Here is a 140,700-nt window from a genome sequence, read left to right on the forward strand (position 1 = left end):
TAATATTTTTTAAACGAATATAAGTACGGGATGTGGATTTGATCCCGTGATTTTGGGAAAAATGAGGATCGGTGAGAACGAGGATGACAAACTTATTCATGCCTCGCTCCATTATTATCCCAAACTAGATTAGTTGTTTTTGTGTCACATCACAATATATACACATTATATTGTGAATTAATATTTTTTTAATAAAACTTGTTCTTTATGGTTATATTGTGAATTAATATTTTTTTTAATAATACTTGTTCTTTATGGTTATATATATATATATATAAAAAAGAAACAAAAACATAATATTTTTGGTTGAACCCCATCTAAAATGGTGTTTCCCTTGACCGGAGGTGGGTGGCGTTTGCACGGGCCGAAAGGAGGTTGACCGAGGTGGCGCAGCCTGTGAATATGTCACGGTCCAATAAAATATGCAAGTCAACATAAAATCTTACGTCACCGCTTTCGATATATTTGTTTGTGAGATAATTTCATTTTAAAAAATTTATATTGATATTTAAAATTAAAAAAAATATTTTTTAAATAATTTAAATAAAATATATATTTTATAAAATTGATAATGAGATCATTTTACAATATTTTTATATTAATTTATTACTTCGAGGCTAACAAGTCAAATGCTGCTGACTCGTGGTTTCTAGAAAGAAACAGGGTGTGACGGCCACTGTTGATTTACCAATTAATAATAATACTTATATGAAATATTACTAAAACAATATTTTTTGGCTTTATTTTGAGAAAAAAAATTTTATTATTAATTTTGGAAAACAGTAAACATATTATATTATAATTGAGAAAATGTCCATACAAAAATCTCGTAAGACAGTTTTATTAGTCAATTTTGTGAGATAAATTTTTAGCATAATTTGATTTATTCAAAATATTATTTTTATTTTAAATATAAGTCATGGGAACAAAACCTGGCCAGGCAAGGTTCATGCACTTGGTTAAAAATCGTACAATGAGATTTTGATCAAAATTGGTGGAAGTCAAGGAAGAAAAGCACATGTGTAGATAAGTACATTCAACTCTATCCTTTCTTGAATTTATACTTTTTCAGATACTTTTCCAAAAAATTACATGGCCCCAAATTGTCTCGCTATTCAATTTTTGCCCAACAAAAAGTATCTTATTATCACTATTTTTTAAATTAAGTTTTTACAATTAATTATCATGCTACCAGCTAACGCATGTATTTGTACTTTGACAAAAACTTATGTGAGACGATCTCACACGTTGTATTTTGTGAGACATATATCTTATTTGGTTCATCCATGAATAAATATTACTTTTTATGCTAAGAGTATTATTTTTTATTGTGAATATCGGTAGAGTTGATCCGTCTCACAGATAAAGATTCGCGAAACCGTCTAACAAGAGATATACTCTTATATTTTTCAAATATTTTTAAAAATATCATTTGGCTCGTTTTATATACAGATAACATTGTGATTAATTAAATCTTAGAATTTGAGTCAAAAATTGAACGAAAAAAACGATGAATATGTGGTGTGACGTGCTCCATGACCTTAACATGGATGAGAATGTTCTTTTTTCCATTCTTTGTTTTGTCTTTCCACGACTGACCAAATTTCTATTTATAATAAACTGTAACCCATCCTACTCAATCGAGACTTACTCTTTTTTTTAATGACAACATCGGATCATGTTTCTGTCAACGAAATGATTCAATTGAATTGATTTTATATGTAAAATAATATATTGGTCACGCATCTAATAGAAGTTTTTTTATTTACCTGGTATGGTGAATTCTCATCATGGTTGGTATATATACTTAATTCAAACCTATTTTTATTCTGATATTTACTATCATCATGTTTGATTCAAGTTTTTGAATAATTAGAGTTTTAAAAACAATTATTTGATTCTTATCTTTCGAATTATTATCGATTTGATATATGAATAAACAATGTATATCATATCCGAATAAGTATTGATGTAGAAGTTGCCTTTCACGTACTGCAACTTGATGGGTTAAATGTACATTGCACAAATAAACTTGTAAATTATCTCAGCAAAAACTTGTGTGAGACGATTTCACGACTCGTATTTTGTGAGATAGATATCTTATTTGGTTCATCCATGAAAAATATTATTTTTATGCTAAGAGTATTACTTTTTATTGTGAATATCGGTAGAGTTGACCCGTCTCACAAATAAAGATTCATGAGACCGTCTCATAAGAGACCTACTCAATTATCTCACCATCAGAAATCAACAAATTCTTGGAAGTTGATAATTTTGACAGGTATTGTGCAGTATCTACTGTTTCTTCCCTCCTATTATTCTTCCTTCTTGTAGGACCGAGTGCTTACCGCTTTACCAAAATCTATAGCTAGTAGTAATGGTGCAGCTCAAATCTTTTAAACCGCACAGCAGCTCAAGCACCATGGTTCGATCGCTCTACCAAGCAAGGACAATTATTGCAACCAATAATCTCCCTCTCAATAATTGCACTCCTTGCAATCAATGAGAATCGAACCCGTGACCTTGGCTCTGATACCAATTGTAGGACCGAGTGCTTACCGCTTTACCAAAAGCTATAGCTATTAGTAATGGTGCAACTCAAATCTTTTAAACCGCACAGCAGCTCAAACACCACGGTTCGATCGCTCTACCAAACAAAGATAATTATTGCAACCAACACTTCCCTTTAGTCACTTCGTCAAATTACTGCTCCCTTCGTTGAATGGATTAATTTGAACATATAGTGATCATGACTTAATATTGTTTCTTTATCTGGAAAGAATCAACTTAGAACCAAATAAATAATCGAGACCGGGCTTGTAGCCGAGTGGTCTCACCCGTCAGATTAGTTGGCTCCCCGCGTGTGTTGTAATAAAAAAAAAAGAACCAAATAAATAATTATGTACTATTACATAGAATGACCTGAAAATAACATTGGAACAATTTCATAGAGAAAAACATGACCTGATCCTAACCGAGAACAAATTAAGAAAGGATCAACTGTGCTCGTCAACCCTTGCCAATAAAACGAAAACAAAGTGAAAGATCATCTAATTGGCGATCAAGAAACCCAAGAAGTGGAAAGATTATGTTTGAATATTCAAAATAGTATATGACTTATTAAAGTTTAATACTGTTTATTAGTTGTGGCTCTCGCGACATCATCTTAATTAATTAGAGAGGTTTATTTATGTTAAGATAAATCTCAAATTGTTTTGTTTTATCAATTTCTGATCTGTTTATTAGATAATTTTTTTGGAATTACAATACATTTTATTTCACACTCGCCTTGTGGCATTCAAAACCATGGGACTTGTAAATTTCATTCTTCGAAAAAGTGGCCTTTAGAGCAAATTCAAAACGTGGGTAAAATCTGATTTGTGGTTATATAATTGTCCGTTTTTTGAGCAAAGTAAGATTTAGCCTGAGTGGAGTTTGAAGTCAAGATTCAGGATCTCTGTAATATATGTTTGAGCTTTCTACCAGAACATGTATGGAGGAATCGGAAGGAGAAGATTTTGAATATTTTAATACATGAAAGCAATTCTGCATGTAAAAAAAAAGCTGATTAGAATGCTTTCTTTTATTTTTTGAAGATATTTTATTGAACCATTCCATCTTGGAAGCCTGGAAAATGAGGTTGCAATAGCTGTGATTGTGATTTAAGCTCCTTCCATTCTTCTCGAAACAAATTGTAGCTTGAATTTTCTGCCAAGACATCTATTGACACCTCCTTCCGGTTAACCATCGAGCTTGCATATTGTTCAAACTTTTCGATCTTTTCCAAAAGAAGTGTACGGTTTTCTTTTTCAGTTTCACCTCTAAACTGATAAAGGCAGTCTCTTGCTTCTTCCACTCTCGCCCAAAAGCATGAATCTTGTGTCAAACTCGCAAATTTGCTTCTCGGGTTATTTTCTTCATCTCCAACCTTTCTATCCCTCCACCACTTATCAAAAATCTTGAACCTTCTCTCCCTGCCATGCTCAATATAATGGCCTTTCTTCTTATGCTCACCATTTCTGTAGTATTCAGCAATTTCCAGCGGTTCAACAAGTAGTTTGTAGAATTGTGCGGCATTCACGTACTTTGGGAGCTTGTGAAAATCATGGGTTAATTTGTTTGTTTGTAGCATGTTGATCACTTCGTCCCAAAACCATCCCAATCTGAGCCGGTTCAAACTAACTTTGTTGCCTTTCTTTGAAGCAGTTCTTAGCTTGAACGAGTCATAGTATCCCAACTTTTCATCAGAATCATCACAAAATGCTTTGTACCACTCAATTTGTGCTCGAAGTGGGGTGATTTTAGCTAATTTCACTGACATCTTTGCATTGTTGAGGTTGCGATTGCATCCAAGTTGTCTTGCCTTTAAGAGGCAGTCTTTTGCGTCTCCATAGGCCGGTTCCTGTGAGAAGCAAACCAAAATACACCTAAAGCAGAATTCTGTATTGAGCTTACAAGGTGCTTCAAAATTTCAGTTGAGAGGTAATAAATGTAACGGATGCCCCGTGAGCTTAGGCTCCATTATAAGCACAGAAACATTCCTTTGGCTCAAATGAGATGACATATTCACTCAGTGAGTTTGGGCTAAACTTCTAATACCCATGCACAATATGTGTAAGCTTTGAATAAATACGGTCTTAAGACTAGCATCTCTCAGGCTAAGTGGTCGTAGTTTTTTCCAAACCTCAGGGGCATTTCTGAACTAAGGTTAAATATCGGGTTTTTTGCATTCATCTGTCCTGTATTTACTGGATTTTACACTTATCTCTCTTGCATGTTATAACATTTGCATTTAACATCAGGGGGTGTTTGTTAAATTTACCTGGGTAGTTAGCTCCAATGACTGCAATGCCAATGTGATCCCTGCATCATTGCTTGACTCAGCAAAACACGCATCCACGGAGCTTCTCTTGAGTAAATACTGCCAGCAAGCTTTCTCAACATATTTTCCATACTCGAGGTGATCCTCTATGCAAGAAGTAGCGGAACCTTTCATCATGATGAAGTAGAGAAACTTAACAATTGCCCCCCCGTTATCCAAACAGATGGTACCCTTTTCTGTGCAGAACATATAGCTCCCAAACGGCCAAAATAGGCTCGTTTCTTGGTCTCCACCTCCTCTTGACCGGCATGCAACACAGGCCAAAACTTTGTTAAACAGTTTATCTTTTTTTTCAACTAATATTTGGAGACCAATTTGTCCAAAATAAGGGGCAGTCATAGATAAATGCCACAGTTGAAAGAGGGCATGGAATTGTGAATCAAACAGATATGATGGAGCGAAGAGGAGTCGTGGCAACAAATCATGCCTTGCTACAACATGGCAGAAGTTTCCAGCCCATCTTTCTTGAAGAATGGCTTGAGAAAACGGCTCGTTTCCCAGCATTGGTGAACCATAGGTAATGCAGAAGACTGTGATAGAAGATGAATTGGTTTGAATGTTTGAAAGAAGCCAAAGGGCTGAAAGGGAAGCAATCGGACCTCCCAGGGAATGACCCGTGAAAACAACTGATTTGCATTCATTCACTATTTCAAGAATCTGCAGTTTATGATAGCAAAGGTTGGTTATAAAGCATTTCAAGTTTAACATTGATTCTATTTCACAGTAAATGACACCAGGCATTTGGTTTCTGTTTCTAACGTTGAAGAGCTTATTATCTATTTCTGTGTAATCATACAAGAAGTGTTAGTTGGAAAAGGGCATGGACAGTGGATCAAATGTGCGCCGCTGGACAGGATGCCACAATATCACAACCAAGAAAGTAAAGAAAAGAAATGCATAAAACATAATGTGTGAATTTTGTTACAAAACTCGAAAAAAGTTGTTGCGTGTTAACCCTGTGACACCGTCCATGTTGATGATAACCAACGGTGCTTCATATTTAAGTATTATAACAAAATGAATTTAAAACAGAATTTCAACACACAAGTAAAAATTGTTAGATTATATAAAAAAATTAGTCAATGTACAAGAAAGGTTAATTATTAAGAGTAGGTCTTATGAGATGGTCTCACAATCTTTATCTGTGAAACGGGTAACCCTACCGATATTCACAATAAAAAATAATATTCTTAGTATAAAAAGTAATACTTTTTCATGGATGACCCAAATAAGATATTCGTCTCACAAAATACGATCCGTGATACCGTCTCACACCGGTTTTTGCGAATTATTAAATCGACTTATAACTTAAAATCTCATTTCGTTAAGTACCAAGATGGTCCATGCTCTTGTCCGCAAGATGTCTCTATCGAGGCGCTATTATGGTCTAAGGAGGCTTTGAATTCTTTGGTTCACATATGATGATTTGACGCATGTCTCTTTGAATACCAAACTCTGTTCTTTCTTACATCAATTTTTTGTAACCACGAATCTTTTGAATTTCATTTGAAAACTACTTGTTGATGGTCAATCTCTTCAATTATAATATCGAGAACATGGAAAAAGTTCATTTAAAATTTTAATTTTAATCCGAAAAACCCAATAAATCGAAGAAAATATATTTAACTTCTTTCGAAAAAATTTAGACAGCTTTCATTTCACTTTTATGAACTTATTCAAATTCAAATTGAGTCGATGAATTGATTAAAAAAATTGGATCTTAATAATTAATATTATCACAGTTATTCTTATCTACAATTTTTAAAAGAAAAGAATAATATCTACGATACATCAAGATTTGAATTAGTAGCGTGTAAGGATGATATATTGTACCGAAAATCATATATATCGTGTATCATATCGAAAATTTCAATATAAGAAATATATATCGATATCGTGCTGAAACTTTCGGCATACCAAGGCGTACAACTAACATATGGGTTATACCAAAATTATTCGGTATACCGAGATTTCGGTACGATATCGTTACCTATCGGAAATAAATATTATGTTTTTTAAATTTATAACATTATCATTTAAGAATATTATATATTTTTTAATTTTTATATATACTGTTTTCGTATTTCGATATATATCGAAATTTTCAAATTTTATACCGTTATCGTATCGAAAATTTTAATATCATTCCTATACCAGACCAAAATCTTCGCTATCAGAAAATTTTAATAAATTTGGTTATTTTTGTTACGACAAAAATTCTCCCCTTTAAAACAAATTATTTCAGGCCTACCACAATCGATAGGTACCCTTAGTAAACATGTAAAATGATGATTCAAATCCAATGTATCTAACTCGGAAGTGCAAAAACTTGATTTGGTCTTCTGAACTTTTAAGGGTTGCTTAGATGTTACACGTGCAGATATTGTCCCACATAGTTTGGATGGACAAGATTCACACACATATGTGATTTTAAAAAAATTAGTGGACCTCATGTATGTATGGCTAAATTTGAGCCATTGATTCTATCATGTGGTAGTGTCCCAACATATTTAAGTGATATAAAAAATGTGTTACCAATCATTGTTAGTTTTTTTTTTTTAAAAAAAAATGGGGTTTTTTATTATTAACAACTGTTACTTATGTAACATAATAAATGTTCCGAGATCATCAATTAAGATGAGATGATCATCTCTATCGCTTTCATGGTAACCTTAATCTTATTTTTATTTATTTGATTCAATTGTAACCTTAAATTGCAGCTCACAAAAAGGGAGTTTTGAAAAAGATTGTCAGAAAATAATTAACAAGAGAATCAAAAAATTTCAACAGTTTCAATTTCTAGAAGAACAAGCGAAATCATTGCATTATTCACAGAAATTCCCACTCAAAAAAAGTGAATGTAATAACAAGAAAACGTCTTGTCCGACTTACTTTGACTAGCCAATGAAACTAGCTTTCGTAAATGCATGCTAATTATTACTATTTCTTAGTTATATTTTCAATTTTCACAAAATTTATTTGATACTAATTTGTAAAATTGTTCTGAGAAAGAAATCATAAATCAGACTTGTTTCATTTTTATTTGATTTTGAAGTTATAAAATCTTTTATGTTAAGCTAGTGACTCTCGTGATTAATGAATTAACTATTTGACTGTTTTCCAAGAATATAGTGCTTACAAACTTTATTTACTGAAGATATTGTTTAATTTTGACCATCTCCATTAAAAATACCTAGTTTTAGATTAAATTGAGCAAGTGGTATTATAAAAATAAAAACAATAAGAGTAGGTCTCTCGTGAGACGGTCCCACAAATCTTGATATGTGAGACATGTCAATCCTACCGATATTCAAAATAAAAAATAATAATTTTAACATAAAATTTAATTATTTTTTTTTACGGATGACCCAAATAAGATATCCGTCTCACAAAATACGACTCCTGAGACCGTCTTACACAAGTTTTTGTCAAACTACATGTAACTACCAAGCAGAACAGTCCTTTTTGCAAATAACCATGTAACTAACTATATGTTGATTTCAAAAATACTTAGACCCAAAAATTTTGACCCATCAAAATGTAAAAGTTCAACAAGTATTAAATAGTTTTACATATAAAATTATTAATTTTAACAGAAAGAATGTTATAAACTTGTAAAATTCGTAACGGTATTTAAAAACTGTTGCTAAGTTTAATATAACGAATTTCAAAATCCTTGCTAAAACCGTTAATGTTGCCATATATAATTTCGATATTATTACACATATGTGCGTATCAATTAATTAATGTGACTAATTTTTATCCTACTTAAGCATATATCGATAGTAATGTATATGAATATATGCTAATTCAAAATTTTAGCCACATTTCATGTTAGATTGTTACGAGTTATGACCAAATAATGTACAAAATATTTAATTTTTACTGGAAAAAGCGAATTAATTTCAAAAAGAATCGCAGGAAACAAAAGGGTTCACAGAAACAAAAAGGATCAAACCTTTTGTTGAAAAATCTGGGAATTGTAGAATAAGACGAAGAGTTGCAGCAAGCCACCGTGAACCATAACCGTTTCTTCACCGCCGCGAGGAAACGAATCGAAAACTCCCTCGCAAACGCTCTGTATCTCCACCAGATTCCCGCGCCTATCCTCCGGCCAAATCCCGACCGTCTGCACGGCGGAAAACGCCACGTACGCCACCTCCCCCATCTTGCTCACAGAAAAGCTCCCCTGCGCCGCCGAGTTGGCGTGGCTGCACAGCCTCCATGATTCCTCCAGCAGCGGCGTGGAGGCCAGGAGTGTTGCTAGAGTTTCACTCGACTCAAACCTGAAAATGGATCATCCGAGACAAATCAGCAATTTTCTATATGGGTTTGAAACTTCGTGGAATCGAAATCTTGACAAATTAAATTTGGGTGTGGTTGCTCACGGTGAAGTTTCGTGCTCCATTGCGAAGCTTCTTCTTTCCGAGCCCCTTAAGGTGGAATGAGCGTGTGAATGGAGGACTGCTCTGAGTTATATTTATAATTTTTTAAATAATATAAATTATATTATATCATTTTCGCTCCTTTGACAATACGTACATCAATATATCAAGTTTATGACGAAGTATATGATAATATGATTTAATTATAACAAACATCTTCTCAATTTAAAACAAATTGTTATTCGATATATTAAATTTTATCACATCTATTCATTTACCCGGTTTTTTCGTAGTAATCTGGTAACATAGATTTATATTCGTTAGATATGTCGATTTAATTCATATCTAGAGTAAAAAATAATATTTTGAAATTAAAAGTAATATTTTTTAATGATTCAAGTCAAATGAAAAATAAACCACAAAAAATTGATTTCTGAAACGATCTCATAAAAATTGTTATTTTTTTTTGTCCCTTATTGTATTTAAAAGATAGAAATATATATTTTTAACTAAGTATATTACATCAGATTCTTTTAAGGAGAATCTGCCTTTACTTTTTTTATATAAAAAAAATTTGTTACGTTTTAACTAATTACAAATTTGTATAAAATTGTTTTGAGAAATAAAGTTTGATATCTTATTTTATATTTGATGAAATACGAAAAGTTGTGTGAGACGGTCTCACGGCTCGTATTTTATGAGACATATATCTTATTTGAGTAAAAAATATTACTTTTTTTTATGCTAATAGCATTACTTTTTACTTTGAATATCGTTAGGGTTGACTTATCTCACAGATAAAGATTCGTGAGACCGTCTCACAACAAACCTACTCTTAGTGGAAAATAATGAAAAGAAAAACAGATACTTTGATTATGTTAATTCCATTTTTATTTAATTATTATTATTGAAAATATAATTCTTTATATAAGTTATTTAATAAAGTCCGAATGCAATAAAAGCAACTGAACTAGTAAACTTCATTTGACTGGGAAAAAAAAAGGATTTGAATGTCAAGTGTAATTCTTTGTTTAATTAATTAATTTCAGGTGATGTAGGGTCATTCTTCATAAAACAAAAAACAAAAAGAAACAATTTTTTCTATAATTATTGCTAGCTTGACTAGCTGTTACGAAGGATGCAACGAGCCATTACCGACTTTGATGGGGTAAATTGAAAAATAAAATCAATTTTCATTTCTTTATAGATTTACTAAACTTGTTGCTCTAAAAAAAAAATATTGCGCATTAGTCGATATCTCTAGTGGTGTAGCGATATAAATAAAAGAGACGATTTCGATCTCAGGTGGAAGTTCGAATGCCTGCACATGAATTGGGAAAGAAATTTTTGAATTCAATAAAAAATATAAAGAATCGTAACTAATTAACTTTTTATAATAAAAGCTAACAAACTATAGGGAAAAAAAAATAGAAAAGGGGTTTTGCTATCTTCACAAGTTTGATTTGTTCTTGCCGTGTGGGGTTACCATAAATCGTGTGTTGCTCCCGGTCTCTGTCCACTGGACTCGGTCAAATTTCCGTGTAAGCGCGTTTCTGAAGTCTAGGAAATCAAGGCTCATCCTTCACTGCATGACAATCAACAGAGACCACACTTGGATGAGACTGTTTATAATAAAAAAATATATTTTTCATGTAAAAATAATATTTTTTGATGAGTGATCTAAACAGAATATCTGCATCACAAAATTGACCGTAACACCGTAGTAGTTTTTGTGAGCCAATATTGGTCAATTTTATCAAGATTTTATGTCGATGATTATTAGCATCCAGATTAATTAAGGTAGTTGTTAATGTAGGAAATGTTCTAAATTTGAAGTGGGATTATTATGAAAAGTGCATCAATTTGTCCGATAGAAAACCCAGAATGTTTCATTACCAAATTCAAAACAGGAACCATTGGTACCCATTCTTACACATGACCCAAAAAATTTATTCATACAATTTGCAGCTTATAAATGGAGGAAATCAAGAATAGAAGCTTTCAATTCCATCTATGTTACAAGCTGCCAACTTATATTCGAAGACCCGCAGAAAGAAAATCAAAACACCAAGAAAATCCATCGTATTTTCTTGACACAGAAGTACACCCACCAATCTGATACACAAAACATTAATTCAACCACATAATATATAGAAGTACACTTTAGTAGCTAGTTTTGAATGGCTTGTACACCTTGAGATCAAGAATCACACCCGCAACAGAACCGGCGGCAGCCGCAACATAGATTACTATACAAGCAAAAATTAGCATCTGTAAACAAATCCTTCGAGTACTCCACTTCGGTATCCTTTTCTGCGCAATATACATCTCAACTGGGAAATAATCCGTTAAAAGCCAGAACCCGAAATCCCCGAGAATCCCAACCACATCTTTGAAAAAGGGCAGCAGCATCGATATAACAGTGGTGATCACCACAAACATAGTCCTCCAAACTAACCGGAACAAGTTCAGGTTATATGAACACTTCAGAAAGGGAGCCGGGATACCGATTTCTTGAGTGATGAATCCATTATCAGGCCATTTTTCGGACGCTCTTTTTCTCAAGAAACGCGAAAAGTGGCTGGCAGTAGACTTGGTAAGCACCGACTAAGTGTATCACGATTGCTGCATTTTCCATGTCGAGAAGCCAATAGGGGTTGTAGAATCCGAATCCGGTCAGAAGATCTCCTGGTACAAGGTCTCCAAATCCCGCATATCCCATACAACCACAGAGCATGTAGAATGCATTTGTTATTTGGGACGAATTATTGCCAAACAAATGTCCTTTTGGCAAGAAAAATCACAGTACCAAATCCCCTAAAGCTTGGAAGCTCCTCCAAATCTTTTGTGTCTCGGTCACGGTACCAACGCTTATTCCAGTTAAACTACCCTTTATCATTCCAGTTTCTGCCAATCAAAACATGTAAACATAAGCGTAAAAAAAAAAAAGAATGTTCAAATCATTAAAAGTTCTTCGCATCGTCCAAGTCGATTCGAATGAGAATCAACTAAATTTGTTTGTGTTAAATAATTTTTGTTAAAAAAATGTAAAAATTATATTAATTTTTTTAATATAAATGACTTTTTTGTTATATAATTATAGCGTAGAAGTAAAAAAAAAAAAAAAAACAGAGCGAAGGAAAAAATATCTACGAATTCTGCACTTCGTGTTGTCCATAACCTACGCTCCACATACCATAACGCAGCAGACGGCGAATGGCATTCTCTATGACCAGATTTTCAACCTTTTCAGCAGAATTTTCGCATATCTCGCAAAAATTTTCAAGTATACCGCCTCCCATTACTTGCTCTCCTCAGTTCAGGTACAACTATAGCTACAAAAGTCCAAGATTTTGGTACAAATTGAAGTTTTGTTATGCCGCCGCAAAGCAGGAACGAAGTGGTGGGTCTTCGACTACGAAGAAGAGAAAGAATTCCATTAGGAAAAATAGCATCGAGAGTTCGATTGAAGATGATTTTGTGATTGGGAATACTGGTGGTGATGGTAGGGTGGAGGTGCTAGAGTCACCGTCGCAGTCGGAGAACACAGCGCTTCTACTTCCGAAGCCGCCCGCGGGTTTTGTGTTGGATGAGCGAGGGAGAGTTTTGAAGGCTTCTAGTAAGCGTATCGCTACCATTGTGAGTTTTTCGCTACTTTTTAAAATATTTTGAATTCGAGTGGTGATAGTGTACAATTATTCCTACATGTGTGGTCGTGCGGTATTTCTTTGTGTCAGCTCGATGTTATAAAGTTTCGTTCTTTATGCTAAAGTTTCTGTAATTGTGGTCAGCCAATCACTTGTCCTTTCATTTGATTGCGATGGAATCCATATTTATTGAATTTTTAAGTTTTTAAAGGAGAAGGACGAATGCATTGCGAGGTACCAAAGTTGAATTAGAAATATAAGCTTCAGTGTGGTTGGGGGGTTGGGGTGGGGTGGGGTGGGGGGGGGTTTGTAGCCAGAATTCATGCATTTTGCCAATTGATTAGCTATTAGATTCGAGTTTCCAGAACTAAAGACGATCGTGAAACTTTTATTCGCTGGAGTTATGCCTACTCTCTTATGAGCTTGGCTCATGGTAAAAAGTTGTCAATGGATGGATTCTTTTTTCCTGTTTTACACTTGGGGCCAACAAAGACATGTAGTTGTATTAGGACAGATGGCGGTAAATTGTGAATGATATTAAAGTCAGTCAGTGACGAGTGTTTCTTTTGTAAGCAGACAAAAAGTAAGAGAAAAAAGACATTGGGTCTTCTGTGTTTCGTTCTAGATTAAATTATGTGAATATTATGTTTTGAAATAGCTTGCTCTCTTTTTAGGCTCCATCTCTTTCGTCTCCGTGTTCATAACATTTATTTCTCCCCTGTTTCTTCAATGGTTTATGATATCTAAAAAGTCACCATCAGGTCGATTCTACCAATAACTCCCCCCTAGAGTGTGTTATAAGGAGGATATTTAGAAATTCACAGGGAGATGAATGTATGCTGCTCTGCCCAGTTGACACGTAAGTAAGATTGCAGGCCGTGATTAAGTTGCTTTCGTTGTCTTCACAAAAAGGATTGGCTACTTATTATTATTGTCTACAGACCTGTTCAGATTCTGAAGAGCGTCAATGTTGAAGGATGGTCTGCGGTACATCTGAAAATTCTATCTTGCTTATATTCATGTGTTTTTTACAATTTTACGGAAGTATCATTTCTCTATATTTTCTTGGCATTCATGCTTTTACATTTTTTTCCATTATGTGATTATAATATGAGAAACCTTCTCCTTTGTAAAAACTGCTTACACAATTCATGCATTAGAAACGTCTACTATGATGTGCTTGAGTTGGAAAATGCATTTTCATGTATAACACTTTTGAATTATCACTTTGTGTTTTCTTGTTTCATAAATATCTTTATTTGCATCCATTTGCGATTTCATGTTTGGATAGCTATTGCAGCTCATTGCAGGAAAAAAACTTTTTTCCTCTTTTTGTAACCTTCTTGCTATTTTGGTGTATTGTTATATGGAAATATTTTATTCTAACTATTTTTTAGGTGTCTGATGAAGAAGTAGAGGTCATTCTTCCTACTGCAGCTTATGCCCTTGCCAAAATACATATGCATTTGGTATACAGCGGGTATGATGAGGCATCAACTCAGTATTTAAACTATAATTTCTGCAGTGGCATATGCTTGGGATTTTGCCTGTTTTACGTTAAAAAATGTCAATAAGAGCTTTGTGGATTTTTAAAATGAAAAGGGCATTGAGCATGAATTTTGAAGTTATTGTGAGATATGGTGAATTTATATGGTCTGACCTTATGAAAGTTGAAATGGTATGATTTTGGGTTGACAAACGTGTTGAAAAACAATATGATTACTTAATTCTTGCGTTTGAATTCATTTGAATCGTGAAATGTTATTTTGAGTGATTTTTTTTCTAAATAAAGACTTCCAATAATTTTCGAAGATAAAGCTCCACTTGACATCCCAACAAACAATGCTTTGACATTTTCTCCCTATATCAAATCTTGACTAATTTTGCTTCTTATTTTGTCCTATATTGTGCAATTTCTTCCTTTCTGCCTCCAGATTTTGCTATACGGCACGAGGCGGGTTTTGCTACACTGAAGAGGACATTTTTGAAGTTCATATGGGTGAATTTATTTCTCTTTTCTCCTTCAAGCTTAATCCTTTTCAAAAGTAGTAATTAATCACTCTCATTTTCCTTGTGAGCTAGACCTCTCAGTTTGATGCGTTATCATTCACAAGTTTTTGTTTATGTTTGTTCTAAACTTGGTTAGACACTAAACGGTCGCTATGTTGGTATGAGAAGGTTATAATTGTGGTCGTGTATCAATTATTTAACTTTTCAACCATACATATCGCCACTATATGAACATGATTTCATTGCACGTGTGAATATGTGAATCGGCTCTAGAACATATTTTAAATTGTAATTTATTGATATCCACCAAGAATCAAGCTCCTATGCTTATGAGTACTTTTGTGGACATAAAAAAATGTGATATATGTTTGGTATTATTGTCTGAATGAGACCTTTCAACTCTAGATATCATATATTTGAGGTTAGTTGGGTCATTTAATTTTTCATTGTTACACGATTATCTTAAAATTTGAAAACGTTTTGTGTCGAAAAGAATAATGATTGCAAGAGGAATGTGATTAAGATGAGAAAACGTTTCTGCAAATGAAGTTGAAAACGAGTGGAAATCGTTGGTTTCATTTCTGAAAATGTTGTCATTTTCTAGAAGTAGAAACAAATAATTGCTTTCCTTTTTCCAAGCTTAGTTTTCATTTATGAATTTTAACTTGCTAATGAAAAGCTCACTTAGATGCAGACAGTGGTGAAGATGTAGATGGTTTGGCGACTGAAGGCATTGAAATTGTGTGCTTCCATCTGGTATGATGTTAGTTGTGTGCTGCTGAGCGGATATATCAATAAGGGAGACTGATTTTATATTGCCTTGTCTAAGCTCTAAATATCAGAATAAAGACCTTTATGAATGAGACAACAAGTTGCACAATCCTACGAAATGCCCGTGCATAAAAACACTAATCAAAGCTTTTCTGGTCCTAAAACTTTTCACCATACAGGATGGTTCCCACTATATGATCTATACGCCTTCTGACCCTCTTCTGTTTGTTGCTGTGAAGGTAACTAATTAGTGATCATATTTTTGTTCAAGAAAGCTTTCATTCTTGTTCGTAGTTCAATGTTTTTTGGAGTAATATGTTGTTTTATCCGAAACTTGTTGCCTGCATAAATTTGATTCTTCATCGTGAGGAACTGTGGTTTCCATCTTAAATCAAGTCCAATATTTTTTGCAGGATAAAAATGGGGTATTACAGATAGCTGATGATGTAAGCATTTTAAGCTAGCACTTTCTTCTTCTTTTTTTTTTTTCAAGTTTTATCTCTTTTCTCTTTGGTATTTGAGGTATTCAGACTCTTTCTTAAAATGCTAAGTAGCATCACAAATTGCATCCTACAGAGTCGTGATTGAAGTACTCCAGATAGTTTGATTAAAATGTTCCGTCTTTGAATTTTTAAATTTGAAATTCGAGGAGTCTGAAATGACGATTTTGTATGTGAAGCCAAAGCTTTTCTTCCTATTTGATGACATACTATCAACTGTTTCCAAGCTTTGCTGAAGAAAATGCTGTAACAGGAACTTTTGGAGGATCCCGCCATAATCAGCTCCATAGACGAGGAGACGGAATTCAACGCCTTAGTGGTATGCATGCCATGTCTCCGTCACTGACCCTCTGAAGCTTAACAGCTTGTCAATTTACCTCATCTTAGGTCTATATTTGTATTTGTAGGAGGAAGAAGCTGCTCTTTTTGAATCCTTAATAGGAAAAAGGTGATCCAATCTGTTTTGCTATCGATCGAAGGTAGGAAGCAGGTTACAGATGTGTTTGTTCCATTAAATTAAATGGTGTAGCTTGTTCGTTCACTAAACATTGTATATAAAACTATATGACGTTGGCTAAATACGTTGCATACCAAAGAATGACCCATCCTTAATTTAAAAATCACTCATTTTTTCTAGCGATCCACCTAGTGTGTTATATGCATATATGTGATATTTTGTGTGAAACGAAAATCGAATACTTTTAAAGTGTGTTTGGTTGAGTGGATTAAATAAGGATAGATTAATGGTCAAATATTTATAGTTAAAATTTTAAGTTGTTTTAATAATCATTTTGACCCGGTTTAAGATCCAATTTTATGGATAACTATTTGATTAATAAAATTGGATCTTAAATCGGGTCAAAATGATTATTAAAACATCTTAAAATTTTAACGATAAATATTTGACTATTAATCTATCCTTATTTAATCGTATTTTAAAAAATTCATTATTACATCAAAATTAGTTATTTTAGGCATCTAAAACTTAATAATATAATATTTTGATGGCAATTGGTTAAATAAAATAATAAGTGGATTGTAATTAACGAATTATAAAATATAAATAACACTTTATATACACACACCATATTTTGTGTAGGTAAAAATTTGTGTGAGACGGTTCACATGTCGTATTTTGTGAGACATATCCTGTATTTGGGTCATCCATGAAAAAATATTAATTTTTATGCTAAGAGCATTACTTTTTATTGTGAATATCGATAGGGTTGATCCGTCTCACATATAAAGATTCGTGAGACCGTTTCACAAAAGACCTATTCTTTTGTGTATATATACGTAGCATGAAGGGTCGGAAGTATTTAATTTTTAATATTCCAAAAAAATCCCTCCGGATCTCCCAAATTATTATGATAGAGATATAATTTAATAAATTTGTCATATTTCAATAGAACATTTTATTATCTTCATCTATATTTTGAATTTTTAAATTTGAGCAAATAATTTTTGGCCTTCTTGAAATCAAGGGGAGGGAGTTTTATCGACTCCTTAGATCAAAATGTCTATAAAATTTTCATTTACTTAGCAATTCTTTTTAGTCATTCAGTAATCTTTTTAGTCATTCAATGTCTGTCACCCACGCAATAACCGGCAGAAATGACCCCTTATGGGGAGTAACACTAACATTTTCTGGACAATCTTATCGCACAATGTTTCTGCAACATAGTTTATCTTACTAGCGTTTATATTATTAGCGTGATTTATAGATTTTATCCATGTCATAAAAAAAATAAGCAGCACAAATTGAAATTAAAATAATGATGAGAAGACAGAAAGAAATTTATAAATTAAATAAAAACATCGAATCGATCCTACCAAAAAACTTCTCCATGCTTTCATTGTCTTGTTCATGAGAACTTGTCGTCAGAAAGCTCGGCCAATGAAACCCCACTCTATTCATCATCCTCTGATTTGTGTTTCTTGTGGTATTCAAACTTGTCCAACAAATCCCCGTCATCTTTGTCTCGTTCCTCGTCGTATTCTTGATACCGAGAACAAGGAAACTCCGATTCTCCATCGTCTTGGTCTATCGATTCATCATGTTCGAAATCATCTTGGTGGTATATGGCTTCATAAAATTCATATTTCGTGTGATTGGAACTTGAGATTCTACTGTCCCATGCAAAGTCAGATTGAGTTGATGTTGGTTTATTGTATTCTGATGAAAAATACCGGTCGTATTCTTCATGATGAAACTTAGGTAACTGATACTGAGAATAAGGAAACTCCAAATCTCCATTGTCTTGGTGGTATATCGCTTCATAAACCCCATATTTCTTGTGATTGGAACAGAGGATTCTACGATCCCATGCAACGTCACCTTGAGTTGATGTTGATTTATTGTATTCTGATGAAAGAAATATTTTGTTTAAAGGGATCAGATCGTCGCCGAAATTCGGAAAAAAATCCAGTTCCTCCAATACATCTTGGGGCACAAACAACTCGTGTTCCCTCCAATTCTCGTGTGTCAAGGCCGACGAGTTAGAAGATCCATGACTGTCTTTAGCAACAGTCATGCTTCCGAGTCCGTACAAAAAAACGAAACACAATATTGCGAAAATTTTCTGCATCGATCGAGGAAAGCAAGTTCTATAACATGCGACGTGTCCCTTCCCCACGACTGATAATTAAGGCCAGGGAAAGAAAAAGTATTAGATTTTGATTCGATCAACTCATGCATACACACAAAAAACACACACACACACACATATATATATATATATGTTGATATATGTTGCTCACCTATGAGATATTCATCTATTAGACGTATAATTTGTATATATTTCGTCATATCTAATAGATGAGTATCAGATCATGAGTGAACACGATAAATGGATAACATATCGATACTATATAAAAAAGAAAACAACAAAATTTAAAGAAAAAAGATATTCCGATAGATTAGGAAGAAGCGTGAATTGTATAAATTTTATTTTATTAATTGTTTATTATTTTATTACGACCTTAATAGTCCATATAAATGATTCTTTTGGTGGAAAGAAATTCGAGTTTATTTAAATTAATATGGTATCGAATCCGGTATTATAAACAAGAAAATAAATTGTAATATTCGTTTTGATCTTATCGTATAAACCTTGGTTCGTAAATCTAATAAGTGAATTATGTATATTAAATATTATAAGAAAATAAAAGATAAGGATAAATAATTGATTCGGGTTGGATTCGATTCGGTTCAGTTCAGATATTCAGTCTCAATAGAACTTGAGTCAGATTATGTACGTACGCCTAGATAGTTCTATTTACAGTATTCTACAATTTTTTTAATCTACAATAGAATTGATTTAACGAAGGTACTAGAATTCTAAAGAAGGAATCATCTGGAAAATAAATATGTATCGTTAAAGTGAGTAGATCTTAACCATCTGTTGTTGATTTTCACTGGTATAATTAGAATGGAGCCCTCGTTTAGGCAAATTTTGTGAGCAATATACTAAATTATCTTTTTGAAGTTTTTTCAAACCTTGTTGAGTATAATTCAGGGGGTGTATTCAATGTAGAAGATTTATTGATTTTTAATGACTTTTCTAGATTTTAAAAGTCTAAATGTATTCAATTAAAATTTTTACATACTCTATAGAAGTCTAGTGCTATTCAAAATAGACTTTCATAGAGTTTTAAAAAGTCAAGTGGTATTCAACATTGACTTTTAGAAACTCTATAAAAGTCTATAGGTATTCAAATTTTCAATGGACTTTTAATAACTTCATGGAATTCATCAATATACAAACAATAAAGTCTAATGTACAACTATAAATTGTTAAAAATTGTATTTGGTTCAACCAAAGATTTGGATGAATTTTTAAAACTTCTAACTCATACACAAGCTATTTATTTCTTTTTCTGTCGTTTCACAACACCTCTCTTCTTATCTTCTCTCATCTCATCTATCTCTATCACTCTCTCAAATTTTCGAAGTGTATTTCTATATATATTTTCATCTTTTCTTTTCAAAATTTTCATTTTTTGACTGATTGTTCATTAAATAATTTATTATTTTAATATCATAAGAGATTTTGAAATCTAGAATTGATTTTGTGATTTTTAATTTATGATTTATACAAACTAATGTAATATTCAATAATAATAAAAGATGATCCAAAAAATGTCGCTTAATTCTCAATAATTGAATAACCTCGCAACAACCATGATTTTTTAAATTCTTTTTGCCATTTCAATTAATATATAATCTATGATATTTTTTAAACAAAATTATATTCATACAATGCTAAATAATATTCTTTTCACATATATATTATCAATTCAAAAACAAGGTTACAGATTAATCAATTGATGTATTTTAAAAAATTTACAAACATGCATATATACACATGTAAGGATTAAATGATATACATTTTAAATAAGGAAATTTATTTATTAATATAAATATTGAAAAATTATTTCAAACTGAATATGTTATCTATGTCAAATAATTATTGATTTAAAGAAATTAATAAGTTATAATTAAATACAAAATTTATAAAATTCTATTAAAAAAAATTCACAAAAGTCTATAAAAATCTTGCAAAAAAGCATATATGAATCCACGTAAATCTATTTATAAATCTGTGAGATTCTGTAAAAATTAATAAATATCTATCAAATCCATAAAGTCTACCGTTTGAAGTCATTAAAAATTATGAAAACTCTGAATTTAATACACCCCCACTTAGTCAATTGCACACACGCAAGCACTACTAATTGCTTTGCCGACTAATTGCTTAACACCCATTTAACACCCCAAGAGAGAGAGGGGCGTTCAATGTTTGAACGCCCCTCTCTCATTTTTTTTTTTGTATTTGGCGTGTGCCGCCAGACACTTTGTGTCTGGCACGCCCCACTTTGTGTTTTGGTTTTAAAAATTTTTTTAAAGCGGGCCCCACGTATTTTGAAATTATTTTTTTTAATTTTTCCATTTTTAACGGTTTGTTTGTTTGTTTTTTTTTAAATAATTTTGGATTTTCATACCGTTGTAAATTTTTTTTAAAAAAAATATTTAATTAAATTCGAATTTAATTAAAAAAATTCCAAAAAATTTGTAACGGCTATTTAACCGCTAGTTTACGGCTAGAATTCGAATTTAATTATAAAAAATCCAAAAAATTTGTAACGATTATTTAACGGCTAGTTAACAATTAGTTTCAATTCTTTTCTATAAATACCCACAAATGTGTACACATATTTTCATTTCAACTCACTACACTCTCCAATTCGACTCTCTAATATTCTTCCAAGTTCATCACCAACTTCGTGCAGACTTTGTTAAGAAAATATTATTCCCAAGAATTTTGGTGTATGACAAAAACAAGTTTTCAGTTGCGGTTCGTATATCAGATATGCAGCAGTTCAACTGCTCAGCTAACCGATCAAAACTCAAAGCAGTTCAACTGCTCAGCTAGTCTCAACCGCTTACTTCAGATTGTTATCAGAACCGGTCATTAAAGAGAACTAATTATTACTCAAAGACATTCTCTGAGCGGCTTAAATACTTTCAAGTATTACACCGCTTTGAAGTCAACAATCTCTTACATCAGTTCCAAGATTGATCTACATTTAATTATCTTTCCCAGAAAAAGAAAGATCAAATATAGACCTAAAGTTCTGTTGCTCAAAAACAGTTTCCTTAAAAGAAACTCCTCAAGAAAAGCGATTCAGAACGATGCTGTGCAAAAGGAATATTAAATGCGTTTATCAAAGATCATTTAATGCTCGACATATCGAAAGCAACACGTCTGTACAGAAGATCAGGTTAACGTTGTTATGTCCTTTCCGACCGATAAGAAAATCGTGTATATTAACGGAAGAGTTTGCAAGCAGAAAGGTCAGAGATTCTCAGCTGCAATATTACAACTCGCTTGCTATTCAAAAAGATCTCAGAGCACTCTTAAAAAGTTTTGATACTCCATCGCTCAATCAGCACGCACTCAAGAGAAATTTATCTGATCATCTAAAGGATCATTTTCGTGCTATTAAATCAAAACCATTTATTCATATCATTAATCCTTTGGTTATTTGATTCAGCTTTGTTATTTGGTGAACTAAGTGTTCTTAAATATCCAGAAGTGTAAAGTGATCACTAAGAGTTCCAATACAGGCAGTGTGATAAGTCCTGATTGGACCGGGCTGTTGCAAGAAGTTTGTAAAGCCAAAGTCTTTCAGTGGAATCCTTCCTAAGGAGGAAGAAGGGGTGACGTAGGAGTATTCATTCTCCGAACATCCATAACAAACCTGTGTCACTTTACTTTTAGCAATCATTTATCCGTCTAGTCTCTACTCATTGCTTTTAGCCTGATATTGTGTTTTAAAATTGCATTAAAGATTGTGAACCGTTTTCCGCACTTAATAGTGGATCACATTCTCAACCGTTTGAGAAGAGGTTTTCAACCGCCTAAAAACGGTTGAAATCACTGTTACACGAGAAAATTTTAAAAGAGTTCATTCATCCGCCCTCTAAACTCTTTTCCGATCCTAACAGACTTAGTTGAGCATATCTGGGGGCAATACAACAACAATCCGTGAATTTGTATTTCATATGTTTTTTTTAATTTCATCAAAGTGTGGTTTATTTGTAAGTTATTGTTTCATTTCAATTTCATAATTATATTGTAACTTTAAATAAATTGTGCTCACGTCTTGTTTAAATTTTTCTTCCGTCCTGGTATTTCTTTCGAACATTTACTTTATTTAATAAAAATATATTAAAAAATATTAATATTATTTATGAAAATTAATAAAATTATTTTATTAAAAAGTAAGATTATTTTAAAAATTAGAATAATGATTTAAATAATGTAAAATATATTTAAAACATATTTATTTAATATGAAAAAATTTAAGATGATTGAGTGGACTGTGGGACCCATAAATAATGAGTTTGAATGTTCAAAGAAAGTGAGTAAAAAAAATATGTTGTTATAATGAGTATGTGGCCCCCACGATTTTTGATGAGTTGGTGATGCTCTTAGAAACTAAGACGATGTTTGATGGGGTTTATAAGTTCTTTTATTTTGTTTGATAATTTTTTTTTAAAAAAAAACAGCTTATAAAATGTCAAAATAAATAATTTGTTTTTAAAAAAGTTGGGTATTCCACATTTAAAAAAAAAAAATCTTATTTGAATGTGTTTTAAATACAAAATTATCTTTATATATCTCATAGAATTTCAAACACAATTGTCTACATAATATATAAATTGATTAACATCCAATGATAATTATTAATATTAAATCTATTATTATTATTAAAACATATTATAATTTTATAATTATGATTACTATTAATATTGTTTCTTTTTAACAACAATAATTATTAATTAACATAAATAAGTGATTATTAAAATTATTATTATATTTAAATGTTTCTCTGATTTTTTTGAGCGAGTACTTGGTCTATATCCATACTTTCACGCAGTTCCATTCTACCGAGAAATTTACTCTTTCATATATAAAATGATTTGATAATGCTTTCTACTAAAACAGCTGGTTTATCAAAAGATGTGCATGTTACAAATAGAAGAGGTCATGGAAACACAAATAGCTGAAACGAGAAAGCAAGGAACCCAAAATACCAAACTGTAGCAGTTCAACCATGACTATTAATGCCCATGTTTCCTAATGCTACAGAAGAACAACGCTTGTAGAGTTAAAATAAATTCTAATTGATAAACAAAAATTAACAAAAAATATCAAGAATGAGATAAATAGATATTACTGTATCACCGTTTACACAGTTCACTCTGTAAACAACACTCGGAGCTGTGGTTATTAGGCTCAAATTGTATTCACGCTCTATCCTTTCCTGTGAAACAAAACTCATTCAGAATAGGGGATCTATGTGATAACAAAGCAAGTAGTGCTAGTACATGCAACCGAGATCAAAACACCAAAACACACTAAAAAACCAGTTGACCTGCACAATTTCCATGTGAAGAAAACCCAGAAACCCACATCTAAAGCCAAATCCCATTGCACTTGAGGACCCTGTCTCAAACCGTATGTAACACGATTACTGGGAAATATATTTGTGTATATTATTCTAAAGCGTAACATAAATAATATGGTCAATAATAAGGTGATACAGACTTGAAATATTCAAATTCAATGCAAACTATTGATCAATCCATCGTGAGCGACTTATGAATGATAAATATTAAATATAAAAACTCATATGAGATTATTTTATGTGTCATATTTTATGAGACAGATCTCTAATCTAACTCGATTCATAAATAAAAATTATTTTTTATACTAAAAATATTATATTTTTTTAAATATGTACCGACTCAATCCGTCTTACAAACAGGGACGGATCCAGGAATAAAAGTTGGGGGGGCTTGAAGTCAATATGATAAGTTATATATTATTAAAAAAAAATTGCATTATATCGTTCAACGAAGTTGTGCCCTACGAGATTTTAAAACATAAAATTCATCAATAATAGAATTTACATCAATATGTTTAGCTAAATCTCGTTCAATATAGAGTGTCAAACAATCGACAAGAAAGTCATCCTCCATTTTATTGCGAAGTGCCGTCTTCACATGCTTCATTGCTGAAAAAGCCCGCTCAGTAGTGGCAGTAGACACAGGTAATGTCAAAACAAGATGAATCAATCTAGTCAACATAACATAAACACTTGACCGTCCACTCTCGGTCAATTGCTGACACAACTCAACAAGTGTAGAAACCTTTAAATTCTGCATCACATCAAGTTTATAATGTATCAATTCATACTCCAAAGCAACAATTTCTTGATTTGTGAAATCTCCAGGATAAAACTTCTTCGCAAGCTTGCAAATATCATCACTGTTAAATGAGTCAAATGAATTTTTAGGATCTAAAGCTGTACTAAGAGAAAGAAGTTCCACCGATGACTCATTGAACCGAGTATTTAACTCCATCAAAATGAAATCTATTGCTGCATTAAAAACATCAGTGGTAATGATGTTCTATTTGTAGTTTACCAACAAGAACGTCCAATCTTATATAGACAATCAAGGTCAGGTACATCAATTTCATTTCTTGAGCAAAAAACTTTAACTTCCTGAAGAAATTCATTCCACCCACATTCTCTAAATTCTTGAAGGCAAGTTTTGGTAGTAGTGACAAATGTGATAGCAGTCAAAATGTCTTGAGATTTTCTTTGAATAATTTGACAAAGAGTATCTATTGTTCTCATAATTTTATGCATTAAGTGCAAAATAAACACAAATTCAAAGCTTGCCATGTTTCTGTAAATCCCCCGAACTTCAGCCTTAACTCTTCCATTTGGAGAATAATCACTGAGAACTTCAAAAACTTTGCAAGTTGCAGTGTACATACCTATCAAGCTTTTTACCGAATCATAGTGAGAACTCCAACGAGTAGCTCCTGCTCGTTGCAAATTACCAATCTGGTTCGCACCACTTCCAGAATCACGTTCTCCAATTGATGTTGCATTGTAAGGACCGTAGGAATTGAAGTATCTTCACTAGCTTGACGATCTCTCTTCTTAAAGAAATAGGATATCAATGTTTTTCTTTTCTTTCCAGCAGATTGATTTTCCATTTTGAAATAGTTCAATTTATAATCCTAAACAAGAATAAAATAATTATTAAACAAATAAAAAAGTAATAGTCAATCAACAACTCAACAACAAACAATCAAGAAACCACAAATCACACACAGAGAAGCTATAAAAAACAAAATAAAAAATGTATAGCCGATTCTTACCTGGATTGTTGCCTTGCCGATGAGCAATTCAATTTCTTCGGGAGTCCGCAATTCTATTCTGTCACTAAAGGGCTTGGGACTTGGGAGAGAAATTTTGTAGAATTGAGGTGGGGCGGATCAGAGGATAAATTTGGTCTCATCCTTGTAAATGGACGGGACTTGATTGGACTAAGACATTGATGTACGACGGTTTTTGAAACAACCGTCGCTATTAGCGACGGTTTTTCAAAAAACAGTCGCTAATAGCGACTGTTTGAATAAACCCTAGAATACATCCGTCTCTGCTTACAAATATAAATATATAAGATTGTTTCGCAATAAGCTTATAATATTAATATACCAATATAGGTCCAACAACGTACTTGTAAAGTTAATATAGTTTACAATAACATTTTGACAAAAACTTGTGTGAGACGGTCTCACGGATCATATTTGTGAGATATATTTCTTATTTGAATCATCTATTTATATGTTAGGAATAAATTTGCAAGAAGGTGCGATCCTGTTTAACCAGCCTAATCTATCATCATCTTAAAATTTTTAATTTTCTTTGAAATTTTTATGTATAAGTATACATGTTGTGAAAAAGTAAAAATTTATGGTAAAAAGTAAAAATCTCAAACTCTCAAAATTTACCAAACTACACACTTTATAATATTTTTCTCTCTACTCAATTGTGATTTTCTTCACAAATGAGAGATCTATTTATAGGAAATCTTTACAAATAATCCAAAAATAAAATACATCATTACCTACATCATCACACACTAATTTTCAATATTTACAACTTTATTTTCAACATTCAAATATTCAATACACACATTTTAAATATTATTTTCCAATACTCCCCCTTGTGATGATGATCATGATACGATGATGTCTTCATTACGTGTTTTTGTACTGCCTCGTTAAAAACCTTACTTGGAAAACCCATTGGGATAAAAACCATAGTAAGGGAAAAAGAGTGCAGTCACGTAAACTCTCCCTGATGTTGACATGAACAATTCTTCACAAATTTCGTAGATTGCGCATCCCAATATTATATATGTACTTTCTGAATATTGACGTAGGAAGTGCCTTTGTGAAGAGATCTGATGAGTTTTCACTTGATTGAATGTGACGAACATCAATACATCTATTCTTCTCAATCTCCTTGGTGAATGCGAAGAACTTAGGAGGAATATGTTTAGTTCTGTCGCTTTTTATGTATCCTTCTTTCATTTGAGCAACACATGCAGCATTATCTTCATATAGTATCACAGGCTTATCATCAGATGATAATCCGCATGAAATTTGGATATGTTGGGTCATTGATTTTAACCACACACATTCACGACTTGCTTCATGTAGTGCAATAATCTCGGCATGATTTGATGAAGTTGTTACGAGCGTTTGTTTCTGAGAACCCCAAGATATTGCAGTGCCTCCACGAGTAAATACATATCCAGTTTGGGAACGTGCCTTGTGTGGATCAGATAAGTATCCAGCATCAGCATAACCAATTATACTTGGATTAGCATCTTTTGAATACAAAAGTCCCAAGTCTGTCGTTCCTCGTAGATAACGGAATATATGTTTAATTCCGTTCCAGTGTCTCTTTGTTGGATATGTGCTAAATCTTGCCAACAGATTCACGGCAAAAGATATATCAGGCCTTGTACAATTTGTAAGGTACATAAGGGCACCGATGGCACTTAGATATGGTACTTCTGGACCAAGAATATCTTCATCATCTTCACATGGACGGAATGGATCCTTTTCTATGTTTAATGATCTGACAACCATTGGAGTACTTAAAGGATTTGCTTTATCCATATTAAAACGTTTAAGGATCTTTTCTGTATAATTTGTCTGGTGAACAAACATTCCACATTCTTTTTGTTCAATTTGTAAACCCAGACAATACTTGGTTTTTCCAAGATCCTTCATTTCAAATTCTTCCTTCAAGTATGACACAACTTCTTGAATTTCTTTATTCGTTCCAATGATGTTTAAATCATCAACATATACAGCAATAATTACGCATCCGGATGTTGTTTTCTTAATGAAAACACAAGGGCATATTGAATTATTTACATATCCCTTTTTCATTAAGTGATCACTTAGTCGATTATACCACATTCGACCTGATTGCTTTAACCCATATAATGATCTTTGTAATTTCACAGAATAACATTCCTTGGGTTTTGAACTTTGTGCTTCAGGCATCTTAAATCCTTCAGGGATTTTCATATATATATTACTATCAAGTGATCCATATAAGTAAGCTGTAACAACATCCATAAGACGCATTTCTAAATTTTCAGATACCGCCAAGCTAATCAAATACCGAAACGTAATTGCATCCATCACAGGAGAATACGTTTCTTCATAATCAATTCCAGGCCTTTGAGAAAAACTTTGTGCAACAAGTCGAGCTTTATATCTTACTATTTCATTTTTCTCATTTCGCTTTCGAATAAAAACCCATTTGTATCCAACAGGTTTTACACCTTCAGGTGTAAGGACTATAGGTCCAAAAACATTACGTTTATTTAGCGAATTTAATTCAACCTGGATGACATCTTTCCATTTTATCCAATCCTGCCGATTTTTACATTCACCAAAAGATTTTGGTTCATGATCTTCGTTATCATTTATGATGTCGATTGCCACATTATAAGAAAATATATCATCAATTTCATCTATATCTTTTCGGTTCCATATTTTTCCAGTATTAATATAATTGATAGAGATTTCATGATTCTCGTCAGTTTGTGGTTCTGACAGAACATTTTCATCATCATGTGTTTCTTCAGGAACATCATTCTCTATTTTGTGATCATCATGTGTTTCTTCAGAAACGTCATTCTTTATTTTGTGATCATCGTGTTTCTCTATGAATTTTCTTTTTCGAGGATTTTTATCCTTAGAACCGACTGGCCTTCCACGCTTCAGGCGTTTAATGACATCATGAGTATCTTCCATTTGTTTCTTTGGAATTTCAATTCGAGCAGGGGCATTTGCAGCATGTATATATGATTTAGTTACCCCTTTCGTGTCTGCAAATGCATCTGGTATTTGATTTGCTATTCTTTGCAAGTGTACAATTTGTTGTACATCTTTTTCACATTGTTTTGTTCTTGGATCCAGATGTAACAATGATGATACATACCATGTAATTTCCTTTTCGGTATGTTTCTGTTCTCCCCCTAACATTGGGAAGATTTCCTCATTAAAATGACAATCAGCAAAATGTGCTGTGAACACGTCGCCTGTCTGAGGTTCAAGATATCGAATGATTGATGGACTATCATAACCGATATAAATTCCAACCTTTCTTTGATGTCCCATTTTCTTTCGTTGCGGTGGTGCAATAGGCACATACACCATACATCCAAAAATTCTCAGATGAGAAATGTCTGGTTCTTTACCAAATGCAAGCTGCAATGAGGAGTATTTATGATATGCACTTGGTCTGATGCGAATTAATGAAGCAGCGTGTAAAATTGCATGTCCCCATATAGAAATAGGAAGCTTTGTTTTCATAATCATTGGTCTAGCAATCATTTGCAGACGTTTAATCAATGATTCAGCCAATCCATTCTGTGTATGTACATGAGCAACAGGATGCTCAACAATGATTCCCATAGACATACAATAATCATTGAAAGTTTGGGAAGTAAATTCACCAGCATTATCAAGTCTAATTTTCTTGATTGTATAATCGAGAAATTGATTCCTCAATTTTATTATTTGAGCAAGTAATCTTGCAAATGCAACATTTCGAGTTGACAATAAACATACATGTGACCATCTGCTGGAGGCATCAATTAATACCATAAAGTATCTGAATGGTCCACATGGTGGATGGATTGGTCCACAAATATCACCTTGAATATGTTCAAGAAACATTGGTGATTCAGTTTGGATTTTGGCTGGCGATGGTCTTATAATAAGTTTTCCAAGAGAACATGCTTTACATTGAAACTTATTATTCTGAAAGATCTTCTGGTCTTTCAGTGGATGACCATGTGTATTTTCTATAATTCTTCGCATCATTGTTGAACCAGGATGTCCTAATCGATCATGTCAATTGGTTAATATTGAAGAATTATCTACTACCATGTTTGATTCAATGAGACTTATATGTGTATAATGCAATCCAGTAGGGAGCATTGGTAGTTTTTCAATCACATATTTCTTTCCTGATTTATATGTGATAAGACACATATATTTCTCATTTCCTTCATTCATTGTTTGAGTATCATACCCATGGGAATATATATCATTAAAACTCAAAAAATTTCTTTTCGATTGTGGTGAATATAAAGCATCATTGATCAAAAATTTTGTACCATTAGGTAACAAAAATTGTGCTTTACCACATCCTTTAATCAAGTCTACAGGACCTTATATTGTATTCACCGTTGTTTTTGTTGGTTTTAGTTCCAAGAAATATCTTTTATCTCGGAGGATAGTGTGCGTTGTACCACTATCGGGTATGCAAACTTCAGCTTTGCTCATAGCATTTTCCATATTTGAACTTCAAAAAAATATGCAATGAAATAAATTACTTGCAATATATATTTAAATATAACACAAATCATAATTATACAATAAAACATTATTCTATGAATACATGAAAAATAGATTATTGTACATTTATATTCTACCATTATATTGTTCATTTTCAGAGAAATCGTTGAGAAAATCTGCAGCATCAATATTGTTCATTTCTATCCCACCAACATATTGATCATTTCCAGAGAAATCATTCATAAAATCACCAGCATCAAAATGAGTTGAATCACTCAAACGGTCACTGCGTTCAGTGAAGTTGGTCTCCTTTTCTTTCCCCTTTAATGATTCTTTATAAAGTTTACAAAGGTGCTCAGGGGCTCGACAAACTTTGGACCAATGTCCCGGAGTACCACATCTGTAACAAGAACTTTCATATCTTTTTGAGTGCTTCTCATTAACACTTGTATTCTCATGATGCCTTTTCTGTGGATGGTTTGGGACGTTCTTTTGAGATGAGTTATAAAAATAACTATCTCGATTATTTTCAAAACCACGGCCTTGACCACGACCACGGCCAATTCCACGTCCACGTCCACGACCTCGACCTCGACCAAAACCTTGTCTTTGAATTTGATTTTGGTTTCCAGGTTTAAATTCATTTTTACTTACAGCATTTACTTCTGGAAATGCTGTTGATCCAGTGGGTCGGGACTGATGATTTCTCATTAATAGCTCGTTGTTTTTTTCCGCCACAAGAAGACAGACGATGAGTTCAGAATATCTCGCGAATCCACGTACTCTATATTGTTGTTGTAGAGTAATATTTGATGCATGAAACGTGGAAAATGTTTTTTCAAGCATCTCAGATTCTGTGACCTCATGTCCACAAAATTTTAATTGCGAGATTATTCTATACATCGCCGAATTGTAATCACTGACTTTTTTAAAGTCTTGGAATCTCAATGTATTTCATTCATCCCGGGCGGTCGGAAGTATAACTTCTCTTATATGTTCGAATCTTTCTTTTAATCCCTTCCACAAAGCCATGGGATTTTTTTCAGTCAGATATTCACATTTCAATCCATCGTCGAGATGTCGACGCAAAAATATCATGGCTCTTGCCTTTTCTTGTGACGTGCATATGCCATTTTCTTTAATGGTCTCGCTTAGACCCAATGACTCAAGATGCATTTCTACATCTAGAGTCCATGGCATATAATTCTTTCCCGTGATGTCGAGCGCAACAAATTCGAGCTTTGTTAAATTTGACATGGTGGTACTAAAAAAAATTACGATGCATTTTATTAGTTAATAATTATTGCAATACAAAGTAACGGATAAACAACAAGTACAAGTATTTGTAAAAATAAAGAAAACACACGAGGATGATATTCTCCGATAAATACAAGACTCGTGAACCAAAATAATTAAAAATATCCTTGAGAAAGCCATCTTCTTTTTTCTTCGAAAAATTTGATGATGAATAATTATTAGAGAAGAAGAGAAAGTTGGAGTGATGGAATGTGTTTGTGAGATCATATTTATAGGGCAAAAACTAGCCGTTTTTTACCATTTATGACCGTTGGGGTACAAAAAAAATAAAGGTATGTATTTGTATAATTTTATGGTAATAATATGATATATATAATATTAGACATGTTTAAATAATTATGTATATCATATCATAATATTATAATGAGTGTCATAATTTATTTTGTTTAAAAACCTTATAGGCTTTTATACTTGTCGTATCCCTTACCGGGAGTGTGGGATGTCGTCTTAACATCCTCCCAGGATTTATAACAAGTTTATGAAAAATTTATTTTTATTATTTCTAATAATAACATTATATTGTATATTAAATAAATACATAATAAATAAATAACAGTAAAATAAATATAATTATTTTTGTTACCTTTTTCTTCTGTTTGGAGATTGGAAAAATATGTAGGACTTTTAGAGCTTCGTGCTGATAACGTGTTGTGAAAAAGTAAAAATTTATGGTAAAAAGTAAAAATCTCAAACTCTCAAAATTTACCAAACTACACACTTTATAATATTTTTCTCTCTACTCAATTGTGATTTTCTTCACAAATGAGAGATCTATTTATAGGAAATCTTTACAAATAATCCAAAAATAAAATACACCATTACCTACATCATCACACACTAATTTTCAATATTTACAACTCTTATTTTCAACATTCAAATATTTAACATTCAAATATTCAATACACATATTTTAAATATTATTTTCCAATAATACTGTTTTTTTTAAAAAAAAATTCCAGAAGGAAATTTATAGTGTATGTTCGTTCACACTCCACCCGCTATTTGTTGGCCCGCCGGCCCGGTACGAAGACTCGGCGGCGGCATCTGCGTGTTGACTTCCCGCCACCGTTGGCCCTCGATGTGTGGTTTCATTATTAACAATTTACCTAACTCAGACTCGGAATTTTAAGTCCTGCATTTATATGTTAATAAATATTAATATCAATTTTACGTACTAATCTTCTGTGAAAAATTGATCCTCCAGTGGATCAACCTTTTCAACAATCAACTGTGCCTGCTCCTTGTTGACTAGTCCACATATTTCAACTCAAAAGCACAACTTGCCTCCATCATATTCCCAAACCTCTGTGCCGATTAAGTAATATTAGGCAAACCAACAACCCAGTTGATCTCTTCAACGATTTTCAATTTGTTGTTATGGTTGAGTAATTTCCTGAAGAAATATAGCCGGTTGATAGATAAAGACTTTTTCTTGTCGAGTTATGGCGAACAGTAGTAGCAAGAATGAGACTTTGTTGAGGCTGAGGGCGGCGGCCGAGGAGGCCGTGCAGTGCATTGGTTTGGGCTATGATTTGACGTTGGACCTGCGGTTTAAGTACTGTAAGAATCAACTTCCCACGAAAGAGGGCTCGAGGTTGATCGCTATGGACCATGATCGGGTCCGGGATATAGCGGTTCCCGGAGGTATTTTGGTCCAGAACGTTTCCAAGTCCATCAACTGTGATAAAGGCGAGCGCATGCGGTTCAGCTCCGACATCCTTCCTTTCCAGCAGGTATCTTTAGAACAATATTTTTATCCACACGTTTTGTAAAACTACCACTTGACTGCCAAAATGTATTAATTGGCCATTTTACCGCTGACCAGCTATACTCTTGGTCCTCCCTTGTAATATCTTTTAAATCGTTCGAGTTTTACAGCAATTCTTAGCTATGAGAGCTGGAACTCGTTAAAGAAGGAAGTCTTTATAATTGTTTATTATAAGAGCTGAAACCTGCATTCTTTTTTGCTACATTGATTCCTTGGATTAGATGTATTTCTCATCATAGTTATTTTGAGAAGTAGCTGAATTTCGTCTTTGAGTTTGTGATTAACACACTATCTCGACTTTAGATGTCAGAGCAGTTCAACCAGGAATTATCACTTTCTGGTAAAATCCCGACTGGCCACTTCAACGCAGCGTTTGAGTTCACAGGTTGTTGGCAAAAAGATGCTGCTTTCACAAAATCCCTTGCTTTTGATGGGGTCTTCATCACCCTCTACAGCATTGCATTGGAAAAGTCCCAAGTGACGCTTTGTGATCATGTCAAACAAGCTGTTCCATCATCATGGGATCCTGCTGCATTGACAAGGCGAGCATGAAACCTCATTTCTCTTACATGTACATCACTGAAACATGAATACACGTATTTACTCTCACTCAAGATGTTTGAATTAAGGGACTGGCCCTTTAATTGTTCTGATATGCCTAGGACAAGAATGGTGTTGCTTTTTAATGGGAAATGATAGTATGAAATATACACACAAAATTAGAACACGTCATAAGTAGTGAAGTTTTCTGATTTCATTTTCCATTCATTTAATTGCCATGATTTCTGGTGGCTGTCAACATTGCTAAGTTGCACGATCCTTCTATCCCCGATTGACTGCATACTGATATATCTTTATTTGAAGATTTTATTATGATTTACATGTGCTGATTAATCATTTGCCTAAGGTACAATCTTTCTGTTAGAGAAATTAAGCTTTTGAAAATACCTTTTTAGGTTTATTGAAAAATATGGTACACATGTCATTGTTGGTGTGAAAATGGGGGGAAAGGATGTTATCTATGTAAAGCAACAGTATTCATCGCCTCTTCAACCCATTGAGATACAGAAAAAATTGAAGGAGGTGGCAGACAAGAGGTTTAGTGATGCAAGTGGACAATCTGGCTTGTATCCTGAGAAATCTTATGGCGGTGAAATGGTTAGATTTAAAAATTTATCCTTCTATCACCACATGTTTGTGACACAATGTTTTTGTAATGTTATCAAGTCATAAGACCATCTTTTGGACTATTCCAGTAGATGGGAGTGCCTTGTCATAAAGTAGCACATTATGTATGAAATTCATCGCTGAATTTTAATAAGGTTTCCATGTTGCTCCAGCATATTAATAGCAAGGTTGTGTTGAAGTTAACATAAGTACATTATCATGCCAACTTTATGAGGATTGTATGGGGGCAGGGTTTCAAAGGTAGTCTTAAATTACGCAAGACCTATAAAATAGATGAACTGTCCGAATTAAATCAGCAATAATATGACGAAAGTTTGAATTTTTAGTTGATTTTATTCAATTTAGTGCATCAAGTTCTATAATCCTTTTTCTTGGAAAATCAAAGAATTTATTACCGTTTGGAAGAAAAGCCTTTAGTGGTCGAAACCTGTTACAAGATTTTGGTTTCTTATTTAGTAATTTAAGAAGCATCCTCATGTAAAAATTCCTATAGTTAAATACATCTGTTTAATTCGTTTCAGAATGAGAGTAATGGAAGCAAATTTACGTTCTTGGATCCCGGAACACCAAGTTTTCGCTCCAACGAAAAGGTAATCCCTAGATAAGTTACATTGCTTTTGTTATAAGATCCATCAACTTAGACAATATTCATTGCACAACTCATTCCTTATTGGAGACTTGCGCTGCTGGAATTTTATTGTGGTAGTTATTTCCTTGTTGGTAGGCATAATTTTCATAATGAAAATTCCAGGAAATTACTGTCTTCTGGAGGAGGCGAGGCGGAAGCAGCAGCAGGAATATTCCTCATAACAAGTGGTGTCAAACTGTTCAGCTTGAGCCTGAAGTGATATCAATGTCTTTTATTCCGATTTCATCACTTTTGAGTGGAATTGACGGGAGTGGATTCTTGGGTCACGCCATCAATCTATATTTGCGTTGTAAGCAATAAGTATCATTATACTTGATAAATTTCTGGCATCTTTTAAAATTTCACACGCTTACTGAAAATGTCAAGACCTAATGCTGCAAACTTGAGAAGATATAATGCCTGTTCCGAGCTTTCGGAAAATCATGTTATCAGAAACCTTGCAGTTCAAATTTTCAGCTTATATCTTAATGACGTTACATGTTTTTATCAATGAATGTCAACAGCTTAAAAATGGTCAAAAATTCGCCTTAAGGTGGTGGCAATTGGTGTCAGTTTGTCAAAGTTGGCAATTAATTTGTCTTTGTTTTGAGTCCTAAGTATTGGTTTGCCAAAACAAAACAGGGCAATGTTACTGCCATCAGCAGATTATTATTAACCTAATTGTCAGGTTGAGTATCTTCTCATGGAACATAGAATACCATAGTGTATAGGCATTAAACTGCTGCTTCTCTTGCAGATAAACCACCAATAGAAGAGCTTTATCAATTTTTGGAATTTCAACTCCCAAAGCAGTGGGCACCTGTATTTGGTGACCTTGCTCTTGGTCCTGATAGGAAACAGCAAGGTGGAGCATCTTTGCAGTTCAGTTTGATGGGTCCGAAGCTTTATGTCGATACTAACGAGGTAACTTCTCCTGAGTTTTAATCTTTTTAAGTTTCAATTTAACCTCATGGTGATGGTAGTGCATGTGCTTTTGATGGATGAAAAAGAGTGTCCTTTTTCCTACATTTAAGGTGTGAATTATCTCAAGTATAAAAATCCGCTTTTATTTTTGAGGTTATCCCTCCTTGTCAGCCATTAGTAATAGCATTTATTTACAAGTTTCTTCCCCTTCTTGGCCCTCACACTCGATTACTGTGCTGATGATTGAATGACACTATTTTAACGATGACAACTTTCAACTTCAAATGGCCTACAGAGAGCAAATTTTCTGGTTTGAAACTGGTTGTAGTACCTAGCAATGGTTGCAGGGCCGGAATAATCAAGCTCTATTTGATCTTGCCAAAAGGAAACTGAATCAGTTGTGGACTGATGTGGAATATCTGCATTCTTTGATCCTTTAAAGGTGACTTGACTAGCCTTCACCTAAAGTTTGGCTCCTGTTTGTTCAGGAATGGGATCACCAGGGAGTTGAGCAGCATGGATGAAATGTGCTCTATTTAAACCTCTGACTTTTTTATTATATAGTCCTTCGCTCTTGCTGCACACCTTTTTCTTGATAAACAAATTATGGCAAATAAAGGAGCTATATCAATCAGAGAGGGTAATTGCTATGTGGAATTCTAACAAGGAATTGTTTATTTCCAGGATCGTGTAGTTCCATGGTCAAACTAAGTGGGGGGGTTGGGGGTTTTGATTGACTAGTGCCTGTGACGCCTAACAAATCTAGTCCGGTCTGCGTACCAGTATATGTTTCTAGTGCTGATTTTCATAACCATCAGTTTGACCCGCTTACGATTGGTGCAAGGAAGATTCTAACAAATACAGTGCTTCACTTCCTGTTTTTGTCACTTTTAAATGACTGGGTGAGGTGGTTGTTGAAAATAAATCAAATAGAAAGAAATATGACAAACATATATAGCTAACTTCTTGTGGAGGACCAAGGAGCCCTTAAACATGGCCATCCCATGTGTTTCCATGAATTAATTTGTGAATTGTTGAATAGCCAGAAGAGTTTAACAAAAAGATGAGAGTCGTAACTAAATAAAAGCAAATAGGTATTTTCATGTCATCATAAGAAAAATAGATAATGTGAAGAAATCCCGTTCATGGGCGATACCATTATGATAATTTTGCTATCTTTATAAAGTGAAAGGCCAATCAGTTCTTCCTACAATCGTATTCTGATCCTTCACAATTGCTATCAATCAGAATTATTGACAAGTACTCATGTTTGGCCTCTCTATTCTGAAATAGTGTAAAAATATCACAACAGACAGATAATCTCGTAGTTTGTCTTTAGATGTGGTCCAACATATTCTGCATTCCATCCGTCCAAAATAACTCATGAATTGCAGTTCCGGTTGTTGATTAGATTTACATCTTCCGAGCCTTTCTGAAGTCTTTCAGCAACGGAATGTTTCAGTATAAAATTTAAGTAGGTTTTCGAGTTTCAGCATAGAATTTAAGTAGGTTTTCGAGCACTTGACAGCATAAAGTTCCCAACAGATATACGGACATGAATCCTAATTCAGTATTGAGACTAGCTTTTAACATGCGAGTTGCCAATTTTGTAACGCATCATATGGTAGAGAAAACTTGCAGAAATGGGCCTTGCGCTCTTCCATTGCTAAACAGATGTTGGGCAGACTTTGAGATGCATTTAATCTGATCATTTGTTGAATTGATTGCTTTAAGCTTTGATCATTTCACATTCTTTATCATCATATATTTGTACTATTGCATGCACTGAGGTTGCTGATAATTGGGTCGCATCCATTGTGTGGCAAAATGACTTGACAGGTGGAAGTGGGAAACCTACCGGTCACTGGCCTGCGACTATATTTGGAAGGAAAGAGAAGTAATTGCTTAGCTATCCATTTGCAGCACTTGTCCTCCTTGCCGAAAAGCTTTCAACTTCGTAATGAATCTGGCAGACACAGTAGTAACTCTGATGACCGTAGGTATTATGAGAAGGTCCAAGGGAAGAGTTTTTCCCATATATGCACAGAACCTGTTGAGTCCGATGATGATCATTGTATAGTCACTGGTGCACAGTTTGAAGTTAAGGAATCTGGTATGAAAAATGTGCTCTTTTTACGCCTGCATTTTTCCAGGGTTACTAGTGCTACGGTTGTGAGGATAGCAGAGTGGGATGGTTCCCCAGCCTCGTCTCACAAGTCTGGAATAATTTCAACTATAATTAGTACTCGCTTTTCGACTAGTCAGAAACCTCCTCCGAATCCATCTGATGTTAATGTCAACTCTGCTTTATATCCTGAAGGCCCCCCAGTGCCTGCGCAAACTCCCAAACTTCTTAGATTTGTTGACACCACAGAAATGACTAGAGGGCCACAGAACGCTCCTGGGTACTGGGTGGTCTCGGGTGCTCGGCTCATGGTAGATAAGGGTAAAATATCACTTCGTGTGAAGTACTCTTTATTGGCCGTCATTCCACCGGATGAAGAAATAATAACGCAGGGTTAAACTATCGGTGTGTATAATTGTTGTAATAAATGTAGTACTTCTGTTTGTTTTTGAAAAAACTTAATGTATTGATTTTATTGCTGCCAAAACATTCTTGTTAATGTTACTAAACCATTCTACGAGATGACAAATTGCATTGCCACGAGGTAGTGAAATATTTTCAGCGAGTTACTTGTTAAAGAAATGAATGCGATGAAAATGTTCAAAAGGTGGATGGAGTGTTGGCTTCTCAAAATGAGAAATAAACGAACATAACACTAGACTAAATTTTGGTGGCAAGACTTTGGCGTGGTAAAAATGGAACCTGGTCACCTATTCACGCAATCGATAGGAAATCATCTGCACACTAAATTTTTTTTATAGAAAAAGTGCTGTAGAAAAATATTGATTCGTAGTTGATCCAGTAATTTTGAAAGTGTAACTTATGTTGCAAGATCATCATAAAGGGCTTTAGCATTCGGGCATTCAACGTAGAATTTTGAGTTTCCTTTCTCTCCAATCCTGTTTCCTCAGTCTTCATTCTACCCCTGAATGTGATTTCATTCTTAATCCTCTTCGAATGAATGAAAGTAGTAATACTGTAATACTTCATACAGGACAATAACCCCTGTCTCCATCTGTCCCTCTCTCAGCTGACAGCTCTCCCCTTTTTATTTTCCAAGATGAAAACTTTACATGACTAAAAGAAATAAAAAGAGAGCCCTTTTCAGTACTTTCCTAGAGGAAGAACTTTCCGAAATATTTGAGGAATTTATTTATTTATTTTTTATCAATTCAGTCAAACAACGAAGAACATTCTGTAATCAAGCGTAAGCTAACCATTTCCAAGTTTTGCCTCTAGGAAAATAAAATTAAAGTCGGAGAAATAGTAGCACAACACAATAGAAAAACACCAACTATCTGAGCAGCTAGGGTTTAGAGCGATAACGAAGAGAAAATGGTGAATCGCTGCAAATTCTGGCTCCCCAAGAAGAACAGGCAGTGTGCAAATTCTCCTCTACTTGATTCTCCGTAAGATCTATCTCGTCCTCTAATTTGCAAATATCGACGTGCAACCATTCTGTTGTTGATTACTTTATTTCAATGGTTTAGATTCTGCGGAAATCACACCCAGAGGTCTCATGCTCAGTGGATTCCTTGCCCTATCGATCCTTCTCAGTAAACCCTTTATCTGCATTGCGCGTTTTATTGTTTCTCTTTACTACTTGCTCCATTTATGCGCTGGAGGACACATGAATTTATTATTTTGTGGACAAAGACCTTGAAGGGCTTATATTTAAGAAAAAAATCAGTTGAAACTTGGTTCCGGGTTCCCTGCTTCCTATAGTCCCTTGGGTCCCCCTTATAACATATGCTAGGTATGCAGTGATATGCTCTGAACATTGTTTTGCCTGGTGTAGCTCCGTGCTTCATGAAAATCTCAAAAGCCACTTAAATAGATGCCCGTTGCTGAAGAGGATGCAGTCGCTTGAACTTCAACCTTTCTACCAGAAGGGCATTAATGCGGGTGATGAGTATGAAAATGATGAAGTAGAGAAAGTTTCTGTTTATGAATCTATCCTTACTCCGCAGATGAAAAGGAATGCCGTTTACGCGATGACCGGCCTTGAATTCTCTGCGTTGGTTGCTAAAATCAAGTCCGTGCATTTTTCATTATGCAGTAATATTCCAAGTTCTTACAAGATTCCTGGAGCTTGTAGTATATGGACCCATCAAGAAATCGACAAGTATTTAATGAATTCCAACATCTACTCATTTTCTGCTCATTAACAGTGTTAACTTCCACTGTAATAGATTATTATCTGTTTTTTTCTAGGAAATTACCATATCAGGAGAAACATGTGTTGCAGCAGGCGTCAATTCTTGGGAATTTAGAAGAATTTGGGGCGTTCAAACAATCTCATTCAAGTTGTAATGGCCAGTGTGATTCCAGCAAAGGGTCTGAGAATCATAATGATATTCCTGCGGTGGTTGAGTTTGGAGCTGGGAGGGGGTACTTGACACAGATGCTCTCTGATTGTTATGGGATCAAGAAGGTGGTGTTGGTAGAGCGAAAGTCATATAAGCTGAAGGTAAGTTAATCTGAAATCCATATGTTAAGCACTCATTTTTGGAACGAAATTCTGCGTAATTATCTCATGGTTTAATTGCAATGATGATTGGGGTATTTAGTTGGCATGCCTCTTTTTTTCCTGTGATTTGCTCTGCTAAGACAATGTTTTTTAACCTTTGATGTGAAATTGTGAATTATTTTTATTAGGCTGATCGGAGTTTGCGACAGAAAGAGACCTTAATACTAGAGCGGTTGAGAATAGACAGTAAGGTTTCAAATCCTCCTTTTATGAATCCCAAGACATTTTCTTCTGTGTTTTCTGATTTATTTTGTATTTACACAATGTCAATTGAAACTGTGTAGTCAATCAATGAAATACTTATTCGACTAATAACCCTATAAAACGCTTCTTTTAAAGAGATCTTATCTATACTTGAAGGTCATTGCGTTCATGTTTGAGTGAATCTTTGCGATTGTGTGCAAGTGTTATGATTTCATTTTTATGATTGCATTTTGTTGCTTGACCTTTTTGTATAACTGTGTCAGCCGAGAGTTTCCTTATCTTTGGTTAATATCTATGCTTCTGTTCTGGTGCAATCTGTTCGCAGTATGCAGTGTAAACTTGCATGTCACAATTATGATTGAAAATATTGGCTCTAGGAAATGACTGCGGTGGCTCGAGAAGGAGATGAGAACTTTAAAAGAACCAAAGTTGGCATCAAATTTCTTAGCAAGTTTTTCTCTCTCTCAATGACCAAACACATGTTCAGTACCAGCGTGCATTTTCCTTCGTTCACAAGTCAATGATAGAACCTTAATCGTGTGACTCATAGAACACAACCTATTAATGTAACTTCAATGCTGTTCCCAACTTGGTAATTGTATTATGTCAATATCTAGACCTTTTTAACTTGTGGAAGCTTGTTTTTCCACTAGGTTTATTTCTCATTTGTGGAATGCATAGAATTGGGCATGTCAATTGCCTGAAAACCAGAGCAAAATTACTCGTGCGTCGGTGCGTGTCACTTTTGCTGATGCAGTAAAACTCATCATTCAAATATTTTGGTGTGATCCAAATGGTCTAGTCCAAATTAATGTAATACAGAATTACATTAATACTGCAACACCTGTATGAACCGTGGCCACGGAGATGTGGTTCTACCATACAACTTGTGTGATGTATTTTAAGCTGAAACAAAATCATATCTACTGTAATTAGATACTGCATCTGCATCAGGTGCTTACTGTCTGCAGTCTGTGCTGAGAACTTAAACGCTGATCTTTTTTCTGTTTAATAATTTTATGAAATTTTCACATGTTTAAATCCATGCTGGCACTTGATTGATTAGTTCCTCTTAGACTTGAAATTTTGAAGTTTATGGGGTTAGGTTTTTTCGCTTTCTAGCAACCCTACTTATATTTTTGTGCATGTTCAAACTTTTATCTCATACTTCTGATCAGTCTTTTGTAAATTGGTCCTCTTAGAACTGTTATTGTTAATCTAACTCTTCAAAATTGAATCCCCGATAAGATATCAACATAGCAGTGAAGAGATACTTGTATAAATTCAACTAAGTTCATTTAAATATGTTACTGTGAATGTTTTGTTTTTGATGATATTAATTCTTTAACTGCTGCAGTTGAAGATCTGAACTTGAAGGCTGTAGAGGCTTTACAGGGAGCCGAGTATTTAGCCATCGGCAAACATCTCTGTGGGCCAGCGACAGGTAATTTTTTTTAATTAGCAACTCTTATTCATTGCCATATATAGGTTTCTTGAGTAGTGCAATTTTGGTTTAGATGCAACCTTAAGGTGCTGCGTTAGCCCACAAGCTGAAGATAACACTACTACTCAGTCCGAAGCCAGTTATCTGAAAGCCATAGCTATAGCAACATGTTGCCATCATCTCTGTCTTTGGAAAACTTATATAAGTAACAATCGAAATTCTCCTGTTTCATTTATCTTCTTTTCCTCTTCATTTGGAGTATCAGTATATGGTGACACATGGCCAATTGACAACCTGCAGACAAGAGATACTTTTCTGATTTGGGTTTCACCAAGGAAGATTTTCACGTGATTTCATGGTTTACCAGTTGGGCAGTTGATGCAGATCATGGCTCAGAATTTTCTGTTACGGATCACTCAGCCCAACTTGAAATCATGTATAGCATTAGTCGTTTACATTATTCACTCTGCTTGTCTCACTTGTTCCAACAGGCGTTCTATTGTGGACAATCACCTCTCTGCATGGACGACTCATGCGTACAACAGTTTTGATGAAGCAGTTGCGCGCGCGCGGGCGCACACACACACACATATTCATTTGCGGATCTCTCGTGTTCGCTAGTGTATGATGATCATTTCTTTCTTGTAATTTAGGTGGGAAAAGAAGGAAAATTTTCCGGACTCTGACTTATGTGCGGTTGAAGAAATAATAAGGCAGATGCAGCCCACAGATCGGGCAGCGTTGGGATTCATGTGCAAGGATATCATCGATGTTGGGAGGTTGATGTGGCTGGAGTCACAAGGGCTGAAATCCCATCTCGTAAAATATGTTCCCTTCAGTATTTCTCCTGAAAATAACCTCTTGGTTGCCAGGACGTGATAACATCTTGATGTGGCATGCTAGGTCTCAGTTTTTGTTTTTCAATTTTTATGGGAGTTTTCATGTGTTTATGAAAACAGACCAGCAATTTTTATTTAGATCCACTGACAGAAGAAAAAAAGTAAAGACACCTAAAAATACAGCAGACAAGTAAGACACCCACTAGCAGCTATGTGCACAAAGAACATTTACAGTACATCTTGAAGAGGTATTGGATATATTTGTAGGATGCAGCCAAGGAACACCGTCCCGCATAAACATTCTATGTATTTGTGGGATGCAGCCAAGATTGAGCTACTTCTTGTTGATTTGGGGATTTTTCTTTAAAAAACTAAATCAGCAAAAATTAATTATTACTTTTTTGCAAAAATTAAAATTTAGCAAACAATATTTGAATTTTAAATAGCCGGTTCTTCATGTGATAATAACTTGAGGGAGTAGGTTTTTTGATTAAAAAAATACAATATCACTGAATTTGTATGTAAAAATTATTTAGTAAGATTTTTTATTTTTCAAGTAATTTATAATGATATGACAACGAGTAAGTTTTTTGTGACATAATTTTACGAATTTTTATCTGTGAGACGGATCAATCTTATCGATATTCACAGTAAAAAATAATATTCTTATCATAAAAATTAATAATTTTTCATGGATGACCCAAATAAGTTATCTGTCTCACAAAATAGGATCCGTGAGATTTTCTCACACAAGTTTTTGTCTACGACAATCATGTTCAAATCTAAAACATTGAATTGTCAAAATCAAATATGCGATTTAATTACATAAATATCAGTGTGACATCCAAATTTATTGACAAATGTGATGGAAAAAGTCAAGCAAATGCAACATAAATATATTTCCAATCAAAAAATCTAACATCATAGTTGCTCGAGTCAACGAATGAATAAAAGTCAACCCAATCTCATCGTCATCTACAATCACGGAGCAGAATCCGAGTTCGATTAATTCATACTCGAAGCTTAGATTTTTGCTAACAAAATGAAGAGCCAATGTCATCGAATCACAGTTATAATCCTCTGTCTCCTTTTATCCCATTCCTCCGGCTCCGCTCCAAATTCACATACGGTGTGCATTGTAGGAAGCGGCATCGGCGGAGCCTCCGTCGCCCACTTCCTCCGCCACTACTCCTCCATCCAATCCCAAGTGATCGATCGAGTCACAATCTTTGAGCGAAACGGCGTAGTAGGTGGCCGTATGGCCACCGTCACCATATCCGGAGAGACCTTCGAGGCGGGCGCCTCCATTCTCCACCCCAAGAATTACCATACGTTGAATTTCACCAAAAGTCTTAATCTTTCAGTAAATGACCCCAAAAACAACGAGGATACTTTCTCCCTGGGCATTTGGGACGGCCATAAATTCGTTTTCAAGACACTGAGTTCGAACTCCAAGTTGCCTATTGTTCAACGATTCGTGTCGTATGTGAATTCGATCATACTGTGCTTGAGATATGGGTTCTCTCTCTACCGGATGAATGCTTTTGTTGAGGTATAAAATTTGTTTGTAGGGTTTCTGTTTTGTCAGGTACTTGTTTTGCAAGATTCTACTCGGTGAGGTGTATTTTTACTGCTCAAAGCACTGGTTTTGGTGCAATGATCATATCTCGTGGTACTATACTTTGATGCAATGCTTGCTGCAGCATGAAGTTATCTATTCCATTGGCTCTATGTCTTGTCACTTGTTCCTGTATGTATTCCTGTATTTTTGGAACTAATAAGCTATAATGTGCAAGAACGCGCAGGATTTGGGTAGTGAAGCTTATATTTTTGGAAAAGTTCTGTTATAGCTGCTGTTATTATAACTTCCTATTGTATGTTATGTAGTTTCTTGTGATGTAGAAATGTAAAATTGTAGGCTATGATCAATAAATTTTTGAGGTACTACGATGTTTTTGAATCACGGCCCATATTTGAAAGTGTTGAGATGATGCTTAAATGGGCGGGACTATACGATCTCACTACACACACATTGGGAAAAGAACTGGTGGAAGTTGGATTGTCTCCTGTACTCATACAAGAGCTCGTCACTGTGAGTTACTTGTTTCCCTTACCTGATACTTTCATACTCTTACTCACAGCACTTAGCCTAGATGGACCTCAAAATGCAGCGCACGTGAATTGATAGTCTCTTAAGCTTCATCTTGAATTTTTAGCTTTTGGTTTCTGCTTGTCATGCTAATGAACCTCTAGTAGTCGTGGCAGAACCAGAAGTTTTGCTCTCATGGGGCAAAAGAAAAATTCAAAAACCGTAAGGGAACAAAATCATTATTGTTGTGTATATATAATAAATAAGCATATGTAAGTGCAAGAGAGATTTGAGAGGAAGAGGAGGAAATCGCTCTTACCTGCCTCTAGCTCCGCCATTTATGAGTTAGCTATTTGTAGAATATAAGCGCATTTAGCTTTAGATGTTCTGAGGTCTTTTGTAGCTGAATGTGAGAGTTTTCTCACTTTTGTAGGTTATTACAAGAATAAACTATGGGCAAAGCGTGAACATCAGTGGACTCGCTGGTGCAGTTTCCTTGGCTGGATCAGGAGGTGGTTTATGGTCTGTTAAAGGAGGAAATTGGCAGATGGCTGCTGGATTAATTGACCGTTCAGATGTTCAGTTGCTCCTTAATGAAGAAATAGAGTCCATTTCTAAACTAGGAGATTTTTATGAGCTTAACTCGACATTGGGAAAGAGTTACAGCTGTCAAGTTACGGTTGTGGCAACACCCTTAGATGAACTAAATATACGTTTCAGTCCTGGAATATCTATACCTCCTAGGAAATTGCAGCACACTCATGCGACTTTTGTTAGGGGTGTTTTAAATCCTGTGAGTATATACTGCATCGTTTGAATCTTTTTTGTTATATCATGTTCCCATTCATCTTTTTCCTTCTTATAATTTAATCAGTTGTTTTAATTAGGTGTATTTTGGTCTAAAAGAGGTCAAGGACATCCCAGAATTAGTTGGCACAATAGAGTCTGCTGATGTACCTTTCTCGAGTATCAGTATTCTCAAGCAGCATGACAACGATATGACTTACAAAGTATTCTCTCGCCATGAATTGGCTGATGACTTACTTGACAAAATTTTCAGGTATATTTCGAATTTCTTGTATAGCATTTGATTATATAATTGTGTCTTTTGATACTGGAATAGCTGGTCGGCCAAATACTGCATTTTGTTTGTGTTCTTAAAATTTGCCCACCAGAAATGCCTTGAAATTTGAATGTGCAGTCCGGTACTTGCCTTCTAATCGTTGGTAGCATTAAATCCAGGGTTCGACCCTGGATTTCGTGTTATGAGGGAATTTCATGGATTTTTGGGGCAAAACTTGCAATTTTAGAAAAATCATGCATAAAAGTTTAAAAAATGTGTATCGTATGAAGATCCGCCCTTGCCATTGATATTAAATAGTTCGGAATGGGAAGGAACAGATGTGGCATTTAATATGTGCTCTGTCTGTGGCGGCATTCGAGGAAACGAGTGTAGCCAAATGGTTAAGAAAATTGTATGGTGGAGGGTCATGATTCATTTAATCATTCCTGATTTGTAGGAGAGATCCCGGATTCACGTACCTGGTGACAGAAGGAGCTGTAAATTTTCCTTGCATAAATATTTGCGATACTACGAGAGAGGAAAATACCTGTCCCATTTGTTTTAGAAATTTTTTAGCTCCGCTACAACTTTCTTCTCAAAATCATCACTACTTTTCTTGTCTGTCTTACTATCCTTCTTGCACTTCGGATTTCAGTGTGAGAGAGGAGACGATCAAAATCAACTGGGGTGCTTATCCACATTACCACGCACCTGAGCAGTACGCTTCCTTCATTTTAGACGATAATCATCTATACTATGTCAACGCATTCGAAAATGCGGCTAGCACCATGGAAACGAGCGCTGTTGCAGCTGAAAATATAGCACGCTTGATCCTCTCCAGATTATATGGGCAAGTTGATTTAAGTTCACCAAACTTGAAGAGCTCTAGCATCGATTTATCCGAAAAGCATGTCGACTTGTAAGTTGAAGCATCAGTTTTTACGAGCTGATAATGGCCGCACGCCGCAGGCAACTGAAGTGTTACGTGCAAATCCACTGTGTGTGCAGATGTAAAAACAGAAGCTTTACGCAAGAAAATTTGTGACAGAAACATAACTGGAGTTATCCTGTTCTAATGTCAAGTGTAAACTTTTTCATGTCTTCACTTTTCTATAGAGAGAATGATATATACAATAAGATTAGGTTCAAGGTCATTAGTCACATGATAAATTCAATAAGCACTATTGTATTGAAAAAATTACGTGAGGCTAAGCATGGACCTAAAATATCTTGTAGATGATAGTCGTTGGATCTACAGTGAGAACGATACACTCGTTCTAAAATTTCATTTGGCATTGCACTCGTCTTATATTTGATGTTTTGAAATTTTTTTAGGCATTGCACAGTTTTCTAAAATTACACAGATCTAAAAATGATAAACAAACGGCTCGTGGATTATCACACGAGATAATTTAGATTAAGAACATGTTCTTACTTGACTTAAAATCAATCATAATTTTCCCTCGATAAAGCCAAAGCCTAGGGTGTTATCGTGATTTCGCAAGGAATATTTGTTGGTACTCGATAGTAAACACCAAAAGTGGGGAACTCACTATAAATAGGCAGAGTTATACGAGGGAATGAGGGGGAGAGAGAGGGAAGGCTAGAGAGAAAGAGAAACACGTCAGGCTACGTACCAACACCGTCTCCGCTCCTCTTTTAGGTACACATTCTACGCCGTCGAAAACCCTCAAATCAATTCTTCTCACACTGTCCACGGTAAATCTATGTGCTCTCACGCATGTATTTAATGTATTTCTGGCGGGAACGAATGAACTGGATGTATGTTTTTTTTTGTTTAAATCTCATGTTTTGCGGATTGGATCGTAGTTCTGGATTTTTCTTGAACTGTTTATGTGTGTTGCGTTGTGTGTAGAGATTGGGAATCGTTACAGTTTCTATGCATGCATAATTGTTTTTTTATTTTATTTTGGTGGTTGTCTTAAGAAGCGAAAATTGAATTCTCCGTTATTTTTTCCATCTGTTTTGTTTCTTCATTAAGATTTTCTTTGGATTTATGAATTGTGCATATGGTTCCTTTGGTAACTTGGGTTTGTCTACCCTCGGTTTAGTCGATTCTTGTCGATTAACGTTTTGTTGGCGATTTATTTTATCTGGGCTCTTTCTTTCATTAGTTTTTTTCCTTTTTCGCATTTTTTTTTACTTTCTGCCAGTGGGTTGTAAATTCAAGAATGATGTACTCGTTTTACAGGGTATGAACTTGAAACTAGAAGGTGTTCAAATACAGAAGTTATGCCTCTCTACAAAAGAAAGCCACTTGCGTTGGTGGAAAAGCCCAGTGATCTGAAGCCTCAAGAGCTAGTCTTTCAAATTCGCTACACAAAAGAAATCTTCAGAAACTATAGGTGAAAATTATTCTCATTGAAGTGTAAATTTTGGTAAAACTTCGGATACGTTTACTTTTTTGTGTTTACGTTTTCTATCCATTTATATTTGAACAGTGAATATTTGAAGAGGATCAACTTATATCGCCAGAGGGTTTGGAACTGCAAAGCTACAGGGAAGGGTAACCTAACCTATGAAGAGGCTTTGGTTTCCGAGAAAAAAGCTTCTGAAAGGATCCAAAATATTCCTAGTGAATATGTAGCTCGTGTACTTCGTGATGTCCAATATAGTAAGTCCTCCCCTTTTGGATTATCAATCTAATAACATATGAAGTATTTTTCATGCCATTAATGAGTCTAGATCTGGCTTTATTCTGTTTGTTGGTTTCCGCTTGTTGATTAATTGCCAACTAATCCAACAAGTGTAAAATATTGATTAGTTGTTGGGTTTTTTCTGTCACAGTGAGCAATTGTACCTCTCAGTAAGTAGAATAATTATTGAGTTTTGGTTTTTGTACGTAGATGTTTCCTTTTTGTTGGTTCGTTAAATGAATTCCTTAAACCCGTGTCAGCATTTAAAAAGCCTTTTTTCCGATACCACATTTTTTCCTTTAATCCAGTTCTTTTCTGTTTTTGTTCTGCATATTTGTGGCCTGATAAAATTTAAAATAGGAAGGTGGTCAAATTCATTGATATTTTTCATGATGCGAGTTTAGCCAAAAGCTAACAGTGACACCGACAGCTCGTTGCTTCCTCCGACTCTTGGACAACACCACAGTTTCTTGCTGATAGTCCTAAGCAAAATTTATTCCTCGTGATATAATCGTCAGATATAGTTAACATGCCCATGATCGTTCATCCTTGATAACATTCACTGTACACAAATTCAGTTTCTGTTGTCGCTTGTATGATCTGGGCAGTAGTATTTTGAGTTATTCTTTATGGAATATTGGGAATCTACTGTTAATGCTGAGGGCGCGGTCATTTCCAATGTTGGAGAGTATTTTATGGTTGTTGGTACAAAGACTAGCAATAGTGAGTCATTAAAGTTGATTCAACATCAATAGTGGGTCATTAAAGTCGATGACATCTATTTCTGCTATAATAATGTTATTTCTTCTACATTGTTCTTGGAATTCATATGCGGCTTGATACTCACCCATGTGACCATGTTACATACTTACATTAGGAGTAATGATTATGATCGTGCTGTTTGAATCTCAGAAATCAGAGAATTCCCCTTTTTCAAAGCCCATCGCCCAGGCCTCGGATATAGGGAAATCTTTTTTTTAGTATTTCTGTTGTTGATAATTAGTCGGGAAGGGTTGTTTATGTTTTTCAAGAACGCATTTGATTTCTTGAATTGTCATTCTACTCTAATTGGATTGAGGTGCTCTTTCTTCTAATATTGTTCTTGTGGGTATTGTTTACTACATTGCATAAAACACTTTTAAAATTTTATTTTCTTTGTGGCAGGCGTGCTAAATTTAAAAGATCTGGTAAATGCAATTGCTACGAAGTTACAAGGTCCATTTACAGTGGGTGCTGAATTATTTGGAAGGAAGGATGGTCGTTTATATCCATGCAAAATTTTGAAAGTTCTTCAGGAGGATGCTAACAGAACACAGTATGAGATTGCATGGCTTAACAGTGACCATGAAATGAATGGAAAAGTCATAGTAAATGCTGATGAATTGACGGGAAAGAATCCACCTCTTAGTAAACGTTTTCTGAAGTCTTTCATCAAAGACTCTACTTATCGAAGCCTACCTTGGGTCATACATGATTCTTTGGCAAGGAAGCATGGAATCTCAACTGCCCCTCCTTTAGAACTAAAGAATGAAATTTCCATCCAGGATGGATTTGTAGTTTGTAATAGAAAGCGAAAAAAAATTGAAGACAAACAAAAGAAAATTGAAGATAAAAAAAAGACTGCGGTGATGTCTGAATTTCTATTTTCCTTTAGTACCTTCATTTTATTGGGAACTGTGTCATTAATTTTTATTGATTTCAGGAGCAAAATGAAAACAGCCTCAAGGTATATAAAAGGAGGAAATCAGGTGAGGAAATTTCTAAGCCCTCAACATCCACTGCTGATAGAGGTAGGCTTTAATTGTCGCGCTTTTCAGGTCCGGCATGGTTATTTCATTTGCTGCTGTTTTAGTTTTTCCTTGTTATCCAACAAATGTCACATGTGCAATTCATGTATTCATTTTTGGATCCAGTGTAATAACAAGAAAAGGAAAGTTGGGCTGAGGTCAAGTTAGTTCTTTGTTCTTTTTTGTCTCCTTTGTGTTTTATTGTGTACACTTGAATCTGATCATTAGTGCCTGTTAGGATTTTTTTTTATCTTTATGATTTTAAAGGCTGAAAAAGTCTGTTTTTTCCATCCCTTGTTTTATTATATTTATACATCTCAATTTATTACCTGTTTTGGTAGATGCAGCTACTGAGAATCCAGAAGCTAAAACCATAAAATATCCAATTGATGATCTCTTTGTGGAACCTGCAGAGGAAGATCGGCTTTTGACAGAAAGGCCTTGCCCATGCCGAGATTTCAATGTACCTATGGATTGTGTGGGGAATCTTTTGATGTTATGGGATTTTTGTGGTTCTTATGGCAGGCTATTCAATCTGTCGCCATTTTCCCTCGAAGACTTTGAGAATTCTTTATGTTATAAGGACAGCACTCCGTTGCTTATTGTCGAATCTTATTCAACTCTGCTTCGGTTGCTTTTGAATGACACTGGGAAGTTTTCCATGGCAGTAGAAAATAAAAAACGAAAATCGAAGGTTATACATCTGAGAAAATTTATTTCTGTGACAGTTATTTCTCATCTTAGAAGTTAAATTTGTTGGACGACACATCAATCATCACTATTTTCTTGTTTTAGTTGGTTCTTTCTCAAGTACCCTGACCTCTCAAATTCTTTGTATTTCAGATTACACAAATTAATTGGACTGAATATCTGTGTGATTTCTTGGAAACAAGTTGTACTGTGGATTTTTCTATGCACATCAGTACAATTAAGCGAGGTCATCATGGCCTGTTAGGTATTCATGTGAAACTGGCATTATTTCAAGAACTGGTTGCTCAAGCTTTAGAGACGGGTACTATTCGGGACAAGTTGGATGAGTATGTTGAAGAACGACAGGCTCTTGCTGCAACAAGGAGGGATGAAGCATTGGACGAAGGTAGAAAGAAGAGAGAAGAAAAGGAGCGTAGGAAGTTCGAAGCTACTCCAAAAGAAGAAGTGAAGTTGAGTGAAGGCAATCACAGTATGCCCAACGGTGTTATTTCAGAGAATAGGAATGACAAAGTTTACACTCGAAAAAAGAATCATTCGTCAGTTCACTCTCAGCAGAATCATTCTTCAAGAAAAAGGTTGGAGTTGATTGTTTTTTTTTATTTCTGAAGTAATGACATTTTGGTAGATGAGTTCAATGATATGGTAGCCATCTCTTCATTTTCTTCTGTTTCTCATTTTCCTCCCTTGCTCCCGGATAATGTTGGCGGACAGTGAGATTGAACTTGGGAACGACATATCTGAGAAGAATTCGAAGAAGCAGAAGGTTGAACCCAACTCTGTTGAAAATGGTAATCATCTATCGAAGAGGGAGATTCACAAATTGAAGAAACATGAAATCAAGGAATCAATCGAGATGAAAAGCACTGAGCAGAGGGTAATCTATATGTATTTGTTGTTTGGTGGGTGTTATGAGGGTTTTGTGTTTGTTTGCATTTTATTTTTGGCGTCTGTTTATGTTTGTGCGTGTTTATTCTCGTAAAATGGAGAAAAGGTTGATGGAGATGAAAGTAGGTTTATATGATGTGAACTTCGGCGCTGATAGATACACTATTTACTCTTGATGCAGAAAGAATTTCTTGAACGTGAAATTGAGAAGAGATACATACGCACTATGCCTTTAGGGAAAGACAGAAATTATTGCAGGTATTGGTTTTTTCGACGTGATGGAAGAATATTTGTTGAGAGTTCTGACTCTAAGCAATGGGGCTACTATAAAACCAAGGAAGAGGTAAGGATCTCCGGCTCTGTTATCTGTCATTTTTTTTTTGTTTCACTCTTATTTACTACCGGAAACGTTCTCGCAGCTTGATGCTTTGATTGGTTCATTGAATCCAAAAGGTCAGAGGGAGAGGGCTCTTAAAAAGCAGCTGCAGAAATACTACAACAAAATATGGTTTGTGAATTTGTGCAAAAGCATTTCTTTCTCATTTTTGTATGCTATGCTAATTTCCGGTGTTAGTTTGTTGAAATATGACCGTGTTTGTATATTTAGTTCGTAACATAAAAAATTTGCGAAACTTTATTGAATATTTTCCTCAAGAGCCTTAGGAAATATCACAGGGATTAGGCTGTGCATTTTTCGAATTCAGAGTATGCTGTACTCCTGAATCCTGATACAAAACATCTATACTGTATTATTAAGTGTGAGACCTTAAGAGTAGCAACTTAGAAGATACTAAAATATTCAATTTTATATTACTCTTCTTATCCTATTAAAAACTTCCTCAAATCATTCCATATTTTACATGGAAAAATATCTAAACAAATCTTCTCTTTTAAATGGATCAACTTTTCTTCTAAATTAAAAATAATTTCGTGTTAATTGTTTAGTATTATTTGATCAAATTAAAAATAATAATAACATATGCAAAACGTCTGCATCGTTTACTAGTATTTATAATTAATGTTGATAGTATTGTTTGTCGTTTTGGACTCCTTGAGCTCAGAATCTTTGTAACAGTTAACAACATTACTTGATGATCCAGCTTGTCAAAAGATATGGACGGTGCCAAGGTTTTACCCAAAGATATTGTGTCAACATGGCCATACCATAACTGCATGACATTAATGATTAGGCTTCATATGTCCTCTGTTTCTTCTTTTAAGATTCTCGACATGAACATTAATCTTTAAGATTTGAGCTTGACTTTCATATGCTAAAGTTCTTTACTTAATAACCTCTGAGTATCATCCTGAATCCCTTATCCTACTCCGTTTTATATTTATTTGACTTCACTTTTACAGTGCCCAACTTCATAGAAGATCGAAGGAGGCCACACAAAGAGATGTACTGGAAGATGACGCCCTGGTTCGCAGATCAACTCGTGTTCGTGCCCCACCGAGGGAAAATCCTGCCCATGCCTTCCTAAAGTATGAGAACAAGTGGAAAGATATTTAATCTCCGTGTTAAAAGTAATGATGCTACTAACAGTTAGTTTTTCAAAAGAACTAATAATTAATTTTACCATGTGATAACAAGATTAGAGCAAGTGGGATAAAGTGGCTATGCGCTTGGTATATACATCCCATTTGAAATCTTATTCATTCTTTTGTTGGGACGATGTTTTGGGTCGAATGGCCATCGGGAATTTTGATAACAATCCCATCTGATGGCCTAATATAAAGGCGTTACTCTTGATATTTGTAAATGGCATTCTTTTTTTTTATTTAGAAGTTTAGATTGTGCTTTTTCTTGTGTTGCTAAAATTATTGGTAAACGAAACGCATTTGCGTCCATAATATGCAATGTTAAGTGATGTCAAAAATGACTTCCTAGATTCTTCCTAAAAAAAACAGAGAGTTTCTGCACTGATTAAAAAAATGATTTTTAGCACCAGGTTTTTCACGATGCAGTACCTAGTATCTCATTGAGTAATTTTTTGAAAGAAAAAAAATCCCCTAAGATATATATAATCACTCTCAACTTGAGAATACCCATTATTTAAATATCGTTTGTTCAGTTAAGATAAGACAGTAATAAGTGGAGGATTACATTATCTCAACCACAGCACGTCCAATAATACTACCTTTATCAAGGTCCTTGTATACCTCTACGGCCTCCTCAAATTTGCACTTTCTTGAAACAGCTGCCTCCAGATTAAATGTCCCTCTTTCCGCCAACTTAACTAACTTTGGAAGATCTTGCCTTGCCCTACCTCCATACGACCCGATGACTTTTATCTGCATCACCAATTTCTAATAGCTTAGAATAATGAAACGTTGAACCAAGGATACAAGATAGTTGGCAGTTGCCGTAGATAAAATGAGTTAACCATGTCGTATCCCAGTTCTTTAGTTCCATGAGGTTCTTGATTGAATGTGATGATAGTGAGGTGTGGCCTTAAATCGAATCATTGATGCTTTAACAAACACTTTGTTATACGAAACTGGAGAAAGATCACATCGACGTAACGTAACAAAAGATCTAGAATGATGGTTCCAAATAATTTTTTCCTACTCCTATAATGCAGCATCTAGGCCAAATGCCGTTGAGAAAGGAGTCAAGAAAATAAGGAACAAAAGTTGGCAAAATTCTTCATTTTTCCTTAACTTCAAAGGGTAAATACATATAAAACTTCTGAAATTTTAGGTCACCGCCAAATGAACAAGCACAACGTAATGTTGGGAGTGTGCATAGACGACAAGCACATAATGTTATATGTGATAACTTAATGCCCTCATAATACAAAGTAGCAATTACTTTTTTCAAATAGCACTGGATCCTAGTTTTATTTACTCTAGACATTTGGACCACAACATGAAGTAAATTTTGAGCAGCTGTGAAATCTGAGTATAGCAAGGATGACACTAGAGACTGTATAAAGTGACTGGAAGAGATAGGAAACTCACCTGCCTACGAACCAAATGATTTATATCTACTTCTCCTTTAGCGCCAGAGAGAGTAAGGCCAATCATCACAGCTTTTCCTCCATCTCGTACGCTTTGTACACATTGTGAAAATGTCTGTGACCTTCCTAAGGCCTCCACAGCAACGTCTGCACCTTTTCCTCCGGTAATTTCCTGAATAGATATTCCAATTTAGCAATTTGAGAAGCATTTTTCCTTTTGAAGTGATCATCCTTAAACTATATTTTATAGACGAAGTGAAAATCTTTTTCACATGCATGATAACCACAGTAATTCAAATAATTGAGATTTCACATTGAAAATAAAAACATCTAATGCAAAATCTATCAGATTCGAACGCCAGAATGAATTATCAAAATTTCTTATCCAGAGGATGAATAGCTCGATGTGTTGGATCTATTTATAAGGACTGCTTGGCTTAACTTTTTGCAAATGGCTCATTATACACATGATCGATTGACTATAACTAAATAGAATCGGCACAGCATTATCAGAAGTAGAATGAGTGAAACTAAAGCCTCAGCACTATTATAAACGCTCTTACAGAATTTATAAAAATTTGGACTGCCAGATCGTGCTTGTAGATAGGATTGGTGGTATTGAGTTACACCAACAATAAAGAATAACGGTGCTCGGAGGAACTGATGGAAGCAATGAAAATTATTGCTTGAATTTACCTTGCAATGGAAATCAGTTAACAAGAAGGAATGAGTCTAAAATTCAAGCTGAGCTCTAAAAAGTTTCCACTAAATCGATACAAAAATACATTAAAATGATATTCTTATCTTGTGCATCCAATTGACCGTTTATTGGAGAGAAAAAACATGATATAGTAAATATGGATCTAACTTGGTTGCTATGGTAGTAAGTCTGTAATTTGTTAAACTCAGCGAACTGGGAGGGAGGAGAGCGTACTTTAATTTTTGTAACAGCATCTTCCTTTCGTGCATTTATGGTGTGAGTGGCTCCAAATATCTTAGCTTTCTGAAGCTTCTCATCTTGGACATCCACTGCAATAATCTCAGACGCCCCAAACGCCCTAGCTATCTGCAGACAACTGTTTGATTTTTTACAGGTAAAGCCACACAAAGTAATCATGACCGAGTTACAAATATTAGCAATCCATCCAGTTATATACATAAAAATCGTATCGGTACAAAGTAAGAAAAGAAACCTCTGAAGTGCTCTAACGAGTTCATCAGATGACCAGGTTTGTAAATTGGTTATTGTAGAATAAGTAGCCCACATTCGTAATCAGGGTCTCGCAAAATGAACAAAAACCAATAAATAATTCCATATGCCCTCTCTGACTTATGATCAACATGTTCTAAAATCACCGAACATTTAAGGCCGAGCATTAGTGGTCTGCAAGGGATTGGGTAACAAGGTCGTCAAAAAAATTGGGGAAACAGTTTTTAATTTAGGAAAAATCAGAAGAGAAACCTCATAAGAATTAGGCAATGGATGGACAAAACTGAACGGCGAAGAGGAAGAAAGAAAGAAAGAAAGAGGTAAAACATTGGGTAACTCGGAAGTTGGCACTGCCATGTTTAACAACAAAATCAGCAAGCAAGCTCCAAAACTTTTGAAACATCAGATTGCATCAAGATCTATATCTGATCTTTCTTCAAAAAAAAAAAAAACCCAATATCTCATCCTTCCTCCCCTCTTCCAGCTACAAACTATGAGTTCAATTGCTGCGATTTAGATACATGTGTTTCAAAAAATCTACACAGTTGATAGTTACATTATATTGCACGGAATAGCTTGAAATTATGATTAGTTCTATTTACTCTTAATCTTAACATTAGAAAAACAGGAATTTGGGATAGCTATCACAAGGCTATTTGTTGTGCTCAATATGGTACACCTCGTATTATGTGAACTGATAAATAAAGGAAACAGAACCCCAGAGAAGCCATTTATCGCCAGTACTGTCACAAGATTCTATTCCACACTGTTTTGGACTTCTATGACCGACCACAAACAATTAATCATAAAGGTGTGAAGCTTTCATAACATGTGGTGGCTTTTGTTGGTACCTTGAGCCAACGCCTCCAATACCAATCACAGCAATGGAATCACCAGGATGCACCTGAGCAGCATGAGCCATGGCCCCGTAGGCAGTGAAAACTGCACATCCTAGGATGGCAGATTCCGTGTAAGGCAATGAGTTGGGTAGAACCGTTAGTGCATGTGCTGGTACCACACAATACTCAGCGAGGCCTCCCATGCTATACATATATGCTGGCTTGCCTGCAGAACCGGAACTATTAACCACATCTTATCACCAAGTTTATTAGCCATTAGCTTGCCTGAGACGGTGAACCGCCCATTGACACACCCAGAATAAACTTTGAAAATAATGCAGATCAAGTTTTTTTCGTTATTCTATCCTTCTTTCTTTCTGTTTCTTCTTTTTTTTCGGGTAAATTTTTTTCCTTTCTTCTATCCATCTTTCTTTATTTCTTTTTCTTCTTTTTGTCTTTCTTCAGACTCCGTTTACTTCAATTAACACCGAAAACACACCAAAATACACAGATACAAACAAAAAATCATATAGAGCAGGAGACTCTACTTTTGGACGTTGAGACTAATGAATAGTCGCACTTGATGATACTCTATAGTAGAAAACTGAGTTATGAGTGTACCATTATGGCGGAAAAATAGTCTTGTTTCACCATCATAAAGTGTTCCTTTTGCTCGATTGTATTCAAAAAAAGACTCACACAAGTCATCTTGACCCTGTTTTAACCCAAGAGATAATGTTGTCAACATGGCGTATTTACTAGCTAGCAGAACGAGTTAAGGTTCACAAATGAACATTCTAAAGGCATCTCTTAACACACTTGCCTTGGAGCAGTAGAAACAGCTTCCACAAGGCATTATAAAGGCCCCAGCAATTCGAGATCCAACAGGAAACCTGAAAGAGAACAGCAGATCAATTTTAGTCAGTCTCCACAACTGTATGATATGCCAAATGTATTTTTTTTAAAAAGAATTAATCAAACCTTTCAATGATTTTACTATCAGTATGCGGCCCATGTTCAACCACCTCACCAGTAATCTCATGCCCCACAACACAAGGGCTGGGAAAAGGAAGCTCACCTTTGATCACATGCAGATCGGAGTGGCAAACTCCACAGGCTGCATTATTCAAACATGACAAGCAAAAAACCTTATCATTCTACAAGTTTATAAATTAAGTTTCTGAAATTGAAAATTTTATACACTCCTAAACGCTCTCCTATAGAAAATTCTAACGCAGAGTTCTGGTTCGATCCACTTACCAATCTCCCAACATAGTAAAAACCTTACTCTAAGCTGGAGTTGTGGTTAACTACATGTTTCTAATTCTTTCATTAAACAGATTGGGGGAGTGGACCAAAATTTAGTGCGACTTAATACATCTGGGAGACTGCCCTGCTTGCTCCAGTGTATCCGCCACTGGGGTGGATGACAGTTTACAATAAAGAATTGAACCTTTTCCAGTTAGCTGTGAAGGCAGATACGCATTCATTTTCCTTTTTCTCATACCACCATTTCTAAAGTAAATTCAAGACGTTTACTTTAAAAAGACTGTTAATTACGATCAAACACATCAAATCAGAGTTCCATTTACTCAAATCATTTTCTTCGATCATGCGTGAGACTTCAAGGAAAGAAAAAATAAGTACTTTCTTTACAGCGAATCGCACGACCGTGTAACTACAAATCAAATTCGAATCAAAACAATACCCTTGGTTTTGATGAGAACTTCGTTGACTTTAGGGCGGGGCATGTGGAAATCTTCGAAAGTGAGGGGTTTATTCGGTTCCCAAAACACTGCTCCACGCATGTAAGATGACCCATTGTTGATATGGTACCCCGCAGCTGATGATGTGACACCTTTATTGTCGGATTCCGTCGAATGCGATCTGATACGATTAGAGTAACTGAATGAATTGGACAACGAAGAACTGTAGGAGGACACTGCTGCTGTTCGGCCGCCTCTGATAACCTTGCAGAGTATGGCTGAGCTCCGGTGAAACGCCATGAGAATAATAGTTAACACACTGCGATTCCTAATCAGCGTTCTTATCAATTAGCTATCTGAATTTTTTTGGTAGTAAATCCATAATTTATTCTATAATTTTTAAAAATCAATTCAATTAAATAATAAATTTTGATTTTATATATATGTGTGTATGAAAATATATTAATTTTATTTATTTTTTTAAAAAAATTAAGACTATAGTTATTAATTTTTTAAAAATTGAAATAATAAGATATAAGAGATTAGAGAAAAAGATATTTGTAAAATATAAAATTCAGTGATTAATAAACATTTTTTAAATTATGAAAAAGTTTCATCCTCATGTCAAAAGTTAGTATAAGAGATTTTTTTTAATTAATAACTAGTGATCCTTGATATTTTTTCAATTACAAACCAAAGTTATTTGAATCTTAATTTCAAATAACACAATAATCACAGCACATTAAACAAAATAGCTTGAACAACTTGAGTAGCGTGTAGAACAGAATTTTGATGATTGAATATAAACATACTGGAGATCTTAATAAGGCAGATCGTGAATAGTTTTCGTAGTTTGTTGAACGTTCAACTAAACTTTTAGTCGATATATAATCAACTTGTCTTTTTCTCTACTTCCTCTTCATAAGACGTTGCAATTAACACACTTTTACATATGTCTAAATATGTTAACTAACAACTTCTGATTAAAGTCAATTTATGAAAGAAAAATGTATGTGCATATCATTGTTTTAGTAGAAGATATTATTTAACAACCGAAGACATCTACTATTGTGCATGATTGGTCGATCTGGTATGCATAATGTGTTTTTCAGGGAAAAACATACACGATGTAATTACAAAAACTATTTATAATTTGTTTATACAGTGTGTAAGTTTTTGTATATTTTAAAAATAATTTAGCAATTATATTAAATATATATCATTGTGTGGTTTTTTGTGGGATAAGAGTAGTGTTATTGATACAATCCTCGCACGAAACAATGTCGTTCCAGAGTCAATTGTTATTTGAAAATTAAAATTTTTTAGTGAGATAAATGTATAATCGCTGATTTAGAAAACGGTCATGCCAAAATATCAAAATAGTTATTATTCGAGATAGATTCTTTTATATGATAACCAATGACTATTTTCACGTGTTGCGTTCATAATATCAAATTTTTTTGTTTTTAATATAATTGTAACATACCGTACTTTTTACTACTAAAATTTTGCGGAAGAATTAAAAATTTTTTGGAATACGAAAATAAAAGCAATACGGTCGTCACTACATCGTCCGTCCACCAATAAAAATTTGCTGACAAAATGCTTGTTTCAAACATCGTAACCCACATCAAATCAGAGTATTTTAAACTGCATAAAAATCGTAAAAATTACGTGGGCTGTCCTCGGGTTTAGCCTCCCGCTCAGTCCAAGCCTGCTCCTTGGTCCCCACCTCCTGTCTCCTCATAAACATCATCACCTGCATCGATCAAGTCTAGTGAGTCTAAAGACTCAACACGTATAAATTGGAAATAACGAGTATTACGTAATAAAACCACATGCAACTTTAAAATATGACATACATACTTGAAACTTGAACTTGCACTAAACTGAACATACGTACATTACATAGACGTGCCATAACGTGAAAACTTTTCATTAACATGCTTGCATACTGGTACATACTTGAACATATTTGAACTTCATAATTTTGCGTATAGAATGTTTCAACAGGATTCTGGGATGAGCGTGGCACTAAATTCTTTGAAGAAAACTCGACTAAGTCTCGCAGGATTTCCAGAAGAAGGGGCGGCTGCTATTCTTCTCTTAGAACCCTAGTTTTGTTCTCTCAAAGATAATAAAACTGATTTGCAAATATGTGTGTGTGTGTTTGAGGCGTGTGAAAATGTTTTTGTGTGTGTGTGTGTAGCGTGAGTTTTGAAATAATTAGGGACTAAAATTTGCTCATTTAGAAATTATCAATTTAATTAAAAACGCTAATACACCTCTAACTATAACCAATTCCTTAATTAAAAAACATACACTCATTTATAAAATTCTCTAATATGTAAGATAAAATAAGCAATGCTAACTTAAAAGTTTTAAAACTCTAAATCCCTAAATTGATAATTTAGGTTTTAAAATACTAAAACTTAATAAATTATCTAAAACGCCTCATTCTTGACTAAAAATTAAAATACCCCAATTTTAAAGTACCCAAAAATCGTCACCGGTCTTTTCCTCGATCTCGCCTCGAGTAATCGCCTGAAGCATGAAACTCGAAAACATTTTAACGTGCATATCATAAACATAATTCATTTAAAATAATGCATTTAAATAAATCATGCATGGCTAAAACTCAATTTAAACTTAAATAAATGCTTTAATAATTAAATAAATGCATGAGTTATACGTGTATTGAATTTGGGCACTACAATAATGTTTTCTTATAATAATTTTTTTTAAAGAATAGATCTCTTGTAAGACGATCTCACAAATCTTTATCTATGAGATGAATCAACCATACTGATATTCACAATAAAAAGTAATACTCTTAGCATAAAAAGTAATACTTTTTCATAGATGATCCAAATAAGATATCCGTCTCACAAAATACGATTCGTGAAACTGTCTCACACAAATTTTTGTTTTTTTTATATTATGAATGATATAATTATTTAAAATTTTAAAAAAATTGGATAAAAATTAAAGAAAATGTAGTTTACAAATTTGGAAAGTGGATATGAAAATGATAAAAAGATACATAGATTTATTAAAATATGTTTTTATAACTTTTTATTTAAATGAAAACTGAATCTTTTAAATTTTAAATGAATCTTGTTGATATTTTAAAATTTTTATTACGATACAAGATTAATTATTCTCGGCATTTCAAACTTAATAATAATAAATAATAATTTAACATATGAATATAATTATTTTTAACATTTTGAAAAAGTCAAACTCAATAACAAAATTATATACATTAGAGCCAAATGTATTGAGGTAATTCTAAAAAGAAAAAAAAATCAATAGTTAGTTTATTATTAAAGTTATGATAATAATAAAAATATATATCACTGGCAACATTAATAAAATAATAATTTAAAAATAATATATAATATATTATATGTAATATAGATAAAAGAAAACATAAAAGAAAGTGTGATGGATGTGGTGTCGATCCATTTGCAAGAACAATCCAGTACAGCAAAGCAAACAATGACCCTTTGTTGGGTTGCCGGGCTCTTCTTTACTTCCTTCAATTTTCCACGCGCCTATAGTTTAATCATAGCCACGCGCATCACTCGCTGGTACCATTTGAACACGTGGAAAGCAATTATTTAACTACTGCTTTTAGATATCCACTCATATTCCGCCACGTACCCACATCCATCGAACTCGGTTTACAGCGGTGCCACTCTCTAATTGATATTGCCACTCCCTGTTTCTTTTTCTATTCATATCTATAAATTTAATTGAAACGTTGATGCTCGATCAATATATAAATTGAAATGTTGAATATAAAAAAAAATTAGTAAAACAAATATACATACATATATATATATATTAGTAATTTTATTTGAGAAAAATATATTATCAAAATTACATATATTATTAAAATGAATAAATTATAAAAGAATGGATTGTTTTAAATAATTTTATAAAAATTACTAATTATTCTAACTTATGAAAATATTGTAATTCGCTAAGGACATAAATTTATCAAAACATAACAAGTATCAAAAAGAAAAATATCTCTCAATGTAAAAAATATATTTTTTGCCCTAATTAAATGTTAAACTAGAACTTTCCTCATTTTTTTTAAGATTATGATAAACAAATGCGGTACATATCATGATATTAGCCATTGATACACGGATTTTATGTGTATAACATAATACACGAATATTATGTATGACATATACATAATATATTTGTATTTTTAAACTATTTCGATATATTATTTATATGTACTTTTGTGTTTTGTAGACAGTCGGGATGTTTTTTTTTTAAAAAACAAATGAAGAAAAAAATATTATAGTTATATTTGTAAATACTTTTTGAGAAAAATGTTATTTTAGATAAGTTCAAAATTATGTCATAATCCTAAGTGAGGGATAATTAGAAAAATAGTTGGACTATTGCGAGATAAGTTAACGACAAAAATTTGTGTGAGACGGTATCACGAGTCGTATTTTGTGAGACTGATATCTTATTTGAGTTATCCATGAAAAATATTACTTTTTATGCTAAAAGTATTACTTTTTATTGTGAATATCGGTAAGGTCGACCCGTCTCAAGATAAATATTCGTGAGACCGTCTCACAAGAGATCTACTCTAAGTTAACTATGCTCATATTTACAATAATAAGTAATATTTTTAGCATAAAAAATAATATTTTTTAAATGTGACCCAAATATGAGACATTTATCACAAAATTGACTCGTGATACCGTATTACAAAAATTTTTTGTGCTAGGAAAATAGAAAAACTAACATTCTTAAGTGTATTTATAAACTGTCAAATACACTCATAGAATGTTAACTTTCAAAAATTTAGTTTGACAAAAATTATTTTGTAAATTTTACCTCCTATGTGGTTATTTTAGAGTGGTCACGTCTTACAATTTATATATAGTAATAGATGTGGGAAAGAAATAGTTTAGTTCGATTTAAAAAAAAACCCACAAAAAAAAACCTGAACAGAAAGGGTATTTTTGTAATACAAATAGCGAGTGGATTGTTACAAGCAATTATTGGAGAACCGATAGCGTAAACAGGCGCCGCTTTGATACACCCCATAGTTTTCACAACTCTGCCATAAAGGAAAGAAACCCGGACACACACTCATTTGATTGAGAAAAACCATAAACATGGAGTCTCCAATTGCACTTTTTAATATTTATTATTATTATTTAGAGATTTAGAAATTTGAGATTAGAGATAGAGATTTTAAAATAAATCTAAGTATTCAGGAAAAAAGTTAAATCAAGGGAAAAAGAGAACTAAAGCGCCCATTAAAATTTTAAAAAAGTTTACAGAGGAATCTCGATTTAGTTCATGTTTTCATCATTGGCATACATATGTAGACAGTTGTATATACGTGTCAGCACTTGTTAAAACTATACATACATACACGCATACTCACAGATTGGAGTGTCGCAGCTTCTGGTTTTCCTGTTTGCTGGTTTCCCAGGTGCGTGTCTTGGTGTTCTTGGTTTTGGTTTCATCCTGATTGAAGGGTTTTTGCCTGCAAATTTGTGGACTACATTTTAAGTTTCATCGACGAAGAACGAAAATATTTACACTTTTAATAGAACTGTGAGTTGGGATTTTTGTACGAGATCTGAATGCAATTATTGTGATATTTTAATTTAATATTTTATTTTTATTTAGTTTACTGTGATGAGTGTCAAGAAAGTAAAGGTTAAACCAAGGAATTCATTAAGACCCATTTGTTTTCTTTTGATTTATTATTTGAATTTGTGAATTATCAGCAAGAATTACGATTTAATCAATCAGAAAGATGATGATTTTTTAGTTGTTCTAGTTTGTAGTCCCTTCAGAAAGGGATTAAACTTTGTAGTCCCTTCAGAAAGGGATTAAACTGCGAGGAGCAGGAGTAGTCGTGACTGTGAACTGAATTTTTTAAAAAGAAATGTCACTTCCAATCTCTTGTTTTTTAATCTCGACTTAGTTATTGTTCATAGAAACGTTAATCACCTCAGTTGACCTTGATCACATGCTCGGATAGCGACCAGAATGGTACATTTTAGGAGGCAGAAGAAATGCCAAATCCAGTCTATCAAACCACATTCTATTTCATTTCTAGATTTGGTCAAATTCTTGCACAGGTAATTACTGATGGCATAATAGTTAACGGCAGTGGATTTGTGTGCTTGAGGAGACATGTACGTGTGTTGCACATGTGGAACATACAACAACCGTAATTTCTAAATTTTTCATAATATATTTTGAAATGATAAAGATCTATACATAAATCGCGTCATTGAAAAATTAGCTACAAGTATTTATCGAAAGAAATTTGACAGGACATAAAACATGAAGATATTTGTAATATTTTTTAAAAAAATTATTTTTCAAACAAAAAAAAATATTTAAAAAACAGAAGTAAAATCTTATAAATCATTTTAAGTAATTATAGATGTAAGAATAATTTGTTTCACATAAAAATGATTTAAATTCATTCTTATTCCTGATCATTTTCTATCACTTTGATGTATATAAAATTAATTATTACAGATAAAATCAATTTAAGCTCATTTCAATCCTTTTGAAGTGTTCTCTCATGGCACCAACTAATTATTTGGGTCTGTCATGCATAAAGTTTTATGGTTTGGCCCATTGACACTCAAGTCAGTGCAATTCTCATTACGTTCGCAATTAGCTTTGTATATGGCTTTGCACGATACATCAAAATTATAAGAAATAAAAGTCTTGTCTTGGGTAACAAATATAACATTTGACCTGAAGATCAAGAAATGTTTGAACTAAAATATTAATCTTTCATTGTTATTTAGTTTTGTTGGGTTAAGCATGCACGAGTGAAAGTAGTACTAAGATGTATGAAGTCTTAGGAAGTTCTTATGCGTATTGCTCACATTGTGTCGTTTATTTTAAATTTCATTAAAAATATAATTATTTTTTAAAAAAATACTGTAAATCTTATTCCAAAATAAAATTTCAGTTTTCTTTAATTGATTTTAAAATTCATCAATGACTGAAAAACAAAAAAAACATGTATTTATTAATATTATTTAACGAAAATAAGGACATACATGTAAATTCAAACAATTTACGTTATTCATGGATGTTAATTAACTCAAGTTAAAAATAAAATTGTCACAAAAACTCATATGAAGCTGTTTCGTGGGTCAATTTTGTAAAACTATGTCTCCAATCTAACCTGAATCATGAAAAAAATAGTGTTTTTCACTCTGGGAATGATTGGGTCGACCCGTATTAGGATATATATCAATGAAACCGTTCTCACATAAAATCTACTCAAAAATTGGAGAACTATAAAATTTTGAAAAATAGTGTAAAATTCATCTTTCTTCGATTTATTTTAAAATGCATTAACATTAGTTGATAAAAAATGTCGACTCGTCTTAAAGATTATCAACTTGATACCGTCTTACAGAAGATTTACTCAAAAATCGGATAACTATAAAATTTTGAACGAAAACATAAACTTCATTTTTATTCTGTTTATTTTAAAATTTATTAATTAATGAAAAAATATAAATCAAACAAAAGGACATCCTAAAAAATAAAGATAGAGTTCACAAAAAAAAAAAAAAAACAGAGATAAATAAAACAAAAATAAATATTTTAAAAATAAGAATATAATTCATTTTTTAAAAAAAATGGAACGTAAATTTTATTATTATTCTATTTATTTTAAATTTCATTACATATATTGTTTTTTTAAAAGAAAAACATGAAGTGTAAATTTCATTCTAACACGTGGTGACTGAAATTTATTTTTCTTCAATTTATTTTAGAATTCACTAATAGATGTGAGAACAAACCAAAAAATGTATATATTATTACTATTATTTTAAATTTTATTAAAGATATATATATATATATATATATTTAAAAAAAATTGAGTGCAAATTTCATTCCAAAAAATGGGAGGTAAATTTAAATTTCATTCTAAAAAATGGTAGCTAAATTTTTCATTCTAAATTTACTTTAGAAGTCATTAATGGCTAAGAAAAAACAAACAAAAAACATATATTTATTATTGTTATCATTGTGAATTTCATTAAAGATATAATTTTTTTAAAAAAATAGAGTGAAAATTTTATCACAAAAAAAGGAGGCTAAATTTTATTTTTCTTTTTAATTTAGAATTTATTAATTAATAGATGAAAACAAATACAGTGACATATGAATATAATTTCATGAACATAAAAATATAGATGTAAATTCACAATTTAAAGTCATATATTTAAAGTCGTAATAATAATAATAATAATAATAATAGTAGCTAGGAAAAAACAAACAAAAAAAATATATTTATTATTGTTATCATTTTGAATTTCATTAAAGATATAAGTTTTTTTTAAAAAAATGGATTATTACTATTATTTAAAATTTTATTAAAGATATATATTTTTTTAAAAAAATGGAGTGCAAATGTCGTTCCAAAAAATGGAAGATAAATTTAAATGTCACTAAAAAAATGGTAGCTAAATTGCATTTTTCTTCAATTTATTTTAGAAGTCATTAATAGCTATGAAAAAACGTTCCAAAAAATGGAAGATAAATTTAAATGACACTCTAAAAAATGGTAGCTAAATTTTTCATCTAAAAAAAGGGAGCTAAATTTCATTTTTCTTCAATTTATTTTAGAATTCATTTAATAGCTATGAAAAAACAAACAAAAACATATATTTTTTATTTTATCATTTTGAAATTCATTATATATATAAATATTTTTTTTAAAATGGATTGCAAATTTCATCACAAAAAATGAATGGAAAATTTTGTTTTTCTTCAATTTAGTTTAGATTCTTAATTAATAAATGAAAAAAAACAATCAAAGAGACATGTATTAATGAAGATAAGGACATAGATGTAAATTCACAATTCAACTCATATATTTATATTAAAGATAATAATAATATAATAATAGATTTTTAAAATGGATTGCAAATTTCATCACAAATGGATGGAAAATTTTGTTTTTCTTCAAAAAATGGATGGAAAATTTTGTTTTTCTTCAATTTAGTTTAGACTCTTAATTAATAAATGAAAACAAAACAACCAAAGAGACATGTATTAATGAATATTCAACTCCTATATTTATAGTGGTAATAGATTCATTAATTAATAAATGAAAACAAAACAACCAAAGAGATATGTATTAATGAAAATAAGGACATAGACTGTAAATTCACAATTCAACTCATATATTTATAGTAGTAATAGATATATATATAGTAAGACACGTAGTTTTACAAACATTACAAAAACTAATTTAACAATTTTCATAATGGGGATCTATCTCCTCTCTCGTTACTTGGCACTTGCTGAACCCATCCAAGGAGATAGGTCCTGTATTTTCAGTTAAATATCTACGAAGAATTTCTTCGATGATGATGATAACATGATGGTTTTACTTACAGAAAGGATCATAAATACACATGGCTGCCGAACTTGTTAGTTCTGCAACAAGCGACAAACTTACTGATACCGATTGGACAAAAAATATCGAAATATGCGAAGTAGTCGCACATGATCACAAGTAAGTTTTTAGTGCTTCAGTGTAGCTACTATTGATGTGGAGGTGTTGTATGTGTGTTGTTGTGTTACTCTTTCTGATGTTAATTGGGATTTTGCTATGTTCATTTGTGGTAAATCTTGTCCTAAGGATTTTCCTTTTCATTTCATGGCGTGCATAAACGTTCTTCCTAATCATCCGTGATGTTGATATGTTCCTATTTGTTGTGAAACTTCTTTTTCACTTGGTATGTCTAGATAGATAATGTCCTCTTAGTTATTGTGATGTCTTAATGTTACATAAAATACAGAAGAATCTCGTGTTAGGCAGATGATATGCCTTGAATACTTTACGCTATACATTCAACACTTTTTGTCTGTTTTATGCTGCAGACAAGCTAAAGTTGTCATAAAAGCTATTAAAAAACGTCTGGGAAGCAAAAACTTGAACTCTCAACTATTTTCCGTGACGGTGAGTGCTTCTGTACTTTGAAAGTTCTACTAATTTTTGTTAGATAATAACTTTATCATCTTTGAATGATAAATCTTCTGACCGCACTAGCTTTACTTACGTGTTTGTTTTCTGTAAAACCGTTTTTTCTCAGTTGCTGGAAATGTTAATGAATAATGTTGGCGAATCTGTCCACAAGCAGGTTATAGACGTGGGAATTCTTCCCATACTTGTTAAAATTGTTAAGAAAAAGGTGGGCTTTAATGCAATTTCTGTCTCTCGATAGCTGGCTGATTAAATCGTATCATTTACTAATTCTTCTATCTCTTTTCACAGTCGGACCTTCCTGTACGGGAAAAGATTTTTCTTCTGCTAGATGCAGCTCAGACGTCTCTTGGTGGAGCTTCTGGAAGGTTTCCTCAGTATTATAGTGCTTACTTTGAATTAGTGGTAGGTCATCACTGACTTATGTAGAATTTTGTAATGTTTACACCATGGTATAGTTTTCAAGCCTTGTGTAATCCAATACTCAATCACTTTGTTTCATTAAATCAAAATCCACTATATAGTCAGTGAATGTTAATGTGGATAACTTTTGATAGAATTTGAAATTGTATACTCGATGTATTCTGATACTGACCTAACATGTTCGTTCCACTTGTATATAAAAGTCCGCCTATAGGCAAATTGTAGAGTAGGAGCATGGAAACTGATGCAACTATTATATTATTTGAAGAATCTGTAATTAAAACCAGTTAAATTAGGGGAGATTCTGTTCCATTGAAAGTGTTGATTCCCCTTAGGAACGCGAGAAACAATATACTCAAGGTAGAAGTGGTAAGGCCTTCTGGATTTTCTTGGATAGAGGAGCTTAGAATCGTCACTCTTTTTCAGAATGCAGGTGTGCAATTTCCTCAGAGGCCTGAAGACGTCCCGATACCTCGTTCATCAAATGTTAATAAGAATCCACCAGATAAGGAATTTGCTGCTCCTACAAGTGAAAGAAACACACCACAAGCACAGGATGAAAATGTTTCTGGATCAAGGTATCTGTTGTTACAGATGTACTAGTCTTATTTTTTTTCTTGTTCTAATAGGAAGTGGAAACACGCCCTTTTTCCAATCATTGTTTCTTGTCTTAAAATTTTAATTTATTATTTGTCACAGTGTTCTTGAAAAGGCTGGTACAGCACTAGAGGTTTTGAGGGATGTACTCAATGCTGTTGATACTCAACATCCTGAGGTATTTACTATTGTAGAAAATTGTTTTTGCCTATCAACAATGATAGGAATGCTATTCTTAGTCTTTGTATCGATAAGTTTGCCATTAGTTTCTGTATGGTCCGTTTCACCACTGTAAAATGTTTCAGAATTTTCTGCCATGGTTATTCACCAGCCATTTGTTCTGACTTTATTTTCCTTTCAGGGAGCTAAGGATGAGTTTACCCTCGATCTCGTGGAACAGTGCTCATTCCAAAAGCAACGAGTAATGCATCTTGTTATGACTTCTAGGTAAGAGCACCTTCATATAAAGTAGTATACTCTCACTCGATATAAACTGATGACAATTTATGAAGCATATTACGCAAGCGTGCTGGAATTTTGGTATCGAAGTTCAGTGCGCGCGCGCACACACACACACACATATTTTCATTCTTGCACTACAAAATCTATAAACAGGAGTAGCCGCCTAGCAATGAAATTGGATGTTGGTTTCTTTTATAGTTCCATGTTTGTATCAAATGTCATCTCTACTACTCATTTTTGTGAACTTTTGGCTTTTCTATCTTCTTGTACGGCATAAACTCCATCCAGAAAAAAACTTGTTGTGGTGTATGTTCTACTGATCTACAGCCATATCAACCATAAAAAAATTAGAAGGTATTGATTTAGGTAGACCAGGAGAAACCATGGCATATTTAATATCAAAAATCTATTCCTAGTTTTTAAGTTGCTGTAATTTATATCGCTTATGTATCTTGTAGGGATGAAAAGGTGGTTTCACAAGCGATTGAGCTTAACGAGCAGCTAGAGAGAGTTTTACGAAGGCATGATGCTCTTTTAGCTTGCAGGACAACGTCAACTCCAGATCATATAGACCATCAACAAACGGAGGTAGAAGAAGAGGAAGAAGCAGAACAACTTTTTCGAAGGTGTGTTTATAGATTATCTATTGTTTCTATATGATCAACAATTGCTCTTGTTTTTCTCTGAGGCATATCAATCAAAATGTAATGCTTTAGCTGATTTTTGTTAGGTTTTTTAAGTTACCGTGTTGCATATGGCGCCGCAACTAATAATAGAGTGACAACTAAGCTTGAATGGCTCTCTTACAATAGATTTAGTTTTTTTAGATTTGGATTTTCCTCGAGCTTCTAGCTTAATATTAGGTCTTCATACAACGGTAGAAACACCAATTTATTTTCATGGTCACTCTTTTCTTGTTCAGTTATGTCATAGAAAGATCGTATCAGCTACTGCTACCTCTGCCTTAACATATCGGAATCGATCCTAAAAACTCCCCATTCTTGTACAGGATAAGGAAAGGAAAAGCTTGTCTACGGCCAGAAGATGACGGAGACCACCCGATAGATAGACCGTTGGGATTGATGGGGCGTTCCGTGCCATCTGAAATGCTCCATCGTCCCCTCATACGACCTCTAACTCTTGAGCCACAACAAGAAATGGTTAACCGGCCATCACCCGTGGAGTCAAAACAAGAAGTCATTACAGGTAAACCCGTAGTTACAATCCCACCGCCACCAGCTAAACATGTGGAGCGCGAAAAGTTCTTCCAAGAGCATAAACCTGATGGCTCTACCGCCGTTAATGGCCATATGCGAAACCTCTCATTACACAGTCGAAATGCCAGTAGCTCTCGCAGTGGAAGTATGGATTTCAGTGACTAAAATGTTATTTCTTTTGTTAGTTATTTTTATGGATAGGATGGATGTTTGGTGTTAATGTGAGAATGCTTGGTTGGAAGTATTTCGTAGCTGAATTTCTTTGGATGATGTATAATTTAACCATATGTGGAACTCATACTTCTGGACTGAAATATGATAAAATGATATATTGCCTAATTAAAATTTGAAAAATACTTTGTCTATTCATCTATTCTATGTATAAAGGTATAAATGTGGAGGCATTTGTGGTCGATTTTGACGTCAATTTGTTTTTACAAAAATATTTTGTTCATTTAGATAAATAATATTCATATAATTTACTAATGATTTAAAAATTCGAAAATACATATATTATATCTACAAATCACATAAATATAATAGTATTATCTTTATCTAAATATATAATTTTATGAATCAAATCTTAAATGATCATAATCTTACGTATATAATAGTCATTATTTTACGTTCTCTGCGTAGTTTTCAAATATTTTTCCATCGTCCAGAGTTCTCTAGCTCTCTTGTGATTTCATGCATTTCAAGTATATTTATATGTTTAATTTTTTTTTTTTAGAAAAATAATGAAACGATTATTTCTCACATTTGATAAGGATCTAAAATACTAATTCAATCAAATATTTTTTAAAAAAAAATAAACAAAATTTTGAACATAAAGTTCGAAATTCGAACTATAGCACCTAACTATTTTTACCGTCCCTGTACGACCCAAAATAAATAATAATAATAATAATAATTACGACGGTGGGGTTTTTGTGTCAGCGTCTCAGGTAGGGATAATTTGAGAAATACGTGGCCAGTTGCTCTACACAAACAAATAGCTGTGGTTTTCGCTTCATTCGCCTTTGATTCTCGCGGAATCCTAATCCAGATACCCAGAATGAACCAATCATCAATGAATATACGAATTCAGACTCCTCCTCCACTGTAAGGATTCATTTCTTCTTTGTCTACTCACTGCCGAACTCTCAGTATTGTGCTTACTCTGATTTACAGATTGAATTGCGTGTAAATTATGTGTTCATTCAGTGGTATGTGAAATTGAACTTGTATTTCATCTGCCCTTGTGTGTAAATAGACTTTGTTCATGGGTAAGATTCATCATCGAGGCGAATTATTCATATCTCATTAATAAGTGGATACCAATCATCCGTTCAATCGGACGGTGGCATTGGGTTTAAATTAGAGCATACTGCTTAGGAGTTGGCTAAGAAACTGGGTTTTACCTGGATGGCATATACGCTCATGTTCTTGTGACGTAGGTGAGCAAGAAATGTTATTGGATGTTGACAGCACGAATGCTTTCATTTAGAACGAGTTTTTAATCTCATCCCGTGCCTTACAAAACAATGGAAGTGGGATGGGGGCAAATTAAGTACCCCCGTTTGAGGAACAAATGTATGTTCTCTAAATTTGTAATTTTTTTGCATTCACAAGTCATCTTTTTGACTAGCTTTGTATGTCCTCCGCTTAATCTTATGGTTCTTTTGATATTCTCATACTATTTGTTGTTATTGCATCACTAGCTAAGTAGGTTGAGGCTTGAGAAATGATGAGGCATTATCACTTTGCTCTGTTTTCAAAATGTCTAGCTCGTTAAAGATCGCATCACTAGCTAAGTAGGTCGAGGCTTGAGAAATGACGAGGCATTATCGCTTTGCTATGTTTTCAAAATGTCTAGCTTGTTAAAGAATTAAGCCTTTGATTATCTAAGCTGGCACAGTATCATTCAGTGCACCAAAATTCTGGTGAATTTTTTTCTGGTTGTTTGAATGCACGAGTGATCTAACACTAACTGCTTTAATGCATTTTTTCTTAGACTACTGCCGCGGGCCAAACTTTCTTCCCAGGGGACATGTCCTTGCACTAGAGTGCAATTAGAGGCTTTGTCCAATTCTAATTTGGCAAAGCGGTCACTGGCTACAAGATGTTACCTGGGATGGTCCGGAACACCTGTGACTATGACGCGACAACTGCATACAAACTCATCACAGACAGGAGCACTGGCCACTTCTGGATCTCAAGAAGTGTCCTCAACTTCAATTGTTGGCAATGAAAAGTTAGGAGTTCTATTACTTAATCTTGGAGGTCCTGAGACTCTAGAAGATGTGCAGCCCTTCTTGTTTAACCTTTTTGCTGATCCGGTTGGTTCCTTTCAGTTCGATCGTTCTTTTGATTCAACTATGGAGAAATGTTGAAGTTATTTTTTCTTTTTATGTCATATTTTGGATTGTAATATGGAATGCAGGATATAATTCGACTGCCGAGGCCATTTCGTTTTCTTCAAAAGCCTTTGGCACAGTTCGTATCTGTTGTTAGATCTCCGAAGAGCAAAGAAGGATATGCTTCAATAGGTGGCGGTTCTCCTCTGCGGCGAATTACTGATGCCCAGGCATAATTTTCTCGAAGTCGATTCAAAATTCTTTCTTATGGATTTTAATATCTACAGAGATCGATGATTAATATGAAAAAATGGCTTTTCTTTTAATTTGTTAACGAGGGTCTGTTGTTATATAATTCGAGTGTCCATGAGTCGTTCTGGAGAATGGTGTATGATCTATTAACTATTAGAATTGTAGATGAACTAAATTGTTGACGTTTGATTTGTGGACGTATGAAACGGAACACGTTGCTATCAAGTACCTAAACATTTTTGGTTGATTTATTACACAACTTTTTTCTGTTGTTAGGTGAAGAGCACTGGGGAGATAAGTAAGATGGCATGTTGATTAACCTCCTTTAATCACCCTCTTTTGAGCAGTCAGCCTTTACCAGCTTGTAGAAATTAATGTAGATTTTTTGGCATACAAATGCAGATAGAATCAGGGGGCATTTTTTAAAGGTTAAAAACACAACACACAGTGGGTCTGTTGATGATAATTTCTTACAGGGGGAATAATGGTCACTTTTGTTATGTTCCCTCTATGTTGAACACCTTCATTTCTTTAATTCCGGGCTAAAAACTGCAAGTGAGAAAAACCAAAAATAATTTTGCCAGTGGTTTCAATCCCTTTTCTTTTCTTCCATAATATTTTAATATCTGGTTCTACAAGATAATCTGGATAGGGTTGATTTTTCCAGGCTGAGGAGTTGAAAAAGGCTCTATGTGCTAAGAATGTCCCTGCAAATGTGTATGTTGGTATGCGTTACTGGCATCCATTTACTGAAGAGGCTATTGAACAGGTAATCCTCTGCCCATTTGTCCTTAATTGAATTCCCCATCCACCTTCCCTCAGTATTATGTCTATAATTCTGGCAATATTTTTCAGTTGTTACACTTCCAAACTTAAATGAGCCAAATATTACTGCATGGTTTGTTGATACAAATTTGTTTTATGATTGTACTGACTCGTGTTTCACACTATTCTTTTGCTCCTGGAATATGATGCTTTTGACATTAACTTTGAATAATTTGACAGAAACAACTGCATCTTGTTGTGTTCTGTAGATGTTTTTAGTTCACTTGGTGTTTAAAAGCCTGATGATGTAGAGATCTCATGAAGTGGCGAATAACCATGCATCGAAGCGTAGAGTGGAAATTTAAATTGGAGTCATTTTTAAAAATCTGGATATAAGAGTGTGGGAAAGCCTCGGTGCGGGTGGTTTAGAGACTATTTACTTGCACATGGGGGTTGTCGCATTTTGATTTTTGTCCAAGTGTCATGAGCTGTTAGACTTGTGTTTACTTATGCAAGCTATAGTTATTTTTTCTGCTCCCTTTCTCTGAGCTAATCAGACAGTGTTTCTCATAATTTTGATTTGAGACTTAGTAAGTATTGTTTAGTATTCATGTTTTTTTCAAATGGGGGACCAAAAGTCAATAGGCCATTCAATTTGTGACCGAGAAATTCAAAGAACTATTCTATGACAGTATGACGTTTGCTCCCCTTACACCGTGTTGTCAATTTTCTCATGTTTTCTGTTTCCAGTTTTATCGGTAATGAGGTATTTGTGTTTTCTATGGTCGATTTTTCAGTTATTATTGTGATATTTTACTTTCTGTTTATTTATAGATTAAGCGAGACAAAATTACAAAACTCGTTGTACTTCCTCTCTACCCCCAATTTTCAATATCAACTAGTGGTTCAAGCCTCCGACTTCTGGAAAATATATTCAGGTAAAGCTGTTTGCATGTGGCTCTCCCATGATACCTTTTTATTATCAATGTCAAATTCTGATTCTTGAATGGGTCCCATATACAGGGAGGATGAATATCTAGTTAACATGCAACACACTGTCATTCCTTCGTGGTATCAGCGTGAAGGATATATAAAAGCTATGGGAAACCTGATTGAGAAAGAGTTGGGAAATTTTGATCGCCCAGAGGAGGTAATCCGACTGGTGGTTTGTTATGCTTTTGTTGGAACATCCTTGTTCTTCATTCGTCCAAGACATGTATTGAATCATGAACCACATGTTCATCCCCGCATATTTTATATTCAAAATTTTATATCTAGACTTAATAGATAGGTATACTGGGTATCATTGACCCTATTAGATATGCTGACTATAACGTGGATGTTCGTTTCATCTGTGGAATGGATTACATTAATCTTCAAGGGGGATTTAACTGTGACGATGAGAGGTTGGGATGAGGTAACCTGATCAGATTTTCCGATTTCTAGATCTTTTTCTAAAATATACCCAATTTAGCCCTTGGTCGAGCAGTGGTCATTCTTGAGCATTCATTTGTTCTGTCCCTAGTAAATGATTTCCTACTCTAAGAGCATTACCGATATTGATATCTCCCCACTCTTCTGCCTCTCGATACTAACCATAAGTGTTAAAAACTCTTAAATACATAAAGTCATTAACTGAAACTTTCCATCTGATGAACCTGCCATGATTCCCATATTTACTGAGCTGGAGTTGGATCGTGTAGAGTTAAAATTGGAAAGAAATTTCAGGAACTTCATTCTTTGAAGGAAATAGGAACGAATTTAGGACCGAGGACCCAGTGGTGGTCATTTTCTTGGATAAGGGATGCAAAGAGTGGCTCTGGAGTGCACATGAATGATGTTCTTTCTCTTCGAAATAGTTTACTGCTCTTATACATAGTCAGAAGATCCTTCTTTCCTTAGGCCTGTCAAGACTATAAGAATTTGAGGGAGCGGAATCTTCCCTGGCTTAAATAAATTGCATGGGCATCTAGGAACCTATAATGTTGAAAGTGGTTGACAGCCTTGCCCCTATCTGAAACATGAGTTTGATGGTACAACCATCATTTCTAAAAATTTTAATGACTCCTATTAACATGCACATCTTCGTATTTGTACCATGAATGTGAAAATATAAAAATGCGATTGGCACGTCCCAATCATCAACCTTGATATGACTTTATTTTTATGAACTGCTATTGTTGTTTGTCATAGGTGATGATTTTTTTTAGTGCTCATGGGGTACCTCTTGCATACGTTGAGGATGCTGGTGATCCATACAAGGCTGAAATGGAGGAATGCGTGGACTTGATCATGGAAGAACTGGAAAAGAGAAGGATTAACAATGCGTATACCCTTGCCTATCAGGTGCTATACACTGTTCTCTTATGCTATAATCAATCGAGTTATATTATTTGAGGTGTACTAATTTCCTTTCCTGGCTAGAAAATTGTTGTCAGATAAAATGCATCTTAGCTTATGTACATGCCTCCAGTTTTGGTCTTCTATTTGCTATTGGAACAAATTACTTCATTATTTTCAATCTTTTTCAACCTTGCAAGTATTTCCCCTAGTGCTTATATTACTTTTAAGTGAGTATCGTATTGTTATATTGATTTGGTTTGGTTGGTTTAATTTGCTGCAGAGTAGGGTTGGACCAGTAGAGTGGTTGAGGCCATACACAGATGAGACAATAATCGAGCTTGGAAGAAAAGGAGTGAAGAGTCTCCTGGCTGTCCCAATTAGGTACTGCTAAATCATCAGTTCGCCACTTGTCATTGTGAAATTATCCCTAGCTTAACTTTATTGGTTTAGCTGCAAATGTTTTTTTAAGCAATCTTGTATTTTTTTTTACAAATAAGTGCACAATTGATATCATACCACAGTTTTGTGAGCGAACATATTGAGACATTAGAGGAAATCGATGTTGAATACAAGGAGTTGGCTTTAGAATCTGGCGTAGAGAACTGGGGACGGGTTCCAGCACTTGGCTGCGAACCTACTTTCATTTTGGATTTGGCTGATGCAGTAATTGAAAGTCTTCCATATGTTGGAGCAATGGCTGTCTCCAATCTTGAAGCTCGACAGGTGAGTGAAAATTTTCAATTTTTGCGTGAGTGGTTTTTTATCTGGCTAATATATGCCTTAAGTTGGAGGAAGACGGATGATTGTTGTTTGAGATATTTGGCTCATATCATGTCTCTTTATTTTCAATTATTTTTTGATTTCATTTGTTACTTGGTATGTATCTTATGTTTACTGCAGTCATTAGTTCCACTTGGCAGTGTGGAAGAGCTTCTTGCTGCATATGATTCACAGCGTAGGGAGTTACCTCCCCCTGTTGTTGTTTGGGAATGGGGTTGGACAAAAAGTGCAGAAACATGGAATGGAAGGGCAGCAATGCTGGCTGTACTTGTTCTGCTGGTGCTTGAAGTGACCACTGGAGAAGGTTTTTTACATCAGTGGGGTGTATTGCCCTTGTTTCGATGATAGAAATCCGTCCATACATGCTTATACACATATATGAATTCGTGCCAAAATATGCAGAGAAGCTTGGGTTAAACTAAAGAAATCAAATCCTCAACATAGTATTATACTAATATTTCAAGAATGACCCAGATACGCCGGTCCACTGACGCTTGAAGTTGTGTTGTGTCACAATCTATCTGAAGTTTCTGCCGAGATTCTTGGCTCATAGTATCAATACACGGCCTGACTTATGGTACTTCGGTTCTAAATGAGTGCCAAAGAAAAGAAGGGGTTGAAAAAGGCCATAGAAAGAGGTTAGAAGGAATGATAAATTACTAAATAATTGGAAAAAACATCTAATGGGTCGAGAATGTTTGACCTTGGGGAATTCTGCAAAAGGTATGTTCAAACACGCTCGGCTTGCCGGCATTGAAATTTTGTATAAAATTTTCCTCTGATTGTTGCTTGTTCTTTCGCAAATTGGCAGCAGACTATGAACCTACATACTATAGGAATTTCTGTTTGCAATTACACGGACTAAATTTTAATTTATCAACAATATACAGATCTACGGTGAAGGGCAATGTAGCTTTCTATTTTCGTTTTAATACATACTTCATTCAATTTTGTTACAAGTCTTTGTTATACATTTCTATTCATGTAAGTTGTTGCAAGGATTTTAGTCAAAATCTCTACAAATGTAGCTCTTCTGAATTTTCCAGACACAAACACGACTGTAACTTTGATGCTTTACACCGGAATATTTAGGCATTAATACACTGTTTGACGTTTGTGAATATTATGGGAGATTTTGAAAATTGATGTATTTATAAAAAAATAACCTTAATTTATTAAAATAACATGATGGAACATGTTGCATTATGTGTTTTTAGCAAATGAAAATAATTTTTGAAGTAAATACGACAGGAAGGTTAGAAATGTAAATGCCCGAATATGACTGCTTCTATATTGTACTCTTACAAACTTCATTTATTTGTTAAATGCAATAGTCAAATTATGCTGAATTAATTTAGAACTCTCCACTTGCATGAACCTGCTTCACTTGCTTATCATACTAGTCTTCATCGTCCTCTTCTTTGTCGGACTCCCATTCTTGATCTACTTCGCCTCCCCAACGGAATCCGGAACTGGTCTAGATGAGGGAGGTGGAGTTTTGACTTTAGCTACTATCTCCATTATTTCATCAATGGTTTGAAGCAAAATTAGGATTATCTTTCTGAGAGTGCACTGTCTGATTCATTTCAGTAAGTTCCCTTGGCAAATTCTTCGAGAACCAAGGATGGTTTTTTTGTTTTTTTGTTTTTTTGTTTTTTTTGTAATCTCTTTTATGCTGTTCTCTGCATGTAAATTTGCACTTGTTAAAGTCGTTCAAGGGCGATCATTGAGGTAAATAATCGAATCTTGATTTAGTAGTAACTTGTTATTCATATATGAAATATCAGTATAATCATGGAATGTGATATGAAGAGCGGAGGAATGTAGATGCATACCCGAGAAGGATTTGATACGCAAACACGCGCGATATCAGGTGCCTATATACAATCTTGAGAAATATAGACATAACGCCCATGATTCTCTTAAGAGTACGAAGATTTAAATGAAAATGTGAAATTTATTTGTTGTCTTTTCGAATTGTCGTGGATTTCTTAATGCACATAATACTCACTGAAATTCTTCGGATCATTTGAATCTTCAAATGGGTAAGCCTCCCACCAACATCACGTAAAGTGTGAGACTCCACATGACCCATACATCTGCCAACTATTCCAAATAAAAGAATTCTAATGTAATATTAAGCAATCGCAATGCAAACTTTGAACACAACTTAAGTGAGCAATCCCTCATTAGAAAGCTCTCAAACGAAAGAACCTTTGATTTTATACTTCTTTAAATATAAATTTTAATTTTAGGGAATTATATTAAATCGAATGTAAAACATAATAAATAACAAAATATGGAACCAAAAAACCAATAAAAAGAATGAAGTTATAACTTTTCCATCATATTCTCGACGATTGAGAACTTCGGTTGAGGAAGTGCTTAGTTAACCAATGGATCGAACACTATATGCATCTTGAAAAGACTAAAGGAATAGCATCAATCACGATGAAAATATCTTCTGGTGCCCAACTTCACATTTCCTGGATGATCTCGAAAAGCTCCCCAAATTGAAATTGGTGCCTACAATTCATTTTATACATGTTTGTACCATGTATCCACACTGATTCTTTTTCACATTGTTAAATATGAAATCCCTATACAAATTACCCGTGAGTTTGCTATTATAATGTTATTTAGCCCCTTTTGGAATTGTGCTTTATACGGTGATCAACGCATCAGTGAATTGCGGGCGCGCACACACGCACATATAGTGTCCACTCACCGTGTTCAACTATGAAATAACTTTAATCAGTTAAATGTACAATTTTAACAGGCACGAAGGTCCGTGGATGAACATCATATTTTTTGACATAAAACAAGAAAATGTAATATTTAAATTGCCGTATTCAACTCGTTTGTTACAACAACAAAATATAGCATAAACGTAAAAAAACACTAGGTTCAAAACAAAACAAAAAATCATGAAGAAGGTAAATAAGTGCATCGGCTCCATTAACCAAATCGTATCTAAACAAAACGAACCCTCTGCCAAAACTTCAGTACATGCACATCCTGAGACCTGCAGAAGAAACAGCTGAGTACCTAACAAATGCCAGTTAATTAAATCCCGACGTTTGGATTCAAACCCAAGGACCCTTTCCCGTTCCGGAAAACAAAACCAAACATTACATTGATTTTTTTCCTCCAAATCCTCTTAATATAATCACCTTTTAATTTAACTTTTCATAAATATCCGCAAGTTAAATTATTATAAAATATATTAAATTTAATAAACCATGTAAATTTCAAAAATATTCTACCCCATTAAAAGTCTAAAAAAATTAAGGGAGGATATCACTCATTCAATACATTCTTATACCATATCTACATTAAAACTGTAAACATATTTAAAAACACTAAATGAAGACATGCATCACGTTCTTCAATATAATCTCCAAAAACGCTTATATAAAATACTCTTCCTGGACAATGTGGAAAACAAAGCCAAAAATAATGACTTCTCAAGTCTCAACATTAAATATCAACATGTATCACAACTGGCTAGTTAAGAACCTAAATGTTACTAGCTCAAAGAATTTAACCTGGTAGCAATATAAATCACTAACCTGTGTCAGCCAACTCTGATACCCATTTAGTCAGGATGTGTAGTAAGGATTATGTGTCCATCTTTAATAAGTTGCCAAGGTTTGGTAATAGATTCAACATTTTTTTATTTGGTTATATTACCTTGCTTAGCAAATGCCTCTATAGCATACTACATGGCATGCACATCAATAAGATTGAGATGAAAGATTGAAGACGGCCAAGATACATGATTGATTTTACCAAATCTCACAAACAAATCAGATCAAATACCCATGTTACCTTGGATTAAAGGAAGATAGAGAGAGAGTAAAAGAAATAACAATTTTTTTGGAACAGATGTTGCATGATTTTGACAATAATGGAAAAAAAAGGCATACCAATTCTAGTTTGATCACAAACTCCCGCCCAAATCTTTTACAGCTTGTTGAATTGCATGAAGCGCCATTTTCTTCACCTTTCACCACAGATCAAATTTAAAGTTTTTTAGTAGGTTGATATTACAACAATCTCAGAAATTAAAAAAAAAATTCTTGAATATTTTAATGTACTTGGACATGGCATTCAGATAACGGTATATGTGTAGATCATAATCATAAAAAAACTACTTGTAATTTTCAGTATTAGGTGGCTATAATCCATATTTATAATCCGATATAATTTGTCCTTCTCTGAGTTCCTAATAGAATTAACCATGAGCAATAGACATGGGAGTAGTAACATAAAGAACTGCAATCTAAACAATTCCTAGTGCTAAAACATTCCATCTTCCAGATAAAGAAATAGGTGTGTCTAGAGTAAGAAAACATACCTCCAACTTGTCTTCCTTGGCCCTGTGATTTTGGGGAAGAATGCGGAATTCCTCTGTCAATCGAATACACTCTTCGACGTTTTCAGGTGAGACGAAATCAAGGGCAACCTTTATGCATGACTGGCACACAAAATACAATACTTTAGCCCAAATTGTAAAACCAAAAGCACGCAAAGCTTGGCTTATGAGACATGTAACAAAATATGAAGATAAATATGAAGGAAATATGTTTAAGTATGTCTTATTCATTAGTCATGTAAACATATAAATACAGACTTTAAGTCATATGTTAAAAAAGTAGATTAATCAAATCCCTACAATCAAGGTAAATAATTAATTAAAATCAATCCCTCCAATCAAGGTAAATCATATCTATATATTTAGTATTTCTGTATACAATTTATAATAATCCCCCTCAAGCTGGAGCATATATATTGACCACGCCCAGCTTGTTACAAAGATAATCGACCCGAACTCCATTTAAAACTTTTGGAAAGATATGTCCTTGCTGTTTTCATGTCTTCACATATCATTAAGTGATCAAACCTGGCTGAATCTTTTCACAGACGAAACGACAAACGATTTCAATATGTTTCGTTCACTCAAGAAATACGGGATTGGAAGCGATATGCAGAGCTGCTAGGTTATCACATCACAATTTGGTTGGTATTGAGGTTTTAAGACCTACTTCAATCAGAAGCTGATATGCCCACATTATCTCAGACAAAGATTTTGTCGTAGCTCTATATTCTAATTTTGTACTCAACCGTGAGACCACATTTTGCTTCTTAATTTTTCATGAAACTAGAATTCCCCCACAAAGACACAATAACAAAATGTAGATTTTCAATCATCTTTTGATCCTCCCCAGTCGGAATCTGAAAAACACTCACCTTAGTATGACCATGATTGCTATACAAGATATCTTGTCCAGGTGCTCATTTCAAATAGCACAAAATTGCTCGACAGCTGCCCAATGATTAACTGTTGGAGAAACCATATATTGACTCACAATCTATCTATATATCTATAAAAATGTGAATGATGAAAAAATTTCTGATTGTGAACGGACATAATTACCCTTCACATGTTTACTTATTTTCATTATCAAGTAACATATGTGGTAATTTCACATTTAGTCAATTAATTAATACTAATTAACCACATTTTATGGTTATGGTTATGTGATTTTGACTTTTTTTTCTCGTCTTTATTTTATTATAATATTTAACTATGTTATATTTCATTCTATTTCATTTTTTTTAAAAAAAAAATTTCCTTTTATAACCAATTTTTCTACTTTTAAATTTTTGAAAATCACAGAGGCTCCACCTTATTACAATGGTTGTTTGGAGTATTCGTAAATTATTAAGGGCTTATGATTAAAAATTTTGATATTTTCTTGAAATTGCATTTGGTATCATAGTTTTGACATCAAATTTCTCTCAAAAAATTGCATAATAAAAGTGTCGATAATGGAAAAAAAAATTAATTGTGAACGGACATAATTACTCTTTCACATGTTTATTTATGTTCATTATGAAGTAACATATGTGGTATCAAGTAACATATGTGATGATTTAGTCAATTAATTAATACGAATTAACCACATTTTATGGTTATCGTTATGTGCTTTTGACTTTCTTCCCTCGTCTTTCTTTGATTATAATATTTAATTATGTCATATTTCATTCTATTTCATTTAAAAAAAATTATTTCATTCTATAACCATTTTTTCTTTTTTTAATTTCTTTAAAACTCACAAAGGCTCCACCTTATTGCAATTGTTGTTTGGAGTATTTGTAAATTATTAAGGGCTTATAATTGAAAATTTTGATATTTTCTTTAAATTGCATTTGGTATCATAGTTTTGGCATCAAATTTATCTCAAAGAATTGCATAATAAAAATGTAGTTAATGGAAAAATTTTCTAATTGTGAATGGACATAATTACCCTTCACATATTTACTTATTTTCATAATCAAGTAACATATGTGGTAATCTCACATTTAGTCAATTAATTAATAATTAATACTAATTAGCCATATTTTATGGTTATGTTTATGTGCTTTTGACTTTCTTCCCTTCTCTATCTTTCATTATAATATTTAATTATGTCATATTTCATTTTTAAAAAAAAAATTATTTCATTCTATAAACATTATTTCTCTCTTTAATTTATTTGAAATTCACAAAAAAGGCTCAACTTTATTGCAATCGTTGTTTAAAGTATTTGTAAATTATTAAAGGCCTAAGATTGAAATTTCGATATTTTCTTGAAATTGCATTTGACATCAAATTTCTCTTAAAGAATTGCATATGAGTAAATGTAAAAGAAAGAGAGAACAATTCATTTTATTTATTTGTCTGGTTGTCGTTTTCTTTCTATTTTCAAAGTGTCGTGTCATCCATTTTTTCTTTATTGTACTTGCTATTTATTTATAAGATATACATTTAGTGAGATGTTGCAATGATAGTAGATGATTGTGGTCAAACTATAAATTTGAATTGACATATGATGTATTATTTATATATTCTGCATCATTTCATCTTCATCTAAATTGTCTTTTTTTGTTAGTGTGTGGATGGATAAACATTTTTTTGAGTTTTTTTCCAATCCATAAGTTTCCTATAAGTTATGTTTATTATCATTTGCTAATAATATAAGTTTTTGCGATTGAATTTTTAACTTTCTATATAATTCATATCATAGCACATCCCCTATGCTAGTACTAACTAAATATGCGATATCTAGACGAGTCACAATGAGATAATTTAATTTTCCAACCAATCTTCTATATCTCTCGGTATTCTCCAATTATTCACCTTCTTTTGTGAACTGCAGATTACAAATCATTGGAATGCTACACGGTTTAACCTCCTATTTTGCCGTCGCAGACAATGAGTCCAGAACATATTTACTTTGACATAAGAAGATTACTTTCATCCCAAAAAGTATTTTAAAATCCCTAAATCTCTTGTATGAAATGGACTGTGAAAAAAAGAAATTAAGAGATTAAATATCTGCAATATCATTTCCAGTAATGACAATATCGTCTACATGTACAACCAAAAAAATCATGCCTACTACAAATTGTTTGTAAAACACATAATGATCAGACCTACTTTTATTCATTCCAAACTGCTCAATTGGCTCAATGAATTTGCCAAACCAAGCCTGAGGGCTTTGTTTCAAATCATATAAGGATTTTCAAAGACGACACTTTCCCATACTCTCCTTGAACAACAAAACTGAATGGTTGCTACAAACAGACGTCCTTCTTAAGGTCATCATGAAAAAAAGCATTTTTTATGTCTAACTTATGTGAGGGCCAATTATGAGTGGCTGCCATGGAATTAAATAGCATGATTGAAGTAAGTTTAGCAACATGACACGACAAATCAGAATAATTCACTCCATAAATTTGGACACAACCTTTAGCAACAAGACAGGCTTTCAATCAAGCAATAGACCCATTAGGATTGACCTTAACTGTAAACACCCATTTGCATCTGATAATCTTATTTCCTGCAGGCAATTTGATCATAGTTCAAGTACCATTGTCACCCAAAGCATTCATCTCTTCAATCATATCATTACGGCATCAAGGATGAGATAGAGCTTCATTAAAAGTCTTCGGAATAGATATAGAATCGAGAGATGCAATAGAGGAGAATGAATATGATGATAAGTGATAATAAAACACAAAAGAAGACAGTGGATAGGTACATTGACATGTAATTTTGCGAAGAAAAATTGGTAAATCATTACTTGAAAATAGATCTGTCGACGAAGAATAGTGAAAGCCGGAGTGATTTCCGGCGACACATGCGCCGACGACGTAGCACTGAACCAGAATCTAGGAAATGGCAGATAGGCAAACGACACTTCTTCCTATACCGGCGGTGAGAAAAAAATGTCACTAAAATAAGTGACTCAAATTTCCGCACTCGTCCCACTATTTGTTTGTGCTCTCTGATACCATGTAACAAAATATGATGAAAGAATACATTTCAGCATATCTTATTCATTAGTCACACACACACACACACATATATATAGACTTTTAGTCTTATGTTAAGAAAGTAAACTAATCAAATCCCTACAATCTATCATTACAATCAAGGTAAATCACTAATCAAAATGCTAGGAAATACTATACTTCAATCCTTAGTGATTATCCATAATCCATCAGTCATGGGATTATTCGCCTAAGCTCTTATGTTGACACACCTCAACAAAATGAGGTGGCCAAGAAAAAAATAGGCATTGTCTTGAGGTAATTAGATCTCTCGTGTTCACAACTCATGTCCCTAAACATTTTCTGGGGGCTCAATTCTTAACGCAACCTATCTTATCAATAGGATGCCCATCTCGAGACCTAATTTCAGAATACCCATTTTCTTGATTAATAGCCACATTTCAAAATTGCGTCTAATATTTCCTTGAAAACATTTGGATGTCGATCCTATATCCAGGCATAAAAGTGAGGTAAACTTGATCCCAAAGCAATCAAAGGCATAGTATTAGGGTACTCACCAAACCAGAAATGGCACAAATATTATTCTTTTTTTTTATATGAACACATATCATAGATGATAAATAAAGAGAATACAAAATACACTGGGCATACCCAGGGATCACATAATCAGTGTTCAAAAACCATAATCGAAGAAAATGGTTATATCAAAAAATAGATACATCCTAAGAATGAAATCCAAATACTGGGAGACAAAATATGAACATCATCCAGAAGCCAGCGTTTGATGAACATGAATCAAAATCTTCCGAAAGATAGCTTCCACATCCGGCCTCTCACCGACAAAAAGTGCCCTGTTACGAGCATTCCAAATGTGATAAACTAATGCAGCTATCCCCGAGTGGCACCTCCGTGCACGCATGGTAGTACCTCTGAATCTCTTGCGGAGAAGACGAAGTAAACCTGTCATAGAACACGCCATACACTGAACTTCTAACCACTCCCAAAATCTAACCCAAAGCTGTGTAGAAGTTGTACACTCAAAGAAAACATGCTGTGCAGTTTCATTTACAGTACCACAAAGACCACAAGACTTGTCTAGGATATAGGGCTGTCTGTCCTTTGTCAAGCACTTCCCATGAGCAAAAATCCAAAGGGCGAAACGGTGTTTAGGTAAGATGTGTGGTCTCCATAAAAATGGTTTCCACGGCCATCTACCTGCCCCTGGTAAGAAACTCCTGTAGGCTTCCGACAAACCCCTCGTCGTACCAAACCAAATCGACAATCTAGCCACCACCGCATCCCAACTCCCCTCACGCGCCAAAAGCTCATCACGGATCTCCACGAGCTTCTTAATGAGAACAGTATCATCCTTCCTCCACCTCCAATCCATGACATCATTCCAGTAATAATGATGCACCCACCGAACCCACAATGTATCCTTCTTAATGTGAATATTCCACAAGGTCTTAGTGAGAAACGCCTTGTTCCAAGCTCGAAGATCTCGAATACCCAAACCCCCATCCTCAATCGGCGAGCAAATCTTACTCCATGCAATAGGAGGATGCTTGCTCGTCCACATAAAGTTCCTACAAACCGAATTAATCTTGTCAATCACCCCACATGTGATAGGCAAGACCGAAAGCCAATAGCACTCCACACCTTGGACCACCGAATGAATCAACTCCAACTTCCCCGCATAGGAAAGAGAGTGTCTATGCCACGCTGTGATCTTTTTGGAGATAGCATTGACCAAGACACCATAATCTGACTCCCTCAACCTCGCCGCAGCCAAAGGAATACCCAAGTAACGAAAAGGGAAAGAACCCTGACGAAAGCCTCACATCCTTAATATCTCACTCCTATCAGGTTCTTTAACTTCCGCCATATAGATATTAGATTTCAACACATTGGCTCTCAAGCCAGCCATCCTCCCAAAACTATCCACACACTCCCACAAAATCCCCACACTCATCATATCACCCCGAGACAGAATCAATAAGTCATATATGCAAGAGAGCGCACCTGGGGTGGAAATTGAAATCTGGCGACCGAGAAGCCCAAATAAGAGACCTGGAAAGAATCTCCATACAAATGACAAATAGAAAAGAGGATAAAGGGTCCCCCTACCTCAATCCTCTAGCACCTTTAAAGAACCCATGAATTTGGCCGTTAAAGGAGATAGAGAATGATGTAGCACAAACACACTCCATGATCCATGAAATAAACATGGAAGGGAAGTTCAAGAACCGAAGGGCATCACGAAGGAACTCCCAGTGGACTGTGTCATAGGCTTTCTGCAAATCAATCTTCATAATGCATCTAGGAGAAGTGCGCTTCCTAGCATAATGTTTCAGCATCTCCTGAGCCAAGTGGATGTTCTCAACAATAGATCTACTTGGGACAAATGCACCCTGAGCCTGACTGATAAGCGGAGAAATCACTGTCCCCAATATGTTTGCCAAGATCTTGGCAATAATCTTGTAAAATATTGTGCAACAAGATATCGGCCTGAAGTCAGTGACTGTAGTAGCGTGGTCAGATTTAGGAACAAGAGCAATGGAAGCATGACTCCACTGCTTCAACAGTCTACCAGACCGAAAGAACTCTCCCACAGCTGAAACCACATCATCACCCACAATATCCCACGATTTTTTGAAGAAAGCAGAACCAAAACCATCCGGACCCGGAGCTTTGTCATCATCAATACCAAACAAAGCAGATGGACATCTGAGAAGATTCAATACCTACCTAGTTGCCAAAGGGTTCACCCAAGCTTAGAGGATTGACTTTGCTCCGCAAAGTTCAACACTATCCAAGTTCTTTCTTTGACATCTTAGGCTTGGCCTATTTATTAATTAGACGTGAAAAATTCATTTCTCAATAGATACCTCTGAAAAGAAATGTATTTGGTAATTCTTCCTCATATTAAATTGCCTATTACAACCAACAAAGTCTGCAAACATAAGAAGTCCTTGCATTGATTAATGCATTATCCATGTGCCTAGTTTCGCAGATTTTCTAAAAGTTAGGAAGAGATATGGATCACTCATATTTGTCCTAATAGTGTATGTTGACGTTATTGTTTTGAGAAATGGAAAAACTCATGAAATTCCTCATGAAGGTATCTGAGATAAAAGACATGAAATCTCATATTTTTCTATGGATGGAAGTGGCTCGAACAAGGAAAAGCATCTCTATCTCTTAAAGAAAATATGTGCCTGATTTACTCAAATAAACTGGAATCATGTGTTGTAAACCGACTAAAACTCCTATGACTCTACTCATTACTGTAAGTTTGTTCCCAGAATAAAAAAAAACCCTAGGGAGAGAATTTTCTGAAAATGCTCTCCTTTTTTCAAAAACCGAACCATCGGCTTCTTCAACTATTCTATTACCATCCTATTATCCTGACTCAGTTTGATCGCACCTTTCTCCGCTACCGGCGCCGGCCGTCGGCCGTCGACGGCCATCACTTTCTCACCTTTTCTCGTAGTCTAGCTGTAATTTCATCAGAATTTGGCTTCGTTGCTTCCGTTCACGTGGTTTTTATTCAAGAAAAACGCTGGGTTGGTCGCTATGAATACCCCAAGTAAATGGAGCGTGGATGAAGTTATCAAGATTGAACACAAAGTTTTTATTTTAAGGTTGGGAAATGAGGGCAGTTCGGTATGGTGGGCTGAAAGAACTAGAAGAACGAGCTACATGATGGATTTCGATAGGGAGGAAGCAAGGTGGTTAAGATTGAGACTCAAGGATTTCTCAGAAAACTCCGGGACAGGCACCAAGTTTTATCGTTACAGAGGAAGAAATGCGGTTTTCACGGTACAAAGATTCACTAACAAACGTGGAAGTTTTGTTGAGGTTAACAAAGTCGGACCGAAAGGCAAAAAACAGATCACAATTGTGCCGAGTGGATTCAAAACAGGGGGATAGAAGAACATTTCAGATAGTATGGGTAAGCTACTGTCAGGGAACTACCGAAGAAGGGTTATTCAGCATGACCATCGTCATGATTACAATACGTTGAGAAGAGACAGAGAATTGCAAAGATAAATCAACACAAACGAATCGTGATCGAGGGCCAATGGCAGTTAAAGAGGACATCATTAGGGCTAAAAAGGATTTGAAGTGGAACGAATCACTCATTGTTACAAAAAATAAGGTGAATTTATCTTGGGATTGCATTCGAGCAGTCCTCCGGAATTCACCAAACTCAGTCATCGAATTGTTTCCATTTCAAGCGAATAAAGCGGTATGGTGGCCATCGAATTTAGAGGAATTCTCATACTTCTTAAATCTGCATAGAGGATTCTTTGACGGTGGGGTTTGCTTGATGTTTGAGGCATGGAGACAGGATATCAACTCAATAGATGCGGTAGACAAATGTTATAACAGCTGGCTTAGTATATCGGTGCTACCCTGGAACCTATGGTCGAGAGATACCTTTTCGATTATTGGGAATCAATGCAGGAGGGTTACTGGATATTAGCAATGATACAGAGCATTTCCGAGACCAAGAGGCAGCTAAGATTAAGGTGAAGGGTACGGCATGAGGTTTTATTAATAATAAGATGACTATTTCGATTGAGGGGGAAAGCATAGAGATCAGAATTCGGGTAGACTCGTTTGACTCCAAAGCATACGAACTGTACGAACGTCAAACTTATGCACAAGTACTAGTGAATGGCAAGAAATCATTGGCGGGCTGGGGCAACCAAAATGTGGAAAGAATTACGGTGCGGAAGGACGTGCCAACATGTGGGTCTACTGGTGGACAGAAAGATGCGAAGGCAACTTTGATGCAAAACGTGGCCACAAAGGACAAAAAGGCTACAATTGGGAATGAAGGCAATGGAATAACAATTCTTGGTGCGCAGGGGAATTCAAAGATGAAGGGGACCAATTCAGTGTGGAATCAGAAACAATGTCATGTTACAGAGAATCTTTCAGGAGCCTCTAAGTTGGGGGGAAAAGTCTTAAAGATATTGCGGGACGTTGTTCCAAAAGACATCGACGAGTTCAGAAATTCACCAATACACTCTATGAGTAAAGATGTTGAGGATCAAAATAATCCGGAAGCTACGAAGAACAGATACACATGGGTGCCTCCATGCGGGAAAGTGTATTCCAGAAAAAGCAAAAGAGATGGGGGATTTGAAGAGAATGGGAACAGCGCTGAAGGAATATTTATCATTCAAGATTGCCTGCAGCAGGGGGGTCAAGATTGTGCTGATAGAATAGAACCAGAATTCGACGATTCGCAGGAGGATTCTTTCAAGAATGAGCTTGATAGTTCTGACTCCGAAAGCCTCTTTCAAATCAATTGATGATGATGTGGTAACGAAGGGGCTGTTCTCACCGTCGAAGGATTCTACAGCTATTGTCGAACCAATTCCAACGGCTCCACAGATTAATGACCAATCTAATGCGGGGCAAGTACTTTCAGGCTTTCATTCAAGATTTCCTTATCAATCTTTCACTTTCAACTTTCTCTTACCTTCGTCCTACTCAGTATTGGGGTTGTCTAGTGGTATTTTAGGAGGGGAGGCAGTCAGGGGATTTGAAACGCTGGGTTCCGAGGGAGAAATGTCCAGTCGGGCTAAAGTGGATAAGAGTATGTGTGTTGAGAATGAGATTGGGGAAGGGAGTACAGAAAATACATGTTGGGAGGGAATGAAGAAATCAGGTGGGATCTTAAAAAAAGAACTAAATAGATTGAAGTGTGATATTAACTATGATCGAGGTTCGACCTCGAAGGGAGCAATCCTTATGTTATGAAGATTTGTGCTTGGAATATAAGGGGAAGAGGCGCGGCGAAAAAGAAAGAACTAATTCGTACGGTGGTTCGAAAGGAAACTTCGGATATAGTAGTGGTTTTGGAAACTAAACAGCAGCAAGTGGACAAACGTTTTGTGGCCAGTTTGTGGAAATCTAGATTTGTTGAGTGGGTATTCCTACCGTCGGTTGGAAGTGCTGGGGGAATATTGGTTATGTGGGATCCGAGACTAGTGGTTGTGAGCAATAACTTGATTGGGGATTACTCAGTGTCCATTGAGATAAATGGGAGGGAAGAAACAAAATGGTGGTTTTTTGCCACATACGGTCCAGTGAAACCAAGAGATAGAGAGTTTTTTTGGGACGAATTAGCGGGATTGAGCTCCATTTGTGGTGATAAATGGTGTTTGGGAGGGGATTTTAATGTGGTTAGAAATATGGGAGAAAAACTGAATAGCACAACCAACACATCGAGCATGTTGTGCTTTGACAGATTGATAGAGGAGCTGGGATTACATGATCCACCACTTTTGAATGCTAAGTTTACATGGTCAAACTTAAGGGCACATCCGATTTGCTGCCGCTTAGACAGATTTCTTTTCTCCGAGGGATGGAGGGCTTTATTTCCAAATTTCAGGCAAATGGTATTACCACGAAATACATGAGACCACTGCCCCGTGACACTTGATACTTCTAAGTTGAGGTGGGGACCTGCACCGTTTAGATTTGAAAATGTTTGGCTGTCCCAACACAACTTCAAAGATTTGGTTAGGGCGTGGTGGAACAATGTGGTTTGTCAAGAATGGGAAGGGTATAAATTTATGAAACGGCTTCAAAGGAATCAAAGTGGAAGTTTTGAAATGGAGTAGAGAGGTTTTTGGGGCTGTTGGTGTTAGACATAAAGAGCTGACAGATAGAATTGATATATTGGATGAAATGGAGGCGGAGGGAGGATGGTCGGAATCCTTGAATGAGGAGAGAAGGGCAGCAAAGTGTGAATTGGAAAGTTGGTCTTTTAAGAAATTTCAAATGGAAAACCAAAGAGCAAAAATTAAGTGGCTTAAGAAAGAGGATCAGAATTCGAAATTCTTTCATTCTTTACTGACAAACAGAAGGAACAAGACGACAATACATAAAATGGAATTGGACGACGGGATAGTGATTACGAATGAAAAACAAATTGAGGATCACATTATAAACTTTTACAGGGATTTGTACAGAAAATCGGATGGGGGTGGAGGGGGGAGCTCGAAGGTGTGGAATGGTGTCCCATAGATCGGCTTGACTCGGAGGAGCTGGAAGTAGATTTCTCGATGGAAGAGATAAAAAGAGTGGTGTTTGATTGTGATGGAGCGAAATCACCCGGGCCTGACGGATTTACTTTGGCATTTTTCCAACATAATTGGGAAACGGTTAAAGAAGCTTTATCGGAAGTGTTCGCTGAATTTCATGAGGGCGGTGTGGTTAATGGTATCACAAATGAAACTTATATCTGTTTAATTCCAAAGAAACAGTGTGCTTTCATTAAGGGAAGACAAATCCTTAGCCATAACATTTTTCAATTTGTTAGTCAACACCTTAGCCATAATTTGTTGACTAACAAATTGAAAAAAGTTTTGTCAGGTACTGTGGCGGAGAATTAGTGTGCTTTCATTAAGGGAAGACAAATCCTTGATTGCTGCCTCATTGCGAATGAGGCGATTGAAGAATATCGGCGAAAACGTAAGAAAGGGTGGGTTTTCAAAGTTGATTTAGAAAAAGCCTATGATAATGTCGACTGGGGATTTCTGGATTATGTGCTGCGAATGAAAGGATTTGGTGTGAGATGGAGGAAGTGGATGATGGCCTGTGTTTCAAATGTCTCTTTCTCGATATTCATTAACGGTAGGCCGAGGGGAAAAATCAAAGGGGAAAGGGGACTTAGACAAGGGGATCCTCTATCTTCTTTTCTTTTTAATTTGGTCGTTGATGTTTTGGGAAAAAGGGTAGATAAGGCCAAGGGAATGGATGAGGTTAGAGGGTTCAAGAGAAGGAGGGCGAAATTGGAGATATCCCACCTTCAGTTCGCCGATGATACTTTGTTCATGGTTCAGACAGAGAGGCATGTATTGGCTTTAGCAGATATACTAACTTGCTTTGGGCTTAAATCGGGATTGAAAGTTAATTGGGAGAAAAGTGTGGTGTTGGGGATCAACCAAACACAAGAGCCCGTTGATGCTTTGGCTCAGGAAATTGGATGTAATAGAGATAACTGGCCGATCAAGTACTTAGGGGCTCCTCTGGGTGGGCAGCCTACGAAATTGAGTTCCTGGGAACTAGTTTTATCGAAAATGGCAAGGAAACTAGCTTCATGGAAAAAGGTATTCCTATCAAGGGGTGGTCGCTTGACGTTGATTCAGTCAGTGTTGAGTGCGATGCCATCATATTACATGTCTTTATTCAGAGTTCCAAAACAGGTGGAGAAAAAAATGGAAAAAATAATGAGGGATTTTTTGTGGGACGACGCATATGGAGATAAGCATTGTCATGTTGTTGGGTGGGCAATAGTAAGTAGACCAAAGGACAAGGGAGGACTGGGACTGGGGAATATTTGTTTGAGAAATATGGCATTATTGGGGAAATGGTGGTGGAGAGGGTCACTCGAAAGGGAGTCTTTGTGGAAAAAGGTAATAAAAAGCATTTATGGGGTACAAGATAATGGGTGGGATGCGGGGTTAACAAGGAATTCGACTTTTAGAAGCCCCTGGAAATTCATCTCTCGTACTTATATGGCGTTTCAGAAAATGGTAGGAGGGGTGGTAAGAGAGGGTAATATCATTAGATTTTGGGAAGATGTGTGGAGGGGGGAGTCAATCGTTCAAAGAGAGGTTTCCATCTATTTTTCAGATTTGTACATCAACTAATAAACCAATAAACAATTTCTTGGCAGTGGAGTCCAGTGTTCTTTCCACTCAGTGGGATGTGCGATTTAGAAGAGATTTAAATGAGGTGGAATTGAGTGAGCTTGCTGATCTTTTGGGAGTTCTAGATTCGGTTAGATTAGAAAGGGGAATGGGAGATTTCAGAATTTGGTTGGGGGTTCGGGTTTTTTCTCGGTCAAATCTTTTACAATTCATTCTTTCCACATTCTTCTTTTCCTTTCTTCGCGTGCCAAGCAAACATCTGGAAAGTACCTATCCCTAAAAAAGTTCAAATTTCCTCGTGGATCGTGGCATTGGGAAGACTACGACTTGTGATTCAGTGCAGCGAAGGTGGCCTACTTGTGTGTTGAGTCCGCATTGGTATACGTTGTGTCGAAATGAAGAAGAAAATCAGGATCACTTGTTGCTCCATTGCTCTTTCCCAAGGGGAATTTGGACAAAAATTCAGCTGGAATTGGGTCTTTATTATGTTTTACCACATAGGGCAGCATGCTCATTTGTTATTGAGCCGGGAGAAAGTTGGAGCACAAACAAGAGAATATTCTGGTACTTGGTGGTTCATTGTACGTTTTGGTCTATTTGGCTAGAAAGAAATAACAGAATCTTCAAAGATGAGTACGAGAATGGTAAGCAGGTGTGAGAGAAGATCAAGTTCAGGGTGGCTATTTGGACAACAAATATTAAAGAATTCAGTCATTTGTCTGTTTCAGATTTGATTAGGGACTGGAATTTTGTTTTTGCATGAGATTAATATTGTGATGTTTTTCATCAGGTTGATAAACCCATTCTGCGGAATTCTCGTCTGCTTATTATGTAAAACTACTTCTATCAATAAATAAAAGTTTCTTCTAAAAAAAAAAACACTCCTATGACTCTAAAACAAAAATTGGAATCAATGAAGTTAGTGCACCAGAGGACAAAGGTCGTTCACAGAGACAAGTGAGAATTCTTCAATCTACCCTGCATAAGTCCAGATATTAGTTATCCGGTGAGTGTTGTAAATTAACCCAAGATCAGTCACTAAAGAACACAAAGGAGGCAGTCGTCTATTGCATACTCAAGTATCTCAAGATGACACCAGAAAGAGGATTGCATTTCAATAACAAACTCAACTACGAAGTTGATTTTGCAAAGACTGATTGGGTAGCCTCTGTGAAGTAGCGCAGAACTTGAAATCAAAGCTAGTCGGAATTGTAGATGACTGTGGTTAAAGAAAATATTCAATGAAATGGGTATCCCAGCCACTGAACCTATTAGCATTCATTAAATCAACCCATTATAAGAATTACCGAAAACCCAATTCATCAATAATCATGATCGAACAAACGTGGAAACTTATTGGCAATTCAAACGAAAGTTATATAGCAAAGTCGAGGAACTCTTTATACATCAATTCACCAAATGCAGATGTTCTTACCACAACATTCTCTTGACCTTTGAAAAGTGAGTTGCAAGTTGGTAATATTAATATCTATCACCCTACTTGAGGAGAAGTGCAGAATTTTTTAGAGTTAGTTCTTGGAAATTAAGTAATATTTCTATCTTGTGATTTGATGGTTTAAAGTGATGGAAGAATTTCAGTCTCTTAGTTCTTAGTCGTCCTCCAGCGCTAATTTTCTTCTAAAATCTGCAGTATACATTTTATATACATAGACGTATTGCTTCAAGCTCTGATGTATATGGTCGTCATATTTTGCTTCAAGAATGTAGTAGTTTCAAAACTGATTGGGTACTCCTAAGACTTCTCCATAGTTGTCAATCGCGCGTAGCGCCCCGCAGCACAGAGGTTGCCCGTGGCTATAACGCATAACGAATCGAGTAGCAAGGACTATTTGAAAGTAAAGCGTAACAAGCATATAAAAATATAATATCAATCGTTCATTCTTAAATAACGATATATAAGTTCAAAGCATATAAACCTCAATTCTAAAACTAGAAAAACATAATTTAAAATTCATCTTCATCTTCTTCATTTGAAATTGCATAACGTTCGGCGTCATTATCTTCTTCACTTTCTTCATCAAAGTCAAATTCATCATCATCATCTATAAAATTAAGTGTACTAGATGTTTCTATTTGCTTTTTCCCTCTAGACTTAGATGTGGCCGTCTTCGAGCTTCCTGTAGGTATAGATGTGGCCGCCTTTGAGGCCAAGGCGACCCCTTTGGATTTCCTCAATGTATAAGGAGCTTCATCTACTCCAACAACAATTCCAACATCTTGCCAAGTCAAATCATCACCATCACGAACAAAGTCAGGCTCTTCATCCTCCAGTCTCCCTAGCAGCCATTCATTGACATCATCCACTTCAGTCAATATGATAAGATCGATGGTATCACGACTATCGCATCCACGCCTCAGAGCTCTGTTGTATTTGATGAACAATAAATCATTCAGGCGTTTTTGCTCCAATCTATTCCTTTTCTTGGAATGAAGCTGCATTTATTTATTTATGTTTATCAAAGCACGTGGCACGATAATAAATTCTTAAAACTTGACAGTAATAGAAAATAAAAATTGTAATATTATAAAATCTTACATGTTCAAACACAGTCCAATTGCGCTCGCAACCAGAGAAACTACAAGTGAGACTGAGTATCTTTTGGGCAAGTTTTTGCAACTTTGGTGTCGAAGCTCCATATGAGTTCCACCATGCAGCTAGTTAATAACAAAAATTATTTAATATTTCTCATTGAATTTATTTCAAAAAATAAGAAAAAACTTGTCTTTGCAACATATTTTCATACCTGGTGATACAACCTTTTTCATTTCGATTGCAACTTCCTTCCTAAAAAGACCTTCGGCTTGTTTGTATTTTAACAACTCTGTAAGTATTTTTTCTCCGTCTCAACATCAAAAGTCAACCTACTGATTGCATTGTACAACCTCGTAACTACTTCCCCATCTTGTTCTATTTTAGAATTTGAGCAAAAGAACTGAGGATTCAAGATATAACCCGCTGCATGCAAATCTTGATGAAGTTGTCAATTATCTCAAAAACCTCTTTGTAGCTATATTCGTTATTACGAAAGGTTTTTGCTATTTTCTCCTTAGCCCTATCCATTGCCTCGTATATATAACCCATGGCAGGCTTCTTCTCCCCATCCACCAACCAAAGTACCTCCAATAATGGGCCACCAACTTTCATAGAATAAATGATATAATTCCAAAATGAAGGCATCAAAATAATTTTCTGTGCTTGCTTACCAGTCTGTTCCTTCGCAAATTTGCTTTTACTCCAATTTTCTGAATTGCTTATGCTGCTGAAAGTTTTTCATAGTCAAGAAAACGGTGGCAAAATGAGTTTTAGCTGGGCCTGATAAGATCTCTTTGGCCGGTGAACTCTCTCATCATGTTCAACAACATAGTTCGGTTGTAAATATATCCGTTAACATTAATTGCCTGCTCAAGTGCCCTCTTCAAATCTGGCATTTTGAATATGTCTTCAAACATCAAATCCAAAAAATGTGCTGCACACGGAACCCAATAAAAGTTTGGATATTTAGTCCATCAACTTCTTTCCAGTAAAGAACAAGTGAATAAAAAGATAGTTAATGAAACTAATCAACGAAAGTTGAAAGACGTTGTAATTTAGTATATTAGATTTTCTAACCCGCATAAACATTATTTGATGCACTGTCCGTGATCACTTGAATAATATTATTCACCCCAACTTTTTGCACAAACTTGTCAAACAACTCAAACATCTTCTCACCAGTGAGAGTAGCTAGATGCATCAACCGATTCAATAAACATGCTGCCTTTTGGGGTATTCACCAAGAAATGACAAATGATCTCCCATTTCTATCTCTCCACCCATTAGCCATCAAAGTACAACCATTCTTTGTCATCTTCTCTTTATTTTGTTTCAAAATCAGCTTGTTATAGGTTGGTCTCCTCCTTTAAAAGTGGTTCTCTCACCTCATGGTAATTAGATGATTTCATCCCAAGACCATATTGTCCAATTGCTTCATCATTGGCTTCAAGCTGTCCTATTTGATCGCATTGAATGCGATCCCGGCATCATACATCCACCTTGCAAATTTTTGGACTGCATCAGACCTCAACTTTTTCTGAACTTCATTAAATTGAGGTGCTTTACCACCTTGATTCTTTGCGTCTAGCTTAAAGAAAGCATTTATAAGACCCAATGACCGTGGTTTTTTGGGCATTAACATTGACGAGTTGACCGAAGTAGAAAAAGATGACAACCGCTTTCCACGAGAGGATGGATCCCCGTGTGGATCAATATCATCTCCTTGCTCTTCTATGTCAAAAACATCTTCAAAGTGAGGCATGGAATCCATGAGAGTTTTTTGGGCTAACTTTTCTTCAAAATGATCTTTCATTTCTTGCTTAATACATGCTGGGCTTTTGGACAAGGTTTTATATTTTTAAATCCTCCAACAAGATGTTGTTTGAGCCTTGTTATCCCACCTTTTGTAACTTTTTGGCAAAAGTTGCATAATATTCCATCAGAAATCTTGTCTGGATTAACCATCCTCCCATAGTTCCATCCAATATCTTTTTTTCTCATATCTTCTTGTAGGTTTTATATCTTATAAACTCTGAAATTAAGAAAAAAAATGGATTATACATTGAGGAAATCCAATAAGCAAATGGCAGTAGCTAATATTCCAGAAATAAAATCATTCTGTTATTGTTATAGAGATCATACATTGAGAAAATCCAATATTCCAATAAGCAAATAGCATTAACTAATATTCCAGAAATAGAATCAATCTGTTATATTCCAAAAATTGATTTCATAAGCAAATGGCAGTAAATACTAAGTCAATAACCAATATTCCAATAATCAAATGGCAGTAACTAATATTATAGAATCAACCTATAAGCAAATAGAATTAATATGTTATAAAGATTGTTATTCTCAACAAGGTGTCCAAAAAAATCAAAAATCAGAAAAAAAAAAAGGAAAAAAAAAAAGAGCAGAATATTACCGAAGTGCGGCGATGCAAAGGGGTGGCCAGAAGTCAGCGGTCGGCGGTCGGCGTCGGCGGTGCAAGGCAAGATTTCTTGCGCGAGTTGTTGATGCTTGGAGAAATGGAGAAATGGAGAGAGACGTGTTGTAGAGACTAATTGTAGGAATTGTGCAGAATGGGCCTAAATATTTGAGCAAAATGGGCCTAAAATTGGCAGGTATTATAAAATGGGCCGAAAATTGGGCAATATTTGGAAAATCTGCCCTGAGCCTTTCTTCAACATAGCGTGCCATTTCCTTGCTATAGCAATACCAAAATAGCGCCGAAAGCGACAATAGCGCTCGCTATTTGCAAGTGTCTAGCACGTAGCCCTCTATAGCGACCGGGCTTCACTACGCGTCGCTACACGCTATAGCGAGCGCTACAAGCGCTATTGACGACTATGGACTCCTCATATGTGGATTCAAAAGAAGACAGATTTTCGCCACATTTTTTTAATACTAATGGTTCAGTGTCGTAACTATTTCCTATAAATCCAACAATTATATATTTCTCCTTCTAAAAATTTGATTGCAATTGAACAAGTGAATCATAAATAGCACGATTTATGGCTCAAAAACATCAATTTTTTCAAACATTCAACGAGAGCATATTTCAACTATTATGTTCACATTTTTCCTGACCCATGCAAATGGGACCAGGTTCAAGATTCAATATAAACCTGCCCAAAACCTGGTCATACACCACCAAAGCATAGTAACTTTGTAACATTACTGATCACATAGATTCAAGATCCAATCACCCACCAATTTGTATAAACAGAAAATGTGATTCTATGGTCATTTCATAAGACTCAACTAGATGCACAATACCCTAAAACAGGAAACATCTTGAATCAGATTTTTAGTTGGATGTTTATCTATGTGGAGCACCTCAATCCAGTTGATGATTGAATGAAGAAAAACATTATAATAGTTCGCAAACAAATTTACCTTTAAATTCCTGACTTGATGTGGGCAGCCAGCAGGTATAAAAACTGCATCGCCTAGTCTTTGAACAAATGTCCATGGTTCGATTCCTAAGTAAGCATAGCTTTTAGCAAAATTAACACAAAAAAGTACTTTTTTACTGGTCATAAACAGTGGATGCATTAAACAGGAAAAACTAACCATATTCCTCCTTAAGTCTTCTTTTATGCTCCTTTGTCAAGTAAACAGTTTGATCATGAATGGGATGGACAATCTATAATGTGAGATAAATTATTGCAGATACAAAAAGGTTTGGGGGAATAAATTTCTGATACCCAGAGAAACAACACGGTAGTTACAAATTTCAGAAAAATGTAGCAGACAAAGCAAATCAAATTAGATCACGGGACCTTCTTAGTGGCTTCTAACTTATATGGTTGTAAAGACTTGTGAATTATGGTCCTTCCACTTTGGTTTTACAACATTTGATTAAAAATACAGGTTTCCTGACGCCTCAGACCAATTCCAAATTAATCATTACCTGAGGCAAAGGATTGCAATAGATGTGCCTGAACTCCTTGTAATGCTTCTTCACATATTCCTCCAATTTCGGTACATCCTGCCTCCTAAAAATATCCCAGAGAGCACCCTCGTTGTCTCCAAAACATTCTAATACATTTCCTGAAACTGAAGCACCATTCTCATCTTTTCTACATTCTTTCGTCTGCTCATTTTCAACACTTTCAGAAGATTCTAACAGCTCATGCTGATCACCATCAAATACCTCAGCATTGTTATTTTTCTTCATTTCCTCTGCTATGCAAGATTTTCCATCAGATTCATTGATAGAGCAAGCCTCAGTGATATAGTCTTGCTTATCTGAGGTATCAGCTCCATTCTTTCCTACATTGAGACATATCAGGTCCTCTACATTACCGTCTCTCTGTTCTTCCATATGAATTTCAATGCAGACCTTCTCATCTAGTTTTTCATTCTTAGTGTTTCTTTTTGCAAGATTAGAAGCTGCCGATTTAATAGCTTTATTCCTTGAATTAGAAGCCTCAAAGACCTGTGATGATGCCTTTTCACTCAACCTGGATGGTCCACTGTCACTGGGTTGCTGTTTATCAAATGTTGCATTTAATGTCCAACTCTCTCCATACAATTCTCTTTTATCCTGGGCAGCATGCTTCTTTTGCAGGTTTCTTATTGCCTTGAGTTTCTCGGGTTTAATGGTGACTGATTCGCAATGGGTCAGCACGTTCACCTAAGAAAGACAATTTAAACAACTCAAACAAGTGTAGACTATACAATTTTACAGTAAAGGCTTGGTGACAGAGCATACAGCGTCAGACATATCACAGTGCAGTTTGGTGACAGAATCACCCCGTCCAAACTCCGGAGCAAATCCATAAGCAATATATGTCTTTGGTCCTAAATCCGGCTTCAGACATTCCTTAGGAAGTTTAACAGCGAGATTTAAGTACCCGCTGCGAGGATGTGTGTATTCCTTGAAAGGCAAGCAGCTGAGAAACTCGGCACCATGGCGAGGTAACCGCTCCTCAAACAAGTTAGATGGAGGCCAATCTTTCAACTTAAGAATCTCAGGCCAATCTCTAGGATCAAATAGACCCTCTGAATACCCTTTGAAAAAATGGTGTACATTTATATCACCCTGCATATATCATGAAATAATGTATTATGCATCACACTTTGAAACAGATAAAAGCATGCATATCCAGAAGATGTTGGCTAAGTTGGGTAAGAGAAACAATAAATGAAGAACCTATATAGTTCTAGTAGCGAACACAATGATCAAGTTAAAAAAATCTAAATAGCAAATGACTTTAGCCTACATTTTCAAAAACGTTTTATTCAGTAGTTTTAACAAATTCAGCTAAAAATTGACCACTATCATATAAACCATCCAATGTGTATAAAATAACTCGAGCCCATTTCAAAGAAGAAACCATACTCAGACAAATAACCCAAAGATAAACCACACAAACGAGTAAAGTTCGCATTCAGATTTTAGCTACTTGAAGTAATAAAAAAATAGGAAAAACCAAGCTACCTCACACCAGTCCAAGCAACTAATAGCAGTAACGTCAAGTAGCTGTTTATGTTTAACATTTGTAATCTGTCGAAAGGCTCGCCACATAACCATAGGCTCCCAGCTCAAACCACACGTAGTTTCGAGCACATCACTGACAATCACCGGCTCACCTTTAGACCAATGCCATTGAAAATGCATCAAATCAGTATGCTGGTTTTTGGCCACTGGATTGTATAAGAAATTATCCTCTGAGTTTTTTCGAGCTGCGGCTTTGCGCAATTTGTTCCTGTCAGTATTTTCACCAACAAAGTTAAAACATGAGCACTCCTGCTCAAAATTTTGCGGGGTGTTCTCGAGATTTTGTGTTTGGGCTATTTCTTCCACTTTCAGCAACAACTCAGAGACACGATTATTAGGAAAGATGTGCTTCAGTTCAAGAACCCCTTCACCACAGCCACCCATTTGATGGGGTGGGCACTGGATGGCACCTGTGTCCATACATTTCCATTCATGTTTGAACTCAATAGCATCCCTGGTCATAGTATCAGTCACTTCCCCACAAGTCCTATTGTTTACTGAAGTAGCACCATCTAAATCAAGAAGATCTGTTTTATAAGCTTCAGGACAAGATGTTTCTAGTTCACCATGCATATAATCAAGTTCCTGTTTGGGATAATGCATGACTACTCCTTTATCACCTCCACGTAGAAATCCATCCCGAAGCTCCCGGCAACAAGTAAGGCACATGTCATATGAGCATCGTGGGCAGCTTCGGTGAAAATCAACAATAGATGTTTTGCAGTTGTCACTGTATATATTCATAGAAAAATAAGTCAATTTTGCAAACTTGAAGTGCGTGGAAAAAAGAGAGTACCACCCGTACATACCAGTAAATTCGCTCATTCATCTTACAATCCGATTTCCGAGGTTCGATTTCTGAGGCTGGTAACCCTGCTCAAACAAACTATCATGAGTAAGATAATTAGAGCAACTGAAGTTGAAATTAAGTTTGTTTTATATAGTTGAGGCAGTTAAATTTTAGATTATTATTAAGAATTTCACTTCATTGGCAAAAGAAAGAAGCGCATTAACCAGCAGTCATGACTTTGGGGAAAAAAAAGAAACCATGTATTGAATCAGCACAAAATCTGTTTCTGAAACACGTATTCCAAACAGTACAGAAACTTAGCAGTTCTCACAACATTCACAATAATAGAAAATCCCAAGATTTGTAATGAAATCACGAGGTACTAGCTTGTTTTGAGATATTATGAATGATCCCAATATACTATGAATGATTCCATGCTTACCAGAAGAGAGAGGAACCATCCAATAAATCCACATTGAAGTAATTTGTTCCAGAAAATACCTTGTATCTTGGCCTCCATTTCCTTCTCAGATGCTTGTTCTGCGTGAAATCGTTTCAAGAAGGGCAGAAGCATTCGCAAAATGTATTTAGCATACAGCATCTTCTCTTCATTATCATATTCTAATTCCAAATTCTTCAATGTCTGAAATAACAGAAACAGTATTCATATAAAACGAAAAAAATTGGAAGAAACATGGGAAATATAATCACAAAAGCATGTGTAAAAGCTTACCCGAATTGGCCCAACCAGTCGCATGCAACTCTTGCAATTGCAATTCTTACAACAAACAGGGCAAGCTTTAGCAAAATCCTCTTCCGACATCCGAGGATACCTGTGAACAAGAAAGATTAAGTGTCAGTCCACAGTATGAAGATTAACAGGAGGAGAAAAGCATGGGATTGGGTCAATCACATCTGCTGCAGTTAAAGGGGTCAACAAACACCCAGAGCTAAAGAGTGATGGACGATAACAAATTAAGTATATGTGGACATGCATGCTAAGAAACAAAGTATAAGCCCATTTATTAAGAGAGCAGTTGGACAGTTTGAAACAGCTTAAGTGCAACTCTTCCAATTGAATGATGCCATTTTTACGCTTTGAGTCCAGACCTCATGCATGAGACAATAACGTAGTTGAACAACTAGAAAGGTTAATAAACGCTCTAATTTACTCCATATTTCACAACACAATAATTAACTTAAGAACAGATAGATGTGTGTCCATCCAAAAATAGAAGCTACAACAGGTAAGATGCAATGATGGCCGTATCCAGCAGAAAAGAACTAGACTAGTAAGATTTTACACACCACCGAGTCATGCAAGGAACGCAATAACGCTTTGTTATGCATCGGGTACAACGTACAACCCTCCCTTTATCATTCCTCTGGCACTGGTGACACATGTTAGACTCTATCTCATTCCCCTGTCAAATGAAAGAGAAAGACATAACATGATACATATGACTCTGGCCAGATGGACAGAAAACAGAAAAAACGAAAAGATTACAAATTGCTAAAAATTTAATTCGAGGAATATAAATCAATTTACATTTTCATCAATCTTCTTCAAACCCTTGCGCTTCAGTGCACCATTGGTTTTAACATTCTTAGATCGAAGAGAATGATCTCCTTTATCACTATTTTGCGCTCCCTCGTCGTTTTTCTCTTCTCCTTTCTCCTCTTCTCCCTGTTCCAATGGCTTTCTCCCCTGACCTTTGGCATGGCTACCCTTTTTCTCGATTTTTTCATCTACCACAGCCCTGTCATCATTCTCATCGTTTTTCTTCTCTCTCCTCTTTCTCTTCAGGCCCCTTTTTGGCTTCTCCTCGGCTTTCTCCACTTTCACCATCTCACCGTCGCTGGGCTCACTTTTCACACACATTTTCCTTCCCACATGACTCCACCTCTTTTTCTTCGGGTTTTTTCTCTGCTTTCTCTCAACTTCTGAATCATATAGATTCTCATTCCGAACTGCTTTCTCTATTTTCTCCTTCGCCAGCAGACCAGACTTCCTCGGTTCTCTCGGGCTAAAAACATCATAGTTCATAAAACTAGCCCCATCTGCTTTGCACTCCTCGTTTCCACTAAAATTCCCAATTTTTTCTTCTTTCCGTCTCTTGCCCCTCTTCTTCCCACACTCTCTCTTGTCCACTAGGTCATCAATCTCCATTCCCCCTCTCTCGCCAAGTTTCACTTCTTCCTTCTCTTTCTTTTCCTCCCCCCCATTTTCCACCTCTTTTTGCAAAGCTTCCAAATTTTCTCCCACGCCGAGATTTTCCTCTTCGATTAAGCACCGACTTTCCTCCCTTCCATCTTCCAACTCTTTCCGTAAAATCTCCCCAACCATTTTCTCCTCCGCTAAATACAAAGTTTCCATCTTTTCCTCCTCCGCTGAACACGGAGCCTCGTTCTCTTCCGCCGGGAAATTCAGATCCATCTTACTTTCTTTACTCCTTAATCGAAAGCCTTTCTATTCAAACGCCTCCGTACAAAAACCTCCTCCTCAAACGACGTCGTTGGTATTGGTTTCCCCGACAAAATTTCACCTTGTCAAAAATTACTGCGGATCCTCAGTATATTTGTATTGTTTCACTTTTTACACGTTAATAGAAGTAATTTCATTAAAAAAAATTTACTGGCGGATGATTTTAAGTGGATTTGGTGAAAAACAAAATCCCGCCCGTTTGCTGGGATCATTTAAAATCAACCGCGCCAATGTACCTTCTCGGGCCGGGGTTCGTCCTCCCTGCAGCTTCGCTGTATGTCATCTTTCTTTCTAGACATGTGGAATATGGTTCCGTTTTATCCCTCAAAACAAGAATTACAAGAAATTGGAAGTCGGAGAAAATATGTCCATCCAAGTTGGTGGGGATGTCAAAATTAGATACGACCTAACAATCCGACACGATTCAACAAAAAAAAAATCATGGGTTGAGTTTGGGTTTTTCGGGTTCGAGTCAGATCGGGTTGGACCCTGATATCTGACCCGAAAAAATTGATCGGTTCGGGTCGGGTCAACCCGCGTTGACCCGAAAATTTTAACTTTTTAAAAAAACTATAATTAATAAATATTGTCTACATTTTTATATATTGTATGTCTGAAAAAATATTTATCATATATTTATATCATAAATTTTCATAATTTAATATTTATTTTGAATATTTTTTATTTTTTAAATAATTATTTATTTGATTTATAAATTTATTTTATTTTTCTAAAATTATACTTTCAAATTTAAATTATCTATTACTTCTATTACTATTTATTAAAAATCCCTCTAATAGAGACAAAAAGTTGGTCTGCTTTTTGATTTCTCAATTTTATCCCTTATTTTATATCAAAATTACATTTTTGTTTTTATTTTTTTAAATCTCAAAAAATATTTTTTTTATTTTTGTTTTAAATTATAACTATTCAAATAGCACTTTAGTCCCTCGATAATTTGTCAAATTTCACTTTAGTCTATAGATAATTATAAAAAAATTGTACACACACGCACCGCGTGTGCAAAGTAGCTAGTATATATGAGGAAGATTTTGTTATTATGTGTTTAAATTAAAATATTATATTTTTTTAATTTTATTTAATTTTCTTTAAAAAAATTAAAATCGGGTTTATCGGGTTGATTCGGGTTCAAGTTTGGGTTGAGAGTTTTCGGGTTGTCTCGAGTTCGGTTTAACAATTTTTGAATAGTACTATTGTTCAATCCGACCCAACTCACTCAACTCACCCGAATTGACACCCTTACAAGTTGAGTGCATGCCACATATGAGAAATACTTTTAACAAGTTGCGATCTTAGCCACGATTTTGTTAAATCATCGAAAATTCAGCACTAGTTTAAATGAACTATCACTAATTAGAAACGATTTTAACAAAAATATTTTCATTAGCATCTAGCAACAATTATTTAACTGAATCGTTACTCGTTCACTTCCGATTTACTCATATTGATGCTAACTGTCTTTCGGTTCAGAAGATTTAATTGTATTAGCAACGAAAAAACGTTTTATAGAATTCTCGACAAAATTTTGCGACATATTTAATTGAACATCGTTGGAAATTGATGACGGTTTTATAAAATTTTGCTAATTCTTAAATAAAACCTCTCCAACTCGTTTTATCTAGCGTCTTTTCACCTTTTTGCTTTATCAGGGACTACTTTTTCGAATGACAAAAACTTGTGTGAAACGGTCTTATTGATCGTATTTTGTGAGATGGATCTCTTATTTGGATAATCCATGAAAAAATATTACTTTTTATACTAAGAGTATTACTTTTAATCGTGAATATATGTAGAGTTGACCCGTTCACAGATAAAGATTCATGAGACCATCTTACAAGAGACCTATTATTTTCGAATTTAGTTGGATTTTTATACATATTAATAATTTTTTCATGTGTTTCTTGCAATTATGAATTTTATTATATATATCTGGAGCGTGATATTTAATACTATAGTAACATATAATTTGTATTGTTGTATGTTAGATCTAATGTTGAACATTTATGTTCGATTCATTATTTTTATCGTTGTGTATTATATTTAGTATTTTTTTATTTTTTAGGGTAGGCCTAGCTGGTATTTTTAAATTTTTATGTTAGATTTGATTAGTATATTTGTTATGCAATTTTAATGGGATAAATTGAAAATAATGATTTTTTAAATACCAGTTATTTTTTAAAAAACAGTAGCTGGAATAAACGATGAAGCTACTCTTTCTAAAATCATCGTTCATCGATTTTCACAACGATTTTAGCCGCCACAAAACCCGAATTTTTTGTAGTTGCGGCAAAATCGATTGGATTTTGACATAGCCAGTTGTAACAATGTTAAAAATACAACTTAAAAACGTAGTACGATAAACTATCGAAACTCCCTCGTATCAAAAGGTGATTGGGTTTACCATCTTTTGTTGGCCGAAGTACAAAACGAGTCTTTGATGGGGTGATCAAACGTGTTTGGCGCTAAGCGCAAGGCTGGAAAAGCAGACAAGGATCAACTTGCAGATTTCTTTTCTGGAATAGCTGTTGATAATAGAGGAGTTACTGAAGCCCACCCCCCCGTCGCATCTCATAATACTGAATCTGAACCATTTGACTTTTTTCCATTCGAGTTCTGGGGGATACCAGGAGCATGGGAATCCTAGAAAAGATTTTGATGTCTTGATGGGTAGTATGTCCATAAATGGCAACCATCCATTTCCAAAGCAACTGCTGGGAAAGGATCAGAAAATGTCAGTTCAATATCCAGTATCTTCACGGAGAGTAAAGTTTCAAACCATGTTTTGAATACTGGATTTACTTCTCCAGCTACGGGGATGAATGCGAATCCCATAGTAGTCCAACTGGCTTGACGTTCAATCAATCCTTTGGTTCTCTGCACGTGAATTATCATGCCATGGAGATTCTTGTTACGCAACAGCAGTTCCTGGCGGCAATGACCAGCTTCCAGCAACTAGGGAATCTTCAATCAAATACAAATATTAGTTCTGCTTGAGGAGGAAATTCTTCACCCTTGCCAAATATTTTTAATCCTGGGATGTCTACCCAACCTCCCATCTCTTATGAATGACTCAAAGAGAGAGGAGACCAAAGAATTTTCTCATCGAATCCCCATATATACACGAAATTTCTCTAAAAGCCAGCGCCTCCTCAAAAAATAAAAACAATCTCATACAAACAGGTCAAAAAAATTACCATCATAATGATTTGATCTTAGCAAGATGACATAAATGATTAATCCCCTGATATCCAAAATATTTTGACATTTCAATTAAAAATAAACAATCAAAGAGTAAATTATGAAAACAAAATATGAAAGAGTGCAAGAACAAAGGAGACCCAGAGATTCTCGATTTTCAACTTCCAATTAAAAGAAACTAAGATACTCCGACCCTTGAGATATAAAGACGGGTAGAAGCCTCCTGCAAGTTGAGATCCAAAAATGGATCAAGAGGTTCTCTTTGGAGGAGCCATATTGTGAATAAGGGTGGTAGTCGCCGTGATAGCATAAATTTGTGTCAAGAATCCTGCACAGATGGTGAAATTCAAATTGATTAAAGAATAATCATCTACATAAAAAGACCTAGCAGGAATGAAAAAGGACAATCGCACCCTCAAATTAAAATAATCTGTAAGAATGTTTATTTTTAAGAAACTATGAATTTTACCCCATTACAAGTATGTCAAGTTTAGTTTCATCAAATTTTGGATCCATCGCTATCAGCAATTAATCTGTATCAAAGAAAGAAATTTACCGAGTACAACAAAAGCAATCTTCAAAACTTCCAATCTCGACACCTCCCATCTACTGAAATCTTTGATAATCTAATTCGCATGAAGCAGACAGGGTAAAAAGAAGGCGTGATAATCCTATTATAAGATCTCAAAAGAGTGGGCAAAAATGAGATTGGTGAAGGACTATATTCCACTCAACATCTCTGAGGATGAAGTTCAATTATTGCATTAAAAGGTTAAAGAAATTTAAGTAAAACTGCTTAAATAGAAGATTCACTTTGATAAGACTGTTACCATCCTTTCTTTCATCTTTTTCATCAAAAGGTGTTCTTTACTGCTCCAACATCCAAAACTTCATGTTGATTAAAGCTATGTTTAAACTTGAAAACATCAAATATTAAGGAACAAGAAAATAAACCTACCTCGAATGATTTTTGGCTCTTAAGGAGACAAACAACCGAGATAAGGGTTGCAACCGAAGATCCAAACAAATACAACTTCAAAAGATTAACACGGTTGCGCTTCCGACCTTTCAAAATGACAATGAGTAATTCTAATAGAATCAGAGGTCATATTGCATGAGTTAGCATAACAAAACAATTATCTTTTTGAGCCTACCTATTTCTCCTACTAAGAGGGAAATAAAACTAACAGCAGCAGGAGATAAAGAAAGTTTATCAATAGTCACCCCCTTTGGTGTAGTTTGGAATTGAACTAATGCAGCTACAAATTGAATAATTGCCTGCAATATTTGTCGACAATCAGACCGTAATAAAATCCTGTTAGAAATAATAGCTAGCAATGCGTGGTGATGATTACATCATGTGCTGGTTTTCTCCGGTCACGTGCGTGAAGCTCGCACATTTATAACCAGTGGGCGCATAAATTTTAACATTTCTCATTTCAATGAAGGAAACACAAAACCATGAATAGTTATAAAATGGAGAACACCATTTTGTTGAAATATACAATTTATACCTAATTAAAGTTAAAAAAAAATGTTGCAAAAGTTACTTTCTGAAATAGTTGAATATGAATTGTTATTTCCAGTTATGGGAGGCGACAGCCATTGTCTCTCTTGTTCCACCCTACTTGATTTTCTCAATAATTTCCTTTTTTCTTTTTTTTTATCAGCTCTTAAACATGCAAGAAAAAATAAAGAACCAAATCCATCGTCAAACTATGATAGCTCAAATATCAGAAAAAAATTCACAGCTATCCAGATAAGTGTGCAAGTACCTGAGTGAAGATGACCGCAGAGATGCGAGATCTTCCTCGAGCCACCTTTTTATATCCTTCAATTCAAAGATAAAAATAAGACAAACAGTTACCCTAATTACAAAAAAAAGGGAAGATGGATAATTGGAGAGCTTACTGGAGTCAACAACCATGCGGTAGGAAAAATCAGAACCATCTGTCCCAGATGGCCTTCCATTCATGGATTTTCTTATACTCATTCTCTTTTGCTTCTATTAACAAAAAATTCACTTTTTAATAATGTCTTCCTTCAGTCTTCCTCTTTTTTCTTACACTTTGAAGCAAAAAATCAAAGCTGCCAATTCTTTTCTTTTTTTCTTGAAGCTTCCAAAGTTAAAATCAATGTTAGGCAAATTAGGTTTTGATTAAGATTGGTGTTTAAAAATGATGTTGGCAGAAAACAAATATTTATTGGTAATTCCAGTCGTAGAATTTGAAATTGTATGCTTGTTTTTATGATTTAACAAATCCAATTATCTAACACAGTACTTCGTTATTGAGTCTAGCCCAATCTTGATCTGATCATAAGCGTAGGACATTTCAATTTTCATTATCTCGTATTCTGCCGGAAAGTAAAAAAAACGAGCTTAAGAATGATAAACTCCAGTCAAATTCAAGTAAAAAAAACAAAAAACAATCTTGATCGAACAGTACTGTAAATAATCTCTATCTCAAATTTTCAGGTATCCCTGAAACAAATAATCCAATTTCCAGTAAAAACACATGAATCTCACAAAAGATCAATTAATAGATAAACTAACCTTCTCTTCCACCGTCTATGTTGAACTTCAGAATAGAGTAACGATCCAGATTGACAAAATTAGCGCTTTAGGGTTCTTCCCCCGATTGGAGTCACGGGTAAGATTGTACCAGAAATTGTTTATCGGATTATTGATAAATATCACCCTTTTAACCAAACAAACATTATTTTACTTTTAGTAAAAAAGTTTTTTTTCTTGTATATATAATTTTTTGACAAAGATGTAACAACAATTTAATGTAAAGTTTGTGCATAATTCTCACTACTTTGGAAATTTCTAGCAAAATCTTGAATATGTTGAAAAATATATTTAAAATGTGAGTATTGAATATTTGAATGTTGAATATTTGAATGTTGAAAATAAGAGTTGTAAATATTGAAAATTAGTGTGTGATGATGTAGGTAATGATGTATTTTATTTTTGGATTATTTGTAAAGATTTCCTATAAATAGATCTCTCATTTGTGAAGAAAATCACAATTGAGTAGAGAGAAAAATATTATAAAGTGTGTAGTTTGGTAAATTTTGAGAGTTTGAGATTTTTACTTTTTACCATAAATTTTTACTTTTTCACAACACGTTATCAGCACGAAGCTCTAAAAGTCCTACATACTTTTCCAAGCTCCAAACAGAAGAAAAAGGTAACAAAAATAATTATATTTATTTTACTGTTATTTATTTATTGTGTATTTATTTAATACACAATATAATGTTATTATTAGAAATAATAAAAATAAATTTTTCATAAACTTGTTATAAATCCTGGGAGGATGTTAAGACGACATCCCACACTCCCGGTAAGGGATACGACAAGTATAAAAGCCTATAAGGTTTTTAAACAAAATAAATTATGACATTCATTATAATATTATGATATGATATACATAATTATTTAAACATGTCTAATATTATATATATCATATTATTATCATAAAATTATACAAATACATACATTTATTTTTTTTGTACCCCAACGGTCATAAATGGTAAACAACGGCTATTTTTTGCCCTATAAATATGATCTCACAAACACATTCCATCACTCCAACTTTCTCTTCTTCTCTAAAAATTATTCATCATCAAATTTTTCGAAGAAAAAAGAAGATGGCTTTCTCAAGGTTATTTTTAATTATTTTGGTTATCATACTCACGAGTCTTTTATTTATCGGAGAATATCCTCCTCGTGTGTTTTCTTTATTTTTACAAATACTTGTACTTGTTGTTTATCCGTTACTTTGTATTGCAATAATTATTAACTAATAAAATGCATCGTAATTATTTTTAGTACCACCATGTCAAATTTAACAAAGCTCGAATTTGTTGCGCTCGACATCACGGGAAAGAATTATATGTCATGGACTCTAGATGTAGAAATGCATCTTGAGTCATTGGGTCTAAGCGAGACCATTAAAGAAAATGGCATATGCACGTCACAAGAAAAGGCAAGAGCCATGATATTTTTGCGTCGACATCTCGACGATGGATTGAAATGTGAATATCTGACTGAAAAAAATCTCATGGCTTTGTGGAAGGGATTAAAAGAAAGATTCGAACATATAAGAGAAGTTATACTTCCGACCGCCCGGGATGAATGGAATACATTGAGATTCCAAGACTTTAAAAAAGTCAGTGATTACAATTCGGCGATGTATAGAATAATCTCGCAATTAAAATTTTGTGGACATGAGGTCACAGAATCTGAGATGCTTGAAAAAACATTTTCCACGTTTCATGCATCAAATATTACTCTACAGCAACAATATAGAGTACGTGGATTCGCGAGATATTCTGAACTCATCGCCTGTCTTCTTGTGGCGGAAAAAAACAACGAGCTATTAATGAGAAATCATCAGTCCCGACCCACTGGATCAACAGCATTTCCAGAAGTAAATGCTGTAAGTAAAAATGAATTTAAACCTGGAAACCAAAATCAAATTCAAAGACAAGGTTTTGGTCGTGGTCGAGGTCGAGGTCGTGGACGTGGACGTGGAATTGGCCGTGGTCGTGGTCAAGGCCGTGGTTTTGAAAATAATCGAGATAGTTATTTTTATAACTCATCTCAAAAGAACGTCCCAAACCATCCACAGAAAAGGCATCATGAGAATACAAGTGTTAATGAGAAGCACTCAAAAAGATATGAAAGTTCTTGTTACAGATGTGGTACTCCAGGACATTGGTCCAAAGTTTGTCGAGCCCCTGAGCACCTTTGTAAACTTTATAAAGAATCATTAAAGGGGAAAGAAAAGGAGACTAACTTCACTGAACGCAGTGACAGTTTGAGTGATTCAACTCATTTTGATGCTGGTGATTTTATGAATGATTTCTCTGGAAATGATCAATATGTTGGTGGGATAGAAATGAACAATATTGATGCTGCAGATTTTCTCAACGATTTCTCTGAAAATGAACAATATAATGGTAGAATATAAATGTACAATAATCTATTTTTCATGTATTCATAGAATAATGTTTTATTGTATAATTATGATTTGTGTTATATTTAAATATATATTGCAAGTAATTTATTTCATTGCATATTTTTTTGAAGTTCAAATATGGAAAATGCTATGAGCAAAGCTGAAGTTTGCATACCCGATAGTGGTACAACGCACACTATCCTCCGAGATAAAAGATATTTCTTGGAACTAAAACCAACAAAAACAACGGTGAATACAATATCAGGTCCTGTAGACTTGATTAAAGGATGTGGTAAAGCACAATTTTTGTTACCTAATGGTACAAATTTTTGATCAATGATGCTTTATATTCACCACAATCGAAAAGAAATTTGTTGAGTTTTAATGATATATATTCCCATGGGTATGATGCTCAAACAATGAATGAAGGGAATGAGAAATATATGTGTCTTATCACATATAAATCAGGAAAAAAATATGTGATTGAAAAACTACCAATGCTCCCTACTGGATTGCATTATACACATATAAGTCCCATTGAATCAAACATGGTAGTTGATAATTCTTCGATATTAACCAATTGGCATGATCGATTGGGACATCCTGGTTCAACAATGATGCGAAGAATTATAGAAAATACACATGGTCATCCACTGAAAGACCAGAAGATCTTTCAGAATAATAAGTTTCAATGTAAAGCATGTTCTCTTGGAAAACTTATTATAAGACCATCACCAGTCAAAATCCAAACTGAATCACCAATGTTTCTTGAACGTATTCAGGGTGATATTTGTGGACCAATCCATCCACCATGTGGACCATTCAGATACTTTATGGTATTGATTGATGCCTCCAGCAGATGGTCACATGTATGTTTATTATCAACTCGAAATGTTGCATTGCAAGATTACTTGCTCAAATAATAAAATTGAGGAATCAATTTCCCGATTATACAATCAAGAAAATTAGACTTGATAATGCTGGTGAATTTACTTCCCAAACTTTCAATGATTATTGTATGTCTATGGGAATCATTGTTGAGCATCCTGTTGCTCATGTACATACACAGAATGGATTGGCTGAATCATTGATTAAACGTCTGCAAATGATTGCTAGACCAATGATAATGAAAACAAAGCTCCCTATTTCTATATGGGGACATGCAATTTTACACGCTGCTTCATTAATTCGCATCAGACCAAGTGCATATCATAAATACTCCCCATTGCAGCTTGCATTTGGTAAAGAACCAGACATTTCTCATCTGAGAATTTTTGGATGTATGGTGTATGTGCCTATTGCACCACCGCAACGAAAAAAAATGGGACCTCAAAGAAAGGTTGGAATTTATATCGGTTATGATAGTCTATCAATCATTCGATATATTGAACCTCAGACAGGCGACGTGTTCACAGCACGTTTTGCTGATTGTCATTTTAATGAGGAAATCTTCCCAATGTTAGGGGGAGAACAGAAACATACCGAAAAAGAAATTACATGGTATGTATCATCATTGTTACATCTGGATCCAAGAACAAAACAATGTGAAAAAGATGTACAACAAATTGTACACTTACAAAGAATAGCAAATCAAATACCAGATGCATTGCAGACACAAAAGGGGTAACTAAATCATATATACATGCTGCAAATGCCCCTGCTCGAATTGAAATTCCAAAGAAACAAATGGAAGATACTCATGATGTCATTAAACGCCTGAAGCGTGGAAGGCCAGTCGGTTCCAAGGATAAAAATCCTCGAAAAAGAAAATTCATAGAGAAACACGATGATCACAAAATAAAGAATGACGTTTCTGAAGAAACACATGATGATCACAAAATAGAGAATGGTGTTCCTGAAGAAACACATGATGATGAAAATGTTCTGTCAGAACCACAAACTGACGAGAATCATGAAATCTCTATCAATTATATTAATACTGGAAAAATATGGAACCGAAAAGATATAGATGAAACTGATGATATATTTTCTTATAATGTGGCAATCGACATCATAAATGATAACGAAGATCATGAACCAAAATCTTTTGGTGAATGTAAAAATCGGCAGGATTGGATAAAATGGAAAGATGCCATCCAGGTTGAATTAAATTCGCTAAATAAACGTAATGTTTTTGGACCTATAGTCCTTACACCTGAAGGTGTAAAACCTGTTGGATACAAATGGGTTTTTATTCGAAAGCGAAATGAGAAAAATGAAATAGTAAGATATAAAGCTCGACTTGTTGCACAAGGTTTTTCTCAAATGCCTGGAATTGATTATGAAGAAACGTATTCTCCTGTGATGGATGCAATTACGTTTCGGTATTTGATTAGCTTGGCGGTATCTGAAAATTTAGAAATGCGTCTTATGGATGTTGTTACAGCTTACTTATATGAATCACTTGATAGTAATATATATATGAAAATCCCTGAAGGATTTAAGATGCCTGAAGCACAAAGTTCAAAACCCAGGGAATGTTATTCTGTGAAATTACAAAGATCATTATATGGGTTAAAGCAATCAGGTCGAATGTGGTATAATCGACTAAGTGATCACTTGATGAAAAAGAGATATGTAAATAATTCAATATGCCCTTGTGTTTTCATTAAGAAAACAACATCCGGATGCGTAATTATTGTTGTATATGTTGATGATTTAAACATCATTGGAACGAATAAAGAAATTCAAGAAGTTGTGTCATACTTGAAGGAAGAATTTGAAATGAAGGATCTTGGAAAAACCAAGTATTGTCTGGGTTTACAAATTGAACAAAAAGAATGTGGAATGTTTGTTCACCAGACAAATTATACAGAAAAGATCCTTAAACGTTTTAATATGGATAAAGCAAATCCTTTAAGTACTCCAATGGTTGTTAGATCATTAAACATAGAAAAGGATCCATTCCGTCCATGTGAAGATGATGAAGATATTCTTGGTCCAGAAGTACCATATCTAAGTGCCATCGGTGCCCTTATGTACCTTACAAATTGTACAAGGCCTGATATATCTTTTGCCGTGAATCTGTTGGCAAGATTTAGCACATATCCAACAAAGAGACACTGGAACGGAATTAAACATATATTCCGTTATCTACGAGGAACGACAGACTTGGGACTTTTGTATTCAAAAGATGCTAATCCAAGTATAATTGGTTATGCTGATGCTGGATACTTATCTGATCCACACAAGGCACGTTCCCAAACTGGATATGTATTTACTCGTGGAGGCACTGCAATATCTTGGCGTTCTCAGAAACAAACGCTCGTAACAACTTCATCAAATCATGCCGAGATTATTGCACTACATGAAGCAAGTCGTGAATGTGTGTGGTTAAAATCAATGACCCAACATATCCAAATTTCATGCGGATTATCATCTGATGAGAAGCCTGTGATACTATATGAAGATAATGCTGCATGTGTTGCTCAAATGAAAGAAGGATACATAAAAAGCGACAGAACTAAACATATTCCTCCTAAGTTCTTCGCATTCACTAAGGAGCTAGAGAAGAATAAATATATTGATGTTCGTCACATTCAATCAAGTGAAAACTCATCAGATCTCTTCACAAAGGCACTTCCTACGTCAATATTCAGAAAGCACATATATAATATTGGGATGCGCAATCTACGAAATTTGTGAAGAATTGTTCGTGTCAACATGAGGGGGAGTTTACGTGACTGCACTCTTTTTCCCTTACTATGGTTTTTATCCCAATGGGTTTTTCCTAGTAAGGTTTTTAACGAGGCAGTATAAAAACACGTAATGAAGACAATCATTATGATCATCATCACAAGGGGGAGTGTTGAAAAATATATTTAAAATGTGAGTATTGAATATTTGAATGTTGAATATTTGAATGTTGAAAATAAGAGTTGTAAATATTGAAAATTAGTGTGTGATGATGTAGGTAATGATGTATTTTATTTTTGGATTATTTGTAAAGATTTCCTATAAATAGATCTCTCATTTGTGAAGAAAATCACAATTGAGTAGAGAGAAAAATATTATAAAGTGTGTAGTTTGGTAAATTTTGAGAGTTTGAGATTTTTACTTTTTACCATAAATTTTTACTTTTTCACAACAGAATCTACTCGTATTAGTTCAAAATTAGATTTATCTCAAATAATTGGCCATCATCTCCGATGTTATAAATATCACATTGATGCATATGACCTTTTTATTAAGATAAAAAATAATATATGACTAATATCAAATCAATCATATATATGAGGAAAGGAAATTGGTATCTAAGTCTATATAAATAAAGAATAATCTATTTATAAGAGCTGACATATCTTTTATTTTTCGTTCTTTTTTTTATTATTATGATGAAATCCATAATTGTTATCTTTTGGTACATACTAGGTAAAATCTCACACTAACACAGTAGTCTGCAAAACTACATTGGCCATGTAAATTGCATTGAGTATACCTTGTGTGACATATTCGTCTGAAAAAGTATTGATAAGAAACATCAAATATCTGACAATTGATTAAAAATTCATGTATTCTATCCACTAAAATAATTAGAGATGACCTATTACCGTTGTAACTACAATATATATATAAATAAATAATTTGACTGTAATACATAACTTATTGATCTTATTCAAACCAACTAAGAAACATTAAACAATTTGATTGAAATGTAATAAATAATCGATACACACATTTGTAATCAACATTTAATTGGATTGAATTTTTAATCGATTCTCGTCAACCCAACCAATTAAATTTATTAATTTTAAGATATTTTTCAAATTTCAACCTCAATATATTTTGAAGTTAACAAAATGCGATTGATTCCTTTTACATTATCCTATTATATTAGTAACTTTTTTCCCTTAAAAAGTTGTTTTAGTCCAGACCATTACTTTTGGGCTCTTCACGTGGATTGAAATTTGAAAAGTTGGTATATTTTAAAATTATATATCAAAAATAAATATTCTAAATATTCTAGCGTTATGTTATATAAGAGCATGTCTCTTGTGAGACGGTCTCACGAATATTTATCTGTGAGACGGGTCAATTCTACCGATATTCACAATAAAAATTAATACTCTTAGCATAAAAAGTAATATTTTTTCATGTATGACCTAAATAAGAGATGTGTCTCACAAAATACGACCCATGAGACCGTCTCACACAAGTTTTTGCCGTTATATAATACCAACAAACTTTGAAAATTTTTTCTCTAATTTATTAATCTAATTTTGGAACAAGCAGAATGTTTATTCGATAGTTAAAAAGAGTGACATTTTCCTATCATAACAGGCAATGCGTATTCTTAATTTCTAATTTCAAAAAAAATAAAAATAAAAAATCAAAGAAGTGTGAAATACAAGAGAGATTACATTTAAATAAAGCAACGAAGTGTTTTTTGAAAATGTCGTGCTATTATATTGAATCGAGTCGAATATGACGAAATTTAGAAGGTTTTAATTAATTCTAATCGAGTTCAAGCTCGATCCGAAGTTCGAAAATTTTAAAACTTTTAGCTCAGAATTTGGTTTGAATTAAAACTCGAGTATATTAGGCAATATACCAATTTGTCCAAAAAAATGAGAGCAAAATTTGAAGGAATAATTGTGGGATGCCAAGAAAATAGCTATCCAAGTGATGATGGTCCTATTCTCGGTGGCTCTAAGTGGTCACCACCTTAACAACAACTAGTCATTGTATCCTCTTTATCTTTTACCTTTCATTCGCCTATCCTTTGTCCCACTTTTTTTAAAGTTCCCAACTGTAATCCCTTGTTTCTATTCGATTGGGTGTAAAGAGAGATCATATACTTCATTGAAGACACAAACATGCATTCTTGTAGAACAAAGTATAACGATTAACGAGCGATAAAAAATTTCGATTCGAGGGAGGTTCGTTAGAGATATAAACGAGTGAGCCTTTGACATGGAGTTGGGAATTAAAGGAAAATTATATCTTGCTAAACATGAACCTATTCCAGCTTTTTAAAACTGAACAGAACTGGGGCAAAGGTAAAATTACTGTGGATAAATAGAATCCAGTTAATTATATTATATTCAATGAATAGGTTCAATGAGGTGATAAATGACTTACAGGAAGTAATACAAATGGAAATTATATGTCAATTTACACTCATTACTCAATACACACATATTCTAGCAATCCATCCATGAAAAAGAATTCTTCTACTGGTGCTATCTAGTCACAAATTCCCCGAGCATTCTGTGTTTCATCTTGAGATTTCCCACGAATCTCGAATACCGGGGTACAAGTAAGATTAGCTTATGAATCCACAACAACCAGACCTTACGGTAGAATGACGCCCTGGGTTGGTATTCTTGTACTAATAATGAAACCTGGTATTGAACAGATTCGGGAACTCGGAGTCCCAACTTGATATCTGCAGTAATTGCTGCAAAAGATCAATGAGTCACTCATGAGGAGGTCAAACAAGGAATGAATGAGTTGAGACATGGTTAGAAAGACGAATAGAGATCCAGGAAATTACAGGGATTGAAGCGGAATCAAGAAAAACTTCAGGGGCAAGCACACTAGAGGGTCCTTCATTTTGAGTTGCCATTTGAGATTCATTCAATATTAGATTAGTTCCATGATTTGAGGTTCCCTGTTGCATCGGATTATACTGGAAACACGCTGAATTAGTGGCTTCAAATTCTGTAGCAGCTGGTGTTTGTGGTGTTTTGGCAACGTATGCAGGAATCTTCAATCCAAAATTTGATCACAAAGTTAGTCACATATGCTAGCATTTAAGTTGGGAACCGACCAACTAAAATTCTATTCAAGCCATTTTTCCAAAGATTTGAGCTCATGTTAGGTGCCGACAGAAGTTTTATGTTTGAACATATTCACTCATGTTTGGAAACTGATTAATATACGCCCAACATTAATATATAAAGTACAACCACGTACTACGGTTGAGCATTGAATAACATTGGCCTAAAATCAGCACGCCAATGAATATATCGGCTTTGGACACCGAGATTTTGCGGAATGTGACTTCACGTCTCTCATACTGATTTTAAAATCACTTCTCTCAAAACTTCAAACTCATTGGATACGGTGGAACACAAGGAAGTTACCTCTTTCGTGAAGAAATCGTCAACGCTGAAGTCGAGCCGGGGGTTTGAAACAGCAAGTTTCATTGAAAGAAACTGCAGATTGCAACATAAATGGTAGCAGCATCAAAACACAAGCCGATTCTGTAAAATGCTAATTTAAAACCAAGAAAACGAAACAACCGGTACCTCAACTTGTTTTTGTAAAGACTGAACATAGTTGATGATTTCATCAAGAATTCCGGACTTGCCAGTAACTTTATTACAACTGGGGACTAAATCTTGCAAGCACTTCATCTTCTTACTGATTTTTTCCCGTCTCGCCTATAAAAACCCACAAACCAATCGTCTTAGAAAATCAAGAAAGCTAAAAACACCCGGCTAAATTCCCATGTTGTCCTTAAATTGTTATTTTTATGGCAAATTAAAGGAAAAAGAGTCATACTCTTTCTGCTAAACTGTGGCTATCGGTGGCCTGGCCACGCCGTGCCCGGACATGTATATAATCGGGCTTTGGTGCCTCGGAAACCTTGGAACCTTTCTTGGAACAAGTGTTTGTTGAAGTTTCCAGCTCAGTTTTTGTAGTAACCTCTGATTTCTCGTCTCCTGCTTCCTCTTCAACAAGTCCTTTGTTCTTGTATTCATCTTCTAGACTAAACTGAAATTAAAAGGAAAATAATTTGAAAACCCACAAACCATTGTGAAGCAAGATCCTAGTTTTTCATGGAAAAGAACTGAAATTAAAGCCAAACCTCTGCTTTTCTCTTCGTAGCAGAACAGAAAACACTGCATCCTACGTCGACCAGGCTACTGTTACATTGGCTGTCAGTTTTCGGGATTGTAACACTTGCCAAGGACGAGTTGTTAGAGCTCGAAACAGACGAAAAACACCGCTGATTCGTATCACCGGAATATTGATGAGCAGCCTTGACGGGATGCCAGCCGTTGGATAAAACTTCTTGTTGATGATCAGATACAGAGTGCAGATTAACTCGAGCAGCATGATGATGATCTTCTTGGTATTTACTAGAATGAAGGCGTTGGAGTATGTCCTTTTGTCTTTCGAGCACACTTACGTCCATAATTTAACAGGGGAATTCAAGATTTGGCGGGGGGATGCGGGGAAATGGGTGATGTGAGGCGATGATGATGGGAGATAGAAGGATTTATAAAGATGAAAGGTGGAGAATGGGAGTAAATGGTGATGAAATGATAGGGGAAGATGGGGGGGGGTTTGTGGTGGTGGTGGGGGCGGAAAGTGGTGGGGAGTGGAGCCCAGTGTCCCACGCGCCACCATGTGAAATTGTCCGAGGAAGGGTGATTTGGTAAAATCATTGCATGGTAAAAAAACATAATTGATAATCGCTAGAAGGAGGGCTTGAACCTCCGACCTTGTGGTTAACAGCCACACGCTCTAACCAACTGAGCTATTCCAGCTTTGTAACGGAGTTTTATATTAATATATTTATATTTTAAATAATCTCTCCCATCTTCCATATCTATTTTCCCTCACGAACCATTTAAAACCTAAAAAAAAACTATTTCCATCTCTATGTTTTTCTTAGAGACCATTGTACCACAACCCATTAATATCTAAACAAAGTTTGACACATTTCTTGCATCTCTAGCCCAAAATTTGAACCCCTTATTGAAAAAAAATCCTTAAAAAGTAATACAAAATATGCACCATAGATATTTCAACACAATATATATCTTCACTATTGATAATTAAAATAAGTTCTATTTATTTGTTGAAAATAATTAATAAATTTAAAACGACTACCTTTACTCCCCGTCACCTTCACAAAGGGTATTGCATGTGTATCTTTGTGGAGTAGCAATTATCCACTTTCAAGCGGGAATATAAAAAAAATACATGCACTGCTCCAAAAAATACATGTGGGTGGTAGACAACATCAAGTCAAGATACATACATCAACTGTTGGCAAAAATACAAAAGGGATTTGCCCAATTCCACATGGTATGTTGTCTTTGATAGCATTCGGACATCAACGGGTTTTAGGGCTATAAATTCAGAGAAGCAATCCAAACAATATTGTAAAAACAAATAATTATAATAATAGTTATTGTTGTCGATTGTAACCATGTGATGATGGATGCAAGATGGATAAGGAGAGGGATGGAGCTAATTCAAGAGTTTCGCATTCTTGAATATTTGAAATACATATTGTACTGAATAACGTTGATCCTTCATTGTTTTATTCGTGATGACATGTTTTTTTGGCCAAGAAATGAACATGACAATGGAAACCGCATATGTTACTCTTTGACTCACACCGAGTAAATTGCCGAACAAACACGGTAGCCTTCAAACAGATTTGTTCATGTTATCCACGTTGGTAGTGATCTTACATGGTGATACCTTATGGATGGGCCCACTACCCTTGGTCCATCCCAAGCCCAAATGAAAGACAGGCCCATCAAGAGCCCATGTATTCTCCTATAAATATCAGGTTCGGGTGTATAACTCAGGCATTCGATACATTATTTCTCAGGAGCACCCTTAGCTGCTCCCCCCTTATATCCTCAGTCTCTGACTTGAGCGTCGGAGGGGTTACACCGGGACACCCTCCCGGTCCCCTTCTAACGGTCTTCTTCGTGATTTCAGGCTCAAGAAAAATTCGAAGCCTGCATCTGTACTAGTGACACTTGCGTAATCGGAACCTAAATCTCCCGTGAGTATCAATACACATTCAAAAAATGACACGTGTGCTGAATTGATAAATAATGACAAGTCATTCAACCATGATGTATGGATGAGTGATCATGATTTATCATTCAACACACGTGTCATGTGATACGTGGATGATGTTATTACCTATATGAGTAGCATCTACAAGCCTAAAATTTATTATTAGGTACCACCAATCAATAGTTTTTACATTTTATTATATTGGAAAAGATTAAAATAAATAATTAATAAAAAAAATCCCATTAATTTGTTTCTTTAAACATCTAGTTTTTCTAGGTCAAGTGAATGGATGAACCCCCTAAATTTGGTACCTATTCCGTATTAGACATTTCTATATAAAAAGCAATCAGCATTGTGCTTTCTTATAATCGGGCAAAAAAACCCAAAATATGGTGCACACAAGAAATTAGGAGTGCCTATCTTAAAAGCAACTTACATATGTACAGCTATTTAAAATGGAATCATTGTGGTGTGTGTTCGGAAAAACCCTAAATTTTAAATCATCATATAATTTTATAGATTATTCTATGTATACGTAGCATTTCTCCTTATATGATAGGATCAAATGTTAGTCATTAGATCATCAACATATATGTATACACACACAGAGTAAAATTCACTCTTGCTATGATAGGTCTCTTATGTACTGTTTCACAAATATATATTCGTGAGATGGGTCGATCTAGTTTTATGGAAAGAAAAATAATAATTTTGATACGAAAAATTAATACTTTAATGAATTGAGTCGAATTAAAAATATGCCTCAAAAATATAAATCGTGAGACAATCTCACAATAATTTTATACATCTCTATATACACTGATCAAAACAATAGTATCAATATAAAATAATTGAAATAAGTATAATTATAAGATTAATGGGAGAGGAACAACATCACTTTTAAGTTGATGGAGAAAGACGATGGAAAAAGGACTTTAGGGTCCCCATAATCTGGACAGTGGCACCAACGATATTTCTTTATACATACATAATTTTAGATGATAATAATATTTCCTATATATAATATCTTATTTTAATCGAAAAATATCGTCTAAATTTTTTCGTAATTATGTTATTCTATGATATCATAATTAAGTTTTGTCACGTGTATTTAATTTTTTTGATGATTTAAGTCTTTTTTATTATAAGTGTTAATATGATACTACACAACGTCACATTGTAGACAAATCAAAGGTACGTCGAAAAATAAAAAAAATAAAGAAGATAATATACATAGTCAAAGTTGCGATTTTCCTTACATATGCTGTGTTTGGAGATTGATTTGAGTTAGGTAAATGATGAGAAACAAAGTAAGATATACTCGGTTTTTTCCCCCAACAAAAAAACCTAGTTCCAAACATAGCCTTACTCCTCTATTTGCATATCATGAAGAAGGATCCTATGATCACATCAACTATGGTCCAACCCCACTAAACAAAACAAATTGTTTAGCACAATTCAACCACCACCATGTTTATTTATTGATTTTTCCCTTATTATTTTCTTATTTTTTGATCTTTTTTTTTTTTTTTTTTTTTTTTTGCAATGCTACATAAATTGGTCCCCTATGTTTTTCAACTTTAGTTCTTGATGGTATCAATTTGATTGTAATCTTGAGTATAAATTCTTTGTGGACCACTAATAAAGAAAAGGTAACAAAGATACAAAAAAACTAAGTTGCAACCAATTTATCTTTCTTTATGATCTTCATACTACAGCTTACTGATTTTGCAAATAATCTCAATCATTAAAATTTAAACTTTTATTTATGATTAAAGTGATTGATGCACTTTAAAAGTACAAGTAAACATAAGTTGGAAATATGGTTTCTTTGAAGATAGTAAGGATTAGATAATTAGATAAACAAGGGGATGATAATGGCAATTTGACCATTGAAAGACATGGTTTAGAGAGATGTAAATGAATATGATTATATATAGGTACTAAACTTTCGATATTATAAATAAATTATAAATCAAGGGATAGACTAATTAAAGTCCAATCACAGTATAAAATATGCAAACGAACTTTACACAGAACATATATCAAGGGAATCGAAGAAAACTACAACACAATCTTTTCTTCCCCAAATAATGCCCTCTATACATAACTAATATTCACTAAAATCACCGAAGTTCAGTCTTAAGGAGCAAGCACACTATATTAATATGTGCCCTCAAGTATCACTTTCTGCAACACTCATACTAACTATATCAGGTGAACTAACATATCCATATAAATAACTATATGAACAGCTAACAGGTTTTAGCCGACGGGGTTCAACTTTTTTTTCTTCGACGAAAAGGCAACTTGTTTGGAGAAGATTTTACCAAGCAATCCCCCAGATTTCGAAAGAGGCTTTTTATCTTTTCGTTGTTCGATAGATTCTTTAACAGCAACTGGTCCCGTGTTTTCTCCGGAAGTACTGAATTCCTCTTTGAGAATTCGAAGTAATTCCAGAGCCATGGCCTTCGCTTTATTGTTACCATTGACGGATACATGAACAAGGCCAGGAATAACACCCTCTTTCATGACCAGCTGACAATAAAGTACATGTTGAGAGCACAAAGAAAGAAGAATAGATACTGCACACTCTTGATCTTCTTTACTCTCTTTCTCGAGTTGCTCGGAGATAGCAGAAATGCATCTTTCAGTTCCAGCAATAGAAACTCGGATCTCTTCGATGTGACACAAGTTTTTCAATATGGTAACACAATATCTTGCCTAGAGTATTATCCTCCAAAAGTGGAATAAGTTTCGAAACAAAGTCTGAAGGCCAGATCATGGAAGCAAGATCATCTTTTGACGACAAGTTACCCAATATTTTTAAGGCTGGTTCCAGCAATTCTAGAATCTGGCAGTCGAGTATATTAATGATTCCAAGCAGTGCACCAGATGCTGCTAGTTTGTAGCCACAGTGTTGGCAAGAGGATAGCACCTCCAATATGGAGAGAGCTTGTTTAGCAACCTCCGTATCAAGAAATGATGCCAGAATAACGAAAGTATCTTCATTCATGTATAAACTGCTGTTTCTGTAATTAGCAGGACAATATATAAGCAAAGGAAATTGTTATTAGTAGAAATCAACAACACGATCTAGGATAAAAGTTAATATTATCTAAATTTTCACATCCATTTTGTTTTTCAGTGCTGATAGATAAGGTTTTGCCAGCGCGGTGTTAAATGGGTAACTAGAACAAAAGATGTCATGTTTTTACATGATCTTGTTTCCAGTTCACTATAATAATTAATTTTCAGAACCATTGAAGAAGATAGTAGAGTTATCTCCAAGACGCTACATATAAATACCTGTCTTTCTGCACCAATTTTGATAATAACAGACATCCAGATATCTGAGCATTCACGTCACCAAAACCACAAGCATCCCTCAAAAATCTAAAAAGTAGTTGAACGAAGTTTTCCGTTGGCATTTCTGGCCAAGATGCATCATTATTTTCCAAAATTCTTTTGAAATCTTCAATAGCATTGCACCTAGACTCCCAGGGAAGAGAACTAAATTTAGCAAAATATTCCACATCTATTTCATGAGAGGCTTTTGCACCGTCATCGATTTTAGAATGTGAGGGATCTGAACCATGACTGGATATAAATGGCAAAAAACTGAAATCTAGGGGAAGATTTAGATCATTCATCGAACTACTCAAGCTAGCAATGGAATTGGTAGAAGTTTCCCAAGATTTTACCAACGAATCCTGCATTTTGGGGTCAAGAATCGACACATTATGTGTGGCACACCATTTCAAGATCAGATCTTTCATACCCGAATTTGAAGTTAATGACAGGTGAGCCAGCTTCACTTTGGTTTTCGGGCAAGTTTCGTTACCATCGTCAAGCCACTTCTGTATCCACATCCTTTCAAACGTTTGCCCAGAAGCAATCACAACTGGATCATACATTAACTTCGAAGTTAAAGGGCATATGAACTCCTCTGGTGGCACTGGCCTACTTAACATTTTAATTTGAGATTCATCAAACCTATAATTCATATGGAGCTCAACTTCTCCTGAAAAATAGTATGGGCCCACAGATGGAAAGGGTTCTTCAGTTACAGCTGGACTGTTATTTTTTAGCTCCGCAATAATAAGTTTCCCATATTTGTTCAGAAGATTCAGAAAGAACAACAAGATCTTCCTCTTAGTTGGTTCAGTTTCACCAAATTTATCAACAAGCTTTCTGATAGATCTTTTCTCAATCAATAAAGCCTTTTGGGATGTAAGATGGAGCAGGGAAGAAACAGTTTGAATAGCAGAAAGTGTGACTTCCTCTGTGTGATCAGCTGTTGAACCATATTTATGAAGCAATTCCCGCAATAACTTCCCAGCCTCCTCTTCAGGTGGATCCAAACAAAAAGCTGCAGTCCTCAGATCAGAAATAATTCCAGAAATCTGATAGTAACATTTGGTAAAACATGTCAACCTTTAAAAGTTTATGGTCTCACAAGAAAACAGAAGATCGTGGTCTAATTTTTCAACCTTGTTGACCGTAGAAAAAATGGAGCATGTTAACTGTGGGAACAACATTGGATTAAATAATGAAACTAAATAAAACCTATAAGATAAGAATGTAGTCTGTTTAGGGAGATTTTCAGCTCGCTTAGTAGGATCCTTGAAGGTAAATTTTAAATTTCCCCCAACCCAATGTTTCATCTTTCTAGTCACAAAATGGTATCATGTATTTTCCCAGCTACTTCTTTCTTTTCCAGAAAGAAGGAAAAAGCAAGACATTTGTATTTGTCTGAGAAGAGAGAAGAATACATGGAAAAAAAAGCACGAGAACTTTTTTTAAAAATAAAAGCACAAGAACTTTTTTAAAAAATAAAAAATAGAATTGTGAAATAATGTAGTGGTTAGGAAATGAGGTATAAAACCTGCCAAGATGATCAGTCAAGTTGTGACTGCTTTTCTTTTTCCCAAAAAAAATTGTCATTTTATACCAAAAACAGACACCTATAAATCTTCCTAGAATGATTATCCAAGAGGTCTTGCCATTATTCCACTTCTATGCCCTGGAGCGACATGCTCATCATCATCATCACCATTCATTGGTAGTAATAGTAGATTAATATTAGTATAATATAGTTCAATGTTGATCATCGTCATCGTCATCACCATTCATTAGTAGTAATAGTAGACTAATATTAGTATAATATAGTTCACTGCTCATGATTTGAACAGTGATAACAAACGTCTAAAGTGAGTTTCAGAAAACCTAGAATGAACAACAATGAATTGCTTAGGATGCCCACATAATCAACGAATGGAAGAAAAAAAATTGCCTCAAAATTTCAGAAAATTCATCTAGGAAGATTTATTTGCTAAGAGGGATCTTGATTGCTGACCTTTGCCGCCAGCACTACTGGAACCATATTCTGAACTTGATCGAGACTATGCTCCAACAAGTTCCTTGACTTTTTACATCTGGATATTATAGCATCTCCAGTAAGTGCCTGTTAATTTTACAGAACAGAAAAGAAAAATACTAGTCACACATCACAACAAGTTTTTAACACATATAAGAATCTCTAGATTAATTTTAATCATGTTGAAATCAGTTTTATTACACTTAAATCTGGATCAGTGTATAGTATATACCAGATAGAGTGCGCTGGACTCACTGCAGTGTTGAAGCAGAGACTTGGCTTTAATAATACCATTATTTAACAAGCAAAGCGCCTCTATTCCTGATGTGCAACGCGGACGAGCTGCCTCAATTTCTGGAAAAATCTTGGAAACCATTATGACAAGTTTAAGGAGTTCCAAACACATTCGAGCATGTACCTGCAATCATACCACATATAAAGTCTAAAGAAAATGCAAATTGGAGCTTTTTATTATAGTAACAATAGCCATGATTGTGATAAACAATTCAAAAAACTTGCATCATGCTTTTGTAGAATAATAGAATTTGATCCCATGCAAGAACTCAGAGAAAGTAATTCACCTTAATGTTCCAGGTATTTGGCAGTCCTTCCAAGACATCGACATCGTCATTTCCCATCAGCAATAAATCTAATCTGAAAGACTCGGCTGCAAGCAATAAACACGATACTGATTTATATGGCATGCATATCTATCTATCTATATATTCTACAGGTCGGCTTACGTACTCACACAGATATACATGTAAGTAAACGATGAACTTCATTCATAGGGCAGGGAAGAATCTTTATTGGCCCACATATTACAAAGTCCTCACTTGACTACTACTTCAGTGGATTCGTGTTTTGATCTTCTCATATATCGTATTATAGAGATAATATACGAAACTGGTGATGTAGCACAACGGTTTTTAAGCTTGAGATATCGTATTTTTAAATTCAATGTCGTAGGAGAATCATTTTTAAACCTCGATGCAGTTACACTTTAATCGAAAATCAACCAGCCTAACCGTACATATCAAACAAAAAATGAATTGGCTGTTCTTTGCACATCAGAAATCATAAATTTCCAATAACTAAATGATCCAAGACGAGATTAATCGATACTCAACTAAACAAATCCATTTTATTACTAAGACTTGCTATGAAAGAGAGAACATACAAATAAAACGAAAAAAAGCCAACCACATATTCACAATAACAACCGAAACAACCAAAATTCAAGAACAAGTCAGATCAAGAATTTAAAGGGAGTGTAAATTTCTTACACGGTTAACAAATCAGCAGAAACTCGATCATGTTTCCCTCCTCCGTCACACCAGAAAGGACAGCTTTGTCACAATTTTACCCTTCCTCAACATCATACTCACCGGAAAAAAAAAGAAGATTTATCAAATACTTCAAAAATCTTTTGCCTTTGCCTACAAACCAAAGTCCTCGATTCTTTAAACACACGAATCTCACAAAAACTTCAAACTCTAACCAAACATATCCCCTTCTCACCTCGAAAAGGTGAAAAAGAAACGGCCCACAGGATCAAGAACACCGCAAAATGATACTATTTTCTATTTTCCCCATAATAAACTTAAAAGTTGATCATAAAAATCCGACCTTCAAGTTTCACGCCCAGAATAAAAAGTTTACGACGCTTGAGCCAGAATCAAAGTGCCTACCAAAACTTTATTCTAGCAATCCCACCCGATCCTTATATCTACACATCAATCCGAAAAGATAGAATGAAAGACAAATAGACAATGATGTGGCCCGCCTTTATCCTCAGTGAATCTCCGCGGAAAGAGAGAGAGAGAGAGAGAGAGAGAGAGAGGAGCGAGTCCCAAATGGCCGAACGCCCTTTATTGAGAATAATCGTGTCGGATATTGCAGTCAAAAGCGCCTCCACTGGAATAACACAAAATCTATTAGCATTTATTCAAATTTTACAAATTAAATACAAAAAAATGTAATAATTAATTGTATAAAATAGATTTCGATAATTAATTATAATAAAAAACAAAATACAGCAAAAAATAGAACAACCGATAATCGATAATCGTGGCCAAAATCCTAAAGGGGGAAGAAAATTGGGGTCCATAGCCGCAAAACCATTCAAATAATCATGAAAAAAAATATTTATAACTTTTTCAAAATATTATAAATGTTTATTTGATGGTGTCAGATTATCGATGAAATTTTATTTGAATATTATCTACCACACAATTTTTTTTTATTTTTTTTGTATTTATGGATTTGAAACTTGGGATTTCAAATTTACAAAATCGGAAATAAATTCTAAATCTCAAAAAATTAATTTTTAAAATGAATTTCAAATATATTTTTAGTCATTTCAAACCATCTACTCAAATATTTTCATAACTTCAATCCCAACGACGATATTTTCAAAACTGGACAAGATCGATCCGTTCGACACGGAAAACAATCACAGGTCTTGTCTGAAACACTCTCAAAAATCATTATAGTGGTCTAACCGATCTGACCAGCTATGAAATGAAAAAGAGTATGGCTCTTGTGAGACGGTGTCACGAATTTTTATCTGTAAGACGCGTCAATCCATACCTATATTCACAATAAAAAGTATTATTCTTAGCATAAAAAGTAATATTTTTTCATGGATGACCCAAATAACTCACAAAATACGACCCGTGAGACCATCTCACCCAGTTTTTGCCAATGAAAAATCGAATCAATCGGTTTTATTTTAAAAAATATTTAATTTTCTAATTTTAAAAATCTTAAATTTAATATTTTCTATTTTTTTAAACCAAAAAAATACATAACTATAACCGATATTTTGAATATATATTTAGTTTTTAAACTTTAGTAAATATTATTTTTGTCTATTTACATTGATATTTTATATATTAAAATATATTATTAATTATATTAATATTTTTATAATATAACAACATTTCGATCGGATTTAATATATATCGATTATTTCATCAATGGATTATGTAACTATTGCCCCACGCTGCCTATTGGATGTGGTCTACGTTTGGTCTTCTTTATTCTATGAATCCCGTTGAAGCAGCAAGTAGTCTATTCTATAAATCAAGTGATTTCCACGCAATATAAAATCCAATATATATATATATATATATATATATTTGATGGAGACATATCAACTTTGTATTTTCTAGTAACTACAAATCCTCTATTTTGATTGGCCCTTTATTTTGAAAGATTCAATATCTTGAATAACTAGTTTTTGGTAGGTTGAATAAATTATTCACAAATGTTTTTATTAGACAGTCTCATAGTTCAATTTTGTTAGTCGGAGCTTATATACGACCCGATTTTTAAAGAGTATTACTTTTTAGGCAAAAACTTGTGTGAGACGGTCGCACGGGTCGTATTTTGTGAGACATATCTCTTATTTGGATCATCTATGAAAAGTATTATTTTTTTTATGCTAAGAGTAGTTGTTTTTTATTGTGAATAATCGATAAGGTTGACCCGTCTCACAGATAAAGATTCGTGAGACCGTATGATAAGAGACCTACTCTACTTTTTATGTCAATAATATTATTTTTTATTTTTCAAATATGAATTGAATGGATCGGCCTCACAAATTTATATTCATTACTCCTGTATATTTATCTTATATTTATCCTAATAAATTAATAATATTTCTCCAATAAAAACAAGTTAAAATCTGTTTGGTTGGCTGTTTACTTTACAGTTTACATGAAGCAACTACGCAGAAGATAACAACTACTTTTAAAAATATTGATTTGATTGCTGGGGACGTACATTTTTTTAATACCAAAAGGCCCATTCGAGGGGACTAATTGTATAGCCCCCGTTCGTTTCCTAAAGCTAAAATAATAAACTAAAACAAAAAATATATTGTATTTATTTTTTTAAAAAAAAACTAAATAACCTGGGTCACCAAATCATTCACTCGTATGCTAATTTTTATTCCAACAATGTGCATAATGCAAAATTCTTTTATTTAAAAACTAGTCATTTAGCCTATTAAATTTATATCACTAAGTCCGTCTTCAAAAATTAGTTTTGCAATACAGATCTACAACCCGACATGACTCATTAAAAAATATTACATTTTATGTTATAAGCAGGGTTGGCCCTTTCCAAGGGCAAACTGTTTCCATGCCCAGGGCCCCATTTTGATGGGGGCCCCAAATTTTTTTAATATATATATATATATATATATATATATATATATATATATATATATATATATATAATAGTATTGGGACCCAAATAATTACTTTAATTATATTATATATATAATAAGACCTAAATATGATACAAAAAATTATAACAGCAGCATTTTCAATACTCAAATCGTAAGACTCAATTTTCGATTTCGGCGGATGAAGCTATACGATCTGACCAATCTCTAACCTTCATTCCAATTGTCTTCTATCATCTCAATTTTGTTTCAGTACTCATCGTTGCTCCTCGTCATCCCTTAGTAAATTTTTTATCGTCGAAGATTAGAGGTATGAATTTTCAAAACCTAATTTTGAAATTTGGGACTTTTGTTGAATTTGATTTTGAATTGCTAAATTAACTGGTGTTAAATTAAATTAGCACATGCATTTTGAATTTTAATAGTTCATTGTGAATTTTTTTGGATAATTTTATAATTATGAATGTGAAGGATAAATCTTTATAGTTCAATTATTTTTTTGTGGTTGTTCTTGGTGTAGTATCACTTGAAGAAATAGGATGCCTAGAAAATACCCATCTGGAAGTTCAAAAAGGAAAAAAAATTAAACAGAAAAGAAGATGACCCAATCAATGAAAGGCTCTATGGATAAGTTTGTTTTGAAATAAACGAGTATAGTTCAAGAAAATTTGATTGTTGATGTCGATAATCTGAGCACACAAGAAAATCATTCTGACGAACAAATAGAAGAGATGTATGTTGCAAACACTATGGGTATTGAGGAAAATGAAAACATAGATCATTCTCTGAATATATTTGATCCAAGAGTTTGGAATAGCCTTGATACAAAAATGAGGGATTTACTCGTTGAAAAAGGCCCCATTAGAGAGGTTAATTTTGAATACCCACATGATGAACTTGGTAGACATTTTTCCTCAGAGCATTATAATAGAGTGCTTCCAAACAAAACAAGTCATGAAAGAAAATGGCTAGTTTATTCAAAGGAGTTAGATAAAGTATTTTGTTTCTGCTGTAAGCTTTTCAAAACACTTCCATCACGAAGTCAATTAGCAGAAGACGGATCTAGAGATTGGAAGCATCTAAGTGAGAAGCTTAGAGAACACGAAAAATGTCGTGAACATCTTGCTAATTTGAGATCGATGGTGGAGTTACAAGTGAGGTTGAGGAAAAATGAAACAATTGACAAAGAATTGCAGGAACAGATTAAAAATGAAACACACCGTTGGAGAGGGGTTTTGACAAGAATTATAGCAGTGGTAAAATGTTTGGCTAAAAATATTTTGTCATTTCGTGGAAAAAATGAAAATATGGAGGATAGTTCAAAGGGTAATTTCCTGGGCTTGATTGAGATGATTGCCGAGTTTGATCCTATAATGCAAGAACATCTTCGGCTCATTAAAGGAAAAGAAATTCATCATCATTACCTCAGTCATAAAATTCAAAATGAGTTGATAACGAATATGTCATTAAAAGTGAAAAATGTTGTCATTGAAAAGGTTAACAAAGCAAAGTATTATTCAGTGATACTTGATTGTACTCCTGATGCAAGCCACAAGGAACAAATGACTTTAATATTACGGTGTGTTGATGTGTCATGCGTTCCTGTAAAAATTGAGGAATACTTTATAGAATTTCTGAATGTTGAAAACACGAGTGGATTGAGCCTTTTCAATGAATTGTGTGCTGCATTGGACTCTCTTGGACTTGATATTGATAATATAAGAGGACAAGGTTATGATAATGGCTCCAACATGAAAGGAAAACATCAAGGTGTTCAGAAAAGATTGCTTGATATAAATCCAAGAACCTTTTATATGCCGTGTGGTAGTCATTGTCTTAATTTGGTTATTTGTGATATGGCAAACTCTTGTGTTAAAGCAAAATCTTTTTTTGGAGCATGTCAATGCATGTATACCGTGTTCTCAAATTCTACAAAACGTTGGAGTATTCTACTTGACTGTTTGGATAATTTGACACTCAAGTCATTGTGCCCCACGAGATGGGAAAGTCATATCGAAAGTGTCAAGGCCATTAAGTCAAAAGTTGGGCAAATCAGAGAAGCTTTACTTAAGGTAACGGATTTAACTGAGGATGCAAGATTATCCAGGGATGCTAGATTGTTAGCAACACATGAACTTAGTAGCTTTGAATTTTTGTTAAGTTTGGTGATTTGGTATGATATTCTCTACAACATAAACTCGGTTAGTAAATCCTTACAATCTGAAACGATGCATATTGATGTTGCGGTGAAACAATTGAAAGGGCTTGTTTCTTTGTTTGAGAATTACAGGGAAGAAGGATTTGCATCTGCCATAAATTCTGCTAAAGAAATTGCTTCCAATATTAGAGTCGACCCTGTATTTCCTGAGCGACGACAAGCTTCTAGAAAGAGACAGTTTGATGAGGTTGCTAATACTGAAAGAGAACCACAAACAGCTGAGGAATGCTTTAGGACTGATTATTTTCTTGTTGTGGTCGATATTGCTCTTTTGGAGTTGAGAAGTAGATTTGAGCAATTGAATAATTTTGAAGAGATGTTTGGATTTCTGTTGGATGGAAAACAGTTAATGGCATTGAATGAGGATTATTTGAGAAAATGTTGTATGAATCTTGAATCTGTTTTGAAAAAGGATGATGCGTCTGATATTGATGCTCATGATCTGCTTTTAGAATTACAAATGTTGCAAGAGATGCTACCACTTGAAGCTTACGACACAAATAAATCTTGGACAGCCATTAAAATTTTGGAGTTTGCATTGAAAATGGATGTTTTTCCTACAGTTGTGGTTGCGTATCAAATTTTATTGACTATTCCTGTAACTGTAGCATCAGCTGAGAGAAGCTTTTCCAAGTTAAAATTATTGAAATCTTATTTGAGAACCACAATGAGTCAAGAAAGATCGAATAGTTTGGCGATCCTCTGCATCGAAAAAGACATACTGGAGGATATCTCATATGACGACATAATTGATGACTTTGCTTCAAAAAACGCAAGAAGAGTGCGTTTTAAATAATATTGATTGTTGAATAAATTATTTTGAGAAATTATGTAAACATTTTTCTATGTGTAGTTTTCTTATTTACACATTTTGGTTTACTTTGATTTTGCTATTCAATTTTTTTAATATACATTTGAATTTCGAATCAATACAAGAGGACCATATTCTAAGTTTCGCCCAGGGCCTCCTTTTTTCTTAGGACCGCCCCTGGATATAAGTATTATTTTTTTTATTTTAAATATGAATCGGAGTGATTCGTTCAGTGGAAATAAGTCCGTAAAACCGTTTCACATGATACTTACGCTATTTATATTTGAAACAAAACAAATATAAAATTGGTAACTCGACGATAAATAAAATATTAGTTAGTAAAAACAATAATTTCAGCGTTGAGTACTTTATCATCATCATAACGCATTCATATTATTTACGGGATCGACTATTTGAATATTATTTCTCTAAATTAAACGATTTTCTCAGTATATCATCTCTTAAATCAGTATCTAAAATATATTTATTATAAAATTTAACATTTTCAAGCCACCGCCTACTATTTTATGTTGATTTAATTTTTCAATTGGCATGAAATAGTACGTGAAGGCGTGGAACTTGAATGGGGAAACTAGCTTGTATGTGCATGTGTACGACTTTTATGTAATGCTTTGACAATAATTCTTTCATATTTTAATTAAATTATAAATTATATCGGCGTTTCCTTTTTTTTTTGTTTTTTTGGACTGAGTCAATAAATTATGGAATTTCTTAAGCATGCTCGTGAGGAATGAAACGGTGAGGTTATTATTTCAAAAAAGTCGAGGAAAATGTAATAATTTGTCATTAATATTTTTTAAGTATCAGATTTTTAATAAATAATAAAATTCAACTTTTTAAAGTCTTTGCGACTTAGTGTGAGAACATGGATTATGTATATAATTTAAGTTTAAATTTAAATAATTTTAAAATGCCATTGTGGCTTGGACATTAACAAACAAGGATATTTGTAAAAATAATATATTTAGATGAGCTGAATTTTCATAAAAAAAAAAAAAATAACAATACTCGAGCACTAATCTCATTAATTTTCTATTATTTAAATGGTTTTACGTGCGAAAAATTACTCCCCAAATTTTTAGTAATTTATATCTTTATGAGTATCAATAAAATTATGCTACATACGTTTGAAATATAGATAACTTTAAAAAAATTAATTTAATTTTATTGATATTATGTACAGTGTTTTATGTTATCAATTTAACTTAATAGTATGTCTCTTGTGAGACGGTCTCACGAATCTTTATCTGTGAAAACGAGTCAATGTTACCGATATTCACAATAAAAAGTAATACTCTAAGCATAAAAATTAATATTTTTTCATGGATGACTCAAATAAGAGATCTGTCTTACAAAATACGACCCGTGAGACCGTCTCATACAAAATTTTGCTTTAATTTAAGGCCGATATGTCCTCGAAACTCTAGGCGTTATCCGAGTGATGACATTCTCAAATAATATGCAGCTCATCCGGTCCATGGGCTAAAAAATACAAAGTCTCGACACCACAACGACCCCACGCGCCTCGTGCTTTAAAAGCGGGCTAGAATTTTCAACGAAAATTGGCGGAAAAAATTAGAGTGGACTAAGGAAGGACGAGGCTGATGGCTCGATGGTTCCGAGGAGAATAATTTTTCTTTAAAATTTTTGTGTACAATATATCTATCTTCAATAAAAAAATTATTTTAATAGAATTTACAACTTATTAATTATGGAAGTTTCAAAATATGTCATGTGAGATTTTTTCCTGAATCGATGGATTACATATAACTTTCTTCTTCTCGGGAAAAAACGTCAAAGTTAGACATGTTATCGGATCGGACCAGCTCGGACCGGAGTAATAGAACCAACCCAATTTGATAGCACGCTGAATTAAACCGGTTACAAATTTATCGGATTGAGTATATAATTCAATCAAAAACCGAGTTAAAATGACACGGGTTGCACCAGATTTGACCGGACGGTTGACCAAATTAAATTTGAGTAGGACCACGTTGATATCAAATTGAGATCAATTTTTTTCTCTCTTTTGTCTTCGAACAATATGTACCTAAATATGTCATTTATCAAGCAACATTTCAAAATTTAATATAATATTTGTTATATGTAGAACTACAAGTAACAACTATTAAAAAACAAATTAATCAAACTTTTTCTTTTTTTAAAATTAGGTTTTGCACCGCACTTGATAATGTTATCGGACCAAATTGTTTCATGTTCCAGATCAAGGTTTTTAAAAATCAATTAAAATGTCGGATTTGGTTCAACCCTAAACCGACATTAATCGGTTCCAAATTGAACTTGATTATGCTGGATCAACCTGATCTGTTAACCATGATTAGTCCCACATGATTAATTTCCAGAACACTATGGCTGTGTTTGGATTTAGGTGTGTTTGATGTACACAAGTTTAAGCTTGCATTTGGATCAAACTTGTGTTGTTTTTTTTTTTTTTTTTTTTTTTTATAAAAAAAAATAGCTATCTCATAGGAGGCGAATATTTTCAAACAAAACACACACTGGGTTCATTGGCCATAATTTATTTTCCATTAGTTGATATTGTTGTTGAAGTAATTCTCTTGTGAGATGATCTCGCGAATTTTTATCTGTGAGACGGGTCAACCTTACCAATATTTACAATAAAAATTAATACTCTTAGCATAAAAAGTAATATTTTTCAATTGATGACCCGAATAAGAGATCTGTAATACGACCCATGAGACCATCTCACACAAGTTTTTGCCCCATATATATTGGAAAATGCAATCTTGACGTAAAAATTAAATTCTCGTAATCAAATATTCCATTCTTATTACATTTAATTCTCGCATCTATAAAAGTGGGTGACGAGGGCATCAAGTAGTGCCATGAAAAATATATTCTAGCTACCTTTTTTACTTGTTACCAAATCACGAGTTATGCGTATTCTTATATCACCAATTATTCATATAATTTTTCAAATTCAATGTTATTCGATCAGTCTCCCGAATATATATAGCACGATGATAGTTTTGTTGCTGATGCATGCTATGTAAAATTGACATACAAAGATGAGATGAATACTTACATGACTATTTTCAAATAGTTACAATAATTCTCATAACCGACATGATTAATAATACATTCAATCATCGTTTGATGTGAAGGATAAAACATTGATTGATTTTATTTTTACTTTCTCCTACGCTTAGCTCAAGTTCCAA

The 140,700-nt window shown here is 34.4% G+C and overlaps 16 protein-coding genes, 1 long non-coding RNA gene, 1 other non-coding gene and 1 pseudogene across 34 annotated transcripts; 8 read left to right on the forward strand and 11 right to left on the reverse strand.

The window, feature by feature from the left end:
• Positions 1 to 3,456: 3,456 nt before the first annotated feature.
• On the reverse strand, positions 3,457 to 9,402 carry LOC142536895 (lipase-like PAD4). The gene is made up of 4 exons (XM_075642293.1): positions 9,271 to 9,402; positions 8,841 to 9,168; positions 4,823 to 5,539; positions 3,457 to 4,402 (listed from the first exon to the last, which is right to left on the reverse strand). The coding sequence occupies exons 1-4, from the start codon at positions 9,288 to 9,290 to the stop codon at positions 3,602 to 3,604; spliced, it is 1,866 nt and encodes a 621-aa protein (XP_075498408.1). The 5' UTR covers positions 9,291 to 9,402; the 3' UTR covers positions 3,457 to 3,601.
• A 1,850-nt stretch (positions 9,403 to 11,252) lies between these two features.
• LOC142536899 (amino acid permease 3-like) lies at positions 11,253 to 12,352 on the reverse strand (annotated as a pseudogene).
• Positions 12,353 to 12,382: 30 nt separating this feature from the next.
• Positions 12,383 to 16,831, forward strand: LOC142536896 (uncharacterized). Of its 2 annotated transcripts, XM_075642294.1 has the most exons (10): positions 12,385 to 12,906; positions 13,676 to 13,773; positions 13,856 to 13,901; positions 14,312 to 14,394; positions 14,849 to 14,913; positions 15,619 to 15,680; positions 15,875 to 15,934; positions 16,109 to 16,141; positions 16,449 to 16,514; positions 16,603 to 16,831. In XM_075642294.1, the coding sequence occupies exons 1-10, from the start codon at positions 12,484 to 12,486 to the stop codon at positions 16,645 to 16,647; spliced, it is 981 nt and encodes a 326-aa protein (XP_075498409.1). In that variant the 5' UTR covers positions 12,385 to 12,483; the 3' UTR covers positions 16,648 to 16,831. The 2 variants fall into 2 exon arrangements, with proteins under 2 accessions (XP_075498410.1, XP_075498409.1); XM_075642295.1 differs by lacking the exons at positions 13,676 to 13,773; positions 13,856 to 13,901 and having other exon boundaries at positions 12,383 to 12,906.
• A 6,918-nt stretch (positions 16,832 to 23,749) lies between these two features.
• Positions 23,750 to 25,549, reverse strand: LOC142537858 (uncharacterized). Its single transcript, XM_075643339.1, has 5 exons — positions 25,198 to 25,549; positions 24,722 to 25,147; positions 24,140 to 24,210; positions 23,942 to 24,028; positions 23,750 to 23,767 (listed from the first exon to the last, which is right to left on the reverse strand). The coding sequence occupies exons 1-5, from the start codon at positions 25,547 to 25,549 to the stop codon at positions 23,750 to 23,752; spliced, it is 954 nt and encodes a 317-aa protein (XP_075499454.1).
• A 7,206-nt stretch (positions 25,550 to 32,755) lies between these two features.
• LOC142536900 (MACPF domain-containing protein At4g24290-like) lies at positions 32,756 to 38,964 on the forward strand. Of its 2 annotated transcripts, XM_075642300.1 has the most exons (8): positions 32,769 to 32,856; positions 32,981 to 33,509; positions 33,848 to 34,086; positions 34,501 to 34,702; positions 35,254 to 35,322; positions 35,484 to 35,670; positions 36,118 to 36,284; positions 38,124 to 38,964. In XM_075642300.1, exons 2-8 carry the CDS (start codon positions 33,219 to 33,221, stop codon positions 38,805 to 38,807), a joined length of 1,839 nt encoding a protein of 612 aa, XP_075498415.1. In that variant the 5' UTR covers positions 32,769 to 32,856; positions 32,981 to 33,218; the 3' UTR covers positions 38,808 to 38,964. The 2 variants fall into 2 exon arrangements, with proteins under 2 accessions (XP_075498414.1, XP_075498415.1); XM_075642299.1 differs by having other exon boundaries at positions 32,756 to 33,509.
• Positions 38,965 to 39,550: 586 nt separating this feature from the next.
• Positions 39,551 to 43,668, forward strand: LOC142536901 (uncharacterized). The gene is made up of 9 exons (XM_075642301.1): positions 39,551 to 39,818; positions 39,900 to 39,965; positions 40,208 to 40,534; positions 40,624 to 40,879; positions 41,068 to 41,125; positions 42,501 to 42,587; positions 42,661 to 42,792; positions 42,888 to 43,023; positions 43,241 to 43,668. The coding sequence occupies exons 1-9, from the start codon at positions 39,745 to 39,747 to the stop codon at positions 43,464 to 43,466; spliced, it is 1,362 nt and encodes a 453-aa protein (XP_075498416.1). The 5' UTR covers positions 39,551 to 39,744; the 3' UTR covers positions 43,467 to 43,668.
• A 670-nt stretch (positions 43,669 to 44,338) lies between these two features.
• LOC142536902 (farnesylcysteine lyase-like) lies at positions 44,339 to 47,675 on the forward strand. Of its 2 annotated transcripts, XM_075642302.1 has the most exons (5): positions 44,342 to 44,978; positions 45,345 to 45,518; positions 45,949 to 46,308; positions 46,403 to 46,575; positions 47,234 to 47,675. In XM_075642302.1, exons 1-5 carry the CDS (start codon positions 44,469 to 44,471, stop codon positions 47,499 to 47,501), a joined length of 1,485 nt encoding a protein of 494 aa, XP_075498417.1. In that variant the 5' UTR covers positions 44,342 to 44,468; the 3' UTR covers positions 47,502 to 47,675. The 2 variants fall into 2 exon arrangements, with proteins under 2 accessions (XP_075498418.1, XP_075498417.1); XM_075642303.1 differs by lacking the exon at positions 45,345 to 45,518 and having other exon boundaries at positions 44,339 to 44,978.
• Positions 47,676 to 48,150: 475 nt separating this feature from the next.
• Positions 48,151 to 54,214, forward strand: LOC142536903 (uncharacterized). 7 transcript variants are annotated; one of them, XM_075642305.1, is made up of 11 exons: positions 48,151 to 48,241; positions 48,791 to 48,944; positions 49,041 to 49,213; positions 50,400 to 50,860; positions 50,938 to 51,025; positions 51,364 to 51,716; positions 51,866 to 52,308; positions 52,445 to 52,607; positions 52,800 to 52,961; positions 53,038 to 53,126; positions 53,978 to 54,214. In XM_075642305.1, the coding sequence occupies exons 2-11, from the start codon at positions 48,832 to 48,834 to the stop codon at positions 54,129 to 54,131; spliced, it is 2,199 nt and encodes a 732-aa protein (XP_075498420.1). In that variant the 5' UTR covers positions 48,151 to 48,241; positions 48,791 to 48,831; the 3' UTR covers positions 54,132 to 54,214. The 7 variants fall into 7 exon arrangements, with proteins under 7 accessions (XP_075498420.1, XP_075498419.1, XP_075498421.1 ...); XM_075642304.1 differs by having other exon boundaries at positions 48,156 to 48,297; XM_075642306.1 differs by having other exon boundaries at positions 48,156 to 48,297; positions 51,370 to 51,716.
• A 440-nt stretch (positions 54,215 to 54,654) lies between these two features.
• On the reverse strand, positions 54,655 to 59,696 carry LOC142536905 (uncharacterized). Its single transcript, XM_075642311.1, has 8 exons — positions 59,339 to 59,696; positions 58,612 to 58,747; positions 58,454 to 58,523; positions 58,252 to 58,345; positions 57,643 to 57,856; positions 56,516 to 56,657; positions 55,583 to 55,753; positions 54,655 to 54,913 (listed from the first exon to the last, which is right to left on the reverse strand). Exons 1-8 carry the CDS (start codon positions 59,634 to 59,636, stop codon positions 54,722 to 54,724), a joined length of 1,317 nt encoding a protein of 438 aa, XP_075498426.1. The 5' UTR covers positions 59,637 to 59,696; the 3' UTR covers positions 54,655 to 54,721.
• A 4,760-nt stretch (positions 59,697 to 64,456) lies between these two features.
• On the forward strand, positions 64,457 to 72,413 carry LOC142536906 (TOM1-like protein 5). 2 transcript variants are annotated; one of them, XM_075642313.1, is made up of 10 exons: positions 64,457 to 64,815; positions 68,780 to 68,898; positions 69,267 to 69,345; positions 69,479 to 69,577; positions 69,661 to 69,774; positions 70,219 to 70,370; positions 70,492 to 70,567; positions 70,751 to 70,836; positions 71,310 to 71,477; positions 71,861 to 72,413. In XM_075642313.1, exons 2-10 carry the CDS (start codon positions 68,798 to 68,800, stop codon positions 72,231 to 72,233), a joined length of 1,248 nt encoding a protein of 415 aa, XP_075498428.1. In that variant the 5' UTR covers positions 64,457 to 64,815; positions 68,780 to 68,797; the 3' UTR covers positions 72,234 to 72,413. The 2 variants fall into 2 exon arrangements, with proteins under 2 accessions (XP_075498428.1, XP_075498429.1); XM_075642314.1 differs by having other exon boundaries at positions 69,527 to 69,577.
• LOC142536907 (uncharacterized) lies at positions 65,276 to 68,796 on the reverse strand. Its single transcript, XR_012818477.1, has 2 exons — positions 68,601 to 68,796; positions 65,276 to 65,447 (listed from the first exon to the last, which is right to left on the reverse strand). It is a non-coding gene; the product is annotated as an uncharacterized LOC142536907 (long non-coding RNA).
• Positions 72,414 to 73,008: 595 nt separating the features above from the next.
• On the forward strand, positions 73,009 to 79,455 carry LOC142536908 (ferrochelatase-2, chloroplastic-like). The gene is made up of 10 exons (XM_075642315.1): positions 73,009 to 73,172; positions 74,065 to 74,389; positions 74,494 to 74,637; positions 75,327 to 75,428; positions 76,259 to 76,362; positions 76,448 to 76,574; positions 77,618 to 77,770; positions 78,048 to 78,148; positions 78,289 to 78,490; positions 78,668 to 79,455. The coding sequence occupies exons 1-10, from the start codon at positions 73,126 to 73,128 to the stop codon at positions 78,890 to 78,892; spliced, it is 1,530 nt and encodes a 509-aa protein (XP_075498430.1). The 5' UTR covers positions 73,009 to 73,125; the 3' UTR covers positions 78,893 to 79,455.
• Positions 79,456 to 81,416: 1,961 nt separating this feature from the next.
• Positions 81,417 to 106,917, reverse strand: LOC142536909 (lysine-specific demethylase JMJ27-like). Of its 5 annotated transcripts, none has more exons than XM_075642316.1 (13): positions 105,971 to 106,916; positions 105,730 to 105,845; positions 105,155 to 105,254; positions 104,923 to 105,064; positions 104,441 to 104,504; positions 103,572 to 104,361; positions 102,843 to 103,172; positions 102,039 to 102,764; positions 101,699 to 101,771; positions 101,522 to 101,607; positions 82,908 to 83,027; positions 82,477 to 82,553; positions 81,417 to 81,572 (listed from the first exon to the last, which is right to left on the reverse strand). In XM_075642316.1, exons 1-12 carry the CDS (start codon positions 106,856 to 106,858, stop codon positions 82,491 to 82,493), a joined length of 3,498 nt encoding a protein of 1,165 aa, XP_075498431.1. In that variant the 5' UTR covers positions 106,859 to 106,916; the 3' UTR covers positions 81,417 to 81,572; positions 82,477 to 82,490. The 5 variants fall into 5 exon arrangements, 4 of the variants coding, with proteins under 4 accessions (XP_075498431.1, XP_075498433.1, XP_075498432.1 ...); XM_075642318.1 differs by having other exon boundaries at positions 81,417 to 81,587; XM_075642317.1 differs by having other exon boundaries at positions 81,417 to 81,595.
• Positions 97,534 to 101,515, reverse strand: LOC142536911 (uncharacterized). The gene is made up of 4 exons (XM_075642320.1): positions 100,548 to 101,515; positions 98,334 to 100,154; positions 98,126 to 98,244; positions 97,534 to 98,022 (listed from the first exon to the last, which is right to left on the reverse strand). Exons 2-4 carry the CDS (start codon positions 98,353 to 98,355, stop codon positions 97,534 to 97,536), a joined length of 630 nt encoding a protein of 209 aa, XP_075498435.1. The 5' UTR covers positions 98,356 to 100,154; positions 100,548 to 101,515.
• A 3,215-nt stretch (positions 106,918 to 110,132) lies between the features above and the next one.
• Positions 110,133 to 112,821, reverse strand: LOC142536912 (uncharacterized). Of its 2 annotated transcripts, none has more exons than XM_075642321.1 (7): positions 112,680 to 112,821; positions 112,037 to 112,130; positions 111,901 to 111,956; positions 111,280 to 111,403; positions 111,084 to 111,190; positions 110,682 to 110,751; positions 110,133 to 110,453 (listed from the first exon to the last, which is right to left on the reverse strand). In XM_075642321.1, exons 2-7 carry the CDS (start codon positions 112,116 to 112,118, stop codon positions 110,374 to 110,376), a joined length of 519 nt encoding a protein of 172 aa, XP_075498436.1. In that variant the 5' UTR covers positions 112,119 to 112,130; positions 112,680 to 112,821; the 3' UTR covers positions 110,133 to 110,373. The 2 variants fall into 2 exon arrangements, with proteins under 2 accessions (XP_075498436.1, XP_075498437.1); XM_075642322.1 differs by having other exon boundaries at positions 112,037 to 112,242; positions 112,680 to 112,801.
• An 8,289-nt stretch (positions 112,822 to 121,110) lies between these two features.
• Positions 121,111 to 123,349, reverse strand: LOC142536913 (basic helix-loop-helix protein 79-like). 2 transcript variants are annotated; one of them, XM_075642325.1, is made up of 6 exons: positions 122,912 to 123,349; positions 122,605 to 122,817; positions 122,349 to 122,483; positions 122,184 to 122,255; positions 121,592 to 121,804; positions 121,111 to 121,483 (listed from the first exon to the last, which is right to left on the reverse strand). In XM_075642325.1, the coding sequence occupies exons 1-6, from the start codon at positions 123,239 to 123,241 to the stop codon at positions 121,427 to 121,429; spliced, it is 1,020 nt and encodes a 339-aa protein (XP_075498440.1). In that variant the 5' UTR covers positions 123,242 to 123,349; the 3' UTR covers positions 121,111 to 121,426. The 2 variants fall into 2 exon arrangements, with proteins under 2 accessions (XP_075498440.1, XP_075498438.1); XM_075642323.1 differs by having other exon boundaries at positions 121,111 to 121,495; positions 122,912 to 123,347.
• Positions 123,350 to 123,522: 173 nt separating this feature from the next.
• On the reverse strand, positions 123,523 to 123,596 carry TRNAN-GUU (transfer RNA asparagine (anticodon GUU)). Its single transcript has one exon. It is a non-coding gene; the product is annotated as a tRNA-Asn (tRNA).
• A 3,259-nt stretch (positions 123,597 to 126,855) lies between these two features.
• Positions 126,856 to 132,090, reverse strand: LOC142536914 (U-box domain-containing protein 5-like). Its single transcript, XM_075642326.1, is given in 7 exon segments — positions 126,856 to 127,596; positions 127,598 to 127,904; positions 128,182 to 129,278; positions 130,232 to 130,339; positions 130,485 to 130,670; positions 130,834 to 130,919; positions 131,541 to 132,090. Coding segments are annotated over 6 exon segments (2,214 nt in total). The 5' UTR covers positions 130,891 to 130,919; positions 131,541 to 132,090; the 3' UTR covers positions 126,856 to 127,137.
• Positions 132,091 to 135,151: 3,061 nt separating this feature from the next.
• On the forward strand, positions 135,152 to 137,461 carry LOC142537859 (uncharacterized). The gene has a single exon (XM_075643340.1). It carries the CDS (start codon positions 135,179 to 135,181, stop codon positions 137,459 to 137,461), a length of 2,283 nt encoding a protein of 760 aa, XP_075499455.1. The 5' UTR covers positions 135,152 to 135,178.
• The last annotated feature ends 3,239 nt before the right edge of the window (positions 137,462 to 140,700 follow it).

This window comes from Primulina tabacum, chromosome 2, assembly GCF_025594145.1.
Source record: "Primulina tabacum isolate GXHZ01 chromosome 2, ASM2559414v2, whole genome shotgun sequence".
Taxonomy (NCBI): Eukaryota; Viridiplantae; Streptophyta; class Magnoliopsida; order Lamiales; family Gesneriaceae; genus Primulina; species Primulina tabacum.

Bases quoted from the DNA above. Each gene is read 5' to 3' on its own strand.
- LOC142536903 (XM_075642305.1), top strand. From the start codon at position 48,832: ATGCCTCTCTACAAAAGAAAGCCACTTGCGTTGGTGGAAAAGCCCAGT. The intron at 50,861-50,937 runs GTGATGTCTGAA...TATTGATTTCAG, and splicing joins AAGATAAAAAAAAGACTGCG to GAGCAAAATGAAAACAGCCT. The intron at 51,717-51,865 runs GTTATACATCTG...TTTGTATTTCAG, and splicing joins ATAAAAAACGAAAATCGAAG to ATTACACAAATTAATTGGAC.
- LOC142536913 (XM_075642323.1), bottom strand. From the start codon at position 123,241: ATGGACGTAAGTGTGCTCGAAAGACAAAAGGACATACTCCAACGCCTT. The intron at 122,484-122,604 runs GTATGACTCTTT...GGGTTTTTATAG, and splicing joins GCCACAGTTTAGCAGAAAGA to GCGAGACGGGAAAAAATCAG. The intron at 121,805-122,183 runs GTAACTTCCTTG...TTTGGATTGAAG, and splicing joins ACGATTTCTTCACGAAAGAG to ATTCCTGCATACGTTGCCAA.
- LOC142537859 (XM_075643340.1), top strand. From the start codon at position 135,179: ATGTATGTTGCAAACACTATGGGTATTGAGGAAAATGAAAACATAGAT.
- LOC142537858 (XM_075643339.1), bottom strand. From the start codon at position 25,549: ATGTACACTGCAACTTGCAAAGTTTTTGAAGTTCTCAGTGATTATTCT. The intron at 25,148-25,197 runs GTTGGTAAACTA...TTTTTAATGCAG, and splicing joins ATATAAGATTGGACGTTCTT to CAATAGATTTCATTTTGATG. The intron at 24,211-24,721 runs GTTTGACACTCT...GGTTTGAGACAG, and splicing joins GGATGACTTTCTTGTCGATT to GGTCCTCAAGTGCAATGGGA.
- LOC142536900 (XM_075642299.1), top strand. From the start codon at position 33,219: ATGGCGAACAGTAGTAGCAAGAATGAGACTTTGTTGAGGCTGAGGGCG. The intron at 35,323-35,483 runs GTAATCCCTAGA...TGAAAATTCCAG, and splicing joins GTTTTCGCTCCAACGAAAAG to GAAATTACTGTCTTCTGGAG. The intron at 35,671-36,117 runs GTAAGCAATAAG...CTTCTCTTGCAG, and splicing joins CATCAATCTATATTTGCGTT to ATAAACCACCAATAGAAGAG.
- LOC142536908 (XM_075642315.1), top strand. From the start codon at position 73,126: ATGAACCAATCATCAATGAATATACGAATTCAGACTCCTCCTCCACT. The intron at 76,363-76,447 runs GTAAAGCTGTTT...TCCCATATACAG, and splicing joins CTTCTGGAAAATATATTCAG to GGAGGATGAATATCTAGTTA. The intron at 78,149-78,288 runs GTACTGCTAAAT...ATCATACCACAG, and splicing joins CTCCTGGCTGTCCCAATTAG to TTTTGTGAGCGAACATATTG.
- LOC142536906 (XM_075642313.1), top strand. From the start codon at position 68,798: ATGGCTGCCGAACTTGTTAGTTCTGCAACAAGCGACAAACTTACTGAT. The intron at 70,837-71,309 runs GTAAGAGCACCT...TGTATCTTGTAG, and splicing joins CATCTTGTTATGACTTCTAG to GGATGAAAAGGTGGTTTCAC. The intron at 71,478-71,860 runs GTGTGTTTATAG...ATTCTTGTACAG, and splicing joins GCAGAACAACTTTTTCGAAG to GATAAGGAAAGGAAAAGCTT.
- LOC142536912 (XM_075642321.1), bottom strand. From the start codon at position 112,118: ATGAGTATAAGAAAATCCATGAATGGAAGGCCATCTGGGACAGATGGT. The intron at 111,404-111,900 runs GTACTTGCACAC...CAAATATTGCAG, and splicing joins CTGCGGTCATCTTCACTCAG to GCAATTATTCAATTTGTAGC. The intron at 110,752-111,083 runs GTAGGTTTATTT...CATGCGAATTAG, and splicing joins AGAGCCAAAAATCATTCGAG to ATTATCAAAGATTTCAGTAG.
- LOC142536909 (XM_075642316.1), bottom strand. From the start codon at position 106,858: ATGGATCTGAATTTCCCGGCGGAAGAGAACGAGGCTCCGTGTTCAGCG. The intron at 101,608-101,698 runs GTTAGTTTTTCC...ATGCTTACTTAG, and splicing joins AAGACTTAAGGAGGAATATG to GAATCGAACCATGGACATTT. The intron at 82,554-82,907 runs GTATGTTTTCTT...CTGTGGTGAAAG, and splicing joins CCAAGGAAGACAAGTTGGAG to GTGAAGAAAATGGCGCTTCA.
- LOC142536911 (XM_075642320.1), bottom strand. From the start codon at position 98,355: ATGAAAAAGGTTGTATCACCAG. The intron at 98,245-98,333 runs GTATGAAAATAT...GTTATTAACTAG, and splicing joins GAAAAAGGTTGTATCACCAG to CTGCATGGTGGAACTCATAT. The intron at 98,023-98,125 runs GTAAGATTTTAT...AAATAAATGCAG, and splicing joins ATTGGACTGTGTTTGAACAT to CTTCATTCCAAGAAAAGGAA.
- LOC142536896 (XM_075642294.1), top strand. From the start codon at position 12,484: ATGGCATTCTCTATGACCAGATTTTCAACCTTTTCAGCAGAATTTTCG. The intron at 14,914-15,618 runs GTGAATTTATTT...ACTTAGATGCAG, and splicing joins CATTTTTGAAGTTCATATGG to ACAGTGGTGAAGATGTAGAT. The intron at 16,142-16,448 runs GTAAGCATTTTA...ATGCTGTAACAG, and splicing joins TATTACAGATAGCTGATGAT to GAACTTTTGGAGGATCCCGC.
- LOC142536905 (XM_075642311.1), bottom strand. From the start codon at position 59,636: ATGGCGTTTCACCGGAGCTCAGCCATACTCTGCAAGGTTATCAGAGGC. The intron at 58,524-58,611 runs GTTTGATTAATT...GTTCTCTTTCAG, and splicing joins GATAGTAAAATCATTGAAAG to GTTTCCTGTTGGATCTCGAA. The intron at 54,914-55,582 runs GTGAGTTTCCTA...TTGGTGATGCAG, and splicing joins ATCATTTGGTTCGTAGGCAG to ATAAAAGTCATCGGGTCGTA.
- LOC142536902 (XM_075642302.1), top strand. From the start codon at position 44,469: ATGAAGAGCCAATGTCATCGAATCACAGTTATAATCCTCTGTCTCCTT. The intron at 45,519-45,948 runs GTGAGTTACTTG...TCACTTTTGTAG, and splicing joins TCATACAAGAGCTCGTCACT to GTTATTACAAGAATAAACTA. The intron at 46,576-47,233 runs GTATATTTCGAA...TTCGGATTTCAG, and splicing joins TTACTTGACAAAATTTTCAG to TGTGAGAGAGGAGACGATCA.
- LOC142536901 (XM_075642301.1), top strand. From the start codon at position 39,745: ATGGTGAATCGCTGCAAATTCTGGCTCCCCAAGAAGAACAGGCAGTGT. The intron at 42,793-42,887 runs GTAACAATCGAA...GACAACCTGCAG, and splicing joins TCTTTGGAAAACTTATATAA to ACAAGAGATACTTTTCTGAT. The intron at 43,024-43,240 runs GTATAGCATTAG...CTTGTAATTTAG, and splicing joins TCAGCCCAACTTGAAATCAT to GTGGGAAAAGAAGGAAAATT.
- LOC142536895 (XM_075642293.1), bottom strand. From the start codon at position 9,290: ATGGAGCACGAAACTTCACC. The intron at 9,169-9,270 runs GTGAGCAACCAC...ATCCATTTTCAG, and splicing joins ATGGAGCACGAAACTTCACC to GTTTGAGTCGAGTGAAACTC. The intron at 5,540-8,840 runs GTTTGATCCTTT...CATAAACTGCAG, and splicing joins CCCAGATTTTTCAACAAAAG to ATTCTTGAAATAGTGAATGA.